Below are 144,179 nucleotides of genomic sequence, written 5' to 3'. Positions count from 1 at the left end.
GAGGCTCTGTGGTGGGAGAGCAGAAGGAGAAAGGGAAACAGAGCTTGAAGACACTAAAAATCAACTTCTCAGCCTTACTGCTTTGCCTAGAGCAAGCCCTGGGTGTATAACTTCTTAGCCTGCCTAAAAAAATGAAAAAGACTTCCCCTTAAAGCTTCATTAACTACACAAGCCAGTGATTACAGCAACCTTTAATATAGAAAGAATGGCTTCCCTTTTCATTGAAACCTTAAGGGAAGACACCTCAAATCAACTTTAGAAATGACTGAATGAGAAGAAATGGGAAGGAGCAGAAGAGAGGTTGAGAGGGTGAGGGAAAGAGGGAAGGTAAGTACGGAAGGGGGAAAGGGAGGATGAGCAAGAAGCAACTCACTGAAGAGGAGAGCAGGCACTACAGTCATGTGGGGGGCTCATGGAGATTATCTAACTTTGAGATACCCCTCAACAAAGCAGATGATCCCACAGGTTAATCATTATATATGGCAGAAGTGCAGCCATGACATTCTAAGAACATCAGCTACACTGGACAAGTATCATTCTTTTTGGCTGCTAAACAGCTGAACCCCCTTCCTAGGTCATGGGACTCCCAACCCTGCCAATCTTGAAGAGAAGCTAAGCCATCTCCTGCCACAAAAGCTGAAAATGCCTGCTATTTTGTTCCCCAGCCTCCTTGGCAGGTATGACTATGTTACATAGACAATCCCTCCTCAGACTTTGGTGCACATACTGTACGTCTGAAGACTTCCCAAAGACAGCTTGTTAAAATACCAACAGAGATTCTGACTTGCTAGGACAGTGGAGCCACATAATTTGCAATTCTAGTAAGCTCTCAACTGATGCTGATCTGCTAGTATTTGGTTTATGCTTTCAAGTAAACTGACAGCTGCCATTAATCTGATGAACACACCTTACATTTCAAACTTGGCGCTAGTGATGCAAAGTAAAAACTGAAAAAAATTCTCCCTGGTGACAGAAAGGGTTTGCAGCAGGTCCAAGTTCCTGGGGTTATAAGGGTAATTAATGGTGGTACTGGTGGCACCCACTTTCCCAAGGCTTCAGTGTTGAAGGTGCAAGTATGTATGTATGGGGGGTAGGAGAGTGGGAGGGATGGGGGCTTCAGAAGCATCTTTGCTGAATCAGTTCTCTAGCACAGACCCCAGGTCAGTTTGCCTAGTCCTCTTGGTGATTTTGTGAGCCAACAAATCATTTTTTTCTATTAAAATCTGTTAGTCAGACCCTGTTGTTTACAAATAAGGGCATTGAAGGAAATAAAAACTATTAAAATACGGAAAAGACCTCTGATATCTATTCTCACACTTTGCATATCACCATGAAATCGACAAAAGTGAATTGTTTCGCTATTGTCATTTGTTATTGTTATTACCTAGACAATAAACAGATCTCAACAGTAATCCATCTCATGTATTTTTTTAATTGTACAAGTCTCTTCAAAGATATAAACATGTATAAGAAAAGGATGAACTTAATTTTGCAGGCCCCTCTTCACTGACCTTCAACTCTCCTCCCTGTCAGCACCTTTGGCCTTGAAAAGGTAAAAGAAAAGGGAGAGGAAACTGAAGCAGGCAAGGTGGTAGAGTCAATGCCATTGATTTGGGATGAAACTTAAAGGTTATGATCAGTTATAGAGAAGAGGAGAAAATGTTGATTATGCTCCAAACAAATATTCAAAGAGTAATATCCTAATCAACATCTGTAAGAAAAATGTACAAAGCACAGTGTTCAGCAGGTTTGGCAGTTGTCTTATAAAGAAAGGTCCTGGTAGGATTATGTGGCAGAAAGAATATTATTGGATTTAAGGGCTCAAACTTAGACTGACTTTCTAGCCTGGTTCTATAGGTGATCATCTAGGTGAACAGAGCAAACATCTTCAATATTGTGACTCTCTAGTCTCATCTCAGAGGGTAGGGATCTTAACCTACTCTAGCTTCCTTTCATATTATTGTCAGGACCCACATGTAATCAGCTTATTGACATCTTTGTAAATAAATGATAGATTATGGTGCCAATAACTGAAAGAATAATAGTAATTATAATAACAGCCATAGCAAGAGCTGACATTTATTGAATGCTACATACACAGTGTTTAAAGCACAGATATCTCGTTTAATTTTCACCCAAAAAAAATCTATTAGGTGACTACACTGAAAACTATAAGACATTAATAAAGAAATTGAAGAAGATACAAATAAATGGAAAGATATTTCTTGTTCATGAACTGGAAAGAGTTAATATTGTTAAACTACCAAAGCAATCTACAGAATCAATGAAATCCCTATCAAATTCCAAAGCATTTTCCACAGATATAAAACATATCTGTAAATTTGTATAAAACCACAAAAGAACCCATAAAATCAAAGCAATATTGAGAAACAAGAACAAAGCTGGAGGCATCATGCTTCCTGGTTTCAAATTATATTGCAAAGCTATAGTACTCAAAACAGTATGGTACTGCCTATAAAATAGACACATAGATCAATGGAACAGAATAGAAAGCACAGAAATTAGCCCATGCATATATGGTCAGTTAATTTATAACAAAATTTATATTATAATTTATAACAAATTTATAAATCAAGAATATACAATGGGAAAAGGACAGTCTCTTCAATACATGGTATTAGGAAAACTGGATAGCCACATACAAAGAATGAAATTGGACCACTATCTTGCACCATACACAAAATTAACTCAAAATGGTGTAAAGACTTGATGTAAGATGTGAAGCCATAAAACTCCTAGAAGGAAATAAAGGCAGTAAGCTCCTTGATGTTAGTCTTGGTGATTATTCTTTGGATTTGACACTAAAAGCAAAAACAAATAAGTGGGACTAAAAGTAAAAAGCTTCTGCACAGCAAAGGAAATCATCAACAAAATATAAAGGTAATCTTCCAAATGTAGAAAATATTTGCAAATCAAATACTTGATGGGGTTAATATCCAAAAACTCATATAACTCAATAGCCAAAAACAAACAATCCAATTAAAAATGGAGACAGGATCTGAATAGATATATTTCCAAAGAGGAGATACAAATGGCCAACAAGTACTTGACAAGGTACTCAACATCATTAATCATCAGGGAAATGTAAACTGAAACCACTATGAGTTATCACCTCACACCTGTTGAAAGGGCTATTGTCAAAAAGGCAAGAAATAACAAGTGTGGGTAAGGATGTGGAGAAAAGGGAACCTTTATTCACAGTTGGTAGGAATGTAAAATCGCTAGCCACTGTGGAAAACAGTATGGAGGCTTCTCAAAAAATTGGATATAGAACTACCATATGATTCGTCAATTCTACTTCCTAATTGGTACTCATCCAAACAAACTCAAAAAGATATGCACACCCCTATGTTTACTGCAGCATTATTTATAATAGCCAAGACATGGAAACAACCTAAGTGTCCACTGATGGATAGATGGATAAAGAATTTATGGTACACACAAACAAACACACATACACAATGGAATATTATTCAGCCATATAAAGAAGGAAATCTTGCCATTTGCAATATGGGGAGACCTTGAAGGTATTGTGCTAAGTGAAATAGTTATATAAAGATTAAATGCCATATGATCTCAATGATACATGGAATCTAAAAAAAAAACTGAGCTAAGAGATATAGAGGATGGGTTGGTGGTTGCCAAAGTTGGGGGGTAGAGCACAAAATAGATGAAGGGGACCAAAAGGTATGAACTTCCAGTTATAAAATAAATAAGTCCTGGGGATGTAATGTGCAGCATGGTGGTTATATTTAATACTGTATTGCATATTTGAAAATTGCTAGGAAGGTAAATCTTAAAAGTTCTTATAACAAGAAAAAAAATTTGGTAACTAAATGTGGTGAGGGATGTTAACTAGATTTATTGTGATGATCATTTCATAATATATGTAAATACCAAGTCATTATGATGTATAGCAGAAACTAATATGATGTTGATGTTAATAATATCTCAATAAAAATAATTTTTTTAATTTTTTAAATTTAAAAACTACTCTTTTCCCACTTTATATGACCTTAAAGTAATCACAGTAGCTACCTTAAGGTCACACATCCCTAGTGTCTGATTTCAGGACCCTCATTCCTATCCACTACATTCATGTTCTCCTCAAGAGAGAAACCTAAGAAAAAGAGCAGTAGAGGAAGATAATTAGTTTCACTGAGAAAACTGCTATGGGGTGAACTGTGTAGCCCCCCCTCAAAAAGACATTGAAGTCCTAACTCCCAGTGCCTCAAAATGTGACATTACTTGTTAAGTAGGTTATTTGCAAATTTAACCAGGTTAAAATAAAGTCACAAGGGTAGGCTCCAATCCAATATGACTGCTGTCCTTAGAAAAGGGAAAATTTGAAAACACACACACAAAGGACAAAGAAATGAAAACACAAGGATAACACCATGTGACAATGGAGGCAAAGATTGGAGTGATACAGCCATAAGCCACAGAATATCAAGGATTCCATATTTTCCATTCGTTTCTTTCACTCTAATTTCAACTGGGTTTTCATGTTTTGACTGAGGTATATGTGCTCTTTATAAATAGAAGATATTAATCTTTTACCACACAATAACAAATATTTTTCTCAACGTGCCCCTTACTTTTTCATTTTTTTAGGATACTTTGGTATCTTAAATGGGAAGAGCCACAATTTCTCACTTACTTGGGGAAAGGTCCCTAACTCCTTGAGAATATGATGTCTTCCACTAGAAAAATGAACATATATGCACAGACTTTACAGTTTTAAAGAGTTATGGACGTCTTGAATTCCATCTATAGACTCTTTTAATTATGTTACTCATTCATTAATCTGGGTCCTAAACACCTTACTGTCCTAAAAGGGTGGCATAAACTCATCGCAGCTTCTTACCAATTTTAATGTTGTTGAAAAGAATGTAAACTATATTGTGTGCAGTATTGTGTTAGAAAGAGGCAGTGTGCATGCAGTGTGTTGAAGAAACAGTTTTAGAGATCAGAAAACCTGAGCTCTAAGGCTAATTATGTCACTAGCTAAATGAGCTGGGAAAAAGAACTTAATCTTCATCTGTAAAGTATGCATGTATATGTGTGTTCCTCTGCGTGTGTGTGTGTGTGTGTGTGTGTGTGTATGTGAGTGTGTAAAGTGTATGGAGAGAATTAACATTCTCTTTAAAGTCCTTCCTATTTCTAAAAAGTGCATATATTCAATCCCAAAGTGATGTTCTGCAGAACAACACTTTTGTTTTGAAGCCATTAAAAACCATCCTGGAAAAAGGAGATTTGTAAACTCCAAACAACACAACTGGGACTATTCAGCACTCCTTAGTTACAAGTAGTTATACCACCATGCAATGGTACCATTAAAAATGCATTGTCACCATAGTAACTGCAACATTACAAGACACCAAATCTTTCCCTGAAATACTCATGCTGAGCCGCATACATTGTCTTATGTAACAGTTCCTTCCACCTTTTATTTTTTTAACTGAGAACACATAGCTTCCCTTCTTCCTCAATTTATTTACTAAGAAAATCTATAAGAATCTGCTTTAAAAAAAGAAAACTTTCTGATACTTGGAAATATACAGTCCAGTCACCAACAGTGCTACTATCTTGTGGATTGGGAAACAAAAATATTTCTACTCTAGACAAAATTCTGATGTAATCCTCCTCTCACCATGTTTTCTTTCCTTGTCCCTATTTTTGCTCAATGTTGGCCCTTTGTCCTTTGGTTCTGCTTTTTCTTTCCTCACCAGTTCCCGCCACACTGTCACTTCCATCCTCTATCCTATTTCTCCCTAGGTGGTCCCTAAGAACCAAAATATTAGCTGATATTGATCTGAGAAGTGAACTCACAAGGTTATTTGCACTTGAAGAGAGGAATCTTGATGGCTACAAATCTTTTTTTTATTCAAAGAAGTGAAGCTTTAATCATCATGGGACAGATAATATGGTCAGTAATTTGGAACAGAGTAGCCCCGTCTCACGTCCCCTCAACTAACCCTGACAAGCTACCTTCTACTCCATCTACTTTTGAGGTCCCTCTTTCTTTCCATTAAAAAATGTTTGTAGGACTTGGTGATGGGGGGAGTCTAGTAAACATGATGTTCCTCATGTAATTGTAGATTAATGATACCAAAAAAAAATGTTTCTTGAGAAATTAAAATCATGGTTGTCAAGGGTTGGGGTGGAGGGGAAGGAGGAGTTAGTGTTTAATGGGTACAGAGTTTCAATTTGGGGAAAATGAAAAGTTCTGGGGATGAATGGTGATGCTGTTTGCCCAACAATATGAATATACTTAATGCCACTCAACTGTACATTTTTAACTGGTTAAAATGGTAAATTTCATATTATATGTATTTTACCACAATAAAACATAGGCATAAGGAAAAAAATGTTTGTTGGGCACTTACCTGGTGGCAAAGAGGCTACACCAGCCAATGTGACAGACAAGTGCATATAACAAACACATTTCCATTTAGTTCAAGGGGAGACAGAAAACCAAAAAGTAAATACAAAGGACAAATTCAGCCCTAAAGGTCTAAAATAGGTTTCCAAGTAGAGGGACACATTGGTGCCAAGTCCTGAGATAGAGAAGAATTCCACATGTTTTTGGAACAGTAAAATGCCAGTTCCAGGAGTATGAAGAGGAAATTGGTTAGGGATGAAGTTATAGAGTAAAATGTGGGTAAGCCCTGTAAGATCTTGGAGACAAAAATGAGGAGTCTTGATTTATTCTAAATCTGATGGAAAGTCAATGGAAGATTTCAAAGAGGAGAGTAAAATGACCTGACTTACTTTTTGAAAAGACCACTCCTGGCTTTTACATGGAGAATAAACTGTAGCAGGAGACAAGGGAAGAAAGGAGACAAGCTTGAGAAAATTTCGGTAATCAAAGTCAGGGATAGCGGTGGTCATAACTGTCAGCAAGGGCAATGGCACAGGTACCAGAAGCTTCTTTTCAACTAAAATGAAAAGCCTTTGACTAGGATATTATAGTTTTTTGGCTTTCACATTTTCCCAAAATTGCCATCATGGCAGCTATTACCTAGTCCAGATTCTGATAGACAGGTGAAAAGAATGTAATCATACCTCTTCTATCCCATGACTTCTGCATCCTGCTCTGATTTGGTCAAATACTTAAGTGAAGCACAAACCAGAGTCTCTCAGAACTTTTAATAAACCATAGGCAATAAGTATGACTTGCACAAAATGGAACAGTTATAACCAAAGGCAGAAATTCAGCATTCCTACCCCCCAATTGTAGTTCTATCTACTAGCCCATGCTTCCAGTGATTCCAGGTATGTTCCATTATACCTCTTAATACTGGTTCCAGAAATCCTTCTTTGTGCAGCAGTCACCCAAAAAGAATGCAACAAATAAGTGAGGGGAAAAATTAAGTAGCTAATTAACCTTAAGGTGTCATGAGAAACTTTAGCAGAGTTTGCCATTATCTTTTTAACAAAACTGAATCTATTCCTCATTTATGTCTATATTATGTGCTACTTTTATTTGGAATTATAGAATGACAGATTGTCATAGTGACAAAATCTTAGAGTTTATTCTTATAAAACCCCTGGTTGAACAAATCAGTATATTTAAACAATTTTCCCAAGATCATAATGCATACTAGAATCAGGTGCTAAACAATAACACACTGGTACCTTCCCTCACAAGGTTGTATTCAGTCATTTATCTTTATCCATTTCGAAAACTCTAACCTATCTCATATTCTCACTTCCCCCTCTTTATTAGTCTGTATCCTTTGGACATCACTGTAGCCATACCCTTGCACATATTCTGAATTATCTTGACCCTCTGCCATACTCTAGGCCCCAATCATAATTAAATCCAATTCTCTATGTACTCCACATTTGTACCTAAGCATCTAAAAAGTCTGGAGAAAAGCAAACAGTTGACAGGTATCAGTTAAATGTAGAAACACTAACTTCAAGCGGCTTCTGGTGCTTCCCTGTGACTCTACTGAATTTCCATAGTCAATTTCTCTCCCACTCTTCAAATCACACCTTCTCCTTTAGCCTCAAACTCGATGACCCCCTATCACCTTGATATCTTCACACTAAGAAAATGGGAACAATAAGAAGAGAAACCGTGAAGCATTCCCCACCAAAACTGCCCTTTTTATCTTCATATGTACACATACATCCTTGCCTTCCCTTCTGTTGAGAGGATGAACCCTCTGATACAGCTAGTTCCTTCCTTTCATGACTAGATTTCACCACCTCTTTCCTACTAAGAAAGTTGCTCCTGTCATTGTCCCACTCTAACTTGGTTTTTCATTTTCCCTTTCTACTGAAGATAAATGTACAACTGTTCATGATTCTACAATTTAGACTGAGTTCAGATGGGCAGTTCCTCTGATGTGTTTACTTATGAAGTCACTTATATAGCTGCAGTCACCTGGCAGGTCAACAGAGCTGGAGATCTAGCATTATCTCACTCCTCCATCTGGTGGTTAGCTAGAGCTGTTGGCTGAGGTGTCTCAGTTCTCTTCCACATGGCCTTTCTAGCAGGATGGCTTCAATTTCTAGTGTGGTGATGGAGCACTCTAAGAAGGAATGAGCAGAAACTACAAGACACCTTAAGCCTTGCTGAGAATTCTCACATCACTTCCACTGCATTATATTGCCCAAAAGAAGTTACAAAGCCAGCCCAGATTAAAAGGGAAGAGAAAGAGACTTCATCTCTTGATAGGAAGGGCTACAAATAATCTATGGCCATATTTAATCCAACACAATCAAGGTAATTAAGAAAATGTCAATGCCTCATTTGCTGAAAGCAGAGAGAAACCTCCTTAAACACGATCCTGACATCTTTAAGTGTTCTTATTAAACTTTGAAACAGAGAATTATTCCCCAGGCTAGAGCCATATTAATCATCTTCTCCCAGAACTCTCCTTCTCGATAACACTGGGGACAATTTCTTAGTTTTGTTCTTTCTTCCTTTCAAATATTCTGCCCTCTCAGACACACTTCCATTTTGACAGCTAGGTCATCGCCCAGAACGATGGGGCAAGTAGAGAAAGGTGGGAGTGACGAAGGGACTGCCAAGTATGGTAAATGCAAGGATTTTGAGTTAAATAACAAGTCGTTTCAAACATTTCACTCAAATCTAAAGTAAGTGGAAGTGGTGAAGTTTCAAAAGGTCTTTAACAACAAAATGAGTATTTAGATAGTCAGCTGGAGAAGTAAGTGGTAGATTCTGATGAGAGGTGTTATCTAGGTTTGCATGGAATACTGTGTGGAAAAAAAAACATAATAGATATAAACTAGCTGCTCATAATAAAATGTGCTGATTTGGGTCTTGAAAATGATAGTAGGGGGCTTGGTTAATGAGGAGAACAATCTAAAAATACTGCAGGTGTTCTAACATTCACAAATGGTATATTCTCTTAGCAGCTGATACAAAAATTCCTTTGCAGGGAGAGCATTGCCTTTATTAAGATGTTCTGATAAGCCTCTTTGCAATCAAGACAAACTGGCTGGGCTTTGGTTTCTTGAAGAAGACAGGAAGTAGTCAGCATTTTTTTAAAAAAGAGAGTAATAGAAATGTTTTGGTTGAGTGAGTGGAAGAGAGGGAAACCCAAGGTTGCCCAAGGCTGATGGAGGAGACACTGGTCTCAGGGGAAGGAGAAACTTTGGGGCAATAAGACGATGGAAGGAGGTATTTAAGGGAAATAATGTGTAAGACTCTTCCTCCCCCTACCCAAAAAAAACCAGCAAAGCCCACCAAAATTCATGAAATGCCGCATGTGACTGAATTCTCTTCCTTTACAGACTCTTTATGGTCTATGTGGGTAAAAAAAAAATCCTAATCCTAAGTAGTTTAGGAGAAAAAAAAAGATGGGGGGAAAAGTAGAAATGGAACTGGAACCAGAAACGGGGACACATCACACCTACCCATGTGAACCTAATCTGCTACTTTTTGCCTATTAGCAAATTCCTCTCATATATGGTATGAAATCAAACCAACCCTTTAGGCTTCAAGTTACCGACTCCAAGTCTTTCTTGCTTCTTTGGTCTTAAAACAGAAAACAGTGATGGTCTGGGGCAGCTAAATATAAAAAGGAAGCAAAAACAATCAATATCCATCTTTAAATGATGAGATTTTACCCATAACAATAACTATCATCTTATAAAGGTAACCCTCCAACTTCTAGCTATACATGCTACATGCCCCAGGGCATTCATTTGTCAAGAAGCAACTTCACCACCACAAACTATACTCAACAAGAAGGGAAGAGAGAGACTGCAATGACTTCTAGGTAGTTTGTGACCAGAAAGATCTCATTGCTTCAAACAGGAAGTACCACAGCCACTGCTGAGATTTTCTCTGCTGGTAAATCACCAGGAAGGAGAGACACCATGAAATTACCTCTTTTTTATGCTCCCTATCAAAAAAGGTCCTCTTTTCCATGCCTTGTTAAATGTCTGTCCAGGGGATAACACAGGACACCAAAGAGGAAATAAGCTCACTGCTGAGAAAGAGAGGCTGTTTAGATACATTTCAAGATAGAGTAATCACGCCCAGGCTCATCTTTTCTTATCCTTTTCAAGGGGATGATTGCTACAGATAAGCCTGCCACACTTTTCCTACCAGGCATTCAAGTAGTAGTTGTCCTGAGATTTTAAACGGAAGGTGTACTGCTTAAAATAGAGTCCTATCCTCAGTTAAAGGAGCTTTCCATTTTAGTCACTCGTATTGTACTTGCATTGCTGATCCAAGCAAAACCACACAGCACATGAGATAGAGAGAGGCCTAAGCAGAGTCCTCCCTAAAGGGGGTTGCACACCTGTTCTGCCCATGTGAAGAACTACAAATGTCAGCCAGAGGACTTAATGCAATTCAGGCATCTCTCCTGAATAATATCAGATGGCTTGGAGCTTTTGTTTGTTGGTTGTTTGGCTAATTGATCAGTCGGCTGGCTCAGCTATCTTGAAAATACAACTAAAAACAATATCGAGAATGACTAGCACACTCAATGGAGTGCATGACAGAGAAGCTAGGAATAGATATTGAGACATAGACACAGCATAGACAGACCTCATGCCACAAACATAACAGAGCCGTCCTGGTACTCACCACAGCGCCTCTCTGCTGAGGTTCTTGTAGAAGCATCACCCAGGAGCAGCTGAGGGGACCAGACCTATTCTGATTCTGGAAAGAGCCTTTTTTCTTGCATAATACAATATGTATAATTACCTAATACTCTTTTGTGCACACATAGAACCATGTTCTATCTGCATGGGTCACTTCCTTTCACTAAAGCTGGTGGATGTTCTCTGCCTGAAATTGCCCACAGTTCAGATTCATAAACTTTTCAACTATTATAGTCTATTCAGTTGTTCCTAAAACAGTGCAGTTTTAGGCAGCTTTCCTTGAATAACCACATGGCTCCTTTTCCTTCTTCTCTACTTGTGGTGATCTTAGGGGCCACTGTTCCTCACACACACCCCCAGGAAGAATCAAACACTTTTGGGTTAAGTACAACCCCAAGGACTCTTTTCTCCTTACTCAAAATAAAAATCACTCGAGGATTTCTTCCTCTGTCAAACACCCCCATGCTTCACATTTGTTGTTGAACAATTTCAGGCCCATTAATGAGGGCATTAAAAAATACATTACAAAATCTATAAAACACGGAAATGTGTTCACTGAAAAATTCACTTAACACATTATTCTGGCTTCTTGGAATTTTGAATTTATTTAATTTTACATGCCACATTTTAGGATCACGTTATAATAAGCAAAATTGGTTTGCACTCTTTCTAAAATACAATTTCATTCATTTACAAACATGCATTGCTACCTAGGGCTGTACTACATTAATGCTGGAACAAATCGATGGAGCCCACGACCACAACCTACTCCTTCCACAGCAGGGTAAAGATTAAAGCTCTTTCTACAAACCCTTCACAGGACAGTCAAGTGACTTGCAAGGAAAAAAATAAAGACTATCTCTAGGGGACACTATTTTGTGCCAGATGGAGACTCCCATATCCAAATGGCAGACTACGCAACCTGAAAAACTCCTACAAATGTTAACTTTAATATACTCATACCCTCTTAAACACATTCCTGAGAGAACAAGAAGGTCAGAGAATTAATTCCCCAAAGCTAAAAAATACCAAGGCAGTTCAAAGTTTTACTGCTTCAATAAATTAAGGTCACAAGTTTTAATGACCATATGGAGAGATAAAATTAAGACCTTGGGCTCAGTCAAGGAAAGATGTTGTAACTGAGACCTTCACATCAGCCAGAACCCTCAAAGGGCAACATCCTTGGTAAGAGGTACACTAGGAAAATTTCTGCTTGCAACAAAGAAAACAAGAACTCTTATCCATCTCACCTTGACTCTGTGCATCAGTTACCTACCAGTGCATAATGAAACGCTGCGACTTAAAGCAACAATGATTTACTACTTCTCAGAATGTTGTGGGATCACTGGGTAGTGTTCTCCTTGTCTAACCTAAGGCACCCCTGCAGTTGTAGTCAGATGGCAGCAGGAACAGCTGGAATGGAAGATCCAAGATGATCTCACCCACAGGTCTGGAGCCTTGGTGCTGGATCTATTCCATGTGACCTTCATCCTCAAGACGATTAGATCAAGTTTTCTTACACACTGGCTCAGGCCAGACTGGCATCATGGCCTGACAGCTCCCCCAGCTTCCCCTGCTCCCTCCCTACCCTTTCACATAGGCACTTTCCTACAAAATCCCACCTTGGTGTCTGCTTCTGGGAGGACCTGGATTAACTCACTAATTCACAGAGTATAAATTAGTAACTGATTAGTTAGTTGATTAATAAAATAATCCTATTAACTAATTAACTCCCTTTTTTATTTTGTAATTCTTAAAACTTCAGTAAAGTACTAATATTAACATAATAAACACTTATGCACCCAACACCTGTAATGGACTAAACTTGGTACATTTTACCTGACTTGACTTAGATACAATTTTTCGGGAAGATGCCTACTGAGTTAGACAAAGCATGATTAGATTAGTGTGTCTCAGAAATATCCTTCTCTGTTCATCTCTCCAAATTCATAAGCCTCTAGGACAGCTCAGGAAAGCCTGTTGTCTGATTCCTCAGTGTTCTGAATAACAAAAATGCTAGAGGATTACAATAAACAGTCTATCATGTGTTCACATCTATTTGGAATAACAATAAAGATAAATATCACTTCTTAATTCCGCAGCCCCGGACTTTCTTCTAAACTTTGACAGTGTAGTTTTAGGCAGCTTTCCTTGAATACAATCTCCTACCTGCTTCTTCACTAGGACACCCCTGAAAATGCCAAAAAAAGTTCAAGTTGAAGAACCTAGGTTCTTATGCCTGAATGTGTTTGTCATACGCCTGAGCAGTTCCAAGACAACCGTGCTTCCAGTTCTTCTGTATTATCAAGGACAGACATTCAGCTTTCCTACGGGAAACTTTACTTGGTCACCCTACCGAGTTTCCTCAGCTGTGAGTTCAGGATAGGATATCGATAAGAAACACCAAGACAACCAGAATTCCGAGACATGGGCAGGAATCTCTGATATCACTGCCCCTTCTGCCTGAATCTTTTCTCCAAAGAGTCTTTTTCTCCAAAGAGTGCTGAAGAATTTACATTTAGTCACTTTAAGAACAAAACCCTCAAAGATTAGTATCTTCATCCATTCAAACTGCTGTAACAAAATACCACAGACTGGGTAGCTTATGACAGCTCTGGAGGCCAGAAGCCCAAGATCAAGGCACCACCATAGCTGTGCTTTAGTATGGGCTGTCTTCAGATTCACAGCCAGTACCCTCTCACGATGGCCAACACTCCATTGCATTGGCCTGGTGAGGACAGCACTGGAACTCACAGTAACTGAGAGAGAGGCCCAGGTGGCACTTTTTCTCTCTCCACTCAAAGATTAGATAAGAGTTAAATATATTCTCAACTGGAAAACTAAAAATTTTAATTTTAATTTCAAAAAAGTAACAGATGCCTCTTTCCCTGTGCACCTCTGGCTGACTTCAATGGCTTCTCCCATCTACAAAAAGAAAGAACAAAATTCTGAGATATTGACAGAATCTCCAGGTGGCCATGTAGACCTTCTAGTATGCTAGAATATGGCAAGAGCATTCCTCATGGCCAACAGTTTACACACCTCTGTCCAGAAGACATATGGCAGGAAAAAAAGTTGATGCAATGATTATCATGAGCTTTGCTTCCTCATTCTCAAGCATGAAGATGTGGATACAGTTGGAAGAATTAAGACTTTTAACTCAGACAGACCTGGGTTGGAATGCTTATTCCATTATTTACTGCCAGCCTTATAAATTAGTTATCACATTAATTACCCTAACTGAATCTGTTTCTTCATCTTTAAAATGGGATGACTGCACCTAACTTGTAAGGATATATAAACATTACATCAGTGTGTCAAACACCCACTGTGCCTTTCTCATATTCCCTTGTATCATTTCACTCCATGGATCCCACAGTTTCATGCAGTGTACCAGCTTTATGCAAAATAATCCAACAGCCAAAGAAATCTATGTAATGTGCAGGGCCCAGTGAAAAATGAAAGTGAAAAGGCTCCCTGTTCAAAAGTTGTTAAGAATTTCAAGACGATGACACAAGACATTGAGCCATACAGAGCCCCGTGCGGTGGCATGTGCTGCGTGCCCATGGAGCGGGGCCACTGCTCCTCCTCTCCACCGCACAGGCATCTGTCCTTTCCTGCCCCAGGGCTTTGCTCACTCTGTGGCATGCACATATGTGCCATGTGGAAGCTTCAGTCAATTATAACCCATGGGGCCACCCTGGAGAAATGGAGGATGGAAGCCAGTGAATAAATGCCACCCTCTTTGTCACTCAGGGGGACAATTCATGCTACATGAGTCCCTGTAGCTTCCAGTAGGGTCCAGCTTTAGCTGTCCACTTATGATGAACCTGCAAAAATGGCCTTCCCTCTTTCCCTCATGCACACACACCTCAGACTCTGCTCCCAAGCGCACTTTCGGTAAGGTGCTTTGGTAAGCCCTGGCTCTCCCTCTCCTCTTCTGAGTCACAGGAGGGTGACCAGAGAAGTGAGGATCAAATTTTGACCATGAGTCTGGAAGAAGAAAACAAAATGAGAACTCTATGCTCATTCCACCTCCCTAACCATTCACCCTTCTTTGCCTCAACACCATATACTCGTATTTTCTTTAAAACCTATCTTGTTACACGATGATACAAGATTCTAGAGATTCTGTTTATTGAAGTCCCATTTTTCCTGACATTCATTTGGCCTTGATTCTGTAATAATCTTGCTGGAAAAGAAAACATGATCATGACTCAGGCTCTGAATGAGGAAGGAGAACAAAATACATTATTTTACCAATAATATAATAAACTAATTTAAAGGAAGTAAAATACTCTCAAGATACCACTTCAAAAGAGTAATGGGCAGTTGGATTCCTGGCTAGCTAAGAACCACATTCTGATAATATAAAATATTTATATATTTTACTTGCTTCACAGCATATGTTAAAGTGTTGTCCTTTGTTCCCCCAAAATAGTATACTCTTTCACAACTTTTATTCATCAGCACAGTTATTCAATAACCTCTCTAAGGAGTTATATTAGAACAGGAAAACTGTATAAAACAATAAAATGACATTGGCCAACCAGACTGATTGACCATCCAACCTGGGTTCTGCCACCTACTAGATGCCCACCCTTAGGCAAATGTCAATAAAAATCCAATAAGCCAACAGGGTCCAAACTGATACAGTACAGTCATCAGTATTGGATCTTTTATACTACTGAGTACTACACCAGTGATACCATGGATACCAAAATACATCTCAGTTCTGAGCATCAAATCTGCAATAAGCACTTTGATATTATGATACTGTAACTAACCAAAAATATATTCTAGAAACTACTGAATACAATGGATTATCATTACAGATTAATAAATTAACACCTATAAATATTATAAATAGTGTAAATATTAGTTTTCTTTTTTACAAGGTACTTAGTAATACATTAGTATATATGATAAGTCATTGCAGGAGAATAGGATGCATAGTATCTTCACTAAAAACATTCATATAAACTTTAAAAATTATTACATCTATAACATAAACCAGTTCTTTTGCTCCCCAAAATCATGACACCCTATTTAGGTAATTCTAAATAAATGTATTCACACACTAATTCATTCAATAAATATTTTCTGAAGACTACTATGTGCCTGGGAAGGAAAATAATACATAAAATAAAAATGGATCCCAACCTTCAGGAATGTATAGTTCAGCCAGGAAAACAAGTAACAGGCAATCAGAATACAGAGCAATGTGTGTCATGCTGGGGAATATCCAATCTTCTTTAGCAGTGCCTGAGAGAAGCACTTAACCCATATTTGAGGGGTCAAGGAAGCTTCCAGAAGGAAGAGACAATTAAGCTGAGACTTGTGAAATGAGGAGTAGGGGTTGGTCAAACACAGGAGAAGGACAGAGATGGAGAACATTTAAGGTAGAGTAACCACATGTTCAAAGGCCTAGAAGCAAGAGAGTAAGGTATTTTTCCATCAGTACCTCTTGACAATGATGATAACTGATCTTTTGTCTCAACATAGTAAGTTTCAGATAATGCTGTAATACCAAATTTAATTTCTTCACTGTATATGCTTTTATTATTTTCAGTTTCTGAGGCATCATCAGAAAATCCTCTTGATGATCTGTTTATCATTGAAATTCATAACCAAAGAGGGTTTGAAGAGTTAAAAAACTGGATATAAGAATTATCTGGCTTATTTTCAAATAAAGAACTATTTTTGGCTAAAACCTAGACCACTCAGATCTGTACACTACAGAATGAAACATTTTCACTTTTTCACTTTTTTAACCTCTCCTATCTCAGTTTCCTCACCTGTCAAGTGGGGAGAAATGTCCACTTTACAATCCTCACAAATGAAGACTACCTACTGTTAATAAAGGGAGCTCACTGTTTCAGGTAAATAAGGGTATAATACAGAACAAAGCCCAAATCATAATTTTACTGAGGTATAATTTATACACAATATTATATTGGTTTCAAGTATACAAAACAGTGGTTCAACAGTTACCCATATTATTAAATCCTCACCTTCTCTAGTGCACTTACTATCTGTCAAGATAGAAAGATATTAGAGAACCACTGGCTATATTCTCTGTGCTGCATTTACATCCCTGTGATCAGCTTAATTATGACTGAGATTTTTGTGCTCCTTTATCCCCCTCACCCACCCCACTTACCCACCCTACCACCTTCCCAGTAGTAACTACCAGTCAGTTCTCAGTGTCTCTGAGTCTACTGCTGTTTTACTCATTTTTATTTGGTCTTGTTTCTAGATTCTACAAATTAAGTGAAATCATATGGTATGTGTCTTTCTCTGCCTAGCTTCTTTCACTTAGCATAATACCCTCTAGATCCATCCATGATGTCACAAATGGCAGGAGTTCTTTCTTTTTTGTGACTGAATAATATTCTATTATATATATGTACCACATCTTCTTTATCTGCTCATCTATTGGTGGACACTTTGGTTGTCTCCATAACTTGGCTATTGTAAATAATGTGGCAATAAACACAGGGGGCATATTTTTTTTGAAAAAGGGCCAAAGCATAATTTTTAATCAAACAAAATGAATTCCCTAAATGAAATGCAAATGCAGGTCTTTTAAGAAACTAGCAGTTTCCTAGGAGAAAAGAGCTTATATTTCCAGACAGCTGCAAATTTTTCAGTGCTCATTTGTCTCCATTTATAGTAGCACAATTCAAGATTTCTTCTGATGTGGACCCAATAACTCCCACGGAGTTTTATCAATAAACCAACCAGAAACAGACTCTCAATATAGTGCACTGTTTTACAGATTTCCTTTCAATGATTCATCAACTTTTTCAGATGTAGCCAAGGAAAAAAGATTCTTAACCTCAATACATGTAAATTTTCAAAATTAACTTGCTACTATCTTGATCTCAAGGGTAAGCACTGTGTCTTAGTCCAGGGTTGGGCACATAATAAGATTAAATGAAGGGAAAAAAATCATAGACAATGTATCAAGTTCTCTACTTTGGAAAGAATTTCCAAAAAATTGTTAAGGAAAAGACCAATAAACTAGTAGGAATATGTACAAAATAGATGAACAGTTTATAGAAAAGGAAAAAGAATGGCTCTGGACTATATGAAGTAATGTACTTTACTCAAGAGAAGTGCAAATTAAAACAAACTCAGCCACCATTTTTCAACAATTAGGCAACAACTAAAACTTCAATAACATATTGGTAAGTGTTTAGGGGAACAGGCACATCATATATTGCTTGTATGAATGTAAACTGACTCAAACTCTATGAAGTACAATTTTGCAATATATATTAAGCAATCTACTCTTAAACACAGAAAACTTTCCTAGAATTTATCCTGTAGACCTAGTCAAACATGTGCAAAGTGATGTATGTATAAGACATATTACTATAGCATTATCTGATACAGCAAAGACTGGAAACAACCTACATATCCATCAACAGATAATGGTTCAAATAAATTATTATATATCCATTCAGTGAAATATACTACAGCCATAACAACTAATGAGAAGACATTCTCTTTTTGTGACAATATGGAGTGATTTAAATGTTGAGTTTAAAAAGCACAATACATAAAATACCTAGGAATAAACAGAACCAAGGAAGTGAAAGGCCTATACCCTGAAAACTACAGGACACCCTTAAGAGAAATTAAAGAAGACACTAACAAATGGAAACTCATCTCATGCTCTTGGCTAGGAAGAATTAATATAGTCAAAATGGCCATCCTGCCCAAAGCAATCTACAGATTCAATGCAATCCCTATCAAATTACCAACAGCATTCTTCAACAAACTGGAACAAATAGTTCAAAAATTCATATGGAACCATCTAAGACCCTGAATAACCAATGCAATCCTGAAAAGGAAGAATAAAGTGGGGGGGAATCTCGCTCCCCAACTTCAAGCTCTACTACAAAGCCACAATAATCAAGATAATTTGGTACTGGCACAAGAACAGAGCCACAGACCAGTGAAACAGAATAGAGACTCCAAACATTAACCCAAACATATATGGTCAATTAATATACAATAAAGGAACCATGGACATACAATGGGGAAATGACAGCCTCTTCAACAGTTGGTGTTAGCAAAACTGGACAGCTACATGTAAGAGAATGAAACTGGATCTTTGTCTAACTCCATACAAAAAAGTAAATTCAAAATGGATCAAAGAACTGAATGTAAGTCATGAAACCATAAAACTCTTAGAAAAAAACATAGGCAAAAATCTCTTGGACATAAACATGAGTGACCTCTTCATGAACATATCTCCCCAGCAAGGGAAACAAAAGCAAAAATGAACAAGTAGGACTATATCAAGCTGAAAAGCTTCTGTTCAGCAAAGGACACCATTAATAGAACAAAAAGGTATCCTACAGTATGAGAGAATATATTCATAAATGACAGATCCAATAAAGGGTTGACATCCAAAATATATAGAGAGCTCAGGCACCTCAACAAACAAAAAGCAAATAATCCAATTAAAAAATGGGCAGAGGAGCTGAACAGACAGTTCTCCAAAGAAGAAATTCAGACAGCCACCAGACACATGAAAAGATGCTCCACATCGCTAGTCATCAGAGAAATGCAAATTAAAACCACAATGAGATATCACCTCACACCAGTAAGGATGGCTACCATCCAAAAGACAAACAACAACAAATGTTGGTGAGGTTGTGGAGAAAGGGGAACCCTCCTACACTGCTGGTGGGAATGTAAATTAGTTCAACCATTGTGGAAAGCAATATGGAGGTTCCTCAAAAAACTCAAAATAAAAATAGCATTTGACCCAAGAATTCCACTTCTAGGAATTTGCCCTAAGAATGCAGCAGCCCAGTTTGAAAAAGACAGATGCACCCCTATGTTTATCGCAGCACTATTTACAATAGCCAAGAAATAGAAGCAACCTAAGTGTCCATCAGTAGATGAATGGAAAAAGAAGATGTGGTACATATACACAATGGAATATTATTCAGAGATAAGAAGAAAACAAATCCTGCCATTTGCAACAATATGGATGGAGCTAGAGGGTATTATGCTCAGTGAAATAAGCCAGGTGGAGAAAGACAAGTACCAAATGATTTCACTCATATGTATAAGAACAAAGGAAAAACTGAAGGAACAAAACAGCGTCAGAATCACAGAACCCAAGAATGGACTAACAGTTACCAAAGGAAAAGGGACTGGGGAGGGTGGGAGGGAAGAGAGGGATAAGGGCGGGGAAAAAGAAAGGGGGCTTTACAATTAGCATGTATAATGTGTGTGGGGGGCACAGGGAGGGCTGTGCAACACAAAGAAGACAAGTAGTGATTCTACAGCATCTTACTACGCTGATGGACAGTGACTGAAATGGGATAGTCGGGGGGCACTTGGTGAAGGGGAGAGCCTAGTAAACATAATGTTCTTCACGTAATTGTAGATTAATGATACAAAAATAATATTTAAAAAAGCACAATACAAGGTGTAAAATCATGAGAGGAGTATGCTACCATTTGTATGAAAAGAAAGGAGGGGAATATCTACATATATATTTATTCATGCATAAAATTTTTCTGTGAGTACATTTTCAAAACTGATAGCATGGTTTGCTTCCAAGGGGGGAATTTGATGGCTGAATAATGGAACCAAACAGAGATTCTCGTTATAAGCCCTTTGTAATTTTTGAATTTTTGAGCCACATAGATGTATTTCCTATACAAAAAATATACACAATTTTCATTTAAAAAAAAAAACACCCTAGTCTGAGCATCAGGAGTTCTGATCACTGGTTCTACCTCAGTCTCTGGGGCTTACATCACCTCATTTCTCTGTGGCTCATTTTTCCCTTCAAAAAATAAGGAAGTTAGACAGGCAAATGTCTAAGGTCCCTTATAATTGCAGAGTTTCAGGCATGTGTGGAAAAGCACAGCTTCAGGGGGAAAACAGAGTAACACTTTCATGCATTTCAACATAAAAAACTAATGGTGGCTCTGCCAACATAACTAGAGTCATTTCTTCATAATCATATAGCAAAACCCCAAATTCCATGCAAACAGTCCCACCCTCTTTTTATAAACATGTGACATCAACATGGTCTTCACAGGGATTGGATGCATGCATGAAGAACCCCAGTTATCACATGCCAGGCAAGTAGGTGCCTGACATTCTCTGACTCAGGACTCCAGGAGATAGGTGGGTCTTACTTTTTAACACAGCCCACACAGGAATCCCAAAGACCCCAACCCCAAGACCCATCCATCTCACTTATTCTCACTATAGTGTACATCTGCTTCATTCAGTATGGAAGTATGCTGGTTTATTTGTGTGCATATACAACTTAGTACTACATATATACATAATGGAGTGGTTGACATATACAACTATATACATAAAATGTATTATAATAATATATTATGTATATTTACCTTAAGTCATATATACTAATAAATACTTATTATCTTAAAGTAATAATATACCTTAAAGTCCACTTATGATGAAAAGTAAGGGCCAAGAATATAGTCATTGCAAATACACTGCACTGTAAAGTTAACCAAAGAACTCACAATACTCTAAGAGTGGTTTATAATTACAAAGCAAAGGAAATATTATACTCAAAAAAACAGGGATGATATAGGAATAACTACATGTTTCTCCTTGATATTGTGGAAATTTCAACTATTCACATGGGAATAAATCCAATAGGAATTTTGTAAACTTGCCAAGAATTACATAGTAGCTAGACTCTTCAGCCTCAAATATACTACAAACTAGAGCCCTCATAACTCATTTAATAGATTATTAATAACTAGCCCTTATAACCTAAAAATGAAAGTCTATGGAACATGTCATTTGCCTGTTTTCCTTATTTGAAAACAGTAAAAGTATTTATTATAATTATTATTTACTTATAAATTTATAAATGTATTTAAAATATCATTTTTATCATTTTTGTTATTTTTTTGTTATTCATGATTACTCCTACCTCCAAGATTATTTTGAGTATCAAATGATAAAAAAGCTTATAACAATATTTTATAAACTGCAGTGGGGTTGATATAATTTGCAAATGTAAACTATTATTGATAAATTCTAAGATGGTGCTGGCTGCAACAGCCATGCATCTGGAGCTACTCTGGAAAATAACTTGAATTGTTAAAGGTCTCAAAGGATCCTTGCAGGATTGATGAATTTTGACAAATGCTAATGTCTAGTTGAGTAACTGAAATTAAAGTTATGTAAAAAACATTGTTTAGAAAATTATATATTGAGGGTGAACTGATAGATGCATAAAATATATACCTACATTTGATCAATATAAATAAATTACTAACAAGTGTGATTTGCACTTAATCTCTAGTTTCTTTCTGATAAACAACTGTTGAATAAGCAAAGCAAACCAAATTTTTCACATTTTCCACTTAGGAAATAGTCCCTGTAGATATTTAATAACACATTCTGGTTTTTTTGAAGTCATCACATTACTATATACAAACTTACCTCAAGACCTATTTTAATCACAAATATGTCATGCATAAAACATGTGGAGTCATTTTGGTATGTTCATTATCCTTTGCACTCCATTCTTCAAGTCACAAGGCAAGTTTGATTGCGGTATATTCATCAAGTCTTTAGTCTGAAGATTTCTGCAGATATTAGTTCAGCTGAAATTTATAGGAATAGTCCTCGGGCAGATTACCCGATTGGGTTCTGCTTGAGAGGACAGTCTTAATCAATGTACCAGAAAACACGTCAGCACCAAAACCACCTTAAATCTAAACTCCATCCCATAGGGCTCTGATTATGGAAATAGATTCACATATTTCAGTGATAATATTAGCAGCCACAATTCTTGCTCAAATGAACCCTGAAGCAGTCATGCAGATTAGCACCAGTTTAACATTTTAAACCTTGTTTTTAATAGGGCTTGGGAGAAAGTAATGACAGCCTCCCTGCTTATTTATTCTCCCTACTTCACTAGGGTGACATGAAGCTTAATTAGACTTATGTTGAGGCTATTTGCTCCTCTGAAGTTTAAGTTTCTATGAATGTTGAATCATTAAATACTTGCAGAAGAAACATTTTTAAAAATGCTTTCCCCAAATCAAAAGAGTCAAGAAATCCCAAGCTACCTAAGGCTGGAGGAATCAAAATGTAATTAGTTGGTAGATACACTAATTATTTCCTTGAGATAATGGATTAGAATTTGATTTTCAGATGAGGAGCCAAAATAAAAGCCACAGAGAGTGAAAACAAAGGGGCAAACTTGTAAAGAAAGCTAGAGAACTTCGGGAGAAAAACAGAAGTATGAAGTTATTAGAATTGGGTGGTGGTGTTAAGCACTGAGGGCATCTTAGGTGATTTTTTATAAGGGTGAGATGCGCTGAGGAAAGAGGGTCTAATTGAACTGAAGTTAAGTGGCTGAAAGGAAAGCAGTTTTGACCAGCCACCAAAAAGTGGTTTTGAGACCCAGATGAAAAAAGAAAAACAGCATTTCTTTCCCAGTAAGGAAAGATGAGACCAGAGAGAAACAGCTCTATCCATACTCTAGGGCAATTGTTTAGTATCCTTTTTCTCACCAAGACACATATAACAAATGATGTCTTCATTTAAGACACATCTTCCATAAGCACAAAAAAACTAGCATGTTAAGATACATGCAGTGTCTCCTATTTCATCCCCCTTTCTTCAATTTTGGAACTTTAATATGTGACTACCATCTTTGTGGGATGAGCACTCTAATACATGGGAAAAATTTATGATTCATTATGTGGAAAATACCTCACCAATGAGTTTGACACCTCAGGTTGTTACCATACCTAAGCAGAGGTAGGACAACTTAGGAAGAGCAATTGGGAATTCCTAGAGAAGGCCAAATTATCTGACCACTTGTCAATAAGCTGATGAGAGCCCACAGGTTAAAATAATTCGATAGTCCCCAAAGACACTCTGGATCTGAGCCCTGTCACTCACACTACCAATCCTCCACGCTAGGAGCCAAGATATCTCTACTGAGCTCACACTATCTTCTATTTTGAGGGTAGGAAATCAGAATAAACAAAATCCAAATCAAATTTTAAGTTTTGGAAATCATTTGAAAAATCCATCAGTTCACCACCATGTTGGAGAGGAAATTTTTCTTCTGCTCTTCAAGGTTCTTCTACCTGGTCTTAGAATTAAAATAACAAGAGACAGATTACCAGAAAAAAAACAAAGTTTAATTACGTGTGCACAGAGACCCAATGACAAAATTAAGACCTAAAGAAATGACCAAGGCAGGCAGGTTTTATACTTTTTAGACAAAGAAACAATAAATCTGTGAGGAATTGACAGGGCAAAGAAGATGTATGCTCAGGAGCTTCAACAAGTAAGGAATTCTAACCAGAATTTGGGCTGGGGTAGTTATTTAGTAAAAGTAACAAGGTGTGTTTATACAGCTTCTCTGCTCTGAATTCCCTACTTCTGCTGATAAGGATGTCTCTTTACCTCCTGGCACTAAATCTTTCACATGGGAGATTTACTTCCTGCTTTCTGGGGAGAAAGGGGAGTCAGAGTGGTCTTACACTGGCTGTTTCTTAAGTAAATTTAATTCAAAATAATCAATATGCCAAAGCGGCACACTTTGGGGCAGTGTGCCCTCCGTCCCCACACTCCCAATTAGAATTTTCTAAACAATGCCCTATAAAGCACAGATTGTGAAAACAAAACTTTAGCCACCCAGGGAACCTACCTGATTTGTGTCTGGTCAAAAATATGAAATTAAAAAGCTACCACAGGGCACTGAAATACACAGGGAAAGATTTAAAAATCTCCTTCCACATCTTTTAGGGAGCTTATTTTATGTATATCTCCCTTATCTAACATACAGTAGTTACTGTTGTTAGTATTCACACTGGCATTGAAGCACACAATCCCTTGCAAGTTTAATTTTTCTGCTTTGTCTTATCTCTCCAATTAAATTGCAAATTTCAGATAATCAGAATTGTTCCCCTCCCAAACCTTCTTGTTGGGAACCAAGAAGCCACGCTGTTAAATTCTTATATGATGAATTAATTAAGCAGGTTTAATTAATTACATTCCTCCAAATTGTTTTCTTACTGTGTGAATTAATTTAGATACTACTGCAGTTAAAGCAAACAAAAAAATATATGGAGGTATATGTGCATGTGTGGTTGGGTGTGGGTGTGTATAATACCTGTAGACTACGGGCAGATGCTGTAAACTGGGAATTAAGAAAAACATGGCTGCCTTTCATCAGATACATCTTCAAAAACTAAATATACCACACTTTTAATCTTGGACAGCAACTGCTTTTAGGATGGGAATGTGGGCAAGCTCTTGGGATAAACAGACCAAAATGTATAACTGAAACAAAGGAACCTCTTTGCTCTAATATTAAACTCCTGATGACATAAGCTGTGTTTATATTAATGTATCATTCAAATGGTTTCCTTTTGCATCAATTTTATTATTGGAAGTTATCTTCTTACTTCTAGTGTCAGTTACTTAAAAAAGCTCTTCTCAAGACAAGGTTGTGAAAATTTAAATCTAAGCAAGACAACTTAGAATAACTTAATCTACAGAGATTTGCATTTACAGCCATATTATTAGATTCAAAATTAAAGATGAGCATTGCCTAATCATATGTCCCTGGCCAGTTTTGCAGAAATCCCAACTTAGAATAGCACAAAGGCCAGCAACTTGATTTTTACTATTGTACAGGGAAAATTACAATGAGGAAAGAGTTCAACAGATATCCACATGTAGATAACCTAAATTCCTCAAGGAACAGAGAAAAATATTAGGTTAGATCAATGGTTCCCAACACTCACCGAAAGTTCAAACCTGAGGAACTTTACAAAAATCCCAATGCTTGGTCCTAGTCCAAGATTCTGATTCACTTGTCTGAGAAGGTTCCAGGCATCTGTAGGTTTCAAAGTTCCTCAGATGATTGTAATGTAGGCCAGAGATAAGAACCATTAGGTTAAATGATACAAGATTACAAATAAGCTTTCTTTAAAAATTCTTACATTTTCTCTCTCTACTTTCAGTGGGAACTCAAGCAAAGTTTCAACTGCCCTTTGAGTACAGCCTGCTTTATGTAGACAAACAAAAATCAACACACACACACAAAAAATGTGTAGGTTTCTCATGAAAACCATTTGTCAAAATTATACTTTGTGTATGCAGTGAGTCAAAACTGTAAAGACTGAGTTTATAAATAATGGTAACTCTTTAATTCTATTGTATCTCCTTAGGCTCTTTTGGTCTGAAGAGAGAAAAGCTATAATACTCTAAGTAAAAGAAAAAGGGAGAGTGGATTTATCAGCTAATAACTGTAAAGGACCATAACAGATCTAGCAGTATGCACACTTGATCCATGACTCAAACAACATCTCCAAGACTTGTTTTCTCAGTCTCTCCGATACTTTCTTTCTTCCTGCTCTTGACTCTGCTTTTCTCTAGATACTGGACTCAATCTCTGGCAATGAGTGTCCTCCAACTGACAGGAGCTCCAGGTTCACATCTGTGCAGGATCCTGATCTGAAAGGCAAGCAATGGTCTTGCCCACTCCTCTGGAAGAAAAGTCCCAGGCAATGACTCTGATTGCTCTAAATTGGACCACAAGCCAATTTAAAATCTAAAAATCTCAAAACATTACCTATCTACAAGTATATCACTCAACAATTGAGTTTTAAAACATTAATAGGAATGAAAATGGAGGAAAAGTAGAGAAAGAAGATCAATCTAGACAACTCCATTTACAGCATAATATACCTTACAGGAGATACAAAACAGCTGAATTACAAAAACAGTCAAAAGTCATATCAAAAACAGACTTTGATCTTAAAGAGATGAATTTGATTTTTATTCTAAGAGATGGTCACAAAAGGATTTCAACAGAGGAATGAAATGATCAGATTTGTTTTAGGAAGATTACTTTGGCATGTGGGGATAGATCCAACAGAATGCATTTTAAAAATAGAAACCAGTTACAAAGACACTGCAGTTATCCACATGAAAAAATCTAAACTTGTACTAAGGCAATGATAAGACAAACAGGAAATGACTCAAGAGATTTTTAAGGAGGTGGTACCTACAGTAACTAGATTATGTATGGAGAGCTCAGAAAGGGAGAGGATTCAGTATAGCTCAATGACTGATGGTTTGAGAAACTTGGAGGGCAGCAATGCTATTAACTGTGAGAATTTAGGAAAAGAAAGCAGAGTTGGAAGGAATAGATTATAAATTCAGTTTAATATTTTAAATTAGAGTTATCTATAAGATAAAAATTGAAGTCAATTCGTATTGTAAATTCAGCTGTAAGATCCACTTTAATTATAAAGTCGTGGTGTTAGATTAATAGTGCATAAATCATTGAAGTCACTACTCAGGATGTTTAAACTAGGAGCAGCAAGCAGGATGGTTAGCTATTTGATCCTAATAAATGTGGAGGTGGGGCAACTTATTACAGAACCCAAACCAGAAGGGTATAAAGGATATTCTAGCCACCAGCAAGAGCTCTCAAAAAGATCCAACATGAGAGGAGAAACAAAGGCTTTTAAGTGGTAGTAAGGACAAAATGGATGTGGACCTCAATCTCACCCATTCCCAGATCTGTGGTTTCTAACACTGAGAAGAATGCTAAGGGGCTAGAAACTTCTCATGAAGATTTCTTTTTGGCTGTCCGGTATCCATACCCCAGGGGCAGGCAGAGCTTGGCCTCGGAAGGGAAGAAGCAGCCAAAGAAGAGGAGACCCTCCTTTCCCCAGGGACTGCAAAGAAGGCACTCACATGTGAGCCAGGTTCAGCCAACTCCACATCCCACACTCCACCCTGAAGCAACCACACAAGGATGCAGCCACCTTGAGAAATCCTTCAAGACACACACAGCACTTTACATGACAAGTAGAATGTGAGGTATAGTGTAAATATGAAGTATTCCAACATATAATATCCCCTAAGCATCAACAGGATAGGAAAGGACTCCCAATACTTACTTCAGACTTAGAGGTACCATTTTCTGTTAGGTCAACGTATTCTTTTGTCTAGTCTAATTTGATCATTTGGGCAAGAGTGGGGTGGAGAATGGAGAGGTATGACAAATTGAAAAATAGCAGGTGGTACAACTGTAACCATAAAACATCTTCATGTTTTTTAAACTCTAAGAACTGATTTCCACATATACTTTGTTAGTTAACTAGAAAACATGATGGCCAAGGGTCCAAGAACAGCAGTGTTGGAGGTGTGACCCAATGGAAGCCCCTAAACAAAATGGCACAGTGCCAGACTTGGGCTGTGATTCCAGCTTTAGCTGCCAAGCATCCTCTTGGATGCTTGGGTTCCTGCCCATTTTCAGAGCCTGGTTCTCAAGCTTTCCCATTATCGGATATCAGTGCAATAAGTTCCTTTTCTGCTTAAGTTAATCAAAGCTGGTTTCTGTTGTTTGCAACCAAGAACTCTTAACAGCTACAGGTGACAAGCACTTCAAGAGGCTACAGTAGCTGCCTCTGTTAAGACCCCTAAATTGTACTACTGGGAGTTCCACAAAATTTCTGAACATGAAACCAAAAGTACAAAGGAGAAAACCAATGTGACAAAATTAAAAGTAAAATATCCCTATGTCAAAATAGACCATAACTAAAATTAAAACACAAACTAAAGAGTACATAAGAAAATGTCAAGGTGTCCCAGGGCTTTCCAAAATTAGAAATGTCTCCTTTCTCTGGCCAAGACTGTGGTGTTTGTTGTTTGTTCCTCATGAGAAAGAAATTACACAAAAGACAATACTTGACAAAAGATTTTACTCTTTATTTCTTATCCAATGTGGGGGTCTAGTAGTACTGCCTGCACAATTCCTACCCTCTGCCTGAAGGTGAGATTCTACAACCATGTAAACATTCCTGCATCTGAGATGGTGAAATTCCTTTGGCAATGAGTTTCTTAGGCGACTGACAGACGGATGGCCTTTGACCTAGACAAAGGTCACTTGTCACTCATTTCATGAGTGAAAAGGATCTTACCAAGGCAGGGCAAAGGGTAGAGGCAGGGAAAGGAAAAGGATAAAGCTCCCACCCCATTAACTGTTTCATTAACTCTCAGACAAGAAATTATTATTTCAACCATATCTAGTTATAAGTTTCCTTTACATGGGCTACTGAAGGAAACATACGTAAAGCAAAAAACCATGATTACTAAGTGAAAAGGGTTTTCACTGGGTGAGCAGACCTTCCATGATTTCTCATGTTGACTGCACAGCCCATCTCTGGAAAGGGAATTATTAAAAAACAAAATACAACTAAATAAAGTTAGAGACCTAATTGGCTCTATTAAACAATAAAAAATTGGGCAACATCCCATCTAGCAAATAGAAGGGAACTCCCAAGAGTTGAACAAAATGGAAGGTTTTTACAGGCAGGAGCAGGGTAGGACAAGGAAGTTAAAAGAGTAGATTATTTTAAGCAGGTTACATTTCCCTTAGGAAAAGGCAGTAAGTCTAATCATGGAGATTACCTCACTGGTGCTGATCAGGAAACTCTAGACTGATTGATTAATATTCTACTCGTGGGAGAGGCTGAAACTGCAATTAGGTTAGATATTAAGTCTCTGAGTGGGTCTCAGCAAAAGTTACTACACTTCAGGACTGCTGTTTCTTTTTTATTATTATTAAGGTATCACTGATATACACTTTTATGAAGGTTTCATGTGAAAAACACTGTGATTACTACATTCACCCATATAATGAAATCACCCCACACACCCCATTGTAGTTACTGTCCATCAGCATAGTAAGAGGTCACAGAGTCACTACTTCTGTTCTCTGTGCTACACTGTCTTCCCCAAAACTACCCCCACACCATGTGTGCAAATCATAATGCCCCTCAATCCCCTTCTCCCTTGCTACCCACCATGTTGTTCCAAATGGTAGGATTTGTTTCTTTCTTATGGCTGAATAGTATTCCATTGTGTATACGTACCACCTCTGCTTTATCCATTCATCTACTGATGGACACTTATATTGCTTCCATATCTTGACTATTGTAAATAGTGCTGCAATAAACAAAGGGGTGCATATGTCTTTTTCAATCTGGAATCTTGTTTTCTTTCGGTAAATGCCTAGGAGTAGAATTCCTGGGTCAAATGGTATTTCTATTTTCAGTTCTTGGAGGAACCTCCATATTGCTTTCCACAATGGTTGAACTAATTTACATTCCCACCAGGAGTGTACAAGGGTTCCCCTTTCTCCGCATCCTTGCCAGCATTTGTTGTTCCTAGTCTTTTCTACGATGGTGTTAGGTGATATCTCATTGTGGTTTTGATTTGCATTTTCCTGATAATTAGCTATGGGAGCATCTTTTCATGTGCCTGTTGGCCATCTGAATTTCTTCTCTGGAGAAGTGTCTGTTCTGATCCTCTGCCCATTTTTTAATCGGGTTATTTGCTTTTTGGGTGTTAAGGCATGTGAGTTCTTTATATATTTTGGATGTTAACCCCTTGTCAGATAACTCATTTTCAAATATCTTCTCCCATACTGTAGGATACCTTTTTGTTCTACTGATGGTGTCCTTTGCAGTGCAGTTTTTTAGTTTGATGTAGTCCCATTTGTTCATTTTTGCTTTTGTTACCCATGTCAGAGAAGATGAGTTAAGGAAAAAGATACTCATGTTTATATTCAAGAGATTTTTGCTATGTTTTCTTCTAGGAGTTTTATGACTTCATGGCTTACATTCAGGTCTTTGATCCATTTTGAGTTTACTTTGGTGTATGGAGTTAGACAATATACAGTTTCATTCTCTTGCATGTAGCTGTCCAATTTGCCAACACCACTTGTTGAAGAGGCTGTGATTTCCCTATTGTACATCCATGTCTCCTTCATAGCATATATTTATTGGCCATATATGCTCAGGTTTATATGTAGGCTCTCTATTCTGTTCCATTGATCTATGGGTCTTTTCTTGTGCCAGTACCAAATTGTCTTGATTACTGTGGCCTTGTAGGAGAGCTTGAAGTCAGGAAGCATAATCCCCCCAGCTTTATTCTTCCATCTCAGGATTACTTTGGCTACTCAGGGTCTTTTGTGGTTCCATATGAATTTTAGAACTATTTGTTCTAGTTAACTGAAGAATGCCATTGGTATTTTAATAGGGATTGCATCAAATCTGTAAATTTATTTAGTCAGGATGGCCATTTTGACAATATTAATTCTTCCTATCCATGAGCATGGAATGTTTTTCCACTTATTGGTATCTTCTTTCTCTCATGAGTGTCTTGTAGTTTTCAGAGTATAGGTCTTTCACCTCCTTTGTTAGATTTATTCTTAGGAATTTTATTCTTTTTGATGCAATTGTGAATGTAATTGTTTTCCTGCTTACTCTTTCTGCTTGTTCATTGTTAGTACATAGTAATGCAACAGATTTCTGTGTATTGATTTTGTATCCTGCAACTTTGCTGAATTGTTATTAGTTTTAGTAGTTTTAGGGTGGATTCTTTAAGGTTTCTTATGTGCAATATCATGTCATCTGCAAACAGTGACAGTTTGACTTCTTCCTTATCAATCTGGATGCATTTCTTTCTTTGTGTTGTCCAATTGCCATGGCTATGACCTTCAGTACTATGCTGAATAAAAGTGGGGAGAGTGGGATTCTTGTCTTGTTCCCAATCTTTGAGAACCTTTCAGCTTTTCATTGTTAAATATTACGTTGGCTGTGGGTTTGTCATATATGGCCTTTATTATATATATTTATGTACTGCCTCCATACACATTTTGTTGAGAGTTTTTATCATGAGTGGATGTTGAATTTTGTCAAATGCTTTTTAAGCATCTGTGGAGATGATCGTGTGGTTTTTGTCCTTTTTGTTGATGTGGCAGATGATGTTGATGGACTTTTGAATGTTGTACCATCCTTGCATCCCTGAAATAAATCCTACTTGATCATGATGGATGATCTTTTTGACGTATTTTTGAATTAGGTTTGCTAATATTTTATTGAATATTTTTGCATCTATGATCATCAGGTATATTGGTCTGTAATTTTCTTTTTTGTGGTGTTTTTGCCAGATTTTGGTATTAGAGTGATACTGGCCTCATAGAATGAGTTTAGAAGTATTCTTTCCTCTTCTCCTTTTGGAAAACATTAAGGAGGAAGGGTATTAGTTCTTCACTAAATGTTGGATAAAATTTCAGCAGTGAAACCATCTGCTCCAGGGGTTTTGTTCTTAGGTAGTTTTTTGATTACCAATTCAATGTCATTGCTGGTAATTTTCTATTCAGATTTTGTTTCTTCCTGGGTCACCCTTGAAAAGTTGTATTTTTCAAGAAAGTTGTCCATTTCTTCTAGGTTATACAGTTTGTTAGCATATAATTTTTCATAGTATTCTCTAATAATTCTTTGTATTTCTGTGGTGTCTGTAGTGATTTTTCCTTTCTCATTTCTGATTCTGTTTATGTGACTCTTTTTTTCTTGATAAGTCTGGCTAGGGGTTTATCTATTTTGTTTATTTTCTCAAAGAACCAGGTGCTCCTTTCACTGATTCTTTCTATTGTTTTATTCTTCTCGATTTTATTTATTTCCACTCTAATCTTTATTATGACCCTCCTTCTACTGACTTTGGGCCTCATTTGTTCTTCCTTTTCTAGTTTCATTAATTGTGAGTTTAGACTTTCATATGGGATTGTTCTTCTTTCCTGAGGTAAGCCTGTAGTGCAGTATACATACCTCTTAGCATGGCCTTTGCTGCATCCCATAGATTTTACGGTGTTGAATTATTGTTGTGGTTTGTCTCCATATACTGCTTGATCTCTGTTTTTATTTGGTCATTGATTCATTGATTATTTAGGAACATGTTATTAAGCCTCTGTGTGTTTGTGGACTTTTTCACTTTCTTTGTGTAATTTATTTCTAGTTTTATACCTTTGTGGTCTGAGAAGCTCGTTGGTACAATTTCAATCTTTTTTAATTTACTGAGGTGCTTTTTGTGGCCTTGTATATGATTTATTCTTGAAAATGTTCCATGTGCACTTGAGAAGAATGTGTATCCTGTTGCTTTTGGATGGAGTGTTCTATAGATGTTCATTAGGTCTGAAGGGCCCCCACCCATAAGATGGTGAAATTCCTGCTTCTCTTCCAGGTCCTCGGTTCCCGCCAGCACCACCTGAAGCCCAATCACCCCTTGCCCCCCTAATGCCAGCACCTAATCAATAGCCACCAGCCCCGTAGAAGTAACACCACAATCACCCCATGCACCTTCCTATATAACCCTGCACTTTTCCCTAATAAAGGGGAATTCTCCGGTGAATTGCTGCTGTGTGTCGCTCATTTCCTTTCATTGGTGCCGAAACCCAGGAGACGGGACACCCCAACTGGGCCCCGTCTTCCCCCTGACACCAGCAGCATCTTGCCCTCGTCCTCTTTTTCCAGCACTGGCTCCTCACACTCACCACTCCTCTCTGGCCTTTGGGTAAGTTTTCCCCCAGAGTGGGCTGCTCTTCCCCGAGCTATCGCAGTGCCATTGACCATGATCGTCCGGCAAGGCCCTGATGCTCGGGGACGAGGAGGGAACTCTCCCCGCCTCCGGCCTTCACGGCTGCGGTGGACCCTCAGGCCCTCCTCCATCAGCCATAAACGAGGTGACTCCTTTGCGGATGAGAACGCTCCCTTCCCCCCTCCTCCTTCCGTTCCTTCCACCGAAAACTCCTAGTACTAGGTTCCTCGGACTCCGGCACTCTGCCTTCTTAGAGAAGTCTGGGTGACGACCCACACTTCCTAAGAAACCGACTCATATACGAGTTTCCGCAGACCACCAAGGATCATCGGGGACGCCCTTTGTCTCCTTGCCGTCTGCTCCCAGTCCAAGGATCTCCGTTCATCTTCCCCTGTTTGTCTCCTTCTCTGTCCTTTAGCCATGGGAGCCTCCTCATCCCTCCCTGGAAGCTCACCTCTTGAATGCCTGCTCAAGCATCTAGCCACCCTCTCCCTGACACCTGATATAAAACCAAAACTTCTCCGTAAACACTGCTCCCAAGATTGGCCGACATACACCCTAGACAATAACAACCAATGGCCCGCAGGGGGACCTCTTGATCCTAACATCACTCGCGATCTCTTTAACTACTGCCAGCGCCTGAAAAAATGGAAGGAGATTCCCTATACCGAAGCTTTCCGCCTCCTCCCCCCGCCTCCCCCCAAGTTCTCCTAGCCTGCAAGCCGTCTCCCCCGCAGAAGCCTCCCGCCCACTCCCTTCCCCCTCCTCTCCTACAACAGCCCCTCCCCCTTCCTCCACCACCATCTCCTCCCCCACCTCACCCCCCTGCAGATCAAGCCTGAGCCTTTCAGCCCCCCTCTAAGTCCCAGGAGCCTCTTCCGTCTTTGCCCCTATCACCTGTTTCTCCCCCACAGACTGAGCCAGAACCCTTCAGTCCCCCACCGCCGTGGGTCTCCGCTCTCGAGATATCTTCACCTGCTGCTTAATAGCAGGTCTGAAAAACGCAGCTCATAAAGTAGACAATTTTCAAAAGCTCTAAGACATAATTCAAAGGAGTGAGGAAGCTCCCTCCGAGTTCTTAGACAGACTCACTCAAGCCCTATTACAGTATACCAGCCTGGACCCAGAAACGCCTGACGGGAGACATGTCCTTATGACATACTTCCTGGCTCACAGCTACCCCGACATTAAAGCTAAACTCAAAAAGTTAGAACAGGGCCCGGCTACCCCACAGACTGAGATCCTAACAGTGGCCTTTAAAGTCTTCCATAACCGGGAGGAGGAGAAAGAACGCCGTAAACAAAAGGCTGATCAGGCCAATTTCCAAATGTTGGCCCAGATGATAAAACCACAACCTGGGCACTCCTCTACAAACAAGGCCCCCTCAGGAGCTTGTTTCAAGTGCGGAAAAGAGGGACATTGGTCAAGGGCGTGCCCCTCCCCCAGATCTCCTACCACCTCATGCCCCAGATGCCACAAAAAGGGCCACTGGGGGTCTGATTGCCCAGCCACCCAAAGGGGAGGCTGGATGAACAACCCCCATCCTAAGCCCGCCGTAGTGGGGCTGGCAGAAGAATATTGACAGGGCCCGGGGGCGTCTTGCCTGACCATTTCCATCACCAAACAGGAGCCTAGGGTTACTTTAATAGTAGACGGTCACCCCATCTCCTTCCTCCTAGACACAGGAGCCACCTTCTCAGTCTTGCGGGAATACCGGGACCCTACCACGCCTGCCATTACTCCTATAGTCGGGGTAGGAGGTAAACAGATTTTCCCATTAAACCCCCCCCTTTTATGCACAATCCAAGACAATCCCATACCTTTCTCCCACTCCTTCCTGGTTATGCCCCAGTGTCCCATCCCCTTACTAAGACGGGACATCCTTTCTCTCCTCCGTGTTTCCATAACTATATCCACTCCCACAGCCCCCAGTACTCCCTTTCTGATGGCCCTCATAGCCGACGACCCCCCTCTACCCAATGAAAACTCCAGTTCCGCCCTCATACACCCTATAAATCCCAAAGTTTGGGACATTACAAGCCCCTCCGTGGCTCTATGTCCTCCTGCCTCTATCAAATTACGTGACCCCTATCAGTATATCTGTCAGGCCCAATACCCCCTAACCACTTCAGCCCTCATAGGCCTTCAACCCATCATTCAAGATCTTTTAAACAAAAATTACCTCAGACCCACTCACTCCCCATTTAATACCCCCATATTAGCTGTTAAAAAAAACCAACGGATCTTTCCGCCTCGTCCAAGACCTTTGCCTCATCAACATAGCCATCATCCCTATCCATCCCTTAGTCCCAAATCCATACACCCTTTTATCACAGATCCCTGCCTCGGCCTCCCACTTCTCAGTTCTAGATCTCAAGGACGCATTTTGTTTTTCTATCCCTCTGGACCCCTCCTCCGAAGATTTTTTCGCCTTCACCTGGACGGACCCATACACAAGACATTCTGAACAACTCACTTGGATAATTTTGCCACAAGGCTTCTGAGTCCCCCTTATTACAATATGTGGACAATCTTCTACTCTGCAGTCCCTCGTGGGAACAGTCTCAACTTGACACTGCCTCCCTACTTAACCTTCTAGCTTCCAGAGGTTACCGGGTATCCCCTGTCAAAGCTCAAATCTCTTCCCCTTCTGTCACTTACCTCGGATTTCTTCTATCTCAACAAAGAAAGTCCATTACCTTAGACAGAAAATGGCTCCTCTCTGACCTGCCCGTTCCCAAAACCAAGACAGAAATCCTTTCCTTTCTAGGCCTGGCTGGGTATTTTAGAGCATGGATCCCTAACTTCTCCCTGTTGGCAAGACCCCTTTACGACCTCAGCAAGGGCCCCCCTGAAGAACCATTATCCTCCTCACCCGAACACTCCTTCATTAAGCTCCGTCGAGCCCTTATGGAAGCCCCAGCTCTCCATCTTCCTGATTTGTCGAAGCCCTTCTCATTATACATTCATGAGACGTCCAGTCAAGCTCTAAGAGTCCTAAGCCAATATTATGGCCCATCCTTTGCCCCAGTAGCTTATCTTTCCAAGCAATTAGACCCCAAAGTTCGGGGATGGGCCCCCTGCCTACGGGCATTAGCCGCTGGACAGCTCTTGCAGAAGGAAGCTCATAAACTGACATTCGGGGCGCCCCTTACCATTCTGTCCCCACATCACCTAAAGGATCTCTTAACTTACAAAAGTTTACAGACTCTCCCTCCCTCCAGACTCCTGACCTTACTGTCCTCTTTCCTCCAAAATCCCGTTCACCCCCTTTGCCATCCATACCCGAATCATGACTTTTTCCTCCTTTACTGCTCCCTCGCTCTCTCTCACTTTTTTCCCTCATTCCTATTGTCTTCCCTGCCACCCCAGCCTCCTTTGTATGGCGATTCAAAGTCAGACAGACTTACACACAGCATCAAACAAAAGTTACTGCCCTCATTGCCACATCAGACTGCCCTCTGGAAGGGTGCTCCGAGCCTTTATACCTCCACTTTCCTCCCTCCACCGAAGTGTTCACTAGCAGCTACCTTTATTCTCCCTACCTCTGCTTCCTCTATGACCAAAAACAAGCCTATTGCAGGTGATGGCCAGACACCTATGGGGGATGTCCCTACATCTTCTTCTACATGTAGAAGTGTAGGTCTTGCATCATTCACTACATGGGTAACTCCCGGTACCCACAGTATTACTCCTCCAACCCATTCTCTTCAATACTAACAAACCCATCCTTACCTGGCTTTGGCCCATTGCAGGCCCTATAATAATCATTCTCCTCACCTGTTTCTTCTTGCCTTGTAAAGTTTATCAAATCCCAAGTTGGTAAAATCTCTAATCAAACTTTCAGCCAGCTGTTACTCAGGAACTACCAGCTTTTAGCCACAGAAGATCCCTCACCCTCATGTAACCTCCTCACCACACGCTGAGATAGACCCCTCTCTCCACTGGAAACTGTTCCTGGAAACAATGGCCACAGTCGCCTGGCTTCTGGCACCCGTATCCTCTTGGCACCATTAGAATCAACAAGTCCTCGACCTATGGTTACAGGGAACCTTCATTGATTTCCAACCTGAAGAAGTCCACATCTACTCGTGCTTACTGTGGGGAGTCCTATCAACCCTTTCCTCCCAGTCCTCAAGCCCTCACTCCCTTCTCCGCTCCCGTTCAGCAGGAAGAAGTCAGAGAGAAAGCAACATCCACAACCCCATAGAGGAGAAAGGGGGGAATGAAGGGCCCCCACCCATAAGATGGCGAAATTCCTCCTTCTCTTCCAGGTCCTCGGTTCCCGCCGGCGCCACCTGAAGCCCAATCACCCCTCGCCCCCCTAATCCCAGCACCTAGACAATAGCCACCAGCCCCATAGAAGTAACACCACAATCACCCCATGCCCCTTCCTATATAACCCAGCACCTTTCCCTAATAAAGCGGAATTCTCCGGTGAATTGCTGCTGTGTGTCGCTCCTTTCCTTTCAAGGTCCATCTGTTCTAATACATTGTTCAGTGCCTCTGTCTCCTTACTTATTTTCTGACAGGGTGATCTGTCCTTTGGAGTGAGTGGTGTGTTGAAGTCTCCTAAAATGAATGCATTGCATTCTACTTCCCTATAATTCTCTTAGTATTTGTTTCACATATGTATGTGATCCTTTATTGGGTGCATAGATATTTATAATAGTTATATACTCTTGTTGGACTGACTCCTTTATCATTATGTAATGTCCTTCTTGGTCTCCTGTTACTTTGTTTTGAAGTCTATTTTGTCTGATACAAGTACTGCAACTCCTGCTTTTTTCTCCCTATTAGTTGCATGAAATATCTTTTTCAATCCCTTTACTTAGTCTGTATATGTCTTTGGGTTTGAAGTGAGTCTCTTGTAGGCAGCATATAGATGGGTCCTGTTTTTTTATCCATTCAGTGACTCTACATCTTTTGATGGGTGCATTCACACCATTTACATTTAGGGTGATTATCGGTATGCATGTACTTATTGCCACTGCAGGCTTTAGATTGGTAGTTACCAAAGGTTCAAGGGTAATTCTCTTACTAACAGTCTAATGTAACTCACTTAGTATGCTATCACAAACACTACTTAAAGGTTCTTTATTTTCCTTTTTCTTTCTCCTCCATTCTTTATATATTAGGTATCATATTCTGTACTCTTTGTCTATCCCTTGACTGACTTTGGGGGTAGCTGATTTGATTTTGCATCTGCTTAGTAATTAATTGTTCTACTTTCTTTACTGTGGTTTTATTTCCGCTGGTGACAGCTCTTTAGCCTTAGGAACACTTCTATCTATAGCAGTCTCTCCAAAATACACTGTAGTGGTAGTTTTTGGAAGTAGATTCTCTCAGCTTCTGCTTATCTGAAAATTGTTTAATCCCTCCTTCAAATTTAAATGATAATCTTGCTAGATAGAGTATTCTTAGTTTAAGGACCTTCTGTTTCATTGCATTAAATACATCAAGCCACTCCCTCTGGCCTGTAAGGTTTCTGTTGAGAAATCTGATGATAGCCTGATGGGTTTTCCTTTGTATGTGATCTTTTTTCTCTCTCTGGCTGCTTTTAAAAGTCTGTCCTTACAATATCCATTATATCATTGATAAGTTTTCACAAATGCCTAGGGTACCTAACTGGTTTTCTTGGTTTCACTGGATATGGCTGGTAATTGTAGGTCTGCTTTTGTTATGTAGCTGTATTCCTGTTATGTTAATGTGTGTACGCAATTTAATTAGTAGTTTGTTAGTACCTATACATGCTTATGTTACTCTACAAGAAGATATGTCAAAGAAATAATCAATCTTCCCATGTTTTCTTCTGTCTGCTACTTCTATAGCTTTTCTTCTTCCTTCCTAATTACAACCCTTTAGTAGAATTCATGCCTCAAATAGAAAATTACCGAGTACATAATTCTTCCAAGTGGCAAAGATACCTCAAGACAAATGCTGGGCATAGAAGCCACAGGGCATAAATATGCAAAAAAGTAAAAAGCTAACCTTTTCAAAGAATATTGCTTCTCTCTCACTTACCAACTTTACATTTCCCTGTATGGCCCCGGAAGATGACTGGTTAGCCAGAGACGGGTAAGATTCCTCAAGGGAGGAACAACCTAAGACAGGCACAGTCGCAGGGGGGCCATCAGGTGAGAAATTGGGGATCAACAGAGGTGAGGCTTAGAACCTCACCCCCCATTTTGAGAAAAATTTTCTGCATCTGTGGATGTTTAGTTGCCCTTGTCTAGCTTGGATTAATACTTAGTCTATAGGCACAGATCTGATCATCTACATTTGCCCTCTTACAGCACTAAATTATGTTTTCTACCTTTATCTTGCATCTACCTACCACTTCAGCATTTTATTAAAATAATAATAATAATAATAATAATAATAATAATAATAAGGGAGAAATGTGGGATTCACCTATAAATCAAGTATAAAAATCAAACGAATAATCATATCTGACTTGATTGTTTATAGTTCATGATGCATGATCAAAACTGAAAGTTTCTGTGATGACTGCCCTTGCACTGTTCACCATGTAAGAACTTATTCACTATGTTAAGAACTTGTTCACCATGTAAGAACTTGTTCGTTATGCTTCAGAAGATTGGAGACTGTTGAGAATTAGGCTTGGGGTTGATTAATGATTGTGCATTGAGTCCCCTATACAGAATTTTATTGTTGTTAACAACCATACGATCAATAAATATGAGAGGTGCCCTCTCAAAAAAAAAAAAACTCAGTATTCTGATTAGTTAAAATAAGCTTCTCTAAAAATTCAGTAGGGTAAGACCCACATAACAAGGATAAAAGAACCCAAATTCTATTAGTGATCAGTGAAGAATGGCACCATAGCCATTTATTTGAAGTTAGACACCTGTAAGGAACCTGGACAGAAGAAACACATCAAAGCCCCAACAAAGCATGACTTCAAAAGGCACAGATGTGAACTTCTGGGAAACAGCCCACTCGGACCCAGGAGCTCAAACACAGGGTTGGCAGCTCACTTTCAAACTAGAGAAGACTAGAAACAGTATCACCACAAATCATTTTCATAATAAGCTTCCACACATTTAACTGGCAGAGGTTTCCTTTTCACTAATGGAAAAACTAAGAATCAACACAGTGTGTAGTTAAGGACCACAGTCCCAGGGTCCAGTGGCCTGGCTTCTCCAGCTCAACTATTTACTACTTGTGTGAATTACTTTGGGCAAATTATTTAATCATGCTAGAACTTGCCTTTTTCAGGGTTGCTCTAAGTATTAAAAGCGACTTTAGTTTAAACATTACTACAATGGCTGGAACATACTAAGTCCTATTCTTGCTTGAAAATAATTAAAGAGTTTTTCTTTACTGTCCAAGTCTCAAACAAGACCTAGGTATCAAAGTAAATGGAAAACTAGTTCCTAAAACAAGACAGGTAATGTGTATGTTTTTTGTGTGTGTACATGTAAAATGAAAATCATTAAACTTAAAAGGTCCTAAAAAAAAAAAGTCTGTCCTTATCCTTGATCTTTGTCATTTTAATTATTATATGTCTTGGTGTTGTCTTCCTTGGGGTCTCTTGTGTTCGGAGATCTGTGCCACCTCCATGGCCTGAGAGACTGTCTCCTTCCCCCAATTGGGGAAGTTTTCAGTAATTACCTCCTCAATGACACGTTCCCCTTTTCTCTCTCTTCTTCTTCTGGTACCCCTATAATACAAATATTGTTCCGTTTGGATTGGTCACACAGTTCTCTCCACATTCTTTCATTCTTAGAGATTCTTTGTGCCTCAGCTTCTTTGTATTCTCTCCTCTAATTTCTATTCCAATTACCATCTCTTCTACTAAATTGAATCTGCTTTTAAATCCCTCCATTGTATGTTTAATTTCAGATATGGAATTTCTTAATGATTGAATCTCCATCCTATTCCTCCCTGAGTTCTTGAATATTTTTCTGTACCTCCATGAGCATGTGTATGATTTTTATTTTTAACTCTGTTTAAGGAATATTGGTGAGGTCAGTTTCACTCGGTCCTTTTTCTGGTGTTTGCAAGATTTTGGTTTGAACCAGGTTCCTTTGATGTTTCATATTTGTATATGGCACCCTCTAGTGCCCAGAAGCTCTAGTGTCTGGAGCTGCTTAGCCCCTGGAGTGATGTCGGGGGTTGCAGGGGAGTGGCACTGGTGCCGTTTCCTGAGGTCTGCTCTGTTCTCCAGGTGTATGCAGTCTGACACAGCCTTCTTTCCTGTTGCTCTTTTAGGATTAGTTGTATTAACTATATTTTCATATTATATGTGGTTTTGGGAAGAGTTCTCTGTCTCACCTCTCATGCCACCATCTTTAATCCTCTGGCCAAGTATTTTTTAATGTTTGGTTTTCCTAATAATTTTTAAATGTAGATTTTGCAAATAAAGATATCTCTTAAGTAATGAAAAAATACAACAAAGCTTATGGATTGATCATATCTGATTTCAAGACATATTATAAAACTACAGCAATCAAGGTAGTATGGAATTGGCATAAATAAAGACATAGTTCAATGGAACAAAACTCAGAATGTGGAAATAGACACAGATATCTTTATCATTGTTTTCAACAAAATGCCAAGGTAATTCAATAGTGGAAAAGATTTATGAGCAATTAGTGCTGTGTTAACTGGTTATACCTTTGGAAAAAAATGAGCACTGATCTTTACCTCACGTCACATATAATAACAACTGGAAATGAATTTAAACCAAATTCCATAAAGTTTCTACAAGAAAATGTAATAAAGAGTATTAATGATACTAGGCTTATTAAAGATTTTTTTTAAGTAGGACATAAAGATCACAAACTATAAAAGGAAAAAAGTCAAAAATAGGACTTCAACAATATTTTAAACATTTTCTCTTCAAAAGACATTTTTGTACAACTTGGAAGAATTAGATCAATTCTTCAAAAATCACAAATTATCAAAATTCTACCAAGATCAAACAGATAGTCTGAATAATCCCATAACCATTAAACTTAATTTGTAATTCAAAGTTCCCTGAAAAAGAAATCTCCAAAGCCAGATGATTTCACTTACATATCCCACCAAACATTTAAAAGAACTAATACCAATTTTATATTTCTTCAATAAAAAAGAAGAGAAGGGAACACTTTCCAACTCACTTTACAAGCCAGTATTATCCTAGTATTCAAACCAAAGACAATACAAAAAAAGAAAACTACAAACTAACATCTCTCATGAATTTTGACATAAAAATCTTCAAGCAAATAATAGCAAGTCAAAACAGCAGTGTATAAAAAAGAAGCATAGACCTAATCCAAGAGGGATTTATTCCAGGTATGATAGGCTGCTTCAATATTTGACAAGGAATGTAATACAGCATATCAACAAACTAATGAAGACATATCATCATACCAATTGGCACAGAAAAATCACCTGATGAAAAACAACATTCATTCACAATAAAAACTCTGACAACAGATAAAGAAGAGAACTTCCCCAAGTTGATAAAAAGCATCTATAAAATGTACCTTACAAGATTATAGTTAAAGGTAAAAGACTGAATACTTTTCCCCAAAATCGAGAAGGCAAGGATATGCACACTCATCACCCATTCACCATTGTACTAGAAGTTACAACCAACTCAAAAGCACAAGAAAATATGACACATTGTTGACTCTGAAGATGAAGGGTGTGCAGCACTTAGGAGCTGAAAGCAAACCCTGCTGTCAGCCAGCAAGGAAATACTGGTCCTTAGTCCTACCCTCAATCTGAATTCTGCCCTGCATCTGAAATTAAGAAGCAGATTCTGCCCGAGTCCAGCTTGACCAATGTTTTAGCCTTGTGAGTGCCTAGACAAAGAACCCAGTCTAGTCTGTCTGAAATTCTTACCCTATAGATTTGTGAGATTATCTTAAACAATGGTGTGTTTAAACCTCTGTGGTAATTTGTTACACAACAGAAAACTGTTATTTTGTTACCAAGAAATGGGGTGCTGTGAAAACAAATACTTAAAACGTGGCTTTGTAACTGGACAGTGAACAGAGACAGGAAGAATTTTGAGGAGCATGATAGAATTCTTGAATAGAACATCAGTAGAAATACAGACATTAAAGACAGTGCTGGTGAGGACTTACAAAAAAAAGAGGAACATGTCACTGGAAACTAGAGGATGGTAAATATTTTGTTACACAGAGGCAGAAAGTGCATAAAAATTATATCCAGCAGGAAATGTGGAAAGCAGAATTCAGAGGTGATGAACTTGAATATTTAGTTAAGGGGATTTCCAAACAAAGTGTTGAAGGTGATCCCTGGTTTTTGTCTTGCTGCTTATTGGAAAATGCGAGAGATCAACTGAAGAAAGAACTGTTAAAGAATCAGGACTTCCTGATTTGGGAGATTTTGGCCTGTACAAATAGCAAAAGATGCTAAAAGTGAGATTGCTTCTGAAATCATGGCATAAAGGAAAGACTGGGGTATGTGATTGTATAACCCTTTGCTTAAACATTGAATAGATCAAAGGGCCAGAGTATTCAGCCACACAAAAGATCCTTCCAACAAATTAAGGGAGATCAACTCAATTCCTAATAGATCTTATCAATCTATCAAGAGGGCCTCAAGGAAGTTTAATAGCATTAGCTGTGATTCATCTCAGCAGAAACTAAAAAATAGAGAAGAGATTCTATTTAAAAGATCTGTGGATTTGGCTGTTGTCTGATGAGTGAATCCCCTTGAATTCCAAACAAGATCCACAAGGTTCTTGAGAATTTTATATCAGCAGATACAATACCAGCTTGGATTTAATGGGAGAGAGTATAAAATGAAAAGGCAGCTGTCAAATCCCCCAAATTCTACTGAAGAGTAGACTGATAAAGTAACTCTGCTGTAAACACATGCTACCTTTCATAGAAAAGAATGACACTCAAAGGATGAAAACAAAAGCCAGGGGAGCTGAACTAGAACTGGGTGGAGCCAGGAGCCCAAACTGTGAAGCCAAGGATATCACCAAGACTTACTGACCTTACATTGAAGTTCTTCTAATCAAGGAAATCTGCCAGGAATTCACCTAGCTGGATTTTTAAACTGCTTTGGGTAATTAGACTTTTCTTCCCCAAAACCCTCTATTTTTAACTGGAATAACTCTAACTATACCCGTCCCACTATTTTAAATTGGGAGTTTGGGAGGCACGTCACTTGTTTCTTTAGTTCCACAGGTCCACAGATGAAGAGCAATTTTGCCCAGAAGCTATACCTAATGGATTACACCACAGAAACCTCTGTTCTAACCTGACTTAGTTGATTTGGATGATAAGACTTGACACTTTACAACACACAGGATTTAGATGAGATTCTTGATTTTGAACTGAAGCTGTAATGGAATGATATCCCTGGAAACCTTGGGATGAGGTGAATGTATTTCATATGTGGGACAGACATGGATCACTGGGGGCCACAGGATGGCCCATGTAGGCAAAATTCTAATGACTCCCAATGACCTTCACACTTACATCTATTCTTTGAGTTTTGCTGGAAACTGAATATGATGAAATATCACTCCCATGATTATGTTACATTGTACAACAAAAGGCACATTTTCCATGTGGGCCCAATCTAATCACAAAAGCCCTTTTAAAGCAGAGAGTTTTCTCTAGATGGCAACACAAGGGAAGTCAGAGAGTCGAAGGGCAAGGAGTATTATTGTGCTATTCAGTGTGACTTTGAAGATGGCAGGAGCTGTGGGCAAAGACTAAAGAGCAGCATCTAGAAGTTAAAAACTAACTCCTAGCCAACAGTCTGCAAGGGAACAGAACTGAATTCTGCTATCCACCTGAATGATCCTGAAAAATGAATTCTTCCATAGCACTTCAGCCCAGCAACCACCGTATTTAGCCTTGTGAGATCCTAAGCAGTGAACCCAGCTGAGACTGCCCAGACTTCGGACCTACAAAGCTGTATGGTAATATGGGTGCTGTTTTAAGCCATTATAATTGTGATCATTTTTTATGGCAGCAATATAAAACTAATATGTGTATAAAAAAGATGTGATATGTCTGTACAATTAAATGCTACTCAACAACAGAAAGGAATGAATTGATACACGCACACACAAAAAGAGTATATTCTGTATGATGTCATCTATGTACAATTCCATAAAATGCATACAACTCTACAGTGTAGAAAGCAGATCAGTGATTGTCCAGTGATACGATGGGGAGGGCTGGTTAGAGAAGATGGATAATACAGGGCCATGAAAAAATCTAGAGATGATTATTATGTTTAAGATCTTGTTTGTGATGGTGGCTTCATAGGTGTACACATTGGTTAAAGCTCATTGAATTGTACATTATAAATATGTGTAATTTATCTACATCAATTATACCTCAACACAGCTATAAAAATAATTTTAAAAATCCTCCTAGACAACTGTAGAAGAGATACCCAAATAATATTTTCACTCAAAAGGTGGAAAATGAAGAGGTAAAAAATCCTCAGGTACTTTAGCCTCTAGTTATATTGATAAGGTAAGTTATGTGCACCAGTATCTTCTATATTTCTACAAAAAAAATTAAAAGCTTACAATCTAAAAAAACAAAATCCTTTCTTTGTAACTCTTCTAAACTCATACATTTCAGCTGTCTAGTAACATCATTACAGTCACTACCTAGACTTAGAAAATAAACCAAAGTTGAATCAGGACATGGTTCTTTGCTCTCCATTTCTCACACTGCTTTGTGATCTCTAAGAGGTCTGTTTCTCTAAACTTCTGCATCACTTTCCATCTGTTCCTTGGCTTAGTATTTGTATACCGTAACTTGTTATGCTCTAATGGTTTCTTGCAGGAGCCTTGTTTACTCAACTGAATTAAAAACACTTGGAAGCCGAAAGTCAGTTCATTCATTCATTAAATATTGGCAGTTCCATAATACGTTGATAGGGGGAACCTAAATAAAAATTTGCCCTACTTCTCACAATCTATTGAGAGAGAAGATAGAGAAGATAGTCTTCTCTCTCTCAATAGATAATTTTAGAAAGTGGGCTACCTACAGAATAAAACAATTTTTGCTTATATGATAAATGTGAGGAAAAGCCTAGATGGATAACCCACATTTGTGAAAAGTGGCTCTAAGAGCAAGAATAAAATCTTTTAGGATAAAAATAAAGAGTGGATCATGAAATAATAGGTGCTGCCAGGAAGAAAGACTGTAAATAAGGAGAAATGAGTATATACACTGAATATCTTTTCTAGATACCAGGTAGGCCCTATGCTAAGTAAAGCATAATATTGCTTCACATGTTATTTTACTTCATCCTCAAAATAATCCTACAAGGTCCAAAGATTAGCCTTATTTCTCAGAAAAGGAAACAGAACAGCATATTTAAATAATTATCCAGCCACTCAGAAGCTAAATATCAAGACGCAATATATAGGTCCAGCTGATCACAAAACCTAGTTTTTTCCTGAGGAAGAGTCCATGAGCAAAAGCAGAGTCCTAAATTAAGTAACAAATAATCCAATTTGACTAATGTTCAGAGTATAAGTGGGTAATGTTGAGAAGGTAAACATCAAGCTAGGTCCCATGTTTGTCCTTAAAGATATTGACCAAAAATAATTTTTATATTGTAAATGACTATCCATTTGCCTTAGCTGTCATCCAAAGCTATCCTATTGTTGTGTCAGTTATCTGATAATTAGGCCAAAGCCTAATCAGAAAAAGTAGATGAAAAAAGTTTTCTTCAATTTATTTTCATACGGTCCTAAGGATTGGGACTAATACTAAAAAAGCCCAAGTGGTTCCACTCAAGTTCAGAGAAGCCCCAGAAAATCTAGGTCAACTCCTAGGAATATCTGGGGGGAAAAGACTGACTATGGAGTTACCATGGTATTCTGACATGCTTTCAAGCTGGAGCAGACTGGTCAATAAAGCCATGATTTAAGACCCTCTATGGAGTTCTGGGTTGGTCCACACATCCAAACACTAATAAAAAATCACTATGCTGCATAAAATAAAATAACTTGTACTTACCTTACTTAATCTCTAACTACTTGAACAGGCACCTTCAAGTCCAAATCTATATTTTGCAGAAGAGCTTCCTTAAAAATGTGAACTTAAAAAGGGCTAACCTGATTGAGGAAAATACAACTGCATGGTAATGTGCTAATGGTTTATGCAACTATTTCACAGCCCATCTGATTCTGCGTGATTCTGAGTTGCACTCAGCTATCAGTTCAACTAATGTCACTAAAATCTCTAATGAAAGACAGTGATAACCCCAGGCTGATCGTATGATATGGATTGAGAAAGGTATGTTTGGATGACTATATATCAATCATTCTAAATTTGCTTCAGGCCACACAATGGGTCCTCTGATTAGTAGCTGATGAGCCTATTATTAAGATCTCCGGTTCATTAGCAAACATGGTACAACACAAAATGCCCTAACTTAGGAGTAAGAATAGAATTCAAGTCTCGGTTATCACTTACTAGCCATGCCAGCTAGCCTCTATGAATTTATTCCCTCCTTGTAACTACGCCTTCTAAGACTGCTTTGAGGGTAAAGTGACATAATTGAGGTAGAACACATAAAACAGTGCTGTAGTGCTTCCCTGGGGGTGGAGGAAGGCCAGTGGTGCGTGATATGAGTCAGAGGAGGCAAATTGGGCACATCTTCAGGGAAAGGAAGACCTTCTAAAGTGACTATAATCCTCCTCTGATTCACATTCAGTAGAAAACCCAAAGTCTCACTGAAGCTGATATATAAAAACTCACTGAAGATGTCTCTACAGTACCCAGCTTTAAAAGGTAATTGGGGAACCAGGATTTTCTGGTAAGAATGAGTTGGGGGTCACAGAATTTAGAGGACTAGAGAACAAGGTAGATAGGGCCAACAGCAAGGACAGAGCAAGGACACCAAAATGTGAATCAGGGACTAGCCTCCCTGCCCTCCTCCAAGACCACACCCCACAGTGATACTAGCCTCCCTCAAGTGTTGACATCCAAGAGAAACCTATTCCCCATTGGTGCCTTTCAGACCATCTGAAGAAACAGGACTTATGTGCTTGGCCTCCACCTTATGAACTAGAAAATCCATTGGATGCTATGTCAGTCAGTTCTGGGGTGCTGTAACAAATTACCACAGACTGGGTGGCTTAAACAACACACACTTATTTCTCATGATTCTGGGCCTTGGAGCATGGTCAGGTTCTTGGGGAGAGCCTCTTCCTAGCCATATCTTCAGATGGCCTTTCCTTGGTGCTTACATGCAGAGCACATGGGACCCCATGTCTCTTCCTCTTTTCATAAAGATATTATCAACATTATGAGGGCCCCACCCTGATGACCATATAACCCTAATGAACCTCCCAAAGGCCTCACCTCCAAATACCATCACACTGAGGATTAGGGTTTCAGCAATTTTGGGGGATCAAGTTCCTGGTATCTCCAGCAAAGTATAAAAGACTTATTTTGAAAATTAATGTGGCATGAGTCTAACATCTCTGAAGATAAAAGAAATATCAGAAAGGCCACCAATTAACCACCTATGGAAACCATCAAAGAACAATGTAGAGTAACAATGAAGTTCAGAGTTTAGCACAGCAGTATACAATCAAGAGTAAAGCAATACATGTGGCCTTTGTTTTCATTTGTTTCTAATTACAGTTGACCCTTGAGCAATATGGGTTTGAACTGCATGGGTCCACTTATACCCAGATTTTTTTCAATAGATAAATTGGAGCAATTTTTGGAGATTTGCGACAGTTTGAAAAAACTCACAAACCACACAGCCTAGAAATACTGAATAACTTAAAAAAGTTAGCTGTGTCATGAATACATAAATTATAGCTCTATTTTATCATTTACTACCAAAGATCTGTTATAAAAAGTTAAAATTTATCAAAACTTAGGCACTTACAGACCATACATGGCAACATACCCAGTTAAGAGAAATGTAAACAAAGTGCAGCTGCAGTGTTAAGTCATAAGTGCACAGATTAACTGTAGCACATACCAGTATCACTGTGATCATGTGCAGCACCACCTGCTGCTATTACAGTGAGCTCAAGTGTTCCAAGTATCCACTTAAAATACCATGTGAGACTCATCATCTCCGTAACAGTTCATCTGAGTAAACTGCATGTCAAAGTGAAAAAGTGATTTCTCATGGTTCTCACATATTTCTCATTATGTTTAGTGCAGTACTGTAAACTCTGAGTAACAAAACAGAACCCATACAAAGTGCCATTGATGATACTGGATGTGTTCCCAAGCAGAGAAAAGTCATGACGTCACAGCAAAAAGTTCAGTTGCTTGATATGTACTGTAGATTGAGGTCTGCAACTGCAGTTGCCTACTATTTCAAGATAAATGAATCCAGTGTAAGGACCACCATAAAAAAAAAAATCTGCCATCACTGCAGTGACACCAGGTGTGAAATCCTTGTACTTTGTTTTTTCAAATATCTTTTTACCCTGTATTGAAAATGTAGCTTTTATGTGGGTGCAGGATTGCTATGAGGCATACCTATAGACTCTAATATGATTAGAGGAAAAGGGAAGGCATTATATGACAACCTAAGAACAAGGTGAAGGATCTAAAACTGGATAATTCAATGCCAGCAAAGGATGGTTTGATAATTTTAGAAAGAGGCTTGACTTTAAAAACGTCAAAGTAACAGGAGAAACAGCTTCTGCTTACCAGGAGGCAGCAGATGGCATTAAGAAAGTCATTGAGAACAGGTATCTGCCTGAACAGGTTTTTAATGTACACAAAATGCTCTGGGAAAAAAAAATGCCACAAGACATTTATTAGTAAGGATGAAAAGCAAGAACCAAGATTTAAAATAGGAAGGGATACATTAGCTCTGTTTTTGTGCAAACAAAACAGATTTCTGACCAGGATTGTCCTTATCTATAAAGTTGCTAACCCCCAAGCCTGGAAGGGAAAAGATAAACACTGGCTACCAGTCTTTTGGTTGTACAACAAGAAGGCCTGGACAATGAGAACACTTTTTCCAATTAGTTCCACTGATGCCATCGATGCTGAAGTCAGGAAGTAGCTTACCAGTAACAGACTGCCTTTTAAAGGTCTTTTGATATTGTACAATGCCCCCGGCCACCCAGAACCCCACGGGTTCAACACCAAAGGTGTCAAAGTGGTCTACTTGCCCCCAAACACAATGTCTCTCAATCAGGCTCTAGATCAGGGCGTCATAAGGACCTTGAAGGCTCATTACACATGGTACTCTATAGACAGGACTGTCAATGCTACAGAAGAGAACCCCAACAGAGAGAACATAATGAAGGTCTGGAAAGATTACACTATTGAACATGTCACTGTTACAGAAAATGAATGAAAGCCACCAAGCCTGAAACAACAAATTCCTGCTGGAGAAAACTGTGTCCAGTTGCACATGACTTCACAGGATTTATGCCAAAGACAGTCAAGGAAATCGTGAGAGATTATGGACATAGCAAAAAAGGTGGGAGATGAATGAAGGGTTTCACGATACAATCTTGGAGAAATTCAAGAGCAAATGGACACCAGACCAGAAGAATTCACACAAGACAACGTGACGGAGATGAGTGCTTCTGAACCAGGACCAGACAGTAAGGAAGAAGATGTAGGAGAAGCTATGCCACAAAGCAAACTGACATTAGACAATCTGGCAAAAGGGTTGATTATTCATGATTGCTTTTTACTTCTTTTATGATCTGGACCCTGTGTGATATGGACATTTGAAGTAAAACAAATGATGGGAAAATGATTGGCACTATATAGAATCATTTTTAGAGAAATAAAAAAGTAAAGTCAGACAGAAATTACAATGTACCATAGTACTGAGTATACCTACCTCTCCTGCCTCCCATTCACCTCCTCCACCTACCCCCTTCACCAACACGGCAAGACCAACCCCTACTCTTCCTCCTCAGCCTCATTAGTATGAAGAAGATGAAGACCTTTATGATGCTCCATTTCCACTAAATAATCACCATGCCATAGAGTTAATAAACTTATCTGCTGTGTATGTGTGTCATGGGAAAATCTAAGTAACTACATATGAAGAACTCTGAGATGTTTTTGTGTTATCCTCCTCATCATCACCTAACTATTTATGTAGAACACAGTGTGCGAGACTTGCATGGAAGCAGATAGCATATCCTTACATAAGCATAAAGTGAGTGATATTTAATATAAAATAATTATGTCAGTTTCTTTTTTTACAACTTTGCATCCAAAGCATTACATTACCATACAATTATACCTGTCTCATAAGTGGAGAAACTGCCTATCAGCCTATCAACACAGGTGTTTTCTTTAATGTAACATTTCCAATACTGTATTATGAATATGACCAATATTGTATGCCAAATACATGTTAAAACCATTCATTAGTGTATAGTCATGAAACAATCATACTGGTGCTTCATCATCAATGCATGAATCATTATATCTGTAAATAAATGTTTCATGTTATCTTTTCACTTTTGATGTCTAGTGTAATGCATAACATCTAGTGTTTCATATCACATAGGACAATAGTAACTTAGGTACTGATAAATGACTCATATCTTGTAAACAGATGATGTAAACTTACAGTATTGATACAGCATAGTACAAGTATTTTTGTATGATTTTCTTAACATTTTATTTTCTCTAGTTTATTGTGAGAATATACTATATATATAAGACATATATGTAAAATGCGTGTTAATCGACTGTTATCAGTAAGTCTTTTGGTTAACAGTAGGCTATTAGTGAAGTTTTTGGGGAGTCAGAAGTTACACATGGATTTTTTATTGTGGGGGAGGGGGACTGGCACTCCTAACCCCCACACTGTTCATGGGTCAACTTATTTTTGTTTTTAGGCAGGACCACAATGGGAATTAAGTAAGATTTCAAAGCTTCCTCATTATGAAATCAGGTGCAGGCTAGGAAACTGATCTCAAGAAAAAGATTAAGAAAACATGATTAGACAGAAAAACTCTACGGGCATATTCAGGTGAATCCCTCAAATTAGAATATAGATTGTGATAGGGAACTTTGACCTGAACTTGAAAAATATGCAAGGGGTTCAAACATTTACTGAATGCTTAAAATATTCCAATCACTGTTCTAAATACCTTGCATGCATTAACTCATTTAATCCTCATAACAATTCTATGAAGTTAAGTATCATTGCCTGTACCTCTGGATGGAGACCTAAAGCATACGAACTTTAACTTGCCCAAAGTCAATAGCTAACAGCTGAAAACGTTGGCATTCAAACCTAGACAAGTTGGCTTCAGAATGCACTGATTGCCACAATGCACTTACTGCCTTACATACAGAAGACCCTGTGCCTATGATGGGCAAGAGAACTAAAAGAAACAGTCAAACTTTGACTAGAGGGTACAAATAGATACCGACAACAAAGATCCAACTTAAAGAGGATCTGCATTCAGAAGAGTAGTTAAATGTTCTGTGGTTTTACTTTAATGGACCCAGTGTGGGAGAGTGAAAGGGTATTCAGACGAAGTCCATGAATTCCAAGGACATGCTCTTCCGAGGCAAGATTCCCCGAAGTTTCTTGAGTGCTGTCAGCAGTTAGCCCTGTGTAAGTGAAATGGCTGGAAGGCTTTTTGTGGAGGTTGACCAGAATGCCCATTGATTGCATGGCCGGTAGGTAAATCCAAATCAAACCAAAATCTAGGACTAGAGGGAATGTCCAGAATGCAATGATATCACTTTAGAAATCCTTAGTCATTTGCTCAGTTTTCCATGTTTTTATATGGAAATAGTAGTTTTCAAAACTTTCTGTATGTTTTCGGGCAAAATAGTCTCCTTGGCCTCAGTTTTCTTGACTATTAAATGAACATAATATCTCTCAAGACTGTGCAAGGATTATATGCAATATGTAAGAAACATAGCAAAGGTAACACACTACTCAACATATGTTAGTTGATCCCTTTGCCTGGGCATTTCCAAGAGTCCCAAACAACCTTAAGTCTTCAAAAAGAATGTAAGAATAAAATTTTCACAAGGTTTAGAGATAACATAAAAAGCTCTGAGTGAAAACATAATGTTAAATAAATTGAATAAGAAAGCTTATTAGGTCAATTTGCTAAAACTCAATGGTAATGGAGTCAAAGTTCAATGCTCTCAGTGTGGCCATTTTGTTCTCACAGATGTGTTATTTTTTCATTTTGCAGAATCATCCTTTGTTCAATAAAGAGCTAAATAATAAACAAGTGCTACAAACAAGGCCCAGAGGTTTTATAGCTTAGGAGTAGAACTAAGGCGAGAACTCCTCTTGAGTACTGGATTCAGTAAATACAAATTCTCTCCAAGCAAAACTGAAAGCCCAAAACCTTAGTAAGAATAAAATGTTTCCACAAATTATCCAAAATCTTTAAGTACTACAAGAAGCTAGAAAGAATTTCAAATGAGGTTGTGAGAAATTTGCTTCATGTTTAATACCTTTCTCCTTGTAAACAACAAGCCAGCACACCTCTACAAATACAGAATGAAGCCTCTGATACAATATTCACAGATTCAAAAAATGAACAAAGTTCAAATGTAACATTTTTCTCTGGCAAAATCAGTAAATAAATTGGCAACCTTGTCAGTCAGATAATCATTTCAATCTAGCATTTTACTTGGTAGAAAGATATTTGTAGAAAATCTATAAATAGTATGCTTCCCCCAAAATGCTATGTGAAAGATGCATACACAAGAAATTACATACTCTATGATTCCATTTATGTGAAATTGTAAAAAAGCAAAAGTAGTGATAGAAAACAAATTATTGTTTGCCAAGGGCCAGGGGTGGAAGGAGAGGACTGACAGCAAATGGACACAAGTTTCACAAGTGAAATAAATGCTCTGTATCAAAATTATGGTGGTGGATCGACAATTGAATATATGTTTTCAAAACTCACTGAACTCTATATTGAAAACTACAGTTTCATTATGTGATAATGGTACCTTAAAATTTTTAAAAAGGTTATACATAAATCAACATGTTTCTCAAAAAATAATTTCATTAAAATTTTTTACATAAACAATTTGTAAAAAATCTGCAAATAATACTGTTCTCACAATTATAAGCAGTGTTTACTTCTGACATTTTTATAAGAAATATTTGTTCAATGTTCTTTTAAACAAGCAAAACTAAGAAGTACTTGAAAGTCACCTTGAACGCAACTTAAAATCCTCCAAAAATGTTTCGTACGCTTAGTACAAAAGGACACAGTACTTGTCAGGTCTTTGAATACTTTTTCCAGAATATAACAGCAAACCATAGGTTGTAAATCTGGGTTGTAGGCAATCTAACTGAGTGGCACAGAGCAAGTGGTACTGTGGCAAACTGAGCACATGGTCCCAAGTGAGCTGCGATCCCTGGGTCCTGTGGGTTGATGCCAGGGAAGAACACAGGCTGCAATGCAGCCAGACCTTCTGATTTTTAAAGAGAAGGAGAAATAAGGACGTTTAGGAGAAATTTCCTGATTTTTTAGAACGATGGTTCAAATTTTTTTTACAACACTGTATGGGCCAAACAAAACATCCCATAGGCAGAATTATGACCTCTGGTCCACAGTGCATGCTTTCTGAACTTTTTCAGTGACCAAGTATTGCCATCTTTCTAACTGCTTACCTCTTTATTTGTATTAAGTCTAAAATAATGTGGAATACTAGAACAACTAAAGTAAAATTCATCTCAAAATTATATGAAGACTAGTCACTTCTGCTCATTTTGCTGAAAAACCAAGTCCTGTTTACATTTCTAAGCATACTGGCTGGTAATAAAAGGAAAAATCAATTAGAACAAAGGAAGAAGAGGTGAAGAAAATCATAGCTTTAAGACCGTAGTCAGCTTCTAGAATCCACAGAAATAAAATAATCCACGTGTTGAAATTTGAGAACTTCATTGCCCCAACTAGTCCAACCTGGCTGTAAATTTCGAGCAAATAATTCCAAACATTCCCCATCTGGCTTGATATAGTCTTTAAGAACCTCTGTTCAAAAAAGAGAAAAAACAAAAAAATTACTAAGAAAGGAATCAATTTCCTCTTAGCAGTTCAGAACAGAAAAGCAGGGGTATTACCTTTAAAAAAAAAAAGACAGCTAATTAATTTCAAGGACTTCATCAAAGGCATTACTATTTATAGTTAGAAAGTCATTTGAAATAAGCACCCTTGAAATTGAGAACAATACCATCAGAACTTAGTAGTCCTGATTTATCAATTTTCATTTATAGATGAGAAATGAGGATTTTAACACCCACACAGGTGACTTCAGTTTTCCATTACTGCTTATGTGTCTCCTGAGTCTAACTTGATTCAATTTTTAATAAATGTAATCCACGCATGAAAAAGAAGTCCACAGGAACAAAGACAACCCACTTAAAAGACTAAGATAAAATATTAGTCTCTGCAAACATATACTTTAATGAAAGGCAGTAAATGAAGAGTTAGACACAAATAGAAATATTCAAAATATCTAAGAAATAACCATACCACCTTACTATAACTTGGTAGTACTAAAAACATTCCTCCACTTCCAAATTATAGATTCTTCTTTACCTAAAATTTCACCATATTACTTTTAGTTAAGTATTCCTTATTCATGTATTAATAATCATTGAAAAATCACATTTTGTTGGGGAAAAGGTACCTAATATATATGTGACCTATAATAACAAAAAGAATACCACATAGAAGCTTTTTTTAGAGCACATGCTCATTTGTATGACAAATATTTAAATCAATTTAACCTTAATCATATTGCTGGCTAGCTATATTAACCTATAGGAACTGAGTATAAAAATAACAATTCAGGGATGAAAGGTCACTAGAACAGGCAAAATAGAGTTCTTAATTGCTATACAACATTGAGCCTGGAAGAAATCTATCAAATTCCCTTTAGGAATGATAAGGGTTTCATAGGAATACTTGATATAGGGAAGATTTAAAAGACAGTATGTGAAAAATTCTATGTTTCATAATGTTCAAATGCTCTCATAGCAAAATAATTATTTGTCAAAAGCCCTGGGCCTGTTTATCAAAAAAATTGATGAAAAGTATTGTCTATAATTCAACTGAACTCAAATTTGGGCTTTGATAGCTTCTAAGAGATGCTGACATGAAACTTTCAGTCCTTTCTTAAGTATACAATCAAATACTACTAAACTTGAAAGAGAAAGATTTCCCCAGAATATTAGAGGACAATAAACCTATATCACTTTTCCATTTTTTCCCATGAATTCAATGCCTCACCAGCTTTAATTCACTTTTAATGTGGTCTAAGGTTTTACTGAAGCAAGGTTTTGTTTGTTTGTTCCATTTTTTTGGTACAAAGATGTTAGCAAATCTATTTTGGAACTTTAAACTGGAGTCTGAACTGGAGTAAATCAGGCAAAATGTTTACTATTCTGAGTACCCACTGTAATCAGTGTCTGGGACCTAACAAAGGAAACAGATTCCATGTTTTCTAAGAGTTCACAATTTAACAGAGACAGCCAGGCACTTGAAGTGGCAAAACATAAAACTAAACCCATTTACCACTTCCCTCCTTCTCAATGTACCACAGTTCTGCATGGCTTTTTTTCTTTCCAGTGGAGAAAAAAGAAAATGGAGTAATGCTTTTACAATGCTAACCACATGTTTAATTTTAAAACAAGGAAAAATAAAAGCAAATTAAGGAAATGCCTTATTCTTACTAATTTTAAATATCAATTTAAAAATAAATGTAAGATCTTAAAAAAAGTTCTTATCACAAGAAAAAACAATTTTGTAGCTTTGGTAATGGATGTTAACTAGACTTGCTGTGTTGATCAGTGACCATTTCTCAATATATACATAAATGGAATCATTATTTATATACCTGAAACTAATATATGTCAACTATATCTTCATTTAAAAAAATAAATTCAAATATGTAAGTTTAAATATGAGCATGATATATGTATACTTTCGTAATTATGTAATATCTGGCATTACTAAAACATACTTCTAATCCATGAAGAAATAATCTGTGCATAGCCAGTCATCCCACTTTTGCTCAAGGAATAAGGGGCAGGGCTTGAGGAGAAGTGGCTCAAACATCAGTGGATGGAATCTCATCAGACTATGTTTTGCTCTTCAACAGAAGATATTAGTGAGTGAAGAAGTAAAAAGAAGTGTAAACTCCTCTAAGGTAAAACATGAAAAATAAAATTTTGACTCAAATACTTTCATTTCACAAATTTCCTACCTTAAATTAGACATAAGAATGTAATTTATGTTAGGTAGTAAGCCAAAGCTATTCATGGCTTATCTTTTAATTGATAGGAGGAAACTTCAAAACTTAATTTAGAGTAAATGTATCATTTTGAAATATAATATGCTGCCAATCTGGTCTTTTTTTCTTTTTTTCTATTTTGCAGCAGAAGTAACAAAACTTTCTAAGTACATGTTTCTATAAGCAAGAGAACAATTCATTTTATGAATTTGCATAAAGCAGTTTAAGAACATTTACATGTAAAAGTTCTAAGCATTATATATAGAATGTGTATTATCCCAAATCCTAGAGTTATGATTCCAGATAAAATATACTATAAAAATATGGAAGTTCATTTCTGGAGGCTTTAACTTATATAGCTTTATACCTAAAGTACATGTACTTGCTACATAGTAACATGAACTCAAAAATAAATTATGACAAATACTTCTTGTCTACCACTCACTACTTAAATCAAAACATAAAGATTATATATATCAAGTCATACAGACTCTTTCCCCCAAAATCTAATTTTTCTTTTTAAATGTTCTCAATCCTAAAAGTGTGGTCATGCTGCTCTCTACTGGAAATGTGACAGAATTGCATTTCATAGATACAGGCTATAAATGGTAATTTTTATTAGTATTAATAAAAGACTAATTTTTATTCACTATTTTAAAACCGTGACTCTTAAAACTAAACTTTAAACACAATTTTACTCTACTTAAAATGAATTGATAAGTAGTTTATCATTTGAGAATGAGACTTGGGTCTTAGCTTTTGGATTTTTAAAAGAAAATTAAACCCTAAGACAAACACTAAATTAAAGCTTTGGTACTCACCAAATGATAAACAAAATTCAAATGAGAAGAACATAAATCAGACTTCCTCCACTGAGTATAACTGGTACCAAACATAATTTTTTTCTCTAAGAACACCAGAATCTCACTTTTCATTTAAGTCATATATTTAATGCATTAAAGAGTCTATGAAGTCCAAAGTTTAAGGGCAATTATTCACTAAGAATCCTTCTCAAGGAATGGATCATTGGTAGACAACTGAATATTTCTCAAATGAAGTAATAAAGACCCACCTTCATAAGCAATTTAAAATGACAAAAATCCTAAGTACTACCAATAAAAATTACCTTGGGAATTTGTATTCACTTCCCTATATATTCTAGCTCATGCACTATCTCATAGTCTACAAATTAACATGATAGGCTGGCAGACTGTATTTTCCCAAGTGATAGCTTGAAAATTTCAGATTTTTTAAGCAGGAATCACCAAACTAATAGAACATATGTTCTTGAAGAAATTTTTGAATAGTAGACTTCGAGTATCAAATTCAGTATCTCTCCAGGACTTAACATCCATATTTTTTTTAACTCACTTGAAAATTTAGCATTTACTAAGCTTCTGTATGCTAAAGAGTTTCAGATATATTACAACCAATCCTCACAACTCTAAAAGATGAAGTATCATTATTCCCTTTTTAAATGGGGACCTTTGAGGTGGAAAATAATTAATGACTCACTTAAATAGCAGAGTCAGGATTTAAATTCACATTAGTCAATCTCCAAAGCCCAAAATTTCCACAATTCCTTGCTTCCTAGTTTCACTGAATGATGAACATTACACTAAAGCATTAAGACTAGTAAGAACTACAGGCTGTAGCAACTACCTTTCCGGTAGTTGAGAAAAGCAACACTACCTCAACATAAAACTGGGAGTCTCTACTGAATATCAAGGGGATTCTAACCATCTTTCTGCCTGCTATTCTAAGCTCCTGGTTTTGGAACAAGCAATGAGTAGAGCTCTGCAGATAAAATAAAGCCCCTAGCTAAACTACAGTCCTTAGACACCTCATCAGTCTTCAGTCTGTCAAGGCCAGTGACAGGGCAACAACTGACAGTAAGGGGAACCTAAAAAAATGGCATAAGAGGGAAGGCTGAGGTGATATAACAGTAATCTATGCAGTGTGCTGGCAGTCCTGCAGATCTGTCTCTCTCTTCAATGGTGTTTGAATGGAACAAACCCAGGGACTCCTCTTCTTCCAGCTTCTGACCATCCTCCAACCTACCTCTGCCACCAGCCAACACCATTTCTCACGGTTAGCTCCACAGTGCCAACAAACCATGAGCTCCCAAATTCATCAGAATTATTCTAGTGAGGTGGAGGCCACCATCAACCACCTGGTCAACCTGCATCTGCAGGCCTCCTTATACGTACCTACTCTGGGCTTCTATTTCAACTTTGAAAATGTGGCTTTGGAGGGCATGGGCCACTTCTGAGAGTTGGCTAAGCATCTCTTGAAAATGCAAAATCAGCCCTCTCCCAGGATGTGAGGAAGCCCTCCCAAGATGGGTGGGGTAAAGCCCTGGAGGCCACAGATGTTACTATAGCCCTGGAAAAGAGCCTGAACCAGGCAGGCCCTTTTGGATCTGCAAGCACTGGGTTCTGTCCATATAGATTCCTATCTCTGGATTCCTGGAAAGCCACTTCCTATATGAGGACTAACCTCTGTAGGCTGACCAGCCCCAGGCAAGTGTCTCTTCAAAAGGTTCAACACCAAGCACAAATAAATAGCCTTTGAGGAGGGCCCTCTGCATCCCTATGGTTCAGGGTTTCTGCCTAAGCCTCTCCTGGCCATCATTAGGTATCTTTTTAACCACTTTGGAGCCCTCTCTCAAGCTGTGGACCAAATAGAAACAAATCATCTTGCAGGGGAAAAAAAAATCATAAATTCTGCTATATAATTTCAAATTAAAAGAACACACAATAACACTGATTTAATTTCCAAATCACTAGACTATTCAATGTTAAATTCAACCTTTCTCAATTTCACAGAAGTCACAGCAATTCTATTTTATAAAAACATACCAGCAAGAGATGGCTTGTGTGAGTGAAGAGTACACGGCACACTGACAATTAACTTGTGATCTGGAATGGGGAGCACTTTTACATCTGCATTCCTAATTAAAGTAGAATGACAAAGTAAATTATATTTTAAATGACAATTTTTTTACATATAAGCCATAGTTGCCCTAATTTTTTTCACCTTTCAAATTAAGGGAAAGAAAATTGTAAAATTAAGAATAGAATCAATAATAGAAGTCAACAACTTAAGTATTGAGACATTTCCAATAATTTCTTTTTCTATAATAATGACATTACACAATAGGTAAAACAAAAGATGATATAAAATTTCATGAGGCATACCATTCACACTTTCTGGTTTGGGCCATTTTCGAGTTTCAAAAATACAAATGTTAAGGAAAATAAATGACCATTGTATTATTATTAAAAGCCTAAAACTTATTACATTCATACAATTTTGAAAAACCACTTCTCCTACCTTATTGGTAAAGCAGCTTTTTCTTGAACTCTCCCCAGTATAAGACCTTCATAAGGCTTTTTGTGTGGAGAATCCAATGGGAACACAAACTCTCCTGAATTGGTGATCTGATAGGAGTCAAAAAACAACAAAAAAACCCCACACATTTGTAAATATCCAAGAAACAATTTTTTTCCCTATCAGTATATAATTTCTACCAAAGAAAAAGAAATTATTAAACCTCTAGGCTAGTGCTATCCAACAAAAATATAATGTGAGCCACGAACATAATTTAAATTTTCTAGTAGCAACATTAAAAAAAGTAAGAAGACCACAGTGAAAGATTTTTAACTACACATTTAATCTAACAACCAAAATGTCATCATTTCACTGTGTAATCAACTCAAGAAAGTTATTGATATACATCACATTCTTTCATTCATCCAGTTCTTTGAAATCAAATGTATATTTTATACAATACCACATTTCAATTTTAAATAGCCACATTTCAAATGCTCAAGAACTATGGCTAGTGACTACACTGGACAGAGCAACTGTATCAGACTAAAAAACACCACTTCATCATCTTGCACATAAAAAACTCTACTTTTCATGAAAATTCATTTCTAGAAACTGTGCCATCAATTCATTTACTCATTCATTCAAAAAACATTTACTGATTATTGGCAGCGTGACTAAGTAGATCATAATAAAGTATTTTTCTATACTTATAAAAAACAGTGCCATTAAATACAGTCAGAGCTAAAACTAACAATGAAAGAAGTTGGGGATCAATACGATAAATACTTGGTCCAATTTCTTGGCATTATAAATCCAGAAGTCAATTCATTTTACCCTGGAGTGATCAGACTCTCAAAGACTCATTTCAGCTAACCAAACTCAAAATGCAATTTATAGTAATATCTCAATTCATTAACCATGGAGATGTATGTTTTCATTATCAGAATATTTATGTCTTAGATGTATGAACTCATTTACCCTATTCTGAGGAACCTAAAAAGCCAAGCCAATAAAGTCCTTTTGTCACCTCTAGGGCACATGAGAGACAGCATCTCTGGCAAATTCTTATTCTTTGGATATCCTTTATCCAGAGTGAAGATTATTCCTTCTGTTATAACAATATGTATAATTACCTAATAGTGTTTTATATAATCTACTGTATTTTGTTTTAAACTCTGGTCTTATTATCATGCCAACTCTTAGAACTGATTACTACTATAAATAGTCAGTTTTTAAGTATTAACATTTCCCAGGTTTTGATTTCTGAAGGTAATATTTTCCTGACTTTGGGCCCAGTCTCTGATTATGTAAGAACTGTCAAATGGACAGGGCAAAATGGGGTTTTATATTCCTGTCATGGTCCTATACCAAAGCAACCAAAGCTAAGCCCAAAGTATGATGTGAAAACAAAGAACTGCAAATGTTTGTTTGCCAAGTGCCAATAAACAACACACATGGCTACTAGAGGATATTTCAGCAGACTACAAAGTACCCACAAAGCATATAAAAATAGAACTCTCCTGTATATAAAATGAATATACAGCTGTACAAATACTAAACATTCAGTTGACAATAACTTGGCTTATCTTTTTGAAATGTAGGAGGGCTTTTGTTGGAATTCATCTAAATAGGCAATGCTTCTTTAAAAGGATGTCCAGTGAATTCTGAACTGATGCCTATTTTCCATATTTTTTGGTATTCTTAGAGCAGAGATGTTAGAGATCATTCAACCAATCCAAAAGTGGAATCCTTTCTTTCAGAATAGGCACAGGAGCATGTAAGATACTGAGGACCAAGGCTAAGATTGAAAGCATGAAAAGTTTTTGGTTCTAGCATCCTTCCCACCTCTTCCACACTGGGTTAGTTTGCTATTCTCCCTCCCATCCCCAGCAACATAAGGAAAAAAGAAAAGAAGTCACAAAGGGTAACTAAAATTGTAGATATGTAGAGAGGAAGAAGATGAAGGGTAAGACATTTCACGTGTAGTGATGGTCAGATTACCCCAAGTTTTTGTTTTTGTTTTTTTTAAACTACAGAATCAGAGCTTTTTAAACTGTCATTCTGTTATCTCCCTGAGTGATTTCCTAAGGCCAGCAGTTTAGGACTCTACTAGAAAGAACAAACAAAAATAGGGAACAAACAGGTAAAAAGTCTTGCGATTAAGATTTTTTTTAAAAGTAGAAGTTTCAATTAGAGCATGTTGAAGGAATAGAGCAGTGACATGTTAAGCATTTAAAAACAGATTCTACTGTCTTACTATGCTGATGGACAGTGACTGTAATGGGGTATGTGGGGGGGACTTGATAATAGGGGGAGTCTAGTAACCATAATGTTGTTCAAGTAATTATAATTGTACATTAACAATATCAAAATTTAAAATAAATTTAAAATAAATTTAAAAAATAGATGCTACTGTTATGTAACTTACATGTCTTGCTACATTAATAAAAAGTTAACTTCTGAACTTACTTTTACCCAGTGCCATTCAGCAACTACATCCACAGACCAAGAAGGATAAAGCTCTTCCTTTATAAAACGTAGGTGCTTCTGTCTATTAGTCACCCAAGTAATAACAAGACAGTTTGGAGCAGCCAGTTTAGAGATAGGTATTTGCTTTATTTGCAGAGGTGATAAGTAACTATACCTAAAAATAAGCAGGAAAAACGTTAGCAGATTTCACTGCAAAAAAAAAAAAATAAGCAGGGAAAAGACATTGACTCCAGTAATACAAAGCTCCAATAGCTATTTATTTGTATCTCTAAATACGAAGCTTCAGTGACATCCAGTGGACACATTATTACATGCAAGTGAGAACTTCATTTTTTTAGTTACCAGTTTTAAAATGTCAGGCACTATTTATCATTTCTAAATGTATGATATTTCAGTAACTTTACTAATATTTATAAGACTTTCTCCCATTTAAAATTCAGTAAATATTATTTGGTTCCCATACTCTGTACATTACACAGAAACTTCATCACGTGCATCTTAAAACTGTCTCAGTATTCTACTACATTTTCAACCCTCAGTCTATCCTGCTTCCTCTTCCTTTCCAATTAATTCCACTAGGCTCCCTGAAACCCTCATGCTTTCATTACCAACAACAACAAAAAAAAAACACTTCTTTATTTTAGTCTTGTATGTAGTCATAGTATGAAGCCTAGTTTCTCTCCCTAGAACACCACCTACTCCACAATACCCAATCAAATCAATGTGACCCTTTCTCCAACATCCAACACACACAACAGAGAGGTCAGTAGTCTCCTAGCTCCCCTACCCCAGCTTCCAGGCTGTAACTCATCCACCTTTGCATAAAATCCCCTTCTCTTTGGGAGGTATGCTGTCCAGCAGTGCAAGCCTCTAATGTTCCTTTTTGAACCCCTTCCATCTCACTCTCCATATTCAATGAGGGTTTACCACTCTGAGATCCTTCTACCTCACCAACACAAGTCTTGCCATTATCCTTGCCAATTTCAAAGAGTAATCTATGTAATGTGCACACCTCCACCATTCCCCACCCTAAACAACCATGACTGCATTCATCCCACTTCAGTAATTCATTCTGGAGGCCATAACCTGAACGGACCTTGTCATTAGTCACCCTAGCTCCATCTCTGAAACCATGAACACTGATTTCTAGCTATAACCTCTTACCCTTCACCTATTCTCTGACCTTACAAAGCATCCAGTTCTTCCACTTTCCTGAATCTATCAGTTTCTCCTGCCCACATGCTCCTCTTCACCACTGACAACCAATCACCAATCACTTACTGCCCTCTCTCTAGCACCCTCAACTCCCATCCCCCTTTACCACTGCCCCACAGCTCCATTAAACCTCCCAACTTAAATTCAATGCAACTTCAACACAATTCAATTCAACTTCTTCATATGGAGAAAATGCAAAACTTAAGAAATGGGTCATTTAAATCCATTCTCAAGCTCTCAGAACTATTCAACAACGCTTTTACTTATCCGTGGCCAACTACTACAAACCCTCATCTCCTTTCAAGTCCCTGCCCAAACTCACTCCTAACAGATGAAGTGAACTTGTACACTGGTAAGAATAAAGGTGACCAGACCCCTTCGGCTACCTAACTCTCCCCTTCCTCCATATACTTTCATTTATCTATTACCATACATTTCCCCTTTCAAAAATGGCATGGTTCCACCTATTTAAAGCTTATCCCTCCAGCTGTATTCTCTTATTCCTATCTTCTAGCATCTTGTAAATGCTAAGTATTCACCTCCTGTATTTCAACTTCCCTAGTAGTTCTTTACCATCAGCCTAAATAGGTTTACACTGTCCAATTTTAAAGGAAGAAAGAGGAAAGAGGAGGGAGGAAGAAAAGAGAAAAATTCCCTCAATTCGGTCTTCTGTCTACATCTAAGCTAAGAACTGGAATGCATTTAGTCTTTCTTTCTCTCCTTTATTTTATTTCTCAATTGACTACAATGAGGCTTCTACTGGTATACCTGTTCTACAAAAAGTAAAACAAATTTAAGAAGGAATTAGACAAATTTATTCATAGTAGGTTAAGGATAATTATATTTTGACACATTTCTAAAATTAAGAGTTTGATATAAAAGAAGGCAAAAATGTTGCTGTTCATGTTAAAGAATATCTCTGAACTGGTTGATCAGTAACCTTAATCATGAATAAATAAATTACTCTTGACATTCTTACTACAAGAGAATTATCTGGTTAGGGGAATTAAAAATTTTAAACTAAAATGTTTCAGTAGTTTCAAATAACCTGCATCACTAAGTTACACTTTAAGCATTTGTAACTAGAAAGTACAAAGGTCAATAGCTTTTAGAAAGCATATCCTATTAGATAATATATTTACACTTACCTATTACTTCTTTTAACTGATTTGTTCTGCCATGGTGGATCTATCACAATTACATCATATGTTTTCCTGCCTGAAAACACACATACAATTTCAGAAAATACCTTCTGTATGTGATTGCTTTAAAAACTAAACATGTTCTTCAAAACTGAATCTCAGAGGGATTTTAACTTAATTTCACCTATTGTTATTTTTGCAAAGACTACCTAAAAATAACTATACCTCACTTGGCTGGACACCAATGATTTGTAAATGCGCTGTTAAGTCTTAGCAGCCATATTAATGTGGTCCTTTCAATCCTATGTGGGGTTTTCTTGTTTTACTTTTTCTTTAACTTTTTATTTTGAAATAATTTCAGTCATATAACTGACACATTGACCAGATATAATATTTCCCTAATCCACTAGAGTCCTTTTTTCAAATCCAGGGTCCAAACCAGGATCACATTTTGTATTTAGTTGCCATGTCTCCAAATATCTCCTCTAATCTGGGAAAGTTCTTCAGTCTTTATCCTTTATAACCTTGACACTGTTCAGATTACTGGTCAGTTCTTTTAGAGAATGTCTCTCAATCTGGCATTGATATTTCATCATGACTAAATTTAGGTCCTTTATTTTTTGCAAGTACTACCAGAGTAATGCTGGGTCCTTATCAGCACTGTGCCTCTCTGATCAGCATTAGAGCAACATTGCAGGAAGTACAGGATGTCATATGCCTCATTGGTGAGACTACTTTAGTCACTTGGTTAAAGTGTTGTCTGCCAGGTTTCTCCAGTTTTCCATTTAAAATTATTAAGTATCTTGTGGGAAGATATTTTTAAGACCATGAAAATATCCTGTGTCTGATATTTTCACCTACTATTTTGACATCCAATTACTACAGTGTTTGCCAAATGGAATTTTTCTAGTTCTACCATTCTACCCATATTTATTAACTGATATTAAGTGTAAGGAAGAGCAGTCCCTTTGTCCGTTCTCCTGCTTTTATAAACATAGGTGTATTTTCATAAATGTACAATCTCATAAGTAATCAAAAGAATGCTAATTAAAATAAGAATACAACTAAAATTTAAATTAAAAATTATAGAAGTTTTTAAACTATGAGAGTGACAAAGATCAAAAAGAATGGGGAAAAAAAGTGTTCAAACATAGCATGATTTCCTCATTAGTTGTTATCCTGTCATTTACTCTGAAGAATTTATGACACTATGACATGAATAACCACTCGTGTAAGTTGGCTTGATAGCAATGAAAAGAAGCTTTTCATTAACAAGCTATGTTACTTAATAACTTAAAACTTTGCTATAAAATGTTCAAATAAAAGCGGATTAAATTCAACTTGACCAATATACCTCTTACCTACCTCATACCTTATAGTATTATAATAGTTATAGTTTATTAAAAATATATAAATTACTGAGATAAATGACTGATGCAGACTATCTTGTTTAATCCTCAAAATGACCCTCAGAAGTATGTACTATAGTGAGACAGGGACCATGGGCTTAGACAGTAGGGTGAGGGCCTCCGGAAAAAGCAAGGCAAGATATTTACAGTCAAAAGAACGTAACAATGTAAAGTCCTACTGAAACTCTGTGTTCAGCATTATGCAAAGTCAAGGTCACACTAATAGACTAGGAATACAGACATCTTCAGTGAGATCAGTTAAAGGTCAAAAGGCCAGGAGCAACTTGGCCTGAAATGTTTGAGTGTTCCGCAAGGGTATCTCAGCATAACCCGTGACCTCACTGTAAACAGCCCTAGCAAACAGACAATAACCCAGCCCACCTTGAGGGTGGGGCAGGTGGTACAAGTCCACACCCTAAGCACTCAATTCCCAAAAATCCTCACTGCCTATAAATCCCCTAGACAACGCACCACCCCAGGCTCTCTTGTCCCCTCCTGGCTCGAGCCAGGAGCTGTGTCCCCTCACTTTATTTCTAAATAAAAGCCTCTGCCCTGGCTCTCCTACCTTGGGTGTCTGCTAAGTTGATTCTTTGACTCCACAAACAAGAACCCCGGCATCAATACTATACATTTTATAGGTTAGGAAACAGGCTCAGTTTTATGAAGTGAGTAACCCAAAGACTCACAGTTAAGCTTCAGAATCTAAATTCAAACTCAGGTATGTGTGACTACCTGTATTGAATATAGACTTCAATATTTAGATTTTTTATTGTTTTACAGGAAAATATTTCAAGAAATTTCTGACAATAAACTTGACCATTAGCTTAAAATGTAATAATCTAAAAGGCTAGGAATGGTTTAAGGATTAATATCCATATCCAAAGTGTTGCTGCTTTGCTATAAATAGAAGTTAAAGTTATTTGGTCAAACCCTACTCTATCCTGAATTCCTCAGTACAGGGCAGTAACTGTATTTGCTTTCTGGGAGGCTAATTAGCTTTAAATCCACTGCTCACAATAAGAATTGCAACTTTTTTTTTAAGAAGTCAGCACTTTAATACCGAATTTAAAAGAAAAATTACACTGAGAAATTAAATGTTTATTCTATCCTCATAAAGTGTTGACCTCATTCAGCATTCAAACTCTTAATTTTGGGGGCTGTAGAAATATTCTTTTTCTAATAATAAACATAATAATTACTTACAATTCACAAGTGGGTGCATACAAGAAATGTCAGACAAAAGAAAACTGCTTTTTGGTGGTAGCAGGTATTTCTGTCCCATTAAAGTAATCATTTTGGTAAAGCTAGAGTTGTTTTCAACAACCCGTGAAAATAAATCCTGTTCCGTAACAGACATATCATCTTCCATCAATTGCAACGTCTGAAGTTCCATTTCATTCAGAGAAGACAAATGCTTTGCCATTTCACATAATTCTGACAGTTTACAAGTATCAAGTGGTAAAGTAATGGGCTCAATACACTTGTCCTGTTTTTCAGAAAGGGGACGAAGAAAGCCACTTTTGAGACCTTCTTGGATTAACTGTGAAGAACCATCCAAAATCAGCCCCCTGATCTGTAAGAAAATTTAAGTACATTAAAAAGGCATTGACATCAATACAATTTTCTAAATACTGGAATTCCTACCTTGCTTTGAATATCTGAACATATGGAATGAAATTAACATGCTCAATGTTTACACCAAAATAATTTTATATTACAATGAAAAGATAAGAATGTGTAAGTAGACCTGTGAATTGCTGTTTGTTAATTGTGGAATGAAACAAACTTCACAAATTCACTTACAATTTCTGAATAAACACACCTTTAATTTTATAAAATACTGCTTAAATTATTTTTAAAAAAGGGGGATAACTGTTACATGAACATATAAATGAAGTTTTACAAAAATACAACTACAATAATTATAAATTAAAAGCTGTGTTCTGCTTCTGGACAGGATAGAGTACCAGGAATCAGATTTAACCTTTCACCTGAAATTACTTTAAAAATTGTATAAAATGTGTTTTTTAAAAAAGGCTTTCAGACCTTAGGTGGATGTCAAGCAGTACAGAACAGTGGTCCCTCAAAACAGAGAAACAAATGAGTGCTCCAGCTCACTGCACCGAGAATGCTTCCAGGCAGCAGCACAGGGAGACCTACTCAGAGTCCAACAGACTCTCTGAGTTAAGGGCATGGAGCTGGAAGTCTGAAAGGCCAAGGCAGTAGAGTCTGCAGGGCAGAATACCAATGGGGAGCGAGCTTCAGGCAGTCCACTCAAGCCTCCAGCTAAACACCAAGCAGCACACACACGTGCTGAAAATACCCAAGTTTCAGAGAAAGAACCAGATGAAATGATCAGAGAGAATTATCTCGCAGAGCTCGCAGACGGCTGGGCACATTTAGTGCTCCCACAAGCCAAAATGGAAAATCATGTAATTTATGGGCATCAGGTCAACTACTCAAAAGGTACTGCCTCCATATTGGGGAAAAATAATAGCTCTAAAGTCTGCTCTGGTCCTAACTTAAAAAGCTCAATCAAAGTCTTAAAACCTTAAAGGAAATATCAAAAGGATTAATCAGTTTCAAAATAACTTTCTCTAAGAACAAAGCTCAAGAATATTTATAGGAATATGAAAATATCCAGTACCCAACAGGTCAAAATCAAAATGACTTATGAAAAATTAAAAATTAGCAGGAATATAAAGCCACAAGAAATTGCAACACATTATGAAAGGAAAAATCACTCAATAGAAACACATAGGAATGACAAAGATGATACAATTAGAAAAGGCTGGGTAGGTTTGCCTGCAGCCCATTTAAAAAGATGAGGAAAAAAAAGTAGAAAAGGATATTAAGGCACTTGTTACAACCACATTCAAATTCAAACGTGTATAGAAAAAAAAATGAGCATGTTAACAAGAAACATGGAAACTGTTTTTAAAAAGATGAAGCTGAGCTTCTAGAGATGAAAACTACAATACAGAAATGAAAAATACACTAGACTGGATTAACAGCAGACACTGAAGACGAAGAGGTGAGTGCACTTTAAAATAATACAATAATCTTTCCAAAATGAAGAGGGAAAAAAATATCTGAAGATGTAGTGGCCAGAAATTTCCAAATTTCCTGAAGACTATGAATTCACAGATCCAAGCTCAATAAACGGAGAAGAAAATTCAATAAGGAACATCATAACCAAATTGCTGAAAATCAAGACAAAAAAGAAAATGTTCAAAGCAGCCACAGGCTTCCACTTCCAACCAAGATGGATTAACAGGAACAACAGTTCTCAAGACACTGGGTATCTTGACAGACAATAAAGAATAGCGAAAGAAATCAGAAGTAAACCCGAGACTGCCCTAGCTAACTGCCCTGAGAGTTTCCAGGCCACAGGAAGAATCTGGGCAGAGCCTGGCAGAAATCCAGAGTTGCGGAGACAAAGCTGTGAACATGGGGAGCCCAAGAGAGTTCACAGGACAGGATACCAGAGAGAGAAAGGCTACAAAGAGAAAAAAACTCTGTAGATCTGCAGGTATCACACTGGAGAAATTCCCCTAAGTACTCTCTGCTCAAGTGTGTAAGGGACCTACCCAGGCCAGGAAAAGGGCTACCCAAAAGGACTAGAAAAACTGCTTGGAGCACAGGGCCAAGAGTAGTACTTGTTTCTAACATTCAAACTCTTGATTCATAGGGAAACAGGGAGACAAATCACCATGGGTCTGTGTATGAGAAGAGGCACTGACAGCTGGAAATGGGGACTGCATCTCCCTCCAAGGCAGAGAGCAGATCTGTTTGCTGTTCAGGTTAACAAAGGCTCCCTTTGGGGCAAAAGGTTGGATAGGTTAAAAGACTGGAGTTGCCAACCTATCACGATGTGAAGTAAATAATGATGACAAATAACACTGCTGATAACAAATGCAGAACACTACAGCCACTTTTGAAAACAATTTGGCATCTTTTTTATAGAGTTAAAACATTTCCCATCAATCCAACAATACCACTCCAACATGATAATTTAAAACTTTTACTAATGATTCTTAAAGCAGATATCTAGAAAATCAGAACATTTTAATGAAATTTCATATCATGACAAAACACAACTGATGAGAACCTATGGCATGCTATGGTGCCCAGAGAAAATTTCATAGCATTGAATATTTTCAATAAAAAAAAATTCATTAAGACAACTCAGAAAGTCAGAAAACATATAAAGCAGAAATAAATTAGGAAATAAAAATGTATGATAAATTTCAAAAACAACTAGCAAATTAAGTAAACCATTTGCTAATCTATTGAGAAAGAGTAAATACACAATATAAATAATGAAGGTAAAATAACCACAGAAACAGACTAAGCATAAATTTGAAAAACTGGATGAAATGGATAATATTCTAAGATAATAACAATTTACCAAGATCGGCTAGGACAGAATTTTTTTTTTATCTAAAACTGATTTCCAAGAGGAAAAAGGTAAAGTTGTCAAGAAGTATCCCCAGAAAAGGCAACATGACAGGATGGTTCAAAGGGGAGGACTAACCAACTTTTAAGTAACAGATTACTCCAGAGAACTGGGGAGGAAAAATGGGGAAAACTTACAACATCTATTGTTGATATTTGTAAATATCTGCATATAATTATACATATCAAACAAAATATACATATATTAGATCAATCTCACTTATTACTGTCTCAAGTAAAATGTTAGCAAATAAAATCTAGCAGAACATTTGGAAAATAATACATCACAGTCATCTGGGATAAATACAACAAATGCAAGGTGGTTAGATAAAAGGAATAATTAAAGAAAAATATTAGGAGAAAAATCATCTATTCAATCTCCATAGATGCTAAAAAAACATTAGATAAAATTCAATAAGCATTTCAAAAAAAAAACCTAGAGCAACTTAACAAGAAATTTGCAAGACTTCTATAATGAAAATTTTACAGAATGACAACAGAAACCTAAATGGATGGAAAGACATAGTCATGTTTTGGGGGAGGAGAACCACTATTTAAATATATCAATACTCTCCTAACTTAATTTACAACTTGATGCCATAAAAATCCCAATAGGTCTTTTTCCTAATCAAACATTAAAATTGATCCTAAAGTTCACACTCCCTGACTTCAAGCTCTACTACTACAAAGCCACAGTAATCAAAACAATTTGGTGGTGGCACAAGAACAGACCCATAAATCAATGTAACAGAATAGAGAACCCAAATATAAACCCAAATATATATGGTCAATTAATATATGACAAAGGAGCCAAAATACATGAGGAAAAGACAACAACTGATGTTAGGAAAACTGAACAGCTACATGTAAAGAGAATGAAACTTGATTGTTGTCTAACTCCATACACAAAAGTAAACTCAAAATGGATCAAAGACCTAAACGTAAGTCATGAAACTATAAAACATAGGCAAAAAGCTCTTGTGCATACATATAAACAACTTTTTCCTGGAGACTTCTCCTCAGGCAAGGGAAGCAAAATAAAAAATGAACAAGTGGAACTACATCAAACTAAAAAGCTTCGGTACAGCAAAGGACACCATCAGCAGAACAAAAATGCATTCTACAGTATGGGAGAATATATTTTTCTGCGATTTATCTAAGGGATTAACATCCAAAATATATAAAGAGCTCATATGCCTCAACACTGTAAAAACAAATAACCCAGTTAAAAAGTGGGCAGAGGATCTGAACAGACACTTATCCAAAGAAGAAATATGGATGGGCAACAGGCACATGTAAAGATTCTCCACATCACTAATCATCAGGGAAATGAAAATCAAAACTACAATGATATATCACTTCACACCAGTCAGGATGGCCACTTTCCAAAAGGCAATGTTGGCATGGATGCAGAGAAAAGGGAACCCTCATACACAGTTGGTGGGAATGTAAATTGGTTCAACTGCTGTGGAAAGCAATATGGAGGTTCCTCAAAAAACTAAAAATAGAAGTAACTTTTGACCCAGGAATTCTACTACTAGGAATTTACCCAAAGAAAACAAGATCCCTGATTTGAAAAGACATATGCACTCCTGTGTTTATTGTTGCACTATTCACAATAGCCAAGATATGGAAGCAAACTAAATGTTCATCAATAGATGAATGGATAAAGATGTGGTACATACACACAATGGAATATTATTCAGCCATAAAAAGAAATCCTGCCATTTGCAACAACATGGATGGACCTACAGGATATTATGTTCAGTGAGAGAAGTCAGGCGGAGACAGACAAATAGCAAATTATTTCACTCATTTGTGAAGTATAAAAACAAAGCAAAACAGAAGGAACAAAAAAAGATGTAGACTCAGAGATACCAAGAAGGGACTAGTGGTTACCAAAGGGGAAGTGTTGGGGGGAGGGGGAAGAATACAATTAATGATTATAACATCTTACTATGTTGATAGACAATGACCACAATAGAGGAGGTGAAGGCTTGATAATATGGGTGAATGTTGAAGAACTGTTTTGTGTATGTGAAACCATCATAAGACTGTATATCAATGACCCTTTATTTTAAAAAAATTGATACTGAAGTTTATGTGAGAGAAATAAACAAATAGAAAAACAAGGAAAACTGTAAAAGATGAACAATGAGGACAGCATAAGGGACAGTGATAAGCATTAATAAATATTAAAACATTCGTATTATAAAATCTCAAGAGACTGGCAAATAAAGAGACAAATTCAAGAGACTTAAAGTCCAGAAATAAACTCAAAAACATAAGTGAATGTAGTATATCTAGCATCTCAAATCAGCGAGGAATAAACTCAGTTAACGATGGTGAGACAAACAAGTAGTCATCCAGAAAAACAAAGTTGGATCCATACCTCACCTTTTATACCAGGATGAAATCTAAATGGATCAATTATGTAACTGAGAAACAAAACCATAAATTGTTTTAGAAAACATGGCAAAGTTCTTTTAAAGCCTTGAAGGAATACTTTTCTAATTACAATTCAAAAATAAAGAAATCACAAAAGAAAAAAATGAGTAAATTCAACTAAATAAAAATATATTCTGTGTAAGGCAAAAAACTAACAAAAAACACAATTAAGATTAAAATGACAAACTGGTAAAAACATATTTGCAATTTATTTCATAGGACAAAGGGCTAATTTCCCTAACATATAAAGAGCACCTATAAATTAATAAAGAAAAGAAAAACCCTATTTTTTATAAATGTGCAAGGGAAACAAATAGTTCACATAAAAAGCAATACAAACTGACAAGCGGAGGCAAGATGGCGGCGTGAGTAGAGCAGCGGAAATTTCCTCCCAAAACCACATATATTTTTGAAAATACAACAAAGACAACTCTTCCTAAAAGAGAGACCAGAAAACAGAGGACAACATCCAGACCACATCCAACCTGCGAGAACCCAGTGCCTCACGAAGGGGGTAAGATACAAGCCTCAGCCGGCAGGACCCAAGCACCCCTCACCCCAGCTCCAGGCAGGAGGAGAGGAGTTGGAGCGGGGAGTGAGAGGGAGCCCAGGATTGCTAAATAGCCAGCCCCAGCCATCCACACCAGAGCACAGACACAGTGCGTGAGTGGGGTGCTGGGTACTAGGGGAACAGGACAGTAAGACCTGTGAGCAGGTCCCCATAACCGGTGACCCTGGGACAAAGAAAAGCGAGTGCTTTTTGAAAGTCTTAAAGGGACAGTGACCCCACAGCTGGACGGAAGCGTCCCGGGACACTTAGCCGAACAGCTGGGAATCCCAGGGAATTCCGGGCGCCCTAAACCCCTGAGAAGCAGCGCAGCTCGGAGGCCCCTCACAGAGATAAACAGCCTCCCGGCCGTTTCCCCTCTGATGCAGCTCTGCCATATCGGAGCAGTGGCCTGAAGCAGGCCACGCCCATAGCAACCGAGGAGCTTAAGTCCACAGCAACCGCAGAGCTTAACTCCATAGCTACCGGGCAAGAATCAGAAGCCCCGTCTCTGTACAGCTGCCCAGCACAAGCCACTAGATGTCGCTGTTCTCCTAGAAGAGGAAGGCCAGAAACCAGCAAGAAGGGATGTTCTCCCAGCCGTCACACATGCCAGTTCCACAAACTCTTTATCGCCATGAAAAGGCAAAACAATTTGATACAGACTAAGATCACAGAGTCAATCCCTGACTAGCCAGCCCTAGCCATCCGCACCAGAGCGTGAGTGGGGTCCTGGATACTAGGGAAACAGGACAGTAAGACCTGTGACCAGGTCTCTGCAGCTGACACCCTGGGGACAAAGAAAAGCGAGTGCTTTTTGGAAGTCTTAAAGGGACAGGGACCCCAAGCTGGATGGAAGCGTCCTGGGACACTTAGTCCAGCAGCAGGGAACTCCGGGCACCCAAAACCCCTGGATAGCACAACAGTTCAGAGGCCCCTCACGGAGATAAACAGCATCCTGGCCGTTCCCCCTACAATGCAGCTCCACCATATCGGAGCAGCTGCCCGAGGCAGGCAACGCCCACAGCAACAGCGGAGATAAACTCTATAGCGGCCGGGCAAGAATCAGAAGCTCCGTCTGCGTGCAGCTGCCCAGCACAACCCACTAGAAGTCGCTGTACTCCCAGGAGAGGAAGGCCACAAACCAACAAGAAGGGAAGTTCTTCCAGCCGTCACTCGTGCCAGCTCTGCAAACTATCTCTATCGCCATGAAAAGGCAAAATTTGAGGCAGACAAAGATTAGAGACAAAACCTGAGAAGGAGACAGACCTAACCAGTCTTCCTAAAAAAGGATTCAAAATAAAAACCATAAACATGATGGAGGAGATGCAGAGAAATATACAAGAGCTAAGGGATGAAGTCCGGAGGGAGACTACAGATGTTCGGAGGGAGATTACAGAAGTGAAACAAACTCTTGAAGGATTTATAAGCAGAATGGATAAGATGCAAGAGGCCATTGATGGAATAGAAAACGGAGAACAGGAACGCATAGAAGCTGACATAGAGAGAGAAAAAAGGATCTCCAGGAATGAAACAATATTAAGAGAACTGTGTGACCAATCCAAAAGGACAAGTATCTGTATCATAGGGGCACCAGAAAAAGAAGAAGAGAGAAAAAGGGATAGAAAGTGTCTTTGAAGAAATAATTGCTGAAAACTTCCCCAAACTGGGGGAGGAAATAATCGAACAGACCACGGAAATACACAGAACTCCCAACAGAAAGGACCCAAGAAGGACAACACCAAGACACATAATAATTAAAATGGCAAAGATCAAAAACAAGGACAGAGTTTTAAAGGCAGCTAGAGAGAAAAAGGTCACCTATAAATGAAAACCCATCAGGCTATCATCAGACTTCTCAACAGAAACCTTACAGTCCAGAAGAGAATGGCAATATATATTTAATGCAATGAAACAGAAGGACTTGAACCAAGGATACTGTATCCAGCACGATTATCATTTAAATATGAAGGAGGGATTAAACAATTCCCAGACAAGCAAAAGTTGAGGGAATTTGCCTCCCAAAAACCACCTCTACAGGGTATTTTAGAGGGACCGTTCTAGACGGGAGCAGTCCTAAGACTAAACAGATGTCACCAAAGAAAATAAAACCACAGCAAAGCAAGCAGACCAACCTAATACTAACTAAAGGCAAAAAATAAAATCAACTACCCACTAAAAGCAGTTAAAGGAAACACGAAAGAGCACAGAATAAAACAACCAACATATAAAGAATGGAGGAGGAGGAATAAGAAGGGAGAGAAGAAAAGAATCTCCAGACAGTGCATACAACAGCTCAATAAGCGAGCTAAGTTGGCCGTAAGATACTAAAGAAGCTAACCTTGAACCTTTGGCAACCACGAATATAAAGCCTGCACTGGCAATAAGTACATATCTTTCAATAGTCATTAAAATGTAAATGGACTGAATGCACCAATCAAAAGACACAGAGTAATAGAATGGATAAAAAAGCAAGACCCCATCTATATGCTGCTTACAAGAAACTCACCTCAAACCCAAAGACATGCATAGACTAAAAGTCAAGGGATGAAAAAACATATTTCAGGCAAACAACAGAGAGAAGAAAGCAGGGGTTGCAGTACTAGTATCAGACAAAATAGACTTCAAAACAAAGAAAGTAACAAGAGATAAAGAAGGACATTACATAATGATAAAGGGCTCACTCCAACAAGAGGATATAACCATTGTAAATATATATGCACGCAACAAAGGAGCACCAGCATATGTGAAACAAATACTAACAGAACTAAAGGGGGAAATAGAATGCAATGCATTCATTTCAGGAGACTTCAACTTGCCACTCACCCCAAAGGATAGATCCACAGGACAGAAAATAAGTAAGGACACGGAGGCACTGAACAACACACTAGAACAGATGGACCTAATAGACATCTATAGAATACTACATCCAAAAGCAACAGGATATACATTCTTCTCAAGTGCACATGGAACATTCTCAGAATACAACACATACTAGGTCACAAAAAGAGCCTCAGTAAATTCCAAAAGATTGAAATTCTACCAACCAACTTTTCAGACCACAAAGGTATAAAACTAGAAATAAATTCTACAAAGAAAACAAAAAGGCCCACAAACACATGGAGGCTTAACAACATGCTCCTAAATAATCAATGGATCGATGAACAAATTAAAATAGAGATCAAGGAATATATGAAAACAAATGACAACAACACAAAACCCCAACCTCTGTGGGACGCAGTGAAAGCAGCCTTAAGAGGAAAGTATATAGCGATCCAGGCACACTTAAAGAAGGAAGAACAATCCCAAATGAACAGTCTAACATCACAATTATCGAAACTGGAAAAAGAAGTACAATTGAGGCCTGAAGTCAGCAGAAAGGGGGACATCAGAGAAGAAATAAACAAAATTGAGAAGAATGAAACAATAGAAAAAATCAATGAAACCAAGAGCTGGATCTTTGAGAAAATAAAAAAAATAGATAAGCCTCTAGCCAAACTTATTAAGAGGAAAAGAGAATCAACACACATCAACAGAATCAGAAATGAGAACGGAAAAATCACGACAGACTCCACAGAAATACAAAGAATTATTAAAGACTACTATGAAAACCTATATGCTAACAAGCTGGAAAACCTAGAAGAAATGGACAACTTCCTAGAAAAATACAACCTTCCAAGACTGACCAAGGAAGAAACACAAAAGTTAAACAAACTAATTACGAGCAAAGAAATTGAAACGGTAATCAAAAAACTACCCAAGAACAAAACCCCCGGGCCAGAAGGATTTACCTTGGAATTTTATCAGACATACAGAGAAGACATAATACCCATTCTCCTTAAAGTTTTCCAAAAAATAGAAGAGGAGGGAATACTCCCAAACTCATTCAATGAAGTCAACATCACCCTAATACCAAAACCAGGCAAAGACCCCACCAAAAAAGAAAACTACAGACCAATATCCCTGATGAACGTAGATGCAAAAATACTCAATAAAATATTAGCAAACCGAATTCAAAAATATATCAAAAGGATCATACACCATGACCAAGTGGGATTCATCCATGGATGCAAGGATGGTACAACATTCGAAAATCTATCAACATCATCCACCACATCAACAAAAAGAAGGACAAAAACCACATGATCATCTCCATAGATGCTGAAAAAGCATTTGACAAAATTCAACATCCATTCATGATTAAAAACTCTCAGCAGAATGGGTATAGAGGGCAAGTACCTCAACTTAATAAAGGCCATATATGATAAACCCACAGTCAACATCATACTGAACAGAGAGAAGCTGAAAGCTTTTCCTCTCAGATCGGGAACAAGACAGGGATGTCCACTCTCCCCACTGTTATTTAACATAGTACTGGAGGTCCTAGCCACGGCAATTAGACAAAACAAAGAAATACAAGGAATCTAGATTGGTAAAGAAGAAGTTAAACTGTCACTATTTGCAGATGACATGATATTGTACATAAAAAACCCTAAAGACTCCACTCCAAAACTACTAGAACTGATATCGGAATACAGCAAATTTGCAGGATACAAAATTAACACACAGAAATCTGTGGCTTTCCTATACACTAACAATGAACCAATAGAAAGAGAAATCAGGAAAACAACTCCATTCACAATTGCATCAAAAAGAATAAAATACTAGGAATAAACCTAACCAAGGAAGTGAAAGACCTATGCCCTGAAAACTGTAAGACACTCTTAAGAGAAATTAAAGAGGACACTAACAAATGGAAACTCATCCCATGCTCATGGCTAGGAAGAATTAATATCGTCAAAATGGCCATCCTGCCCAAAGCAATATACAGATTTGATGCAATCCCTATCAAATTACCAGCAACATTCTTCAACGAACTGGAACCAATAGTTCAAGAATTCATATGGAAACACCAAGCACGCCGAATAGCCAAAGCAATCCTGAGAAAGAAGAATAAAGTGGGGGGGATCTCACTCCCCAACTTCATGCTCTACTACAAAGCCATAGTAATCAAGACAATTTGGTACTGGCACAAGAACAGAGCCACAGACCAGTGGAACAGATTAGAGACTCCAGACATTAACCCAAACATATATGGTCAATTAATATTTGATAAAGGAGCCATGGACATACAATGGGGAAATGACAGTCTCTTCAACAGATGGTGCTGGCAAATCTGGACAGCTACATGTAAGAGAATGAAACTGGACCTGTCTAACCCCATACACAAAAGTAAATTCGAAATGGATCAAAGACCTGAATGTAAGTCATGAAACCATAAAAACTCTTAGGAAAAAACATAGGCAGAAATCTCTTAGACATAAACATGAGTGACCTCTTCTTGAACATATCTCCCCAGGCAAGGAAAACAAAAGCAAAAATGAACAAGTGGGACTATATCAAGCTGAAAAGCTTCAGTACAGCAAAAGACACCATCAATAGAACAAAAAGGTACCCTACAGTACGGGAGAATATATTTGTAAATGACAGATCCGGTAAAGGCTTTACATCTAAAATATATAAAGAGCTCACCCACCTCAACAAACTAAAAACAAATAATCCAATTAAAAAATGAGCAGAGGAACTGAACAGACAGTTCTCCAAAAAAGAAATTCAGTTGGCCAACAGACACATGAAAAGATGCTCCACATCGCTAGTTATCAGAGAAATGCAAATTAAAACCAGAATGAGATATCACCTCACACCAGTAAGGATGGCTACCATCCAAAAGACAAACAACAACAAATGTTGGCAAGGTTGTGGAGAAAGGGGAACCCTCCTACACTGCTGGTGGGAATGTAAATTAGTTCAACCATTGTGGAAAGCAGTATGGAGGTTCCTCAAAATGCTCAAAATAGACTTACCATTTGACCCAGGAATTCCCCTCCTAGGAATTTACCCCAAGAATGCAGCACTCCAGTTTGAAAAAGACAGATGCACCCCTATGTTTATCGCAGCACTATTTACAATAACCATGACTGGAAAAAGAAGATGTGGTATACATACACAAAGGAATATTATTCAGCCATAAGAAGAAAACAAATCCTACCATTTGCAACAACATGGATGGAGCTAGAGGGTATTATGCTCAGTGAAGTAAGCCAAGCGGTGAAAGACAAATACCAAATGATTTCACTCATCTGTGGAATGTAAGAACAAAGGAAAAACTGAAGAAACAAACAGCAGCAGAATCACAGAACCCAAGAATGGACTAACAGGTACCAAAGGGAAAGGGACTGGGGAGGATGGGTGGGTAAGGAGGGATGAGGGGGAGGGAAGAAAGGGGGTATTATGATTAGCATGCATAATGTGGGGGGTGCTAGAAAGGGGAGGGCTGTGCAACACAGAGAAGACAAGTAGTGATTCTATAACATTTTGCCATGCTGATGGACAGTGACTGTAATGAGGTTTGTGGTGGGGACTTGGTGTAGGGGAGAGCCTAGTAAACATAATATTCTTCATGTAATTGTAGATTAATGATAACAAAAAAAAAAGGAGAGAAAGAAAAGGGGGATTACTCCCTGATAGGATAAAACTAACTGCAAATCAACAATTAATGCATGGTTTACATATCCTTAATTTTGATCTTTTAAAGGGTGTCAGATGATCAGCTATGGAAGTACACTTTTCTGATAATATTCCTTTCTCTTAAAAAGAAAAAAAGCAGTTCCTGTTTGTTGATCTCCAATAGGTTCTTCACAATGGTATAAAGGGCATATCAAAGTGTGGGCAAAGGGTTTGTTTGTGTTTATACAGAGGATCAAAGCCTAATTTGGCTACCCAGAAAATGAACTAAGATACGATATGAAGAAGAACTTCCAACATCAACATCCTCTGGAAGAGTCATTCCAGAAGATGATCATCAAAAAACTTCAACAAAGAACCTGGCACTGTTGCAGTTGTAGCTGCATTCAACCCACCGGTTCCTGGACTTACCATTGGAATGAAGAAGGAGATATCTAAGCTGGCCTGTGCATACAGTAAAACAACAAATTTGACTGGATCTATACTGTCAGAACTCAACCAAGAATTAGGAGAAGTGCAAGTTGCAGTGCTACAAAATCGTGCAACTATAGACTATCTACTGTTAAAAGAACATATGGGATGTGAACAGTTCCCAGGAATGTGTTGTTTTAATTTGTCTGATTTTTCTCAAACTATTCAAATTCAGTTAGACAATATCCATCATATCATTGATAAGTTTTCACAAATGCCTAGGGTACCTAACTGGTTTTCTTGGTTTCACTGGATATGGCTGGTAATTGTAGGTCTGCTTTTGTTATGTAGCTGTATTCCTATTATGTTAATGTGTGTACGCAATTTAATTAGTAGTTTGTTAGTACCTATACATGCTTATGTTACTCTACAAGAAGATATGTCAAAGAAATAATCAATCTTCCCATGTTTTCTTCCGTCTGCTACTTCTATAGCTTTTCTTCTTCCTTCCTAATTACAACCCTTTAGTAGAATTCGTGCCTCATATGGAAAATTACCAAGTATCATAATTGTTCCAAGTGGTAAGGATACCTCAAGACAAATGCTGAGCATAAAACCCACAGGGCATAAATCTACAAAAAAGTAAAAAGCTAACCTTTTCAAAGAATATTGCTTCTCTCTCACTTAACAACTTTACATTTCCCTGTATGGCCCTGGAAGTTGACTGGTTAGCCAGAGACGGGTAAGATTCCTCAAGGGAGGAACAACCTAAGACAGGCACAGTCGCAGGGGGGCCATCAGGTGAGAAATTGGGGATCAACAGAGGTGAGGCTTAGAACCTCACACCCCCTGTTTTGAGAGAACTCTTCTGCGTCTGTGGATGTTTTGTTGCCCTTTTCTAGCTTGGATTAATACTTAGTCTATAGGCACAGACCTGATCATCTACATTTGCCCTCTTACAGCACTAAATTATGTTTTCTACCTTTATCGTGCATCTACCTACCACTTCAGCATTTTACTAATAATAATAATAATAATAATAAGGGAGAAATGTGGAATTCACCTATAAATCAAATATAAAAATCAAACGAATAATCATATCTGACTTGATTGTTTATAGTTCATGATGCATGATCAAAACTGAAAGTTTCTGTGATGACTGCCCTTGCACTGTTCACCATGTAAGAACTTATTCACTATGTAAGAACTTGTTCACCATGTAAGAACTTGTTCGTTATGCTTCAGAAGATTGGAGACTGTTGAGAATTAGGCTTGGGGTTGATTAATGATTGTGCATTGAGTCCCCTATACAGAATTTTATTGTTGTTAGCAACCATTTGATCAATAAATATGAGAGATGCCCTCTCAAAAAAAAAAAAAAAAAAGCAATACAAACCGTTTTTAAACATAAGTAAAAATGATTAACTAGACTCATTTAATAAGAGAAATTAAAATTAAAACCATACTGAAATACTATTTTTTACCTATCAGTCTGCAAAGATCAAAAATAATAATATACTATGATGGTAAGCATGTAGGAAAACAGGCAAAATTACACATTTCTGGTGTGCAAATGAGATGACAGACCCTCCACAGTAACAATCTGGCAATATCTGTCAGAATGTTTAAATCCTCTGTCCCAGAAATTCAATTTCTTGAAATTTATTCTGCAGATACATACACACGTGTGGGAAATGACATGTATAATATAATTCATATTCATATTCATAAAAATATTAAATAGTTTGTAAAGTCAGTTTAAGTGAAGGGAAAAAAAGCAAGGTGCAGACACATGTGAAGTTGGCTACCGTATGAATAAAAAAGGGGAATGGGAGTATATATACATATTACCTTCAGTATATGAACAACACAACTGGATAAATACCTTGGGGATAATAAGAGGACTTTTCACTGTACACTTTTCATACATTTTAAACTTTACCATATGAATGTTTTATCTATCCAAAAATAAATAAGATTAACATTAAATGAATGAAATGAAATGCAAATCTGATGTCATATGCTTTCAATAGCTTTCCACTACCCTTAGAATTAAGTCTAAATATCTTAAGACTTAAAGAACCTTACATAATAATATGCTATTTTTCATCTCCGCAGTTTCATCTCTAAATACTGTCCTTCACATTCCACAGTCCTAAACATTTTTCAGTTACTTAAACAAGCCTCGCTCCATTTTGCTTCTGAACTTTAGCAAATGCTCTTATTCTCTAAACCTAGAACACTCTTCACCACCCTTATCACATGATTTATGCCTACTCTAAGGACTCAAACAAAATCACTGCTTCCATAAAGCTTTTCCTGATATCCCAACCCCAAGTCTGGGTGGATGCCCATAGTATATGCCCTCACGGTATCCTTTCCTGTCATAGTTCTTTGTATACTATTTAGCTTAACGGTCTGTCTCCCTCAAGAATATAGGAAGTCCTAGGATAGAAGCACTGTATCTTCACAACCTCTATTGAAACCCTAGGGCTGATACAGTGTCTGGTATACAGTAGGCATTCCATGAATATTTTTAAGTAAACTGAATTGAATTAATGAGCAAGTGCATGGACAAATGTATAAGTAAATAAATGAACTAGACAGTAAGGAAGGGAGGGTCACAGATAGATTCAGTGAAGAAAGTAATAACACAAGCTCTACTCCACCTAAAAATGGTTAAAATGATAAATTTTGCATTATGTATATTTTACCACAAAAAGAGAAAAAATATATAAAATCCTACTATCACATTAATTCACATGTCTAAATTTGTACTTATTATCATCCCTTCTAAGCCAAATTCCAATCCCAATTTTCCCATTTTGAAGGTGCTCCTTAAAGAGTTAAGCTTAAATTGTGAACCCTGTTTCCTCTCATTTCTTTAATTCCTAGATCTTACTTATCTCTACATTCTATAAATACGTCCTTCACATTATTCATGCCTTCTTTGCCACTACCTAAATATTTTACTTATGGGCAACAGGCTTTAAAACTTACCAAATTTCTAAACCAATACTGTGTAAGTTTACTTATGTTAAATATGTAAAGCTAAAAGAAGTACAAGAAGCTTTAATAAAAACTGGTTTGAACTGTTATTATAAAAGTAACAACAAATAATTATTAAATTAAAACCTTGTTTATAAAACAATTGCTTAATCTTTTAAGAACATATTTACAATGTCCATTTATATTACTTCGTATTAACTTTTCAATGTCGTTAATGAACATTTTACATCTTACCTCTGTATGGTATTCCATAGCATCTAATTCACCTTGATTGAATACAACACATCTTTTACGCTTCTAAAAAGTAAATTACAGAAAGATTATTATGTTGCCATCTATTACAATATTGGTATTGTAAAATATATTAGTATTTCTTTTATTTTTCACATTTTCAGCATGGTGTATTTCAGTCCTTAAGAGGTAATAATCGACTGAGATCAAAATCAATACAAAGGATTTAGACTATGGAGGTAAGCTTTCCCAAATCATAATAATTATTATTTCTACAAACAATGGATGAAAAAAGGTCACCTCAACCTTATCTGCTATTAATAGGAATTGGTACCACATGATGAAATGGAACAGAAACAGTATAAACAGGGTCATCTATCAGATATATATATATATATATATATATATATGGATATATATATATATGGCATAATTATTCTCAACTTTCACATCGAAGGAGAGGAAATTTCCATGTATTATCATCAAAAATTCCAATCTACTTTTAATAGGTCTTTATGACTGATGTGAGGACTAGTGAGATACATTAACACTGTTCTACATCTAACAACTCCATGGTAAGGAACAAGCAAAAAGGTGCAAAAGAGCAGTGACTTTGTACTTCTTACGGCTGAAACCCTGGTACTTAACACGGCAGCAAACTCCTAGCATGCTAATGATAAATTTTGGCTAAATAAATAAATGGACTTAAGGTTAAGATAACTGTACAATCTTCTTTAGCATATCAGAAGGTAAGTTTTATAAGATAACATACATTACATATGCTCACCTCTATTTTCTATATTAAATTGAGAAATTTACCCAAAGTAAGAGTCTAAATATTAAAAGATGTCCATACTCAGTAAACCACAAAGTCCATTACAAATGCTTACTTGTCTGAATTAGTAATAGTGATCATAAGTTATCTATATGCTATTTTACTAGGATCTCAGAAACACTATACGTTTTCTTTTCTATGCCGGACACACAGATGATCAATATTCTTTGAAAGGGAAAAAAGATACAAGAAATCACAAGAATATTAAAAGTTCTACTTCAAGTAACTATAACAATGTGATACATTATCTCTATTACTTTCCTTATTCTAATTCTTAACACGATATCTTATATAGTATCTTTCTTCCCCACTCAATTACAAGATCCAAAGAGGCTGAGATGGTGTTTACTTTGTTTCATCCCTATATGTACAATGGCATGTAGAAAGATCTATGTACAAATGGGTATTATACCTATCTCTAACAAAGAAAATGTTCACATAATCTCTATGAAATATACTTTGTATCATCACCTCTAAGCTCTTCAGACATAGCACACATTTTCCATAGTAGTTTTCTACTTTAATCACTAGAAACTTTTCAAAAATAATCACCCTTCATCCAAATTTTATTATACGAGTTTATCCCCAAGAGACAGGTCCCTAAAAATCTCCCAAAATCCATATCCTGCTTTAGAATTCTGCAGAGAAAGCAGCATATTTTTTAACAAAAGCAGATGTAAAAACATGTAGTTAATACAAATGCCTAAGCAAACAGGTTTTTTCGCCATGTAGTTAACTTATTTTACAGAGCATTCACATCTGAGTCAACTTGCTTACTTTTGAAATATGCAAATTTGATCTGCTAAGAATGGTACAATGTTAGGAAAGAGTTAAAAATTATACTGGATATGCTAAAGTCTTCTTATGCTTTATTATTTTTTATACTTAGTAAATCACAAGATATTTGAAATACTGGAAATTTCTCCTGTGTGTTCTGCAGAAAAATTAAAATTTCTTAAAACTTTCTACCTTCCCAATAATAGAAATGAAGTTTTCTTTTTTAACACCATTCATTAGATCTTCCTTTTCATTCCTTTGTTGGCCTTCTTTGTGTATAGCTGGAGTTATATAAGGTTTGGTGACATCAAATAGTTCAGATCGAAAAACATATTTTTGTATGAACATTTCACAATTTCCTCCATCGTCATTATCTTCCTTAAAGGTAGAGTCAAAAGCAGTAAATGTAGCAGAGGCTCCAAAAGAGGACAAAGAATCTATTTGAAGAGAATCAGAATGTATAGAAGAAGTGGGCTCATTTTTACTGCAACAGGGCTCAAGTTGCTGGTGAAGTTGATAGTTTATCTTGTTAATGAAAGAAAGATGATCCAGTAACCATCCAGCTGACAGCTGATGCACCACAGACATTCTCTTCCTTAAAAACGGGGGGAAAAGAGCCCTCTGGGAATTAAGGACTAGAAGTAAAACCCAACTTTCCAGAGTCTTTAATGTCCTGTATTTCCAAGAAAATATTCTTCATATAAACAGGTAGATTTGAGGTACACAAAAGAGATTTTAACATATGTTAAGAAAAATGGCAATGTTTAATATAAACTTTCAATTTCAAGGCTGATAATTCAAAATTCTCAGCAGACTTGGCAAAAGAGAGTTAAAACCTGATCATATTCCTAGAATCCCAACTGGATCCTTCCATTTTCCTGGACCCTCCACACAACCTCCTGCTTGGTCCTTGGCTCTAACCACTAGGTCCACATCCTCCAAGTCAGGCAGTCACTGAATCCTTAAAACGTGGGAGTGTCCTGTCAAAGCAAAGAATAATACATTACCTATGTGAATCATCACCCTTTTTAATGAGATAAACCTAGAGAGGGTCACAGAAATTCAAGAGTTGTTGTTAGATAAGCCCTTGTTTTTTCAAATTCTATCTGCAATAGTAAGTCAGTGCATTCTCCAGTACACATTGCACTACTTAAGCCCTGCTAACAGTAGAGTGCAAAAAGGGTTAAAAAAAAGCTTGATCAAGGCAGAGCAAAATGCAATTTAACAGCACATCAGAAGCAATAAACCCTAACGAAATTTTAAGACTAGAGTCCGATTATTGGTTCTCAGCAGTCCTCCTCCAGAAACTAGGTTTTTCAGAACTTCCTTATCTTTTTTAAAAGATGGTTTTCAGTTCTGGATATTGCTAACTAAATGTAGTGTAGTGGAGAACTTAAGATAGGGACAGGATAAGATGTACGTAAGTGGTTAACAGCAGAGTTAATAAAATCATTTAGTTCAAACTTCTCACCTCAAGCAGTATTAGCAGTATGACTATGGACAAGTCATTTGATCACACTGAGCCTCAAGTCCTAATTTTTTATATCTCAGAGGGTAGTTTAGACAATTAAATGAAATAATCTATGTGAAGTGCACATTGCCTGACACATAGCAATCGCTCAAATAAATGCTTCTAGTGATGGTACTTCTACGTACCGGTCCTTTAGTCACCACCTGCGGTGCGGAGAAACTGAAAATGGCTGGTGAGTGCAAGAAATTTAGATAAGGCTGAAACTCGACAGGGTCGGTGATGTACCCCAAATTCAATTCTAATTAATGGCACAATTGCTACAAAAATCAGGTATCCAGACTTTGGCTCTGAGCTCTTCTACCCGCGCCACTCTCCAGGTATTGGGCAGTGCTGGTCTCTTGAGTTCAAATTCAGAGCAGCGGGGAAGTCCTATTTTAGGAAAGTAAACTACCGTGCTTAGTGCACCTCTAACTCTCCTACTTTTCAGCTTCCCACTCAGCCCACGCCCACCTCCTCGGATTCCTCCTAGCCTGTCACAGGCCATCATCAGAGGACCGCGAAACCCTAGCGGCAGTCAAGTTCCAAGCCCGAATCCTGACCGCGGGCCACACCGGAGCGGTCCTTGCGGCTGAATGCATTCACGCTCAGCAGTCACCGGCTCATACCTCGCCACTTCCCTTGTCAGAAGAGTGGGCGCCGCCTTCCCCAACTTGCATCATGAAAATAGAACCCAGCTAAACAGTGATCGTGAAAGACGCCCCTTTCGGGGCAAAGGAAAAACAATTTCCTTTCCTAAGAGCAACCGGGCGCGGCCATGTTGCTGTACGGAAAAAGCGTTTCCAGAGCAACTCGGAGCACCCTGCCCACTACTGAACGAGGCAGAGCACTGGAGTCCTCGAAACTAAGTTTAGGGCCGAACCAGACTTCATTTGGGGCGCTCACACTGACCCGGAGACGCCAGGGAGGCGGGCGAGGCGACCAAGCAAGATGAACTCGCAGAGTTCCGGCGACTTGGAGCGGCGCGTAAAAATGCGCACGCGCGCACATGAGCGTGATGACGTCCGCGCCGGCGGAGATTTTAAAATTCGAACGGCGGCGGCGGGCGGAGGCAGAAGCTGGTGTTTGGCGGTCGCTCTTCTGTATAACAGGCGATTGCACGGGTTGCAAAAATTGGGTCCCTGGATCACATCAGCAAACTGGAAGAAAGGTGACTAAAACTTTGGGTTAATTTTTTTCCGGCAGTACTTCCTGGAGGGAGAAAGCGATGGCGCCAACAACTTAGATTTAGAGGCCCGGAGAGACGTTTTAGTGTCAGCTGTTGTGAGGGGCGTCTGGGCCGAATCTGCGAGACGCTCGTTTCCCAGAGTCCAGTAAATTTCCACTGGCAGTGATTTTCCAAGGGAGAAGGGGAGGGCTAGCGGCACAATGGTGGGGAGAAGAGGGGCTGGAGAGAGGAACGGGGGGAGGAATTGATGGGAGCGGGGAAGGACAAGAGGAGCAACTGTTTGGGGTGCTGCCTTTGAGAAACTAGTGTAATATCCTAGTGGCAAATAAAGAGTACATCTGGAACACTTAAATTACATTTTAGGTGAAGATTAGGAGTGGAGATATCTACAGGTGAGAATGGAAAAGTTGAGTGGGGCGGGGCACGGGGAAGGTAGTATAACAGAGAAGACAAGTAGTAATTCTATAGCATCTTACTACGCTGATGGACAGCGACTGTAATGGGGTATGTAGTGGGGACTTGATAATGGGGAAGTCTAGTAACCATAATGTTGCTCATGTAATTGTACGTTAATGATACCAAAATAAAAAAAAAAAGTTGAATAGATGCAGAATGTGTAATGAAGGAGAAGAAATTAAGTGCCAAACCAAGGAGGAAAGAGTGTAATCAGATTAGAAAAACAAAAGAGAGCACAGACAGGTGAAAGGATAACCTCATAAATGTCCACTTTCCCAGAAGCCAGGGCACATCCTAAGAAAGCTAGAAGATGCCTAGTGTCTAATGCTGCGGAGATGAGGTAGGATCAAAAGATTTGTCAGTAATGAGTATCCTAGGAAGCAATGGTTTCAGATGTGAACAGAATGAGATGTGGATGTGGTCTGAGAAAATGGAAGCAGCCTGTAGAGTGCTTTGTGGACCAAATAATTTATTCTTGTTGAAAGGGAGATTTAAGCAAGAGGTGCAATAATTGAAGAATATAAATGGGAAACAGTGGGTTAAGGACAGAGCAAGAGAGATGGACGTTGGGAAAAAGAAAACAGAATAGCTGTATTGTCTGAGACCAAAGAAAAGGAAACATCTTGAGGTAGTTCTTCTCAGCCAAAGACTTCACAGTAAAATAGACACAGCCAAGAGCAGTGATGTGGTCTGGGTTAGGATTCAGGGCTTTCACTACCACAGACACCCTTGTAAAGGCAGAAATCACATCTTATTCACTTTTGTATTGTTTGCATTGCCTTGCACACTCCCCTGTACATAGTAGGCGGTTAGTAAGTGTTTAGGTGTGTTGAATATTTTTAAGTGAAGTTTAATAGATACTCCCTGCAAATGAGTACTTCACATTACATAAACAAGCAAAAAGAGCCCAGGGAAAGGTCTTAAAGAAACAACGAAACTTGGCTGCCTCTCTGTTTGAGGACAAAGATAATAGTTATGCTTCATGTACCTTCTAGTCTAGGAAGATTTTTTTTTTTAATACTGAATTCATGAATGCAGGTCATAAGCATGAAGCGCAGTTCAGTTTCCACTGGTGGTGCTGGCCGCCTCTCCATGCAGGATTTAAGATCCCAGGACTTAAATAAACAAAGCCTCCATACCCCTCAAACGTAAGTACCTCATGCCTTATCATCTTGGGTGAAGAAATCTATAAAGGTGGTTAATACAAAGATGCAGTGTGAGTGATGCCTCTTGTCTGTTCCAGTGGTACCTAATTTTGTATCATTGAAGGCTAAAGGTGAGTATGTCACTAGGTGCTATGTTTTATCTCATTTACTCCTTAAATTCCCAAAGCCATATCCTTTGCCATGCAACCTCTAAAGGGACTGTTTAGTTCCCCTTCAGTATTCTTTCTTTATTTTCCTTCTTTATTCTAGAGCTGCTTATTTAAGCAGGCTATATGCTATAACTTTCAATTTGTAACTAGCAAAGTTCTCAAAGGAATTGTTTGCTCTAACGATAAGGTATGTTTAGTAGCAGCTTATACAAACCACATCTCCAAACTATTTCCTCAAGATTCAGTGGAAGAGTATCCAAAAGAATTTGCTCTCATAAACTAGTTTTTCCCTATAAGTGATTTTCTTCCAGTTGAGAGAAGGCTATTTGTAAGCCACTGGAGAGCTGTATCAACCTTTTGTGGGTACAAGTTACCTGCTAACTATTTTTAAATTACATAGGTTTACATAGTATGAGCCTGTACTACTTTCAGAAATTTGAAATAGTTATATATTTTTCTTCTGAAATCAGAGAAACTTTTTGTACTATTGTTCATTCTGTACACCAAAATATTTATGCTTTAAGTTGTATAGAAGCTAAAAGGCTACCATTGTCAATATTTTTGGTCTGTGAGTTAGATGATATATACTCTGTAAGTGCAGCTACATTTTGATAAGAGTAGGCCCTATAGAAATAATTTTAAATGTAGCTATTCTATGACTGAAAATATCTATTTTTAAATGTTTTCCTTAGAGTTGTTATCCATAAATGTACATCTTTTTCATAATTAGATTTTTTCTGCTTTCTTAACATTTTAGCATTAAGCTATGGTGTTAGCCTCTCCTACTTATAACAGCTCTGATTGCTGCAAAAATTTTTCATGATTTTGAATTATTTTTATAGGTAACAGAGAAGAGGTGTTAATCCCAACATATTTCCAGAAGTTCCTTGAATTAATATTTTTTATTTGTTTTAAAGAGTTTGTTCTTCTCCTTTTCTCAAAGCAAAGAGAAACCAGCCTTTGGAAAGCTGAACTTAAACAAACCCACTTCTGAAAGAAAAGTCTCTATATTTGGTAAAAGGTAATGATATTTTTTTCTATTAGTTCTAATGAAGGGATTCTTATAGCCATGCATTGGACTGGATGCTTTCAAATTACAAAAAATTAGATGACATGGTCCCTTTCAAGAGAAAGTTATAATCTAGTTTTTCTCTGTTTTAAATGATTATATCTGCTTTAAATAATACTAAGGGATATATCAGTATGCTGAGACCACTATTTCATTGTTACAAGTGAAGAGTTGATAGAAAATTCTATGATGAAAATTCTTTCAGATCTACAGAATCATGGCATTTTAAAATTAGTAGGAACTGCCATCTAGTTCCAACATTTTATTCCAGACTTGTTTATACTCTTACATACTAAGGACTGAAAGAGCTGATATTTTGTAGGTGATATGTATTAACCATATTAGAAATTAAAATAGAAAAATTTTTAATATATATTCAATTTAAAATAATAAACCATTACATGTTAATATAAATAACATGCTTTTAATTTTTAAAAAACTTAAAGTACAAAATTATTTCAGTAAGAAGAGTACCATTGTTTTACATTTTTGCAGATCTCTTCAATGTCTTGCTTAACAGAGGTAGCTAGATTCTCATACCTGCTTCCATATTTAATTTATTATAATATCAATGTCATATAGCCAGCCTCTGGAAAACTCCACCATACACACACAATGAGATAATGTGAATGAAAGAGGCAAGTAATACTTAGTTTTATTACAAAAATAGTTTTGACTTCTCAGATCCCCTAGATAAACTTTGAGAACCACTGTCTGGAGTAGATCAATGGTTGCCTGGTCTGTAATAGGGCAAAGATTGACTATTAAGGGTTGTAAGACTTTTGGGATGATGGGAAAGTTCCACGTTTTAATTGTGGTAAAGATTACAAAGATGTATACATTGTTAAACCTCATCAAACTGTACACCTTAAATAGGTACATTTTATTTTTAGCAAATTAGACCTCAATTAAGTGGGTTGGGTTTTTTGTTTTTTGTTTTTTGTTTTTTAAGAAATGTTTGACCACAAAATTGGGAAAATAAACTGTTCTTTTATCTCACCAAATAAATATAACTTTAAGACAAACCTGTTTGTACAGTTGGTCGAACGTATTTAGAGATGAAATATTTGTTACCTTTTGAAAAATCTCTGCCATGAAACTGAGTTAAACTATTTCTGGTATTCATTCCAGTTAGTGAAAAATGTTATGGCTTTCTTGAAATGTAATTTTCATCTCAGAGCTGAGCTTCAGAGATAATTATAGTGGTAATTATAAAAATCTAACATTTGATAAGCAACTTTGTAAGTCAGACACTGTTTTAAGGACTTTATATTAACTCTTTTAGTCAGTCCTCAGAACTGCCCTATGAATATTGTTGTTGTCACCATTTTAGAGGAAAGGAATTGAAGCACAGAGAGGTTAAATAATTACCCAAAATCATAAAACTAGTAACAGAGACAGAATTTGAAATCACAGAATCTGATTCTAGACCCTGTACTCTTAAACTATAAATCAAATGATATAGTATATTTTGATTGGTTGGGAAATTCTGTTATAATTTAAAGAGATACCTATTACTGCAATTTTGTATAGAATAGAGCTAAGCCCATACATGTATTCCTTTTATGATAAAAAAGAAGTTAAAGATTAATAGCAGTATGTAGAAAAATTGTTCTCAAATTAGTAAATTCTCAGGGAAAATTTTAGCTAATTAAACAGGGCAGTGCAGTGAGAGGATCCAAGCTAAGGAACTTTTAGAGCCTGGACAGAAGAGAACTTGAAAGCAGCAAGCAAATTTGCAAGGAGAAATGGAGTTTTGATGAACAGAATTCAGGTGTTACAGCAAAGTTCATTGTAACTCAGTTTTGTGGCATCTTGTCCAATAAGGAAAAATACTGTTCTGAGGATACTTAATAAAATACAATGGTTAGCTAAAGTGAGCCACAAACATAGGCAAAAAAACCATTGTAAAACTTTAAACAAATGAATTTTGTTTAGGGAGAAGGTGCTTGGAATGGAGCATTGTGCTGTAGCCATTAATGACTAAAAAGTAGCACCATATGTATTTATGGTAAATAATCAGATATATAATATTGCATAACACAAAGAATGCTCATGAGAAAAAGCATGCACAATCTATTTTAACACCACAAAGGCAATTTCCCACAAGAAATAATTGCAGATGAAGGGGTTGGGAATGAAGGAGCAATCATGGAGGTGTAACTAGGATGGTAGAAGGACTTAGGTCACTGAATACACTTAGAGAATGGTTGGTGCGAAGATCTAGTGGACTCAAAAAGCACACTCTTAGAGGGTGGTGTATGTGTTGGTCGTGCCAAGTACCAGAAGTGTGTTTTCTTCCCACTTCATTTTATACTTGAGTTTTCATTATTTGCTCTTTTTCACTGCTTTGAGTAAGAGATATCTGTTTAGATAAGTAGACATTAAAGAATTGGACTTTAATGCTGATGTTAAAATAAAAATCACCTTGAAATAATTTAGACTTGACCGGAGAAGGAAATAACTTTGACTTTTTTAAATTACGTTCCCAGAACTAGTGGACCTGGATCCCGGAATAGTCAATTTGGTATATTTTCCAGTTCTGAAAAAATCAAGGACCCACGACCACTTAATGATAAAGCATTCATTCAGCAGTGTATTCGACAACTCTGTGAGGTATTTCACAATTTTAAATAGTTTAAGTTGTGAATATTCCCTTAAGTATTTTCTGATATTTTCTATTTAAAATGTTTGATGTTTCATAAAACATATTGTAGTTTCTTACAGAAAATGGTTATGCATATAGTGTATCCATGAAATCTCTACAAGCTCCTTCTGTTAAAGACTTCCTGAAGATCTTCACTTTTCTTTATGGCTTCCTGTGCCCTTCATATGAACTTCCTGACACAAAGTTTGAAGAAGAGGTTCCAAGAATCTTTAAAGATCTTGGGTTTGTATGTTATATTTCTCATTAGCCTGAAGAGATTGTTGGGATACAGAAGGATCAAACTCAATATATTTGTAAAGATTTTGAGTTAAAAGAAATAATATATTTTAAGGTGGTCACTGGAGGCAACATATGTAGGATAAATTTAAAAGGCAAAAAAATGACTGTTTAGAGGTTATTACTGAACTAGATCATAACTGTGGTCTAGTATTATGTCAACTCTGAAATGACAGGAATAGATAGAATGGGCTGAATACCACAGATCTTACAGAAGCAAAAAAGGCAGGATTGAAGGCCTGGTGAAAATGGGGTGAGATGAAGTAAAAAACGGCTGAATACACAGTAAAGGAGTGGATTTGAGGGTGAGTACATACATGTGGCTTATTTGGGGTACACTGAGTTGGATATAACAAGTGATCTTTTTAGTAGAGAAGTTCAGCATATTGGTTGTAAATCAAGTTCTGCAATATAGAGGATGCATGTACATAGTAATCTCCAGAGAAGAAATCAAAATCATTTGAGCATAAAATGACTAAGGACAGAATCTCAAAAAATCTTACTTCTGAAATTTTTGGTATACACATGGAATTTTTCTAATGTAACTTCTTAATCTGGCCGTTATTTTTACCATATTAACATTATTTTTTTTTCTGATTTTTCATAGGTATCCTTTTGCATTATCCAAAAGCTCCATGTATACAGTGGGGGCCCCTCATACATGGCCTCACATTGTGGCAGCCTTGGTTTGGCTAATAGACTGCATCAAGGTATGTGACTTCTCATTATAAAATATATACATAGGAGAAGGGGGTTTTTTCCCTCAAGGTATTTCTATTTCTCTCTCAGTCTTTATTTTGCCAATTATCTCAAAGTTGCACCAGTTTTCATTTTTCAAAGAAAATTTGATTTTCAGTTCTTCCGACTGTTAATACATGATCCCAGAGGTGAGGGGAAGAAAGTATCACATTGGCAAGATGATTTGTTTTATTGAGGTTTTATAGCTCAAGAAAAAAAAATGAGTTATTGGAAATTATTTCTCCCCTAGCATTCATTTGTTTTGTTTTTTCCTTTTTAAATTAAAATCCATATGCATTCATTTTCTCTCTCCTCCGTGATACCCATGGATACTGGGTCATCGGCCCTCTGTTCCCACCACCAGCTACCCCTGTTGTCACTAGAACACTTTACTCTTGTCTGCGTAAGCAGCTTGTGTCATTGTTATGTAATTAGGAGATAGCATTTCACAGGGATACAGGAGATCCTGGAGTACCTGCTGTGGCTTCTGTCAGGGAAGGACCCCTGGAGATGCCTCCAAGTCCATTATATAAGTTCACATCCCCAACCTTCTTGGTTTGCTTGAGGTGGTAGAACTGAACACTAGCAGTGCAAGAATCAATGGGAGGCATATGTTTCTTGTTCTGATTTTCTTCCCACTTAACAGAAACCTGGAAATTTAACCACACTTAGGTTGGCCTTCTTTACTCCACTTTTTCCCTGGTATTTTTATGGCTTCTTTTTACTGTGTTTAAATCTTTAGTCATCTGCAGTTTATTTTCACATTAAAAAAAAAAACTTTATCTTTAAATGACTCATTCATATATCTGAATACCATTTAGTGAATAACCCATCTTTTCCCCTCAGTTTTGTTTTTTGTTTTATTTTTTTGCTTTTTTGTCTTTCCTATGGAGATAAAATTGACAGAACTATGTAAATTTAAGGTGTACAGCATAATGACTTGATTTACATATATTGTGAAATGATTATCACAGTAAGTTTAGTTAACAGCCATCATCTTATAGATACCAAAACAAAAGAAAAAAGTGGTTTTTTTCCTTGTGTTGAGAACTTTTAGGATTTACCCTTTTAGCATTTAGCAACTTTCAAATATGCCAAACAGTAATGTTAACTGTAATATTGTACATTATATCCCCAGTACTTCTTTACCTTGTAAGTGGAAGTTGTACCTTTTGACCTCCATCCAATTCCCCCACTTACCCCAACCCTCCATTTGGGTATCCATAAATATGATCTCATTTTCTATGAGTTTGTTAATTTATTTGTTGATTTCTTTTTACAATTTACATATTAAATGAGATCATACAGTATTTTCTTTCTCTGACACTTCACTTAGTTTGCTGCCTTCAAGGTCCAGCCACATTTATTGTCACATATGGCAGGATTTCCTTCTTTGTTATGGCTGAATGGTATTCCATAGTGAATATAACCATTTTAACCATTCTTCCATAAACACTTCAGCTGTTTCTCAAGACACAGCTACTGCAAGTAAGGCTGTGACCAGCAGGGGTTGCAGTTACCTCTTAGAGAGTAATTTCATTTCCTTCAGATAAATACCCGGAAGTGGAATTGCTGGATCCTATCATAATTCTATTTTTAATTTTTGGGAAATCTCCATACTTTTTTTCTACAGGGGCTCTACTAATTTACATTCAAGCCAAATGTGCCCAAGAATCCCCTTTTTCAACATACTTTCCAGCCTTTATCTTGTATCTTTTCAATGCTAATCATTCTCACAGGCATGAGGTGGTATCTCATTATGGTTTTGATTTGCATTTCCCTAGTAGTGATTTTGAACACCTTTTTGTATACCTTCTGGCCATTTGAATATCTTCTTTAGAAAGGTTTCTACTCAGGTCCTTTGTCATTTTTTAATTGGATTTTTTGCTTTTCTGCTATTGAGTTTATGATTTCTTCATTTTGGATACTAATAGCTCATCATATAAATGATTTGCAAATAATTTCTTATTCCATAGGTTGTCCTGTTCTTTTGTTGATCATTTCTTTTGTTGTACAGAAGCATTTTAGTTTGATATAGTCCCGCTTGTTTATTTTTGCTTTTGTTGTCAAATCCAAAAAAAATGTGTGCTAGGACCACTGTCAGGAAGCTTACCTGCTGTGTTTCTTCTAGGACTTTTATGGTTTCAAGTCTTACATTTAAGTCTTACATCCAATGCCAGTTTACTTTTGTGACTGGGGTAAGATAGGGGTCTAGTGTCATTATTTTACACATGAATATTCAATTTTCTCAGCATCATTTATTGAAGAGACTGTCTTTTCTCCTTTGAGTATTCTTGGCTCCTTTATCAAATGTGAGTTAATCACATATGCATGTGTTTATTTCTGGGCTTTCTATTCTGTGGTCTCTGTGTCTGTTTTTAGGCCAGTATCGTAACTGTTTTGACTATATTTTTTTTATTATCATTGATAAGCAACCTTATGAAAGTTTCACCTGAGCAACACTGTGGTTACAACATTCATCCATATTATCAAGTCCCCCACACACACCACATTGCAGTCACTATCCATCAGCGTAGTAAGATGCTATACTTGTCTTCTCATTACTTGTCTTCTCCATGCTATACTTCCTTTACCGTGACCCACCTACATTATGTGTGCAAATCTTGACTACCATATTTTTATAATATAACTTGAAATTAGTAAGTGTTTCAAAATGCCTCCCACTTTGTTCTTTCTCAGCATTGCTTTGACTATTAGTGACCTTCTGTGGTTCTGTATAAATTTTAGAATTGTTTTCTCCAGTAAAAAGTGCCATTGAAATTTTGATAAGGGTTGCACTGATCTCTAGACAGCTTTGGGTAGTGTGGACATTTTAACAATATTAAATCTTCTAATCCATGAACACAGGATATCTTTCCATTTGGTTGTATCTTCTATTTCTTTCGTCAGTGTCTTGTAGTTTTCAGCATAGAGGTCTTTCACCTCTGTGGTTAAATTTATTCCTAAGTGTTTTATTGCTTTGATGCTATTGTAAATGGTGTCATTTTCTTTATTTCTTTTACATATAATTTGTCATTAGTGTATAGAAATGTTACTGATTTTTGTATTTTAATTTGCCATCCTGCAACATTACTGAATTTGTTAATGAGATCTAACAGGTTTTTTGTGGTACATTTAGGATTTTTCTATATATAAAATCATGCCATCTGCAAATAGAGATAACTCTACTTCTTCTGTTACAATTCTGTTTCTTTTTATTTCTTTTTCTTGCTTCATCACTCTGGCTAGAACTTCCAGTACTATTGAATAGGAGTGGTGAGAGTGAGCACCCTTGTCTTGTTCCTGATCTTAGAGGAACTTTCAACCTTTCATTGAGTATGTTAGCTGTGGGCTTTTCATATATGGCCTTTATTATGTTGAGGTATGTTCCTTCTGTAACTACTTTGTTGAGAGTTTTTATCATGAATGGATGTTGAAATTTGTCAAATACTTTTTCTACATGTATAGAGATTATCGTTTTTTTTCTTTCATTCTATTAATGACATGTATCACACCTTATGGTTTGCATAGGTTGAATCATCCTTGCATCCCACAATAAATTCTACTTGATCATGGTGAATTATCCATCAATGTGCTGCTGAATTTGGTTTGCTAGTATTTTATTGAGAATTTTTGCTTTATATTCATCAAGAATATTGGCCTGGCCTATAGTTTTGATTTCTTTTAGTGTCTTTCTCTGGATTTTGGTCCCAGGGTAATTCTAGCCATGTAAGATGAGTTTAGGCATATTCCTTCAATTTTTTGAATACTTTAAGGAAGACTGGCATTAATTCTTCTTTACATGTTTGTTAAAATTCACTGATGAATTCATCCGAACCTGGGATTTTCTTCACTGGGATATTTTTTATTACTGATTCTATCTCTTTACTAGTAGCTGGTCTACTCACATGTTCTATTTGTTCCTGATTCAGTAATATAGGTTTCTAAGAATGTATCCATTTTTTCTAGGTTGTCAATTTTGTTGGCATACAGTTGTCCATAGTAGCCTCTCGTGATCTTTTGTATTTCTGTGGTATCTTTTTAATGCCTCTTTTGTTTATAGTTTTGTTGATTTGAATACTCTTTCTTTTTTTTCTTGGTTAGTTTAGCTAAAGATTTGTCAATTAGCTTTTTTTCAAACTAAGTCTTATTAATCCTTTCTATTGTTCCAGAATAGATTTTCAAAGATTTTTTTTTAAGTTTTTTTTACTTAGAATCTTTCCTTTTTTATTTGATGTACGTGTTTACAGTTATAAAGTTTTGGTATGTTGTGTTTCCATTATCATTTGGCTCAAGATAGTTTTTTATTTACCCTTAAATTTCATCTTTTATTTGTTGGTTGATCAAGAGATTGATGTATTCATGAGTTTTCCAGTTTTTTTCTTGTTACTGATTTCTAGTTTCATACCATTGTGGTTAGAGAAGATATTTGGTATGATTTCTAATGGAATTTGCTAAGACTTATTTTGTGACCCAACATATGATCTATCCTAGATAATGTTCCATGTATTTTTGTTTCCTATTACTGTTGGATAGAATGTTCTGTATATGTGTTTTGGGTGCATTTGATCTATACTGTTTTATTTTTTTTCTGTCTGAATGATCTCTCTGTTGTTGAGAGTGTGGTATTAAAGTCCCCCACTATTACTGTGTTGCTGTTTATTTCTCCTTTCAGCTCTGTTAGTATGTGCTTTATATATTAGGTGCTCCAGTGTTGGTTACATAAGTATGTACAAATGTTACATCTTCTAAATGACTCATTATCATCATTATATAATGACCCTCGTTCACTCATTTTACCATCTTAGTTTAAAGTCTATTTTGTCTGATGTAAGTATAGCTACTCCTGCATTTTACTGGTTACCATTTGTTTGAAATACCTTTTTCACCCTTTCACTCTCAGCCTACCTGTATCTTTAAAGCTAAAGTGAGTCTCTTATAGACAATATATTTCTGGATCTTAATTTTTTATACATTCAGCCATTCTGTGTCTTTTGGTTGGAGAATTTAATCCATTTACATTTAAAGTAATTATTGATAGATAAGGACTTATTGCCATTTTTCTGTTTGGTAGATCCATTAGTCCTTGATTCTTATCTTACTTTCTCCTTTTGTGATTTGAGGACACTTGGTATACTTTGACTTTTTATCACATTCTCTTGTAAAACTACCTCATGTTTCTACCTTGTGGTTGCCATGAGGCTTACATAAAATATCTTAAAAATTATAACACCCTATTTTAAACTGATAACTTCAATATACTCCTAAACTATAAACTTTTATTCCTCCTTTTTACATTTTAGGTTATTGATGCTACTCTTTATACAACTTTTTATATTGAGTTAGTTAAAAAACAATTAAACCAAGTAAATTTAAAGATCTACTTGGTTTTATTAAGTGATTCATGAATCAGGAAGTATCCTATCCAGCAAGTAGAGGAATGCTTCAAAGAGTTGTACAAAATGGAAGGTTTTTATGCATAGGAGGGTGGGGCAAAAAAGTTATTAGCAAAAGAAAAGATGAGAAATGTTTCAGCTGAGGTCACCCTACCTTAAGAAGAAGAGCAGGGAGTCTTATGCAGATTACCTCATCGGTGATCAGAAAATTCTAGACTGTCAAAATGACTAAATTTTAAGGCTCAATAAGATAGGCTCTCAGGAAACTCTGTCATTCAATAATGTAAATGCTTCTAAAAATGACACTGAAAATGAATTTGAGAAAACATGAAAATTACGTGTCTTTTGCATAAGTTTAATCAACTTAAATATGTTGTTTGTGTGCTAATTAGTTACATACTGCTATGAAAGAAAGCCCACCTTTATTTGATGATGGACATCCTTGGGGAGAAGAAACTGAAGATGGAATTATGCATAATAAGGTACTTTAGCATAACCATTTTAGTTATGTCAGAATTATTAACTGTGTCACTATCGAAATTAATATATTCTTTGAAGAGCTTATTTTTCTCCTTCCCGGAAAACTTCTAAAATTGACTTTTTAGTCAGTGGATTTACTCTTGGAATCACATTGTAATTTCCTAAAATTAACTAGGCATGGAAATTGGAAAATATTAACTCAGTAAGTAAAAAATGCAAGGAAATTGGAATTAAATCATAACAAGTCATTGTTATATGTATAGATGTAACATTTCTTTTCCTCCCCTATCTTTTAGAATGAAGATAATCAATACTAGCAACATAATTTCAGTAGAATTCTTTGTCAGTACAAAGCAGAATAGATTGGGTCTTAAAGTATTGCATGTGGGGTTTTTATTTGTTTTGGCCTGTTTAGTTAGGCATATTGCCACTTAGATAAGAGTTACAACTTCCAAAAGTTATTGAAATAAAAATAAATATGTGGTCTGAATTGGTTCCAAACCATACTTTATTGGAATCTAAACTGTGTAACTAACCCCACTCTATTTCCTAAAATACACAAATTTATATATCCAAGTGACACAGACACCAAACTCTAAGAAATAAATTTATCCTGTCGAGATTAAACATTTACATACCCTTGCATATGTAAAAGCCCAGTCACCATGCAGGTGCCTAAGAAGAAAAATTGTATTCTGCTTTAATTCTAATTCTTCACTCTTTAGAACATTTGGTATAAAAAGGAAATATCATCAATCCCATCTTTTATTACTACCTAGGAATAGGTCAAAGATGTGTCATTGCTTTTTTTTTTTTTTTTTTTTAAAAGAATAACCATGTCCTTTTACTATTTCATCAGGGATCCCTGCTGGAGAAGCAGTTAGAAAGCCTTCAATCCTCTCTCTTCAGAGAGTTTCTCCTTCCATTTTATACTATCTATACTTGACTAGATTTATTTGTACCTCCGTTTTCACCCAAATACAACACTATCTATTAAATATTAAATTTCTTGACATTCATCCTAAATGTTTAAACCAAAGTTATTCTTGCTATTTTAGCTATTACTTCAGATGACAATATATAGGAAAGCACTTTGGAAACTATGCAATACTATTTTCAATCAAAAAGATTTATCAGAATATCCAACTTCACCAGATTCTGAGCCTTAGCTTTGTGAGTCCAGAAACAATTTTTTTTAATATTCAAAATTTACCAAGCTTAAGGAAACTGATTTCACTCTTTACAAATTCATAAGAGACTGATCTGAAATAGAATGAAAGTAAATTAAGTTGCCATCAGTGGTACACCTTTCCAGTTACAGAAATATTTGTACGGCCTATTTATGGTATCCCTTCCATATCAACCAAATTGTAAGAAGGTTGCTTAGTAAGCAGAGAATCAGCACAAAGGGAATTGGTTTGTCTTGAGGGACATTTATTTCTCCTAGGCTGTGGAAAATTCTGATCAGCCATCCCTGCCTCCTGACAAAGTATGCATCCTTAGTGACCAAAACACATCATAACTTAAAAAATAGTTACTTTCTCTTGGATAAGTATTACAAAAGCTAGTATTCTACTGTTTAAAACTGTACTAACCAAGCCATTTTTCAGCCTGAAGTTACATTGTAATTATAGCTTTATTAATTATGTTCTGGTTTTCACAACTAGAGCTTGTCAGTTTAATTGGACTTACATGATCAGCAATTCATTTGTTTTTCATAAGGTAGGTTATCCTTAAAGATGAATTGCGTTTTATGTTGAATTGTATTTATTAATAAGCTTCATTATTTGACCTCAAAATTCTGAAGGTATGGTTTCTTTAACTATTTACCAAGTATCACCTTTATCCCTATTTAAGTGTTCTTTTCATCTTCATTAATCACATTAGAAGTAGCAGACTGAGTGCATCTCTGCAGCATAATTAATAATGTACCCTAGGTTTATGTCTAATTTATAGGAGTTCCTGTAATTACTTAGTATTCCTAAGTCGTATTTTAATTTTTTGAATTTAAACTTAAGTTTTCACTTACAAAATTGAAACAAACTGAAGAGTCATGGCTTTATTTTTTAATCTGCTTAACCCAATTAGCTGTTTTTGGACTACACCATAAAATGCTATGAGAGTTTCATGACTGGTGCTGACAGCTTTGAAGAGATGAACGCAGAATTGCAGTCAAAGTTGAGTAAGTGTTCTCATTCCTAATGTGCTTGGTTTTTGGTCATTTATTTAACTCTGCTCATGAATTGTAGCTTAGCTTAACATACCCAATGTTTATATGTGCTACTTAAAGTGCATTTGGTTGCCCACTGATTTTTATCCTCATTGCCTAGTGAAAAGAAGATTTGTTGAGCAGAAAGAATACTGGTGTTGAAGTCAGATCTGAGGTATAACCTCTTGCTGGCTGTGTGACCTTAACAAAGTACTTAATCCATCTAACAAAGTTTTTCAAGATTAGATGGCCATGTTTCTAAAGGATATTACAAACACAATACCAGGAGCATAGAAAGCAATCAACGAATATTATTCCTCCTGGGGGACAATATCCCTGTGAGATCCTTGTTCTGTTATTTGAGAAATTAAAGTACCACTTACTCAAAAGAACTAAGGTCTCTTTTTAAATTTTGGGCTATAAGTTAATGGGCTTTATATTTTTTTCCAAAGAAAGAAATTCTTTATTTTTCTATTCAGCTATAATCTAGTGCCGTTCAGTATTTACTAACTTTAAAATGTTCCAGAAGTATTATTTTACATTGTTGTTCCTTTTATTGAGATAGACTTGTATATAAAATGCCAGAATGTTAGATAAAATAGATAAATTTAAGGTATGGAAAGCTATTCCTCCCAAAACAATGGAATCAATCAAAACAGGAGAATTTATCATACAAAAGGTAAAAGCATTCCCTGATATTCCCATGAGATGTACCCTCCTGAAGAGTAACCAGGACAATTTCAGCTTCTCCCCATGAGAAAGCAAGCCAGATAAATGATGTTTTGTTTTAAAAGAAGAAAATTCATTGGTATTTCTGTTTATAATTAAGCATAGAAGTTGTATATATTTATTCAAACAATGTTTATTGTATACGTGCTGTATGCCTACCACCATTTAGGCACCAAAGATACAGTAATGAATAAGAGATAAAAATCCCTGACCTTAATGAGCTTATATTATTAGACAGAGACAATAATCAAATGAACAACTATATGTCAAATGGTGATAAGGGCAACAGAGAAAAATGAAGTAGGGTAAGGAGGTAGAATATGTAGTGGAATAAAGGGAAGAGTTTGCTGCTTAGAGGGTGGGATGTCTTCTACTGCTAGTGTTTTGAGCAGAGACCAAAAGTAAGTGAGGGCGAAAATCTGGGGAAGAATGTACTAGGCAGATTTGAGACCTTATAAAGTTTTTGGGTTTTTGTCTCCAGAGGATGTATTTAATGTAGATGCTTCCAAGCTGGAATCATTAGCAGCAAAAAACAAAGCATTGAATGAACAGATTACAAGACTGGAACAAGAAAGAGAAAAAGAACCGGTTAGTAAACCTGCTTATCGTCAATAGGTTTATACACTTCGCTTCTTTAGACTCTCAGGTCTCCTTAGAGAATATCAGCTACTTCTTTATCAAAAAATTGTTTACTAGATGAACAAAATAAGCTTTTTAAAAGTCAATTTTTTTTTTTACATAGGACAGAATTCGCAACAAAAACATGTTTGCTATCTCTGGGGCTTTGTTTTCCCTTGTGATCTATCAGTCTTGGACTAATGGTGTTCAGAATATGATGAAAGAATCTTACCAATTTACATAAGACCAAAAAGATCTTTAGAACAAGGTCCCCATGTTATATACCTCACGGGAGCACTATTTATGAGAGGCCCTGAGTTTTGTAGTTGATGGAAAAGGAGTGGTAACAAGTAGGTTTATATAACATACTGTTTCCTAATGGCTTTTTTAAAAGCTAACCAGTAATATCCAGATATCTCATAAGATTTTGTGTATTCTATTACTGAAGTGCCTATACTGTTCTATAAATAGCAGTTTTTAAATTCTTGTGCTTTTTCATTCTGACCCTTAACTTTCTCTATCCCAAACTGACTTCTTGAAAAGTACGTCTTAATTAGGTAATAACAGTAAAGTCCCTTTTTAAATCTTTTGACTCCCTCTAAAATTGAAAGGAACACTCTAATTTACATTTCTTTAAGCTTAAATAATATTGCTTTTAAGTATGAAATAATTATGGATGAGGCTAACTAACTTAATTTTCTTTTCCTTTAAAGAATCGTCTAGAGTCACTGAGAAAACTGAAAGCTTCCTTACAAGCAGATGTTCAAAAATATCAGGCATACATGAGCAATTTGGAGTCTCATTCAGCCATTCTTGACCAGAAATTGAGTGGTCTTGATGAAGAAATTTCTAGAGTAGGTAAGCACAACTAATGCTAAAAGAGGTCATTCAGACTGGGATGGGGGCCTGTGTGGGATTGGTCAGATACAGTAACAGCTTTCTCATCCTTATCTCTTTTCTTTAAATGTTTAGTGGCAATAGCAGGCTGCCAAGTTTCCAGTGCTTTCTTCATTAGTTTTTCAAAGCTGCTGCAAGAAATTACTACAATCTTGGTGGCTTAAAACAACAGAAAGTTACCTGTTCACAGTTCTAAAGGCTAGAATAGAAATCTAATACCCAGCCAGTCCAACTCCTTTGAGGACTTTAGAGGAGAATCCATTACTTGCCTCTTCCAGCTTCTGGTGTCTGATGGCATTCCTGAGTTATGGCCATATCACTCCAATTCTGCATCCATCCTCACATTGCCTTCTCTGTGTGTGTCTCTCCTCTTTTATATGTGTTAATTTCTCTATTTCTACCTCTATTAAGGCGTTTAAGGCCCACCTAGATAATTAAACTAATCTTATCTTGAAATACTTAATGTAATCATATCTGCAATTATTTGATTGCCTTTTCCAAAAAAGGTGATGTTTACAAATTCCAGGACTGTATATCTCTGCATGGCCATTATTACCTCCTAATCCACTACACCTTCTAACATGTTCTCAGGTACCTGGCTTCTTGAAGCCAAGAGGCACCTAACCTAAGAACAAATGCTGCCTGAATATAAATATATATTCTATTCTCCCTTGTAATTAGTAAACCAAATTCTTAACTCTCTGTTGGTGTCAGTCTGCTGCAGTTGTCTTCTCCTCCATCACAACCTCTTAAGCTACTCAGCAGCTTAAGCTGATTGAAAATTAGATGAAAAGATGCAAGTACTACAGTTCTTTGGAGCAGAAACCCAACTAAAAGAAAGTTTGTTTATATCCAATGTGTTCCTAAACTTTTTTTCATAAGCACAAATCAATCTTAATCATAAAACTCTGAAAATACTGTGGCACATAAAGTGATTTATACTTCCAAGGTGCCAGAAGGAGAGGAAAGGAAGGTATCTATAAATCACAGAGCCATTGCTAATTTCTTATTATAGCAATATTTGTAAGCAATTAAATGAATATATCATGATATTTATAGTTTATCTTTCTTAATTGGAGTTTAATCCAGAAAATTTTTATCCACCTTGTGAGAATTTTTTCCCAATAACTGCAAACTGAGTAAGTGAGAGAAAAATACTTGAGCAATCATTTCCATTCCAGAGTGATTTCGTTTGAGATAATAATTTGATAACTGTTAACCAGAGATATTTTTACTCTGAGTATTTTAACTTTCTTGATTATTTAAAGCCATTCATGGCCAAGAGTGAAAGAGATGTATCTAAACTCAAGATACTGTACATTGTGGGGTTTTTGTGGATTCCTAAACTTTAACTTAGGCCAACCATTAATTTTGAGCTCAAGTGTGAAGCTCCCCAACTAAGTGCTACAAGTGGATTATAACAAAGCCAAGACCTTGATACTCCCAGCCTCATCCATTTCCCCAACCTGCTTAAATACACTGTCATATCCTTTATAAGCTATGAGTCACAAAAGGTTGGAAAACACTACTCTATATAACCCCAAATATATTTAATTTGATAACTTTTCTTCCTCTTGGCATGATCATATGCTTTTTGTAAGTACCATATTCTCTTGGTACAATACAGGCATACCTCTGGGAAACAGCAGATTTGATTCCAGACCACCTCACTAAAACTAGTATCATAATAAAGGGAGTAAAATGAAGTTTTGGTTTTCAATGCATATAAAAGTTAGGTTTACACTATACCATTAGTCTATTAAGTGTATAATACCATTATGTGTAAAAAATCATAATACCTTAATTAAAAAATGCTTAATGGCTATAACCATAATCTGAGCTTTCAGCAAGCTGTAATTACTGATTACTGATCACAGATCACCATAACAAGTATAATAATAATAGTAATGAAAAAGTTAGATACTGCATGAATTACCAAAATGTGACACAGAGACATGAAGTAAGCAAATGCTGTTGGAAGAATGGTACCAGTAGACTTGGTTGACACATGGTTGCCACAAACCTTCAATTTGTAAAAAACAGTATCTACAAGGCATAAAAAAGGAGAGCACAATAAAATAATGTATGCCTTGTATAGTCATTCTTGAACACAAATTTTGGTAAATGCACAAACAAGAACCTAACCACCAGGGTTACTTTGATATCTGATGAAATCACTGAAATGTAAATGTCAGTGAAATAAGAATAAACAGATGTATTTTATGTAAATATTTTTACGTTTATCAAAAACTTGTGAATTTTCTAACTTATTGCAGAGAATCATGCAGGAGTATTGAAAGCATTTGAAGTGTACATTTACAGACTGTCCTTCTAAAGTGTAATGATTCTTAATCATAATGTTTGGGGTCAATATTCTTTATGCAGGTAAAACTTTCTGAAAACCATAGCCTGCCAATAGAGAAATAAGGTTCTAACAACTTTAATTCTATTATCTTTCCAGAATGTTATTAAAAAAGTGGGATCAAACAATTATCTAAAAAAGGGAAAAAATACATGTACATACTTGGAAATTTAGACATCTTAATCAACTCTTATATAATGGCATCAATTTCTTTGTAGGAATTAAGGAACTTATATTTATTTTTTTCACATAGAACTAGAATGTGAAACAATGAAACAGGAGAATGCTCGACTACAGAATATTGTTGATAACCAGAAGTACTCAGTCGCAGACATTGAAAGAATAAATCATGAAAGAAATGAATTGCAGCAGACCATTAATAAATTAACCAAGGACCTGGAGACAGAACAACAGCAATTGTGGAATGAGGAACTAAAATATGCCAGAGGCAAAGAGGCGGTATGTCATACCATTTCCAGAGTGACAACTCAAAGCTGACCTTTGTAAAGGTCTATCCCAATTAAGAAGAATTAAGTGGGTAGAATAAATTGGCTAAAGAGGCAAAGTATTTTAGCATTGACACATCCCTTTTTGTCAATTCAGTAACACTGCAGTTTATCTCAGTCAAAATAATTTAAGATAGCCTGTATTTTTTTTTAATGGAAGTAGGGTTGATATACTGTCTTATATTAGTTTCAAGTATCATACAACACAGTGGTTCAACAGTTACCCATATTATTAAATTCCCACACCCTATAATGCAGTTACTATCTATCAACATAGGAAAATGTTACAGAATCATGGGCTATATTCTCCATGCTGTACTACTATCCCCATGACCAACTTGTATTATGATTGAGAATTTTTGAACCCCTTTATTCCCTTCACCCTAGCCACACCAACCCTAACCCCTCTGCCATAGTAACCACCAGTCACTTCTCAGTGTCTATGAGTCTACTGATATTTTGTTCTTTTTATTTTGTTTTCTTTTTATATTCCACAAAATAAGTGAAATCATACTGTATTTATCTTTTTATGCCTGGCTTATTTCACTTAGCAGAATACCCTCTAGGTCCATACAGGTTGTCTCAAATGGTGGAATTTCTTTCTTTTTTATGGCTGAATAATATTCCATTGTGTATACATACCACATCTTTATCTGTTGATCTAGTGATGGACACTTTGGTTGTTTCATATCTTAACTATTGTAAATAGTGCAGCAGTAAATGTAGAGGTACATACATCTTTTTGAATCAGGGATTTTGTTTTCTTTGGGTACATTCCCACAAGTGGAATAACTGGGTTATATGGTTTCTATTTTTGAGAAACCTCCATATTGCATTACACAGTGGCTGCACCAATTGACATTTCCACCAACAGTGTAGGAGGGCGCCCATTTCTCCACATCCTCACCAACACTTGTTATTTCTTGTCTTTTGGATGGTGGCCATTCTGACTGCTGTGAGGTGCTATCTCATTGTGGTTTCGATTTTCATTTCCCTGATGATTAGAGATGTGGAGCATCTTTCCACGTGCCTGTTGGGCATCTGTATTTCTTCTTTGGAGAAATGTCTTCAGGCCATCCACCCATTTTTTAATCAGGCTATTTGTGGGTTTTTTGGTGTTGAGTCATATTTAATTCTTTATATATTTTGGATATTAATCTCTTATCAAATAAGTCATTTACAAATATATTCTCCCATACTGTCAGTTGCCTTTTTGTTCTGCTGATGGTGTCCTTTGCTATACAGAAGCTTTTCAGTTTGATGTAGTCCCACTTGTTCATTTTTTATTTTATTTCCCTTGCTGAAGGAGATGTGTCCAGGAAAAAACTGTTTATGCTTATATTCAAGAGATTTTTGTCTTTGCTTTCTTCTAGGAGTTTTATGGTTTCATGCCTTAAATTTATGTCTTCTATCCATTTCGAGTTTACTTTATGTATGGAGTTAAGACAGTGATCCAGTTTTATTCTCTTGCATGTAGCTGTCCAGTTTTCCCAACACCAGTTACTGAAGAGACTGTCTTTTCCCCATTGTATATTTATGGCTCCTTTATTGTATACCAATTGACCTTATATGCGTGGGTTTATATCTGGGCTTTCTATTCTGTTCCAATCGATCAATGGGTCTGTTCTTGTGCCAGTACTAAATTGTTTTGATTACCATGGCTTTGTAATAGAACTTGAAGTTAGGAAGCATAATCCGCCAGCTTTATTCTTCCTTCTCAGGATGGCTTTGGCTGTTTGGGTCTTTTGTGGTTCCATATGAATTTTAGAACTATTTGTTCTAGTTCATTGAAGAATGCTGTTGGTATTTTGACAGGGATGCATTTAATCAGTAGATGGTTTTAGGCAAGATGGCCATTTTGACAAATATTAATTCTTCCTACCCATGAGCCCAGAATATATTCCCATTTATTGGTGTCTTTTTTAATTTCTCTCATGAATGTCTTGTATGTTCAGGGTATAGGTCTCTTCCTTGGTTAGGTTTATCCCTAGGTATTTTATTCTCCTCAATGCAATTATAAATGGAATTTATAATTCTCCTGAGTTCTCTTTCTACTATTTCATTGTTAGTATATAGGAATGCAGCCGATTTCTGTGTATTAATGTTGTGTCCTGCAACTCTACTGAATGGTAGCCTATATTTTTTAGTAGTGAACCAACAAATAAGCAAAAAAGTTACTAAGCCCATGAAAAAATTTTCAAAAATCTTACGCATTTTATTTTCAAAGAGGATATGACCCAACTGTTTACCTATTCACTACTCAAACATTTATTTAACATCTATGTGCCTCTTACCTTGTTTTTAGAAAGGCTTCCTTGAAAAGATAACACCTAAACTGAATTGGGATGTGGAAGGCAGAGTTAGTATGGCAAGTGTAGATGAGTCAGCAAACAAAAAAGCAGCACATGGGAAAACTCAGAGAGAAAATAGCATGATGCATTGTGGTATCCTAAATTTTTCATGTGACTGGAGCCTAAGCAGGGATGAGAGCAAATAGCAAAAGATGAGACTCAAGAAACAAGCGCAGACCAGATGGTAAAGATCCCTTTCATGTTTAGAAGTTTGGGCTTTATCCTGAAAGCTCCAAGAAGTCCTTAAAATTTTTAAACAGATATATCACATTTCAGAAAGATCTTTTTTGCTAATATGAAAAATGGTTTGGAAGGGAGCAAAATAAATAAGGATCTGTGGCAGTACTGTGGTGAGAATTACAAACTGGATTTAAATAATGCTTATGGAGATTCAAAGAAGCGTGTAGATTCTGACTACTTAGGAGGTAGAGTAAATAAGATTCTGTGACAGGGAAGCAGTCACAGTGTCTGGCTGAGGCAGTGGGACAAGTGGTGAATACCACTAACTTGGGAATAGGAGACAAGGAGGGGTTGCCAGTCAGGAATGGGAATGGTATGCTGAACCTGTTGTGTCCAAGTGAAAATATTTAACAGGCTGTTGTATATGGGTCTGTTCCTTAACATAAAGTATCTAGGTTTGCAGTTAGATTTGGCAAAAATCCATACAACTGTGATTGAAGCCACAAGGGTCGGTGATGCGTAGTAGGAGGCTAGAACTCTGGGAACACCACCATCGTGGAGTGAACAAAGGCCCCTTAAAAGAGACCTAGAGAGGAACTGAGGACTAGCAAAAGAGGTCAAGAGAAGAGAAACTGAGAGAGAAAAGGGTTAGGAAGGAATTGGTGTCAAATGCAGTAGCAGGGTTCAAAAGTTTCTGTTTGATTCAGTAACAGCAGTCGCTAGTGACCTTCATCAGAACCAAATTATTCGACTTCATTGTAATTTTTTAGGGAGTATATTATCATTTTAATCAACTTTGTTGACAAAGTGGGCCTATCAACCATATGAATTTACTAGGTAATTAAAGTTTGTCCCTATTTTGTTTGGCAATCTTTTATAAAGACTCTATATTCTGCCTTATTTAACTATACTCTATTTACTCTTTTAAATGCAGCTCTCAGTAGTCATGAAGTTTTTCTTAATGATTTAGCTTAGTCATGGAAATGACACCAACATGTTCTAAAAGTAGTAAGTTAACCGGTTGTCTAGGGACATTTTTCTTATCAGATAGTTTCACAGCTGTCTTTTCTGCTATGTACACTATTTGTAGTCCTAAGAAAACTTACATAAGTTACAACTTTCTCTTTTTTTGAAGAAAGGTAAGAAAGCATGTCTTTAGCCTCTTTTATTTTCTTTTTTATAATGAAGAAAAATAGACTAGAGAATTCCAAACTTTAATTTTGGTTTGAAATTTTTTCTCCCACTATTTTCACTTACCATGTTTGAACATTGTTAGGTATAGTTCTAAAATTTAAACCTCACTGAAAAAAATTTATTCTCTATCTTTTGCTACAAAAGTAATGGGTTTTTTTATCCTATTACTTCCAGTACTTTCCATAGTATTTCTTATATATATTTATTATCATTGTTAAAATGAAAAAAGTAGTTCAAACAAAGAAGCTGTGTTTGCCTAAGGGGGGAATACTGGTTTTTCACCCTGGTCATGTTATAAAGTACATTACAGGCATAATGCAAATAGTTTCTTAATCATTTAATTGTTTTGCATTGTTAAAAATCTGTGTTTTATACCTTCACATGTAATTCTTAATGTGGAATGGATAGTTCAGTATGAACAGTCAGCATTGCCTCCTTTTTTGGCCCTTTTCCACCATACTTCTGCTTCACCTTAACCATCCAAACTCCCTCTTCCTCTTGACCCTCTTGGTAATCTCTTTCCCCATGTACTGAGAAGAAAAATATGCATTTATAGGAAATGGGGCTGTTGGGTGATCCCAAGAATCTTTGAACCTAGAATTTGGTTAAAGCTATGTTTTATCCCTGGATTTACCACCACACACCTGTCATGTCATCCATCTAACCTCACATAGCCTCAGTTTCCTTATTAATAAAATTAAGTATGGTTAGACTAGATCAATAATTCTGAACTTAGTTACTTCAACAGATATTAATGAATTATTTTTTGCTCTCAAACATTGTGTGGGAAAGGGGAAGTTAATGAATCTCTGGACTATGTGAACTCTGAGTTTAACAGGCTAAAATTAGCTGTATGAATGCTGTTTTTGACTTGGAGTATTAGGCTGTGAAGAAAATTATCTGAGAAGTAGATAAGCAGCCTAATGAGGGACTAGAGTAGGGCCATGGACAGTGAGAAGAAAGCCTTTGGGTACTCATAAGAGAGATTAAAGAATAGCAGCAGAATGCAAAAGTACAATGTAAACATTTCATCCATCATCTTTTTTTCTGGACTAATTTTTATTACACATGCCACCTCTGACTGGTAGTAGCTTTCTGGAGCTCTGTGTCAAAATGGACATTGAAGCTGCATCTACACTCATCAGGAAAGAGTGTGGTCAGTTTTCACTGTCTACATTGGTTGTAGGAAGGAAAAATATTTGCTCTCCCTGCAGTTAGACATGATAAAGTGCAGGGGCTTGTGAGAGCTGTTGAAATGCTCGTGAAGAACAGAAGGAACTACAGAAGGAACAGAAAGACTTTTAATATAAGGACAAATAGACTTACATAACTTAATAGTTCCTAGAGAGCTACCATATTACAAATTATTGAAATTACTTCCTGATCCATTAGTAAGAAATCTTAAATATAACATGTAATACCTAAGTAGTATTGCTTTTGAGACCTGGTAAATTTTTAGAAATTGCATATTATTCAAGTTTTGATGGGTATACTCTTGCCATTGCATTCCTTCACTCAGAGTACTCATTTTTATGGATGAATAACATCAGTGAGAAACTAAGTATGTATTAAATGGAGAAGCAGTATGAAAGTAAATTGCCTAGACTGCAAATTCATTTACTTAATCAAATACTAAGTATCTGCTAAATACCAAGTACTGTTCTAGGGGCTGCGGATGTAGCTGTTTTCATGCAGTTTATATTCAAGTAGTAACAATGAACAAATAATATGGCACGTAGTAGTAAGGTCCATGAAAAAAACAAAGTAAAAGGATAGAAAAATGGGGCAGGGGCAGCAGGTGGAGGCTGTATTAGAGGGAAACCTTTCTGATGATATGATTTGAACAGAGCACTGAAGGAAGAGGAGACCAAGAAATGTGGAATATGTTACTAAAATGTTTTTTATCAAAATAGTTAAAATAACATTTTGAGAATTAAATTATTACATTTCACTTATTTTGGATAAATGAAATATTTTATAAACTGATAAAACCAAGGTTTTTGTTTTTCATTTATAATATCTCTATCTGGCACTTTGAAAAATGAATTTATTTAATACCTAAAAATGGACTCTTATTCCCAACTATTTATCAGATAAATAGAAGAACTATTGTATATTACTTAGTAATTATATATTCTTAAAACTGTCTTAAAATTGTCCTATAAATTTAGTGTGAATAAAATCTTTCATTCTTTGTATTTTAAAACTGCCATCCTTACTACTAAAAAATACTAAATCATTAAACTACATATTAAGTATAATTTTTATATAAAATTATAGAAATGCTGATTGAAAACCACATGGGATAGGGCTGTTTGGGTTATTTTTTTAATGTTTCTTTATGTGTTTTCTTCCTACAGATTGAAACACAATTAGCAGAGTATCACAAGTTAGCTCGAAAATTAAAACTTATACCTAAGGGTGCTGAGAATTCCAAAGGTTATGACTTTGAAATTAAATTTAATCCTGAAGCTGGTGCCAACTGCCTTGTCAAATACAGAGCTCAAGTTTATGTAAGTAATCGTGAGTGCTTCAAAAGGCTTTTAAGTGGTATGATTGATATCTCATTCGTGTATTTGGTTCATGATATCTGGTATCATGTATGCAAAAGTAAGAGTTTAAACTGCAATATATCCATAACTCAGGACATACTGAGTCAAAGTCTAAACTGTAGAAATATAAGTCTGAGACTTTTTCTTCTTCATAGTAGTAAAAATCTCTCTATTGTACCTTATCTTTGGAATTTTAAAGCCATTTTTTCCTCTCTACCTACTTTATTCAACTATCCAAAAAAAATTCAACTACATGTGAAATAGACACTAGTATTATAAAGATAAAAATGACCCAAACCTTGCTCTCAAGTAGTTACTAGTCTCCTCGGAGAAACAGAAAGATATAAAAAAATAATTGCTACATATCTGCTTTATGAGTAGTCTTTACAAGGTAATGGTAAGAAGATCAAGTCTTCCCAGAATTGAGGGGAAAAAAAAGAAAGTCTCCACAGAGATGGTGAACCTAGAGCAAAAGCATGATAGGTGAGCTATTTATGGATGTGGGTCTGTGGGAAAAAGTTCAAGGCACAAGGACCCACATGCAGGTTTGGAATATAATAGATCAATAATGAGAAAGCTGCACCTAATTTTTAAATAATGACCAACGATGTAATTTGGGAAAGAAAAATTTTTAATTGTTCTATTGCACCTTTTGACTTATTCACAGACTTTAGTATTTTAGTGCTATTCCCTAAAAGAAATGTCAGTTTTCAAAATACTTAGTTTTTGAACAGAAGAATGTCAAAGTCTAAAGCTACGCACTTTTTTCCTTGAGAAACATTCATTTGCTTGATATATTTTTCATCGAATACATACTATGTTCCATGCCACCTAGGTTCTGAAAATAAAATACCCAGGAAGATACAGTCATGACTTTCCCAGAGATTACAGTTTATTGGTAAACAGAATTTGATTAATAAAGCTTGACTTATTTTCAGTAGGAAAAAAAAATGCATCCAGTAAGCATGTAGTCTTTTACTGAATTGTTTCTTAAGTAATAACTAGGTAGGTGGGTGGGTGGGTAGGCAGTCAGGCAGCAGTTTATTCATCATTATTTTGAGTAGTTTGACTTGGCTGGTGCAAAAGAATAATTATCTGAATCAAATCACTGTAGAAAAGACTAGCCAGCGCAGAAATAATTTACTTGCTCAGAAAGGAAGGAAAGTTTTTCTTTGCTATCTGGAAGTAATTTTACATTACTTAGTAAAACAGTAACAGAAATAGCACCAAAAAGGTGCAACCCCAACTGTTTTAAGTCACATATGGAGAAAAGCTCTTAAAGAGATTAAATAGGCCATTGCATCTTTCAAAAGAAAAGCAGCCAAAATTAAAACTCAGCAGGGACTTTAAAAGACCTCCGAAAACATAGGAATGTAAAGGGTTTTCTTTTGGAATGATGAAAACGTTTTGGAACTAGAGGTGATAGTTATACAACAGTGCGAATGTACTAAATACCATTGAATTGTACACTTTAACAGTTAATTTTATGCTAAACTCACTTTAACTTTATTCAGTTTAACCACTTTAAAGTATGAGTTGCACCTAAATAAAAAAAATTATGGGAAACAATGAAATACTTTGTTGAATAAAACCAGTAAACTAGAGAGTACATGTAAGAAATAACAAGCAGGTATGAGCTTCCAAGTTGATAAACATGTGGAGATGCAAGAAAAGTGACACTCCCCAAGTGGGGAAGCTCTGTGCGCCTTCCAAATACCTTGCTTTATTTATAGAGCAGCCCACCCTCCAGGCCCTCTGCAGAGGTGTGTTGGGATCTTCCTCATGCTGTTTGCTGCCTCAGCATCCTGCATTGCATGACTTGCTCTGCCAGTCCCTGCTGATGGACATTTGCCATGACAATGGAGTTCCAATGAATGGCAAAAAAAAAAGAAAAAGAAAGATAATCATAAGACTAAACGGTTGAAAAGGATTAAGAGAAAAATGATGCATCTGGAGAACATAACATAAAAATACAACCTACATATAACTTGTTTTCAAGAAAACAAGGATACTTACAAATGTTCAAGTAATAGCAGTGAATTTTTTGAATAGATGAGCAATTCTAAAATTTTGCAAGTATTCAAAACCAAAAGCAAGTGGCATTCGTATAAAAATTATATTAAATTAATTTTATTTTCTTATTGATGGTATATTAATAGATTAAAAATATGCCTTCATTTTTTTTCCCCAAAAGTGGCTCCTCCTCTCCCAAAGTATAGATGCCTCATGAGAGAAATTTTGTAACTACATATGCCATGTGTAACTCACATTCCTATATATTTTATAGGTACCACTCAAGGAACTCTTGAACCAAACTGAGGAAGAAATTAATAAAGCTCTAAATAAAAAAATGGGACTAGAGGACACTTTAGAACAAGTAAGTGGTGAAGCATAGAATCATTAAAAGCAAAAATAAGATTTTTAAAACTTAAATGTGATTTGTTGTTTCTGACTGCTTAAGGGATACGTTTTTAATAAAATATTATAAAAAATAAGAGTTGGGTACACCTTGACTTAGAAATATTTGAAGTGATTCTTTAAGTAACTTAAACATCCTAGGCTTCACATATCATTGATGGTGAAATGATATGAAACAGTAAATTTACCTTTTTTTTTTTTAATGGAGAATTTCCTCCTTTACCTTCAGATAATTTAATATCTCCTTTTATATGAAAAGGGATTTGAGGTGGGTACCTTATATTAGAGACTCACTCTGGTAAAGTAGAGATTTCTCTTTACCAAATTTTTCATTCTGGACCGTGGAATTCGGGGGGTACTCAAAATTAAGTATCTACAAAAGTCTATTTCCAAAAGTAGTTTTCAGAAAGTTCCTGCTTCTGAGATATTTGAAACATAATGTCACCAATATCCCTGAGAAAACACTACTATCTGTTCAATAACTGTTAAGAGTAAACTTTGTTATAGTTGAGTAAGAAAAGTTAAGAAGGTACTTCTCAAACACAAACAAAAGGTATTATTTATATGATACCAAACAAAGGAAACTCACAGTTAATTCAGCTCTTCAATACCTATTATGTTCTGGCATCTCAAGATTTCAAGTTACTTAAAAAGTCCTATCTTTTCTCAGAATAGAAATTGGTTTATTTTTTTTCTCCTTTGGAAATAAAATCTGTGCATTTCAGAAATAATAATGCCAGAACCCACTTTTTTAGTATTCACAAATTCTGCCAAGACTTCTTTGTACTATAAAAATTTTTCTACTCCTCAAAAAAGCAAAAATTTTGTAACATTAGATAAGTGAGGAGTTTCATGGTAATATTATTGTTATGATTGGGGTTCTGTAACATGGAAAGAAGATAAGGAATCAGGACTACCCTAACAGGTGCTCCACAGCTGTAATGGTTATTTGAGGAGAAGTCTTTCTTTAGTCTGCTGTAGTTTGATTTCTCTCTTTGGTTGAAATGGGCACTCAACTTAGATGCTCAAAAAGGTGTGACTTCTAAGCAGTAGGAACCTGTGACTGAACCATCTTTCAAACTTAGTTGAAACCTTTTAAAAGCTGTTGACACGAAAATGTGAGGGTGAGAGGAGGGATTATAAAATGCCTGCTAGCTCATTGTGGCCTACACCCTATGTTAATCTTCTGAAAATAATGTAACTAAAGTTTATGTGAAATACAAACTCCCATTTGGAGAAAAAAGACTAACATGCAGTTTTGCTAATCAGATTTGCATTTTTGCAAAACCCTTTTGAGCATAGAAAAAAGTGACTTTGGGGGAAAGCTACTGAAATTGTTAAGAAGTTAAACCAAAGTATTACACTAGAAATACGGGAAAGGGGACAGATTTAGGAAATGTTGAGGTAGAACCCTAGCATTTCCTGGCTGACTGTGAAAACTAGGAGGGAAAGACTGTCCACAGTGACTTCCACTTTCCTGTTGTAGGCAACCAAGGGAAGGAAAAGTGAGTGCAGGGAGTGGCCAGGACAGTGCAGGAGCCATTGAGCTTTGTCTGTAAGACACAGGCATCCACAAAGCAGGTGCAGCAATAAATGCAAAACATAGGAGAGAGATTGGATCTGAAAATACAGATTGTAGGGTCTTTACCGTATACATGGTGGTTGAAGCCAGGAATGAGGGATACCTCTTAGAATTTGTAGAGAAAATAGGAGAGGATTGAGTCTTGAGAAACAATACTTAAGGGGTTGGCACAATGAAGGAGATTCTGGAAATAACACTTAAAGAAGTGCACGACATAGTTGAAGAACAATCAAGAGAAGAGAATATGCTATAAAAGTCAAAGTAGGGAAGACCTGGCAACTACAAAATGAGATATTGATATACTATAAAGACAAGGGGAATTTATTTGAATTATGAAGTATACAATGTAAACAAAAATCTATATTTAAAACATACCACTTATAAGTCTAGTGTAACTGTCAGTCCAGTCTGACAAAGACATCAGAAAAAAAGCAAAATTAAACTAGTCACACTTATGAATATAAACATAAAGATTAAAATTAAATATTAGCAAATGAAATTTATTCAGCAAATTTTTTTTTAAGAGTCTGCCATGTGCCTGGTACCATAATAGATGTTGACATTATAGTATCTGCTTTGTGAACTCTATTTCTAGTGGGAAGGTGGGCATGAAAACAATAACTTTCATTGTAACCCTTTTGTAGTGTAAATACAGCATGCTGTGGATTCTCATAGTACAACCTAACATAAGCACAGTTCTTTCTGAAGTAAGTGGTAGCTGTGCTGAGTTGTAAATAACAAGTAGGAGTTGGCCCATGGATACCCAGAAGGATACACACACAGACCCACGCACCTGCGTCTGAAGGCCCAGAGACCAGAAAACAAAGCATGTTCGCAAATTACCATGAGTGTGAGTAGGATAAGGGAGAAGCTTGGAGAAAGAAGAACCTAATTCTGAATGAGCTTATATTTTCTTACTGGTTGAATTTTTACGCTATAGGCAATGGGGGCCATTGAAGATTTTTAAGCCAGAGAATAACCCCTGTGTATTTTAGTTTGCTCACAATGTTGGCATTTTGAAGAATAAGTTAGAGGTACATGAGACTAAGAGACACGCCAATAAAAGACCTAACGGTATCCTGAATGATAAATCGTAAAGACCCAAACCAAGGCTATTGCAGTGAGGATGAGAAAAGAGATTTAAAGATTGAAACAACATAATGTGTTAGTCCGTTTGGATGTGAAGGTTAAGGAAGAGAGAGGAATTAAGAATGTTCAGGTGTCCAGCTTTGGTATACAGTGTTAAAGAAAAAGGAAAAATCACTCATGACACTTCTTAAAGGCAGTAGACAGACATTTTTCAAGGAAGGGCTGTTATAGTGAGGTTTTGTAGTAGGCAAGAAAGATTGGGCTCATATCCAAACACAACAAAGAAAAGTGGGAATTCAAAGGGCAGGGTGGCAAAAAGTGGGTGGAAATTACTTAGGGAATCTCAGGGTAAATAGAGATTCTGGCTCAACCAACCTAACAGGGTTCATGCTGAAGGCAAGCCAAGGTGATCAGACATCACCTAGGCAGGTGAGGGGGTGGAGGATGAGGAACCTGATCTGATAGTAAGGATACATGATTCCGATTAAATTGACTTAGCAAGAGTCTTGCTAAAATTGAATAATGCAGACAAACACAGGAGCCCAAAAATCAGCTTCATTGAAAAGTCAGAAAAGCCTGAGTAGTTTGGTCAAGGAGCAAATCTTTGTCAGTGATGATATTCTAGAACCTTGATAAAGAGTACAAGAGAAGGGTTATAGAAGAGAGAATTCCAGGCTGGGATATGGCAAGTTTCAGATCTCTGGAACATCAAAGTGGAGAATGTCCAGTAGGCAATTGCAGGTTGGAGATATGTAACTATAGATAGATATAAATTAGCATGCAGGTAATTAAAGCCAGGTGTGACAGAGACAGAGCTCTCCCAAGTGAGCAAATGAGAATACAGCCAAGATCAGAATCCTGGGAGAACATCCACCTCCAAAGTACAATCAGAGAAAGAAAAGTGATGGAATTCCAGTCTGGTAGTGGCTTCTGTCTTCTCCATGACAGAAGAAAAAAATCATCTAAATTATGTAATTAATAATATCTTTGATTATAAGCATTGTGAGAGCTCTTTATTGAAAGAAAGAAAAGAGACAAACAAAGTAGCCAAATATTAATAGTGATTCTTTTAGGTTGCAGAATTATTGGTGATTGTTGTTTTCTTTAATCTTTCCTCTACTTAATACAATGGAAATACATATTTTTGTAATCAGGGGGGAAAAAAATCCTTAATTGATGAAACTTTAGTAAAACAGACATGAAAAGCAGAAGCTGCTCCAAAGATAAGTCAAAACATGATTTTGACCAAATATGAGGGCCTACTGGAAGTTCTGGTTCTTTGGATGTCTACTGGTCTTACCGAAGGTGAATTTAATAAACAACTTGTTTAACTTGGTTTAATTTACTTCAGAAGTAACATATATTTACAATGGAAGCAAAACTCAGTAACTCTAGTCTTTAAAATAATTTGAAATGCAGGTGGTATAGAAAAAGTCCTTGAAGTTAAAACATCTAGTTTTAAGGTCTGGGCATCTGTGAGTACATGATCCTGAGTAAAAGCATTCTTTTCCGTCCATTCTTCTCACTTGTAAAATAAGAGACGAATGACCCTTACAAGGGCATATTGATGGTTGAATGAGAAGTCTATGCAAGTTTCTGTATTAAATGTAGTGATTTTGCCAGTCTATCTTCTGGCAAATAATAGCTTCCCTAAATTTTTACCAAAATATATACATATAATCGTTTCATGTATGTATAGGATCATCCTTTTTAAGAAGAATGTCAGCTTATTTACACATTTTATTATTTTCTATTTCCTGCTGGAATTATTTTCCTCTTGGTCTAGCTGAAAACCATTACGTATTAATTATTGGTATCAACTGGTATCAGCACTCGTCAACAGGAAATGAACTTAGAAACACTTTTTTTTCTTCAGTTTTGGTTTCAACAGATCGTAAAGCTCAAGCTTTAACAGAATTAAATGTAGTCACTTCATTACACTTTGGAAGAATGCATTGGCTAAAACCAATTAGCAAACGTTATCCAATAAAATCAATATGAATAGTCTCTTTAACATCCTAGAAAGTGAACACACAAATGGAAAGAAGGCAACTAACATAAGTAAAGCCTAAATAAAGCTAAACATCAAAACAAGAGAGTAAACCAACTCATACTTATTAATAAATTAACATAAAAACAGTAATATATATAATATGTAATATATGACAGCTTAAAAAGCACTCCCCCAAACATAATTTTCCTTGAAGTTAACCCCTTTTTGTGGAGTAATGAATTTTTAGGACAAATGATAGGTGAAAGTCCAGAAGGACTAGATGAAATAACATGGTTGAGTTGATTGATAGTATAAAAGTTATATAACTTATTTAAATTTTTTTGATGTATAGTTATGATTTCTCAACAACCTTTTATTCCCCAAGTTAAATACAATGATAACAGAAAGCAGGAGAAGTGTAAGAACTTTGAAAGAAGAAGTTCAAAAGCTGGATGATCTTTACCAACAAAAAGTTAAGGTAAGAACTTGGCCATAGTTTGTATAGGTTAGCCAAACCTATGTCATGACTGACTAGGCACCTGTTCTGACATAAAACTGAAATCTTTATGCTATATCCTGTAACCTGTGTTTTAGTGTAGTCTTCTCTTCTAAACTGTACTGTAAGGGTTCTTTTGTTCTTTTAAAGGACTTGTTTCTGAAATTGGATTGTTTCAGAACATGAACGTAGAACGTCTCTTCCATTAATATTTTATACTTGCATTTGTGAAAATTTTTCATTTGACCTGTATTATATTTAGAGGCTATACATTTTTTTAAGTGTGAAATTTTTAGAAAATATACCACAATAATATCCTACAGGTGAAAGTTTGAGGCACTTGGTAATTTTGTTTTTCATATATTCTCCATGACAATACTTGAGTTTATGCTCTAAAGTACTTTTAAGTGAAAGACTTTATCATATTTCACCTTGAGAAGCATGAGAATTGACGAAACCTACTTTGCCTGTACACAATTAACACATATGCGAAATAATGGTGGTATGAAAGTTACCCACATTTTGACCTATAAAAGCCTTCTTCAGTGCTCATGGAAAAAATTTAAACCAGAGTATCATAAAATTACCAGTGGAGCAGAATTTAAAATATTGCTGCATGAATTCTAAAAAGGTCTGTGAAAATGTCACATGTTTACAGTATGAAATGTCCAAAGGAGCATTTTAAAGTCTCATGTGTAAAGCATACACACCCTGAGAATACAAATGGTGATGCATCCTGCTTTTTTTTAAATGCTTTACATATATGTTATTAAATCCACCTGGGCTATATAGAATGTGAATATCAAAATCCATAACCATGACTTTATCCTGATAGGAAGCTGAGGAAGAAGACAAAAAATGTGCCAATGAGCTGGAGTCCCTGGAGAAACACAAGCACCTGCTGGAGAGTGCTGTTAATGAGGGCCTCAGTGAAGCTGTGAATGAATCAGATGCTATTCAGTGGGAGTAAGTTCATGTTACCAAGACTGACATTTATGTTCAGTTTAATTATTTAACATTTCTGTAAAACTAGATCTGTGTTTATTAAATTTCTGTTATAGAACTATTTGGGGACAGGGTGTGGTGAATAGAACTTAAGCAGAACAGCTTATAACTTGAACTACTTTGCCTATACAAATATATTCTGCTGCTGTTATAACTCCTGCCCCCTAAGAAATCATTCAGTTTCAGAGCTACGTAGTGAATGACTTCTAATTCCTGAAAACAACATAATATTTTAAATCAATTCAAATAACTTTGGCTGTATGTTAGCACATTTTTTTAAATCCACTAAGCTTTAATAAACTCCACTAAGCTCATGTTTTTAACATGTTTCCTAGAAACTACATACATTATATACTAAACTATAATTATACTATAAATTGTGTAGTCCATCTGCTATAATACAACATGTGCCTTCATAATAATCACCACACTGCAAAATCGTACAATAAAAATCACAGAACTCATAGGAAAATTGGTTGGGTTGGGAAACTCATAGGAAAAAGTTCTGCTAGGGACACGCATAAACAAAAGATGGGAACCTAATAAAAATGTTAGCACAGCTGTACATGTATTACATAGTTAAGAAATACATAAATGCTGCAATAAATATTATACTCTACCTTAAAAAGACCTGAAGTTTGTCTGGGGAAATGGGCATTCAAGGAGTTGCAGCTTGTGCTTTATCGAGAAGAGGTGGAAGAAGGGCTCTCTCAAATCAGATGGAAAGTTGTAACACCAGATGTGCGATTGTAACACAATCGCAGTGAACTGAGGGAGCTGGTGCACATTTGAGTTGTGTGTTTATATGTATTTTGTGTATTCCTTGACATCTTAATTCAGCTGAGTGCAGTTTTCTGCATTCACCTAGTGTTTCTGAAAGGACATTGGCATAAGCAAATGGGAAATTTGCTGTGTTCAAATTGCTACCTAATATATCAGTAATGTTGGAATAAATATGTTTCCATACAAGGATTTTGGCATAATTGACTGTATATTGTGTTACATTTCTTAGAAGTTCTTCATTATTAAATTGTACATTGTCAAGTTTTCCCTATTGGTTTCTCTTATTAAAAAAATTAATAGGAAAAATCTTAGCCACACTAATTATTTTTAAAAATGGCATCCTTCCTTAAAGCATAGTCCGCTTGCATGGTATAATTCTCTTGTGCAGCCTATATAAAATCAGTATACTGAATAATCTGTAGGCTCTAAGTACATTTATATTAAATAGGCTTTTTTAAGTCTTAATTAAGTGGCCCTCAAATAACTAAAGAAAATCTTACTACTCTAAGGTTAAAAGTACAACCCTTAAGAAAATCAGACCCCTTCATTTCCTGATTTGTAGCCTAGAGATAGGAAACTCAGTTGAAGGGTTTTTTGGCTTGCAGTTTTCATTTTGAATTTGAATTTAGATGCTGAAAGGTAAAACTTCTACTCCTCCATTGAAATGTATTTAATGTATTGCCCCTAAAGGCAATTAAGTTTATAATCATTTTGGAGAGACTCAAGAAGACCATTTGCTCCCAAGCTTTGTATGTTAAAGCATTAGGTTTGATGCTGTTTTTTTGTTGCTTGCCAAATATCTTTAAGAATGTTTTTATTTCTGTTTGAATGATTGAGAGTTGAACCACTGTGACTTATACATAGAACAAATACCACATATGCCATTCACAGCCTGTTTTTTTTTTTTAATATGAAAAAGAAAAGTGAGCCAACTAGAACAGATATATTAGGTTTTTTTCCTAGACAACTCAAACAAGAGTTTTTACTCTACAGGTACCAACTGGTTGTGCAAACCACAACTGAAGAAAGACGAAAAGTGGGAAATAACTTGCAGCGTCTCTTAGAGATGGTTGCTACACACGTGGGATCTGTGGAGGTAAGTTCTTTCCAATATTCTAAAAAAGCTTTTTCAGATATATTTCTATTTTTTTTTTCCTCAGAAATTAAATGATAAATTTTATTTCTGTGGAAAATGTGATCTAGTAAAACTTTATCAGAAGAATCCTATCTAGCAGTATAGTAAGGGGCCTTTGTGCCTTTTAAGAATTTAATCTGTTTTGTTCACATGAATGCCATACAATGGTATTTATTACATCAACAGTGTATAATGGTGTTGTAGCAGGGCACATTCCACATGTGTAAAACACATTAGTACATTCAAGAGTTCAGTAAGATATGAAAGAGTGTATGTTATGACAAATATTTTTCCTTTCTGTTAATTTCATATGAACACAGAATAAAGTATTTCTGAGACCTGAAGTTTATCTTTAACCCCATCATTTGCATAGCTTGAAAGCTCAACAGTAAAACTCTTCCTCCAACCTGCTGTACAAAGCCTAAAGCTAAGATAAATTGCTAAACTCTAAAACTCCTGAGTAATTTATTGGGTAATAATGTATTTCCAGTTGTGAATGTTTTAAGGGAAAAAATTCATATCACATTAATAGGCTTCCATTTATTGAAAACAGAGCATGTGACATCCTACTTTCCCTCAGCTCTCCTGAGAGGCACTGAGCTGCTGCTTTCCTGCCCGCCAGTGCTCTTCACTGCTTAGTGAACTTAGAAACATTTCTTAGAACTAAGAAATGCATCCTAGACATCGCATCAGAAAACCTGGATTCTGCCAACTTTTCCTAATTCAACCACTTAGTGGCTCTAAAGCTTTCACAATTCCTTCAACCAGTAATGTTCATCTAAACCACAGAACAAAAATGATTTGAGTGATTATTTTCTCATTCTCCCAAGGATGCCATTATAATGGTTCCATTCTAGGTGCATGAGAGAAAAGTCTATTCATGACAGACAATGGTTGACCTATATTGAGAAAATCTGCTTGTATGTATCATTTTTATTTCTTTAAGTCTTCATTTTCCTTATAAAATAAGAGGGTTATACTAAATAATTTCCAACAACCTCTGCACCTCTTTATAACTTTTAGTCTGACTTCAGTACTAATCCAGTAGTTATTTGTCACTTAGGGGTTTATGTGGGAAGTGACCACAACTATTAAAGTTTTAATCAGCTAATATAAAGTTATATCTGAAATTTTCTAGATAGATTACTGCTACTTTTTAGTTACTTTCTGTATAGTTCAGTGGTGCTCAGTAAGATCAGACTGAATTCAGAATTTACTGAGTACTTACTCTGCACTATGCACAATTAACAATTAGCCAGTAAAGTATGGAAGCAGCACAGAAACTCAACTGATCATCATTAAAACGTATGTGGAGAAATTTTTAAAGTAATAAAATTGGACTAAAGAAAACAGGAATTTGGACCCCTGGTATCTTTAGATGGTATATTTTCCTATGGGACAAAGTGTTGCTTTGAGCAGTTCCTGGTTGGAGTCCCATATGTCCTCCATGCACCTTGATGTTCTAGACCAGAAGATAGCATACTACAGCCTGCCGGCCACAGCCTGCTTTTATAAATAAAAGTTTTATTGAAACATAACTACCCATGTCATTCACTTCTGTACTGTCTCTGGCTGCTTTCCCACTACAACAGCAGGGTTGAGCAGTTGCAACAAAAACCATTGGGCCTGAAAAGCCTAAAATAGTCATTATATGTCCGTTTATAGAAAAAGGTTTATGACTGCTATTCTGGATACCTATTTTCCTGAAAAAAAAAATGTTTGTTTTTTTTTTTTGTCTGCTTAGATGTTCCAAAAATTATTATCAGCATATAATAACTAAGACATTATAGTATGGATGCATACAAACCAATCTCTCTGTTTAAGTCCAAAAATAGGTGTATGAGCAGAGACAGGAAACCAACATGAGAGAGGTAGTATTACAGAATAACGGGGTAAAATGAAGTGTTCGATTAATGGGCTTGGATTCCTACCTTAAACCCTAGACAGAAATCTGTTCCAGATGGATTAAGAAATTGATGTGAGGCTAAATTTTTAACTTTTAGAAGAATTATAAAACTATCTTTATACCTCAAGAGTTGTAGAGGAGTTCTTAAATTAGACACAAAAAGTTCAAGCCACAAAAGAAATTATAAATTCAGCTTTGTTAAAATTAAAATCTCTACATCAAAAGACAGAGTAGGAAGGCAAGCCACAAAATGATAGAAGATATTTTTTGTAACTGATAAAGAATTAACATCCAGATATAATAATGACCTCCAAAAAATAAATGCAGAAAGTAGCCAAAAGTTTTGAATGGGAATTTCACAAAGAGCTAACATGGCTCATAAATACACAAAAAGATAGGCCATTTCCCACCCTAAAGAAATCGGCAAAAAAAATGAAAGTTTGATAATATTAAATACCAGCAAGGATGTGGAAAAATAGGAGTTCGCATCTATATTGCTGAGGTTGTGAATTGATGTAACAAGTGTAGAAGACAATCTAGTAATCCCTGATAACTATGCAATTTTGTGTGCTAGCATAGTGTATTGGGTTGAATAGTATCCCCAAAAATTCGTGTCTGTGGAATCTCATGATGTGACCTTAATTTTGAAAGTTTCTGTGGATATAATTAATTAAGACAAGATCATACTAGATTAGGGTAGGCCCTAAATCCAGTGACTGGTATCTTTACAAGAAGGCCATGTGAAGGTAGAGGCAGAAATGAGAGTGATGCAGCCGCAAGCTAAGGAATGCCGAAGATTGCCAGGAACTGCTAGAAGCTGGGAAGAGGCAAGGAAGGGTCTTTCCCTAGAGCCTTCAGAGAGAATATGGCCCTGCCCACATCTTGTTTTGGGACTTCTAGCCTCTGGAGCTGTAGGAGGATAAATTTCTGTTGTTTTTAAGTCACCTAGTTTGTTGTAATTTGTTACAGTATAATATCTGAAATAATAAAAAAAATAACCAGGTACATTTGTTTCCTATTGCTGCCATAATGGATTACCACCAACTTAATGGCTTAAAGCAACACAAATTTGTTTTCTTACATTTCTGGAGATCAGAAGTCTAAAGTGAGCTCTTCAAGGCTGCAGTCTTTCTAGAGGCTCTCACGTGAAGTCTACTTCCTTGCCTTTTCTGCCTTCTAGAGACTACCTACAGTCTTTGGTTTGTGGCCTCTCCCTCCATCTTCAAAGCCTCCTTCTGTCCTCTCTGACCTCTCTCTTGTCCTTATATCCTCTCTCTCTGTCTTTTACACTGCTGATTCCCTCTTACATTGGACCCACCAGAAGATGCAGAATAATCTCCTTTTCTCAAGATTCTTAATTTAAAGACATCTGCAAAGATTCTTTTGCCATGTAAGGTAACATGGTCCCAGGTTCAGGGGGATTAGGACGTGAACATCTTTGGGGAGGCTACTGTTCAGCCTTTCACACCTAGAAACAAACAAAAATTCATTAACAGTAAAATGGATAAGTAAATATTGATACAGTCATTCAACAGAATACTATATAGCAGTACATGAATAAACTGTAGCTATATGCATTAACATGAATGAATCTTAAAATACTGGGTAAAAAAATAAGTCATAGAACATTAATTACATTTAATATCATTCAATAAATATGAAGGTTAAAACTAGGCACCACTGAGCTAGTATATTGTTTAGAGATACATACATGTATATCTATATGTGTCTGCATGTGTGGTAAAAGTATAAAGAAAATAAAAGCACCATTCTGGAGAGTGGTAGTCTCTAGGGAGAAGAGAGGGCTAGATTAGGAAAGGGCACAGAAGGACCCACATGGTAGATACAAGAGTACTCCTTTTATTCCTACTCTTACAAATATTACACTCTTGTTTGTAAATTTCACAGTTAAACACTTTCAAAGAAATTAATGTTTTACAATTAATTAATAATTGCTGATTGTTTACACTAGAAACATCTTGAGGAGCAGATTGCTAAAGCTGATAGAGAGTATGAAGAATATGTGTCTGAAGATTTCTTGGAAAACATTAGAGAGATTGGAGACAAGTATAAGAAGAAAGCTGCTCTACTTAAAGCTTCTTCTGATGAATGAAGATAAAATGTTGACTAAGCAAAAACTTTGTGAATGAACAGTGTAAATTTTTAAATGTCCTTCGTAGGTTGAAAACTCTCTAATGTATCCTATACCCCTCCTTACAATGAAGTCTCATGACCATATCTTCCCAAGCCTAGAAATATTTTTATATCTTTTCTAAATCTAGTTCATTAACTTAAAGTATGTAAAACCTGAAATTATGATAACTTGTTGAATTGTTATCTTTAGATGTGAAAGACCGTTGTATTATGTACCCAGAGTTAATAAAACTGCATCAGTAAAGTATGTTTCAATGCCTACTTTCAGATGGTTAGAAGACAGGTATTTTTATCTAAACCAGGAATTGTCAAACTAACTGTGGGCCAAATCCAATCACACCCATTCATATACCATCTATGACTGCTTTCACACTACAGTGACAGAGTTTAGTATATGTGACAGACCAAATGGCCCACAGAGCAAAAAATGTGTACTATCTGGCCCTTTACAGAAAATGTCTGCCAGTCCCTGGCATAAGCCATACAAAGGTTGGTACTGTTTTTAAAAAACTGTTTTAAAAACTTTCTTAATGACTGACACATAGTCTTACCCACTCCTTATCCAGAGCCAAGAAACTAAAGTGCTTTTTGGCTTCATGCCACCTTTACTCTGAAATAAGCAGAATATGGAATGTGAGAATTAGCAGAAATAATAAAATAGTCCGGTTCAACCCCCTCATTTTAGAGATGAGAATTCATTCCTAGAGAAGTTCTGCTTTACCACTTGTCACACCTCTGGGTGTGGAAGAAGCCACCTTGGAACTTACTTGAACCTGTACACAATCCTGAGTACAGACACAGGATCCATGAAATATCAGCTCTGGATGCTGAGGAAATCATGTTAGAATATGAAAATATTAGGTCTAAACTGCTAGAAAACTCCTCTAAGTTGAACTGACATCTGCCTCCAGTTGAACCTTCTATTCATTAAACTTTATTCTAATTCCAGTGCAAGTCAGAATAAAGAACATGATAAGATGAGAAGTAAGCAATATTCTATGGGAACTCAGAATGGAATTCCAGCAAAGTTTCATGAAGGGAAGGCATTCAGCCAGAGAGAGCTGAATGAACAGACTGGTCATAGTTAATGGATAACTCCCAGATCTGACAAGATTAATAGTCACCAGTGTATTCAAAAATCTTGACTACTGACATCCAGTAGAACTTTCTCTAGTGATGGAAGTACTCGATCTGCACTCTCCATTATGGCACCAGCCATGTGTATCTAGTGTGCACTCAAATGACACATGTTTATGACAAACGACACAAGCTTTGCCGCTAAACACAGTGTGGAAACAGTGGGAGCACCATCGGCCCACTTGCTCACTAAAAATGCAGACTTGGCCCCACCCCAGACCTACTAAATCAGAATATGCACTTTTTGTAGTGTATTGACATAAGCTATGTATTTAAGCTTCTCATAAGTTTTGACATATATACACCCATAAAATTATCCCATCTAATAAAGATGTCATGACTAAAAGTTTCCTCATTGTCCTTTGCAATCCTTTCTCTTGCCCCACACCCATCCTCAGGCAAACACTGGTCTCCTTTCTGTTACTATAGATTCATTTGCATTTTCTAGGATTTTATATAAATAAAATCATAGAGTATGTATACTTGTATAGCCTCTTCCATTCAGTATTTTGAGATACACTTTGTACTATATATTAGTAATCTGTTCCTTTTTATTGCTAAGTGTTCCATTATATATGAATACATTGAGTTTGTTAATTCATTCACCTCTTGATGCGCATTGGGTTCTTTACGGTTTTGGCTATTACAAATAAAGTCTGAATATTCATGTACAAGTATTTGAGAGTATTCTTTCATTTCTCTTGGGTAAACAGGAGTGGAATGACTAGTTCATATATGGTAGGAGCAAATTAGCTTTTATGAAATTTCAAAAATGTTTTCTAAAGTGGTTGTAACTGCAATATATGGGACTTCCATTTGCTCCACACCCACACTTGGGATGGTCAGTTGTTTTATTTTTAAACATCCTAAGGGTATATGGTTCTATCTCATGATATTAATTGGCATTTCCCTAATGACCAATGGTGTTAAGCACCTTTTTGTGACCTTATTGCCAGTCATATATATTCATGTCTGTTCAAGTATTTGCCCATATTTTTACTAATTGTTTCTTATTACTGATTTGCAATAATTTTTATATATTATAGATACAAATCCTTTGTCTGATACATGTTTTGGAAATATTTTCTCCAGTCTGATTTGCCTTTTAATTTTCTTAATAGTATTTTCTGAAGAGCAAGTTTTTAATTTTTTTTTTTTTGAGAGGGCATCTCTCTTATTTATTGATCAAATGGTTGTTAACAACAATAAAATTCTGTATAGGGGACTCAATGCTCAATGCACAATCATTAATCCACCCCAAGCCTAATTCTTGTCAGTCTCCAATCTTCTGAAGCATAACGAACAAGTTCTTACATGGTGAACAAATTCTTACATAGTGAATAAGTTCTTACATGGTGAACAGTACAAGGGCAGTCATCACAGAAACTTTTGGTTTTGATCCAAGTTTTCAATTTTGATGAAAACCAGTTTATTGCATTTTTTTAAATACTTGCATTTTGTTTAGTATTTAAGGAATTTTCTCCCAAACCCAAGAAATCTTTGCCAACGTCACTGATTTTCACTTCTTTTATTCTAGTTATTTTATAATCCTGACTACTGAATCAAAATCAGAATCCAAATGTGTTTTTAAAAAGGTCCCAAACTTGTTCATATGTACATTAAAATTTGAAATGCACTACTTTAAAAGAAAAAGTCACCACTTAATAGTATCTATAATGTAATACTATTTAATAGTGACATTAGGAATGACAGAAAAATCTTAAAAGTTCAACCAAAGTGATAACCATAGCACAACTTGGGATGTGTTTAAGAGACAAAATGATCAGTGTACTTGCAAGGGCACTTTTAACATTTTTTTAGCTCCCTCTACAAGTTTTCTTCCGAATGCCTAAAGGCATGCTTATCTTCAGAACTAATGCCATTGAGGGTGATATTATTCCAGTTAAAAATTCCAAGAATCCTAGTAGAGTCAGAAGGTTTTTGTTACACAGTTCAGTTTCCCAATCCATCAGGAGTACCTCCCATGGCATTTTTGTAAATGATTACCTAGCCTTGTCTGAATACTTCCAGTGATAGGACTGCTTCCAAACTGTTCATTACTGCAAAGTAGCTGATGGTTGAGCAATGCTGCTTACCAGAAGATTCTGTCATATGTTGGGCCAAAATCTGCCTTCATGCTACTTCCTCTAGTTTCATCTTTTTGTCATAGGATAGTTGGGTTATCAGTTTCTGATTCCATTTAGGGACATAAGTTATCTATTTATTATTGGTCACCATATTTAATCCTACATATGAGTAAATCATTCCCCAGTTGTTTTGATAAGCTATTTTACCTTGCTTTCAATGATACTATTTTAAGTCTTTCTTCAATGGAAGTATTTTATTTTAAATTTTGGGATAATTTGACTTTAAAAAGGAATAAGACTTAATACAAATTATCCCTTTTCACATAAATTCCATAGCTAATATTATACTATATCATTCTCTCCCCTGCCCCTATCTATCTTGACTCACCTGGAAGTTGCAAACATGATAGTCCTTTACTTTCAAATACTAAGTGTATATTTCCTAAAAACAATGACAATCTCTTACTTAACCATAAGACTGTTATCTAAAACAGGACATTAATATTGGTACATTAGTACCTAATCTACCAAACTTAGTCAAATTTTGTCAGTGTCCCAATTATGTCCTTTATCAGGATTTTTTTCCTTGTCCAGCATCTAATCCAGGATCACACATTCCATTTAGTTGTCAAATTTATATAATCTCCTTTACACTGGAAGAATCCCTCATTTTGTCTTTGACTTTCACGACCTTGACATTTTTGAAGAGTCCAATAATTTATTTATAATAATTTAGACTGTCCCTCAACTTTCACTTAATGCATTCTCATGATTAGATAGGGATGTATTTCTGGCAGGACACCACAAAAGTATATAATTGAAATTGATACAGTTGGGATTTGGAGCATCCCCACCTGGATCCCTGGTATGTAGACTAGGAGCCTGAATAGTGAGGAAAGCCATAAGGAAACTGCTTGAACTGCCTGTTTGGCCAAGATAGTAAAAAAATAACATCATATGCCAAGCAGGATGCAGAGATTAGGGCCACCATTAAAGACCTAAAGGGTTTAGGGTGGTGAGCCGTATCATAACATTTAATTAACTTGTCTAGCTCTTTCAGAAATGGGATAGACCCTAGAGAATGATGGGATTGCCACAGACTTGACCCAGTAGCAGCTCCGATCCCATCTCCTATACCAGATGTGGTAACACAGCTAGAGCCCATTAATAAGGCCTCGGGTAGGTGGTAGGCAGCCATTGCTTTGGTGACTACATTCTTTACAATGCCAATTAGGAAAGATCAGAGAAGTCTGCAATATTGTGAGATGGACAGCAATATTCACTAACAGTCATTTACAGGGTTATCACAAGCTGTGGTAACTCTCCTACCTTCTGTCATAACATATCTGGACCACCTGGACAATGTACTGATTCATTCCATCAATGACATCCTGATTGGACAGGATGACTAAGAGCTGACTAGGATACTAGTGGCATTGGTAATATACATACCCTCCAGAGAACTGGAGATAGTCCCTAAAGAGATTCAGGAGCCTACCTCTTAAGTGAAGTTTTTAGGGGTCCTTAAGGCATGCCAGGATATCACCTCCGAAACAAAAGACAAATTGCTACATCTTTCATTCCCTACCATAATGAAAATCAGTCCCTGGTTGACCTCTCTGAGTTCTGGAGACAACACAATCCTTACCCAGAAATATTGTTCCAATCCATATATTGAGTGACGTGAAAGGCTTGATTGGACCAAGAACGAGGCCCAGGCCATGTGTGATCAGCCCTCCTTGTTGAATCACAGTCCTGCAGACCCTGTGGTGTCAGAGTCATCAGTAGTAGGAAGAAATATACTATGAAGTTTATTAAAGGTCTAGTGAGAGAATCAAGTGGGAGATCTCTGGGGTTCTAGAATAAACTCATGATATCCATGCAGAAAAATGCTTTAATTGAGAAAAAGCTCTTGACATGTTACAAAGCCTTGGTAGAGACAGAACACTTGACCATGGGGATATTAAGTGACTGTGTATCTGGAACTTCCCATTGTCACCCACCAGGACATAAAGTCAGGCCTAAAAGCAGTCCATCATAAGATGGAAATGGTACATCCAGGACCCATCTGAACAGGACCAGATAATGTGTCCAAGCAGGCACTTCAGATCCTCATGTGACCCACTAGTGTTCCTTCCCCATTTTTCACCTATGGACACAGAGGATCCCACACAAACAGCTGAAAAAGAGGGAAAAAATCCCAAGCTTGGTTTTTAGATGGGTCAGTTCACAGGTGGGGTCCAAACATAAAATACTCAGCAGGTGCATTGAAACACATTCAGAGGCAACCCTGGGAAACTGCCAAGGAAAGTTCATCCTAAAGGGCAAAACTATGAACAGTACACCTGGTCATCCACTCTGTAGAAGAAGTGGCCTAAGATGAGAATATATACAAATTCAAGAACAGCAGCAATGACTTGACTGTCTGGTCCAGACCTGAAAGGCAAAGGACTAGAAGATAGGAGACAAAGTTATCTAAAGGACAGCCATTGGATGAATGTATATGAGTGGGCACCAATGTAAAGGCTTTTTAATCCCATGTTAATGCCCTTCAGAAAACATCTACTACAGAAGAGGCACTGACAAATCACTCAGTTAGAACTGGTATGATGGGTACTTGAGGGGAATAGTCATGTCAGAGATGGAAGCACAGGGCCAACAGCAGAGACTCCCACTTACTAAGATTAATCTAGTTACCTACCTATGAATGTCCATCTTGTCAGCAAGAGACCAACACAGAGCCCCTGATACAACACTATCCTTGGAGGAGACTAACCAGACACTGGGTGACATATTGACTATATGAGGCCCTGTCATTTCAACCTCACAAGGAGAGTTACCTATTTTGGTTAAGAGTTTACCTTTCTTACCCTTATAGCCTCAAACAGTGCTGCTATCTGGGGCTTATGGAATTCTTGATTCACACGCATGGAATTCTGTGCACAATAATATCTGATTGGTAAAGAAATACGGAAGTGGCCCCTAGCCAGACTTATTAAGAGAAAAAGAGAATCAACACACATCAACAGAATCAGAAACAAGAAAGGAAAAATCACAATGGACCCCACAGAAATACAAAGAATTATTAGAGACTACTATGAAAACCTATATGCTAACAAGCTGGAAAACCTAGAAGAAATGGACAACTTCCTAGAATAATACAACCTTCCACAACTGACCAAGGAAGAAACAAAATCTAAACAGACCAATTACCAGCAATGAAATTGAAGCAGTAATCAAAAACTACCCAAGAGCAAAACCCCCGGACAAGATGGATTTACCACGGAATTTTATCAGACATACAGAGAAGAAATAATAATACCCATTCTCCTTAAAGTTTTCCAAAAAACAGAAGAGGAGGGAATTCTCCCAAACTCATTCTATGAACCCAACATCATCACACTAATACCAAAACCAGCCAAAGACCCCACCAAAAAAGAAAATTACAGACCAATATCCCTGATGAACATAGATGCAAAAATACTCAACAAAATATTAGCAAACCAAAATCAAAAATACGTCAAGAGGATCATACACCATGACCAAGTGGGATTCATCTCAGGGATGCAAGGAAGGTACAACATTCAAAAATCCATCAACATCATCCACCACATCAACAAAAAGAAGGACAAAAGCCAAATGATCATCTCCATAGATGCTGAAAAAGCATTCAACAAAATTCAACATCCATTCATGATAAAAACTCTCAACAAAATGGGAATAGAGGGCAAGTGCCTCAACATATAAAGGCCATATATGATAAACCCACAGCCAACATCATACTGAACAGCGAGAAGCTGAAATCTTTTCCTCTGAGATAGGGAACAAGACAGGGATGCCCACTCTCCCCACTGTTATTCAACATAGTACTGGAGGTCCTAGCCACGGTGATTAGACAAAACAAAGGAATACAAGGAATCCAGATTGGTAAAGAAGAAGTTAAACTGCCACTATTTGCAGATGACATGATATTGTACATAAAAAACCCTAAAGACTCCACTCCAAAACTACTATAATAACGGAATTCAGCTAAGTTGCAGGATACAAAATTAATACACAGAAATCTGTGGCTTTCCTATACACTAACAATGAACTAATAGAAAGAGAAGTCAGGAAAATAATTCTATTCACAATTGCATCAACAAGAATAAAATACCTAGGAATAAACCTAACCAAGGACATGAAAGACCTATACCCTGAAAACTACAAGACACTCTTAAGAGAAATTAAAGAGGACACTAACAAATGGAAACTTCATTCCATGCTCTTGGCTAGGAAAAATTAGTATTGTCAAAATGGCCATCCTGCCCAAAGCAATCTACAGATTCAATGCAATCCCTATCAAATTACCAACAGCATTCTTCAACAAACTGGAACAAATAGTTCAAAAATTCATATGGAACCATCTAAGACCCTGAATAACCAACGCAATCCTGAAAAGGAAGAATAAAGTGGGGGGGAATCTCGCTCCCCAACTTCAAGCTCTACTACAAAGCCACAATAATCAAGATAATTTGGTACTGGCACAAGAACAGAGCCACAGACCAGTGAAACAGAATAGAGACTCCAAACATTAACCCAAACATATATGGTCAATTAATATACAATAAAGGAACCATGGACATACAATGGGGAAATGACAGCCTCTTCAACAGTTGGTGTTAGCAAAACTGGACAGCTACATGTAAGAGAATGAAACTGGATCTTTGTCTAACTCCATACAAAAAAGTAAATTCAAAATGGATCAAAGAACTGAATGTAAGTCATGAAACCATAAAACTCTTAGAAAAAAACATAGGCAAAAATCTCTTGGACATAAACATGAGCAACTTCATGAACATATCTCCCCGGGCAAGGGAAACAAAAGCAAAAATGAACAAGTGGGACTATATCAAGCTGAAACGTTTCTGTACAGCAAAGGACACCATCAATAGAACAAAAAGGTATCCTACAGTATGGGAGAATATATTCATAAATGACAGATCTGATAAAGGGTTGACATCCAAAATGTATAAAGAGCTCACACACCTCAACAAACAAAAAGCAAATAATCCAATTAAAAAATGGGCAGAGGAGCTGAACAGACAGTTCTCCAAAGAAGAAATTCAGATGGCCAACAGACACATGAAAAGATGCTCCACATCGTTAGTCATCAGAGAAATGCAAATTAAAACCACAATGAGTTATCACCTCACCAGTAAGGATTGCCACCATTCTAAAGACAAACAACAACAAATGTTGGCAAGGTTGTGGGAAAGGGGAACCCTCCTACACTGCTGGTGGGAATGTAAACGAGTTCGACCATTGTGGAAAGCAGTATGGAGGTTCCTTAAAAAGCTCAAAATAGAAATACCATTTGCCCAAGAATTCCACTTCTAGGAATTTACCCTAAGAATGCAGCAGGCCAGTTTGAAAAAGACATATGCACCCCTATGTTTATTGCAGCACTATTTACAATAGCCAAGAAATGGAAGCAACCTAAGTGTCCATCAGTAGATGAATGGATAAAGTAAATGTGGTACATATACACAATGGAATATTATTCAGCCATAAGAAGAAAACAAATCCTACCATTTACAACAACATGGATGGAGCTAGAGGGTATTATGCTCAGTGAAATAAGCCAGGCAGAGAAAGACAAGTACCAAATGATTTCACTCATATGTGGAGTATAAGAACAAAGAAAAAACTGAAGGAACAAAACAGCAGCAGAATCACAGAATCCAAGAATGGACTAACAATTACCAAAAGGAAAGGGACTGGGGAGTATGGGTGGGAAAGGAGAGATAAGTGGGGGGAACAAGATAGGGGAAATTATGATTAGCATGTATAATATGGGGAGAGGCACAGGGAGGGCTGTGCAACACAGAGAAGACAAGTAGTGATTCTACAGCATCTTACTACACTGATGGACAGTCACTGTAATGGGGTTTGTTGGGGGGGGACTTGGTGAAGGAGGGAGTCTAGTAAACATAATGTTCCTCATGTAATTTTAGATTAATGATACAAAAAAAAAAAAAATACAAAGTGAACCCAAGGCCATGGGACAAGGTCCTATCAAGTACTGCGCTACCCAGAGAACTCCTAGATTGCTACAAGAACCTTCTAAACATGCAAGTGAAATAGCAGTTTAGAGGAAACACTCTGAAGGGATAAAGCCCCATCCTTCAGAACCAAGCATATTTATTAAATCAAAGAGCTCTGTAGGGATATGTGCCCCGGTTAGGAAGGCTGCATGGGATCAAGGAATGGAGGCAAGATTTGCTCCACTTGTCGTCACTCCCAGTGACCCACTGGACATTCTGTGCTTCCCATCCCCCCAAGTCTGCCAGGCTGGAAGTCCTGTTCCCATAGTGGACACCTTCTTACCAAGGGACACAGCAAGAATCCCATTGAACTATTGGTTACAGCTGCTACCAGGACACCTTGGACACCTTGTCCCTGAGGAGCAGCAGGAGAGTAAAGGATTTGCCACCATGGGAGGGACAAATGACTGCTCAGCAGGAGTTGCTGTAGATGCTTTTACAAAATAGTGGCAGGACCAGGTGATCCACTTGGGCACCTCCTGGCATGACCTTGTGCCACTGTAACCAAGAACAGACAGTTCAGTTAGGGGGTGGAGCAATCCCAACTAGATGAATATGACTCTCATGTGTACAGGCTCTTTGGGAATGAAGGTTTGAATCATGCACCAGGTAAGCCCAGGTGATATTGAGGGTGAGGGAACAGTGAAGTGGCAAGACAGTGGATATCCTTGTCTTGTTCCTAATTTTAGTGGAGATTCTTCAAGTGTTTCCCCATTAATCATAATAATAGCTTTTGTACTGAGATATAACATGTTAAGTAAGAACCAATTTTTTTATTTTATTAAGCTGTTTTTTCTTAATAATGGTTGTTGAATTTTATCAGAAGATGTTTAAATCTATGACATTAAATATATAATTTTCCACCTAATATTTTCATGATTGTTTTCCCAACATATAAACAGTCTTGCATTCCTAGAATAAATCCTTAGTCATGATGTATTTCTTTATTTTTTTCTTTTTCTTCTTTCCTTCTTTTTTTATGTGCTGCTGGATCCTGTTTGTTCATATTTTATTCGAGATTTTATTTTTGCATTGATATAAGTGAGATTGCTGGTCTTGTACATGTTTTAAAATTTTTGTCAGGTTTTAGTATCAGTGTTACATGCACTACAGATAAATAAATTAGACATGTTCCTTCTTTTTAAGGTGTTTCTGAAAATAATATAAAAGGATTTGAATCATATGGTTTTAAAGTTTGGTAGAATTCCCCATCTGGGTGTGCTTTTTGTGGATGTAACTTTTCCTATTTCTTCTACAGAAATCAGGTTAAGTCTATATTTTTTAATCTCTTCTGTAGTTTTGTTAAATTACATTATTTTAGATGTTTTCTATTCAATGTAGTATTTCAAATTGATTTGCACAGAATTGGACAAGTTCACTATGGATTCAATGAGACCAAAGAAATGACAGTGGAACTTTTTTGGGGTGGAAGGGTTTATACCCAACTTTATTCCCCTGGTGGCAGGTCAATCACTAGAATCCCATCCACTCAGGGCGAGTCTGTATGCAGCAAGCCGGTCTCTGCCTCCGGGCCTCTCTACCCCGCAGCCATCTCTGTTTCTGTCTTCAGTGCTTCCACCACTCCAGTCTCGTCTCTGCTCTCCTGCAGCCTTTGCAGCCGTGTCACTGTGTCGCCCAGAGCACTGGGCAGAGCTCTTTATATAGAGTCAGTAACAAAGTATTGCTCACACGTGTGTAGTGAGCTAGCCAACCAGGGCCAGGGAAGAATCCTGGCCATAGGAACCTTCACTTTATCCATAATAGTTAATTGCAATTCTTTTCATTTTCTGGTTTTTGGTTATTTCTCCTGTATGGTATTTTTGCATATTTGCTCTTTCTCCCTTTTTTTCCTAGAATCAAATAGCTATTGTTTGCTCTGTGCACTAGCCTTTTTAGCTTAATCCATCTTTCTGTTTCCAACCTTATCTAGTTTTGCCTTTTCTTTACTGAGCAACTCCTTCCACTTTTCTTCCATTTATTTTGTTGTTGTTTTTCCCTAACTTTTTAAATTAGATTCATTCTGAATTCATTTATCCTAATTCTTTTTTTTTTCTTCTTAATGTAAGTAGTTAAGACTATAAATTTTCTTCTGGGTTCTACCTCAGTAGTAGTCCACAAGTTTTTTGTTCGTTTTTTTGTCTTTTCTGGTTTAATGCACGACTTTATTTTTCTTACACGGTAATGTGCAGCTGGGGCCCATAGTTTTCACCTGATAGTAAGAAACCAAGACTTGTCATCTCTTAAAGAATTGGAATTCCATACCAAAACTTTACATAAGTTAAAAGGATGAATAAATTTACAGGTGTAAATGCCAGCTGTTCTCCAATTCAAGGCAAGTAATGATTCAGGGTGTTCAAGCAGGAAAACATGAGGTAAGAACTCTGGGTCTGAAGAAGTCTTGGACTTTCCCAACCCTATTAGACTAGCAAGACAGAAATGCCGACTGGTTCAAGGACTCTTGCCAGCCTCTAGAGAAATTCTGGAATAGTTAGCTTTTTGCACATTAAATACCCTGCACAGATCAAGAAATTGATGGTCTCATAGATTCTCACAAAGCCAATGGATTGCTCCTCCATAAACATGTCCTAGAAAGTGATTGAGCCACAGATGCTAAGGTTTTAAAACAAAGATATATACAAGGTACTAAATATATGCCAAAGGAAGAGTTACTTTGAATATATCATCAAAATCAGCAACAAGTTCTAAAATCCAGTGCTAATATTAGATACAACCTCCAAGGACAAATTTCTTTCCAAAAGCTTATTCCAGTTTCCTGAGAATAGCATGAGGAGGGGCAAATGTATACTTCTGAGTTAACTCAGGCAACAAATGCCACACATCTTCTCACCATCCATTTGGAAGCATTTGTGGTGTGGATGGATAGGCCCTATTCATCCTCCTCTTGCTTGCTAATCCACAGCAGCTGGGAAGTGTACAGTGAGGCCAGATGAAGCTCCCAATTCACACTGAGTACTTGCACTCAGGAGTGATGACCTTGACCTTCATTGTGCTGCCAGCCAGGACCTTCATCTCCTTCTGCATCCCACTGGAAATGCCAGAATACATGCTGGTCCCACAAGACAGCACTCTACTAGCACACAGGTTGTTCAGGATGTCAACATCACACTTCATGATGGAGTTGAAGGTGGTCCCCTGGATGTCACAGGACTCCATACCCAGGAAGGAAGGCTGGAAGTCACCTCCGGACACCAGAAACACTCATCGCTGATGGTGATCACCTCACAGCTCTTCTCCCAGGAGCAGGAGGATGGGGTGGTAGCCACCTTCTGCTCCTCATCCAGGGCAGCATAGCAGAACTTCTCCTTGATGTCATGCACGATTTCCCACTCCACAGTGGTAGTGCAGCTGTATCCACCCATCCATGAGAATCTTCATGAGGTAGTCAGTCAGGTCCCAGACAACCAGGCCCAGATGAAGGAGAGTGTGGTAGATGGAAACAGTGTGTGTGACTCTGTCTTTAGGGTTCATGACGATACCAGTTGTTTGGCCAGGGGTGCACAGAGACAGCACAGCCTGGATGACCACTACACAGCCCTGGTGCTGAAGGTCTAGAACATGATCTGAGTCATCTTCTCTCTGTTGGCCTTCAGGGGCCTCAGTTAGCGGGACCAGGTGCTCCTTGGGGGCCACATGCATCTTGATCTAGAAGGTGTGGTGCCAGTCAGGATGGTGTACTTTGCTCTGGGCCTTACCACCCACATAGCTGTCCTTCTGCCTCATTCCCATCATGACACCCTGTTGTTAGGGCACCAGACAGTGGAAGGGAACGCAGCTGAGGGTTGTCGTTACCAGCAAAGCCAGCTTTACACATGCCAAAGCCCATTGTCAATGACCAGCAAGGTGATTTCTTCTTGCATTGTGATCCCAGAGGCTGGGGGTAGAGGAGTGGGGAGGCTGAGCCACAGAAGCACAGCCTGGTTGCAGCAAGTGACTGAGAAAAAGAACAGTTCAGTTAATTCTATAAAATTCCAATAGTAAATGTTAAGTTCTTAAGTAAATGGCAAAACTGAATTCAGACAATCCGATTTCAGAACCTCAACTCTTAACTATTAAGTTAAGGTTAATCCATCTTTAACCATGCTAGTGTTCATGAGATTTTTCTCTGTGTGCTTTCATCTGGGTGTGAAACCATTCAGTACAGGGAAGAGACATCTCCCAGGGGAACAACTTGAAATCAATAAAAAGTATTGGGAGGACTCATGAGTTTGTACAGCAGTTTAACAGGAAGTCACATAATTCTCTAAGGATCAGAGTAGTTGTGCAAAAAGAAACATGACTAGAGTGAAAGGAATATCGGTCAATCAAGTTGCCAAGGGTGTGGCATACTTAGCAAGGGGTGGCGGGTTGTGGGGGTCAGAAGGGATGATGTTCAATTCAGGATGGTAAGAGGCCAACATCAAGCAATGGAGTAAGTGGGGGCAAGCTCCCCCAATCTGTAAGTGGGTTGGGTTTGACAGTGGAATAGTTTATGCCTCACAGACCTTCCACCTCTGACTGGGAAGGAAGATAGCAGACCCGAAGTGGGAGGCTCCAGCTGCCAGGAAATGGGGGCTTGGAAGGGTAAGATACAAGTGGGGGAGGCCCATGAATGGAAGGTGAGAGGTTCATTGTGCTGGAGGGCAGGATAATGAGTGGCTCTCCACTGGCTCATCTTTCAACTCCTAAGAAAGGAGAAAGATGTTTGCGCTGAGGAAACTAGTCTGTTCACACGGAAATGAGACCACCTGGGGAAGTTTTGGGGTAGTATTTCTAAAAGAGGATACAACCCAGAGCAGTGTCATTACAGGAAAAAAATTACTCCCTGCTTATCTTTTGGCCTCAGAAGTAGAAAGAGTATCTATTCCCTGCAAATTTGAGAATAAATTAGTTGCCCAAGCACACAAGAGAAGGCTTTTGGGTACTTTGCTCACAGAGATGAAAAATGCAAAACTCCTCCTGTATGTTGGGAGAGAAATGGAATGA

The 144,179-nt window shown here is 36.8% G+C and overlaps 2 protein-coding genes and 1 pseudogene across 4 annotated transcripts; 1 reads left to right on the top strand and 2 right to left on the bottom strand.

Moving 5' to 3' along the window:
* Positions 1 to 53,970: 53,970 nt before the first annotated feature.
* Positions 53,971 to 88,893, bottom strand: METTL4 (methyltransferase 4, N6-adenosine). Of its 3 annotated transcripts, XM_036905838.2 has the most exons (10): positions 88,770 to 88,893; positions 87,470 to 87,613; positions 86,826 to 87,228; positions 85,025 to 85,087; positions 68,596 to 68,965; positions 65,990 to 66,059; positions 63,606 to 63,780; positions 61,137 to 61,243; positions 60,662 to 60,753; positions 53,971 to 55,537 (listed from the first exon to the last, which is right to left on the bottom strand). In XM_036905838.2, the coding sequence occupies exons 2-10, from the start codon at positions 87,505 to 87,507 to the stop codon at positions 55,392 to 55,394; spliced, it is 1,464 nt and encodes a 487-aa protein (XP_036761733.1). In that variant the 5' UTR covers positions 87,508 to 87,613; positions 88,770 to 88,893; the 3' UTR covers positions 53,971 to 55,391. The 3 variants fall into 3 exon arrangements, with proteins under 3 accessions (XP_036761733.1, XP_036761736.1, XP_036761734.1); XM_036905841.2 differs by lacking the exon at positions 88,770 to 88,893 and having other exon boundaries at positions 68,596 to 68,878; positions 87,470 to 87,719; XM_036905839.2 differs by lacking the exon at positions 88,770 to 88,893 and having other exon boundaries at positions 87,530 to 87,642.
* Positions 88,894 to 89,149: 256 nt separating this feature from the next.
* On the top strand, positions 89,150 to 132,000 carry NDC80 (NDC80 kinetochore complex component). Its single transcript, XM_036905833.2, has 17 exons — positions 89,150 to 89,311; positions 90,824 to 90,933; positions 92,044 to 92,121; positions 94,662 to 94,785; positions 94,887 to 95,059; positions 95,721 to 95,823; positions 101,640 to 101,729; positions 103,816 to 103,909; positions 105,147 to 105,253; positions 105,997 to 106,141; positions 108,796 to 109,001; positions 115,134 to 115,286; positions 117,613 to 117,702; positions 122,793 to 122,885; positions 123,739 to 123,869; positions 125,685 to 125,787; positions 129,705 to 132,000. Exons 1-17 carry the CDS (start codon positions 89,150 to 89,152, stop codon positions 129,843 to 129,845), a joined length of 2,103 nt encoding a protein of 700 aa, XP_036761728.2. The 3' UTR covers positions 129,846 to 132,000.
* Positions 132,001 to 141,214: 9,214 nt separating this feature from the next.
* LOC118922751 (actin, cytoplasmic 2-like) lies at positions 141,215 to 143,616 on the bottom strand (annotated as a pseudogene).
* Positions 143,617 to 144,179: the final 563 nt, after the last annotated feature.

Source organism: Manis pentadactyla, chromosome 6 (assembly GCF_030020395.1).
Source record: "Manis pentadactyla isolate mManPen7 chromosome 6, mManPen7.hap1, whole genome shotgun sequence".
Classification (NCBI taxonomy): domain Eukaryota; kingdom Metazoa; phylum Chordata; class Mammalia; order Pholidota; family Manidae; genus Manis; species Manis pentadactyla.
Note: the sequence above shows the minus strand (reverse complement) of the source record. Positions and strands in the feature narration are given on the sequence as shown.

Excerpts from the sequence above, each read along its gene's own strand:
- METTL4 (XM_036905838.2), bottom strand. The coding sequence starts at position 87,507 with ATGGAAGGATCCAGTTGGGATTCTAGGAATATGATCAG. Across the intron at positions 63,781-65,989 it reads TCAGTTAAAAGAAGTAATAG|GTATAGTTACTTATCACCTC; the intron begins GTAAGTGTAAAT and ends GCTTATTTTTAG. Across the intron at positions 60,754-61,136 it reads AAAGCTGCTTTACCAATAAG|GAATGCAGATGTAAAAGTGC; the intron begins GTAGGAGAAGTG and ends TACTTTAATTAG.
- NDC80 (XM_036905833.2), top strand. The coding sequence starts at position 89,150 with ATGAGCGTGATGACGTCCGCGCCGGCGGAGATTTTAAAATTCGAACGG. Across the intron at positions 92,122-94,661 it reads GTCTCTATATTTGGTAAAAG|AACTAGTGGACCTGGATCCC; the intron begins GTAATGATATTT and ends TTACGTTCCCAG. Across the intron at positions 101,730-103,815 it reads ATGGAATTATGCATAATAAG|CTGTTTTTGGACTACACCAT; the intron begins GTACTTTAGCAT and ends TAACCCAATTAG.